Genomic DNA, 144,179 nt, shown 5'->3' on the forward strand with positions numbered 1-144,179 from the left:
CTACTGAGTTAAAAGCTGATTTTATATGAAGCCTCTTTACACATCTTCACCAAAGGTAGCCATAAATGTAGCTGGCAGAGCAGATCCCAGATACAGACGCTACAAGAAAGTTAGGACAGTTAGAACAAAAACCTGTGTAATGTTAAAATATTTAAATATATCAATCCATATAGTTTTAAAAATGTATTTTAGGCGAAGGTGAAAATACTCACATCTGTATGTACAAAGCTGTGAGAACATTATGTGTACCTACTACATGTCAAGCAGTGATTATTCAATAAAATAAAGACTTATTAAAAATTATTTACCTAAAATCTTAAGTGACTCCCTGGTGTTGATTTTCATATAGTCTACCCCAGGGTTTATTTTTGGCTGTGTTGAGAAGGGAAGCTCCTTCTGGGCCAGGCCAGACGCAGATGGGCAGGGCAGCGTAGCTGAAGGACACCAGAGGAAGAGGAGCGGAGCTTAAAAGAGGAACAGAACGGAGAATCATGTGATGAAATTAGATGTGAAATGTTCCACCGGTCAGCTCTCAAAAGCCTAAAACATTCATGAAGCTGGTGAGGAAAGAAGTGGGAGCCACCTCCTTTCAAAGACCATGAGGTTAGCAGCGAGAGGAGCTTGCAGTTAAAGACAGATTTATTTTCAATTACATTCAATGCCTTAAATGCTGGATGAATATCCATATTCCAGTAAAATTTACTAACAAAAAGTTGTAACTACACTTTGAAATAAGCATAATAACAAAAATACATTGTTTACCGGCAGAGCAGACCCAAGGTTGATTGAGGACTTAATCAGAATTTTATTAGGGGGCCCTCAGTGCCACTGACCTTTTATGTTGTCCATGGTTGATAAGTTTTAAATTACACATTAAATGATCTTGTTTTGTTGTTTATAACTATGAATAAAAATATAGGCTATATTAACTCAATTATCAGTTTCATTACATATACCCATTTTACTAGAATAATAAACTATACCACATCGAAGTGTCTCTGTATGTTTTCAAATATGACCAGAGAGAATAAAGAGAAAGGTTTGTTTGTCTAGGTTATACATGGTAGAAACTGTTAAATTGGGAAAGGAAGGGTCAAGTTTTAAAGTTGTTTTCATTGGCAGACACGGAAAAGGGGCTATTATTTGCAGATTTATTTATTTACAACCACTTGCCGTGTGAAATGTTTTCCCACCTCAGACACAAGCTAGAACAATCATCAAATCCTCTTTAAATCATTTCTTTGTCAATATACCATTCAAACAGCGCATTTGTCAACCTGTCCTATTGGGATCCAAGTTCTCATGGGCCCCCACAACCCAGCAGGGGGTCACTAAGAAATTCGCTTTTACCTCTGGTCCTTCCTCTTTTATTTGCCACCAGATGGCGTCCTTTCCCATTCATTTTTGATAAGGATTAGATCCTGTGTGTTCTCACGCAAGGATCAAAAGGCTCATTAAATTGCTTGTAGGCTTTATTAACACCGCTATGAATGTTAAACATAAGCATAAAAACATCTGTTCAGACAGTTTTAATCACCATTTTAAAACGTTATTATTATCAATTAATTATATAATAACAACAACAATAATCAAAACAATTCTTGATGTTGCTACGATTCGCCCAGTCAGTCGTTCAGTCCCAGCAGCTCCGGTTGTCTGTCCCACCAGTACCCCTGCGACCACCTCCCACCTACCACCCTCCTCCCTGCCCCTCCTCCTTTTTACACACACCGGCTTGATCCCAGTCTCCCAGCCAGTCACCTCCAGTACGAGCGGTCGGCCACAGCGGAGGTAAATAGACACGTCCGGAGCAACCAGACCGGAGGCAACCGACTCTGGCCGTTGTTTCCAGGGCTCAGTTATAAAGCTCCCGGAGAAGGATGGGACAAAGCCGGTGTTTGGATCAAGACTGAGTCTGGTCGGCACTGAGAGCTCGATTCCAAGTCCTTCATAGAGTCGCCGCGTTTCCCCACGCTGACACAATGGGTTGCTGCAGCGGACGATGCACTCTTATTTTTATTTGCACTTTACAGCTGGTGAGTTTGTGTTCTTCTTTTTTCTTCTTTTACTACTTTTAAAAATACAAAATCAGCTTTAATGTGAGTACAAACAGTGAAATTCTGGATTTTGTGTTTAGTAAAAAAAAAAAGTGCAATTGTTGTTTGAAGTTTCCTCTAAATGAAAAGATAACATGCTGTTCTGAAGAACTTAGCTGTTCCAGTCATTAACTCCCATCTGAATAATGTGATTAAGACCCCGCTCTTTGTTCAGACAGAGAGCACCGCAGGAGCCCAACACCACACATATTCAAGCCTTACCCAGTATGATCCCCTATTGCTGCTACCTTTCTATGTAAACAAGTGAACTCTTGCATTTATTGTGTGATCTTAACGTTTGAGAGTTGCGTTAATCAGGAGTCATCTTATACTAAAGCATGTGAGACCAATGAAGCTTCACCATGCTTTTCAAGCTCAGAAAGTCCCTGAAAGTTACATTTTAAAGAATGTAACTGTGCAGTTTCAAATGATGCTCTTAAAGCTTGTCTTTCCCTCCATCCCTGAGCAGAGTTTACTTGATGGGGTGAGACAGTGTAATTTCTGACAGGATTAAATGTGAGCCGGCTCACACGAACAAGTAAAATGCCACAGAAAATAAGTGAGCAATGAAATGTGCCTTTCAAAGACACAGGAAAGTTTTGATGTATTGTGTCATGCATGAAGTAATTCAAAACACAAACTAAATGGAGAAGAAGAGGAATGCACAGATAAAATGGAGTGGTTTAACCCTGGTTTAACAAGCTTTTAACCCTAATCATGTTTAACCCTGAGTAATACATAATATCAGTCCTACCATTTCTGCAGGTTACATGTAGTTATTTGCCTCATATGTTACATATTTAGAACTATGATGCTGACAATCTATTGCGTTATTTGTGCTTTATTTATTTATTTATTTATTATAAAAACATACCAAGTGCTGATCATCCACAAAAACCTTAAAATGAACAGACACTGCTGTCAAGTCATACTGATAAGAAATTGTTAAATCTGGCCGTAGAATGTTTAATCCTAAATTTGAACTGTTTAAGTACTTGTTTTAATTGGCTAGAATAGTTTACTAGGTGATTTTATATCAGTGACACATATTTGCACTAGTTTATCAACCACGTTTCACTCATGAAGTCACATATGGTCCAATACAACAGCTCTACCATGCAGTCTACGTTTGAAAATCCTTCTTTTTTAAGTTTTGCAAATATTGCCAAAAACATAATCATTATAGAGATAACTTATAAATTTGATGATACATTTTGCATCACAAGATTACAGAGAAATTGCAAATGATCATCACTATATTGGAGGAAATTTGAATTTGAATACAGTTGAGTAAATGAGACCAAATTAATTAAAAAAATCATACCTGAGTGCATATGACTGTACTTTCATTGATAAAATAGATCAAATATGTAAAGTTGCATAGAGAAGGAAGACTTACAAGGTCTATGACAAGAACTTGGAGTGTTCTCTAATGTGCTTTGCAAATATGTTAAATAGTGACATATAACAGAATCAGACACTGTTGAAAATGGTAAAAATGTGTCTAAGTCTCTTTTGAAAAGGACACCCCTACATGGGTATGAATTCATCTCGAGCCACACACCTGTTTTTCCTTTGCAAGCCTCAGATTGTTTTGCTTGTCAGAAAGGAGGTCAACCCTTTTTAACCGGTTTCATAAAGATGTCAGCTGGTTCCTTAAAAAGTTCCTGAGGATTTCTGTGAACAGCTTCATTTCCCCCTTGCCACTGTGTCTTGATGACCTCGCATTTCCTGTCCTGGAGCCACACAAACTCACAAACACAATCACACCTCCATGCTGACTAGTGTGATCTGTGAAGAGGGGTTGTGTTAAACCCCTTTGTGACCTTTTGATGGCTCATCCAGTCATGTATGTGTTTTGTCTGCATGAATATAAATGTGAGCATGGGTGTCAAGCAGCATCAGGGATCCCTCGCTCTCTCTTGGCCTTTACCTATGAATCTACAATGAGCCAGGTTATTCCCTGTCCAGTTCACCGTAGAAAACTGCCATTAACAAAACAGCACAGTTTTCTCCTCAGATGTAAAAATAGCCCTCGTAAACCACAGCATGAGCTAATTAGCTCAGAGTGCTTTGATCAAACCTCTTTTGGCATCTCGGCCATACCCTAATTGAATTGTGGTGCGCTGTGCTCATCAACAGGCCGGCCGAGCACTGGGACTCATCTCTCTGGGACAGAAGGCAGCAGATAATGAGCCTATATTGATCGAAATGCCTCAGTTCCTTTTTCCCTTTGCTGCCTAACTGTTGCAGACAGCAGTGCTGGATGGTTGTCAGGATCCTGATCAGCCCTGGAGAGTAGCAAGTGCTGGAGGCCCTGTCTCTGTAATGGTTTGTTTGTACTCAGACACACAATTAAGCCAAAATATTTTATATATATTTTTTGGTCTCAGAGGGTTGGTTGCTTGAGGTGTTGCTCTTGAGCTGACAAGGAGCGGAAGGGTTTCGACAGGTAAAAAACAGGACTATTGTAAATGTCAGCAACGGGTCATGATGAGAATGTGGTTCTTAATGAGGGGGGGAGGGGGGGGGGAGCAGGGTGCGGCGGGGGTTCTTAGAGCGGGGCTGTGTGTGGAGCTTGCGCTGTGTGTGGGTGTGGCTTCATCGGCTTCTCGGCCGTGGAGATGGAGTTCACCTGTGGGAGTGTGCCCCTGAGGGGCTCATTGGGGGGTCTGGACTGCTCCGGGCGTCTCCGGTTGGCGGGCTGGTTTGGGCCATGTGGACCCCTCTTTTGTACATAGCCCCCTCTCCGGAGGGGTCCCTGCCTGGATCTGCTCGGGCGTGGACGGCTGCCGGCGGGGTTTGTGAGCTTGTCGCTGCGGCTCCCTGGGGCTTCTGCACTGTCGCTGCTGGGTGGTTCCCCTGGGACTCTCCACTACTCTTCTCTGGGGGGGTTGCGGTAGTCCCGGCGGTGGTTCTCCTGGGGTTCCTGTGCTTTGGGGGGCCTTTGGATGTCTGTGGCTTGGATCTCCTCAGTGTCCGTCCAGGGACCATGGGGGAGGTCTGTGGCTCCTGACACTAGCTATTGCATATTTTTGTGGAGAAACCTTGTATACAAAAGCACCTCCACACTCATACTCACAGGTGTTAAGCTTCAGGTGTTGACAGATACACAGATGTTCTATATTGGGCTGCACCTCTCACTAAGTACATTTTACATTCATAATTACCGTGTACTATTTTGTAAAAAAAAACAAAAACAAAACAGCTGCAGGTATATAAGCAAGCAGGGTGTAATATTGTATTATCTTCATCCTTCTTTCTCTCCTCCACTCTTTCCTCCTTTTCTCCCCTTTTTCCCCATCTCTCTCTTTTTTGAGCTTCTTTTTTCCTTTTCATTTCAGTCTCCATGTCCATAAATATTGAAATATTCCTAAAGAAGTTTATAATAAAGTATCTTTTATAAATATCAAGCAGGGCTTTAAAGCATTAGCTGTGACGCTCCGCTTGTGAAAGTAAATCTGTTGGGTAATTTCTTGGCACTCAGACAACAATTCTGAGCGATACTCTGTCGGACAGGACACGGAAAAAAAAAAGAGTTATACTTTTCCATAAGGTAGGGAATGATTTTACATACATGTGATCACTGTGACACGATCATTGGCTGTATTTGCATTGATGGAAATATTTTGTTTTGTGACCCACTCCAAAGTCGGTATTGGTGTGGTTTATTTAAAATTAATTCTCATTGGCTTTAAAAACCATGACTATAAAACCATGAAATAATTTGATTGCAATGATGCCATATTGGTTGAATTTCACAGCATTTTTAGTGGGAGTCTGGAATCTGCTGTTACAGTTGGCAGAGATCAGTAATGCTTTTGCTGAAGGAGGCCCCTGTCAGCGTAACCGGATGTAATTTACATCAGTAGCCCTAGTTTTGGACCCCTCTGTGACAATGCACAAACCTGACGAAAAATAAAAGGTGGCGGGAAATGAAGTTCTGGGTCGCTTAGTTGAAAAGTGCCATAAGATAAGGAAATGCTGCTGTTTGCGACCTGTTTTTAAACAAATAGACCATGTTATACATTTTTGTTCTTAAATCTTTTTGTTAATACCTCAAAAATTTGATAATTTTAGTCAAGGTTATCATACGATGAGAATCTCATACGGGTACACCCCTTGGGCCGGCACAGACTTCCACACACCTGCACTGATCAAGGGGAGCAAGCTCAAAAGTGAACACTGACCCTGAAAATACAGCACTTTCACTGAGCAAACTGCACTGATGGGTAGAAGCTAACTCATAAAAAGTAGTTCATGAACCCTTCGTCAGTCTGAGACACACCCGAAATTATAGCTGCAAATTCCTCACTGTGAGTTAAAGGTTAGTACGTCTGATGTTGTGTAAAGATTACAGCCTTTACCCAACACTAAAAGCTTTTGAGAGATTTTGAGAAGACAAGAGAAACAAGAGCTGCAAGGATTTGCATTTGATCTCTTGTGAAGAAAAACAGATGCAGCCTGGTGCTGCAGAATGGGTATTAAATTGGAAAAGGTTGATGGAAAAAGTTTTAGAAAGTTCTCCACAAAAAAATATTTGTCCTTGCTCAATGTGTTTTTTTTTAATTAATTAAACCTGCAAAGAAACCATGTTATGAACCGCATTTATCAATGAGTCATAAAGTAGAGCAAAGGAAGCTAACAGCTAGCATCTCAGCAAACATGTTCCTGCCTTTACTGAAGACCTTGTCAATGCTGAATCAGATAGTCCTGTAGAAATAAATTATACAGTTATGTGTGCTTTAGATGAAGTGTTGTTAGAACATTAAAGGGGTGGTGGGGAATTAATATAGGTTTCATTTTAAGGTTTATGTTGAAAGATATGTTTTTCTTTAAAATGTGTGCTACTTTTCTTAATTACAAAAATATTACTGACTGGGAGATGTTTAAGAGGTTTACAAAGTATTATATTTTAACCTTTAAACCTGGGGTATTTCTTATTGAACTGTTGATAATGTAGGCATTAACAATATTACTGGATAACTGAAGAATGTGCTTTGTTTGTAAAATTTAAAATTTAAAACAGAATGTGGGAAAAACAAAAAAGACAATTAATAAGGACCTTGGTTCGAGCAACTTATTAACAGCAAACAGTAGGTTTATGTCTCCGAAGTTAGTGTCTTTTTGCACTCAACATGGTTTATTTCTTCTTTGTGTAAAGAAAGACACAAAGGCACATGCTCTACACTATCCTTTTCTAGGTGTTTCATGTGACCTTGTTGTGCTGAGGGTCACATACAAACAGTTATAGGCATAAAGTGCCATTTATTTTGCTTGTCAGTTGTGAGCTAATTTAGTTGCTCTGGACCTAGCATCTAGAAATCTAATTTGGACTATTGAGCATGAAATAGAGCAAACGGCTCTCTTTTTAAACCCAAAACTGGCAACCAGAAGGAATGGCATTTTTTGAACCTTAGCTTAACCCTAAACATCGATTATCAGAATACTCTGAATTTCCAAAGCAGTTTATAAAGTAATAATAATATGAGTAAGTTTCTGTGACTCAAGCTGTTCTTGTATTTTCTGTTTGAACTATTTTAAGAGTAATTTGCACAGAGAATGCATAAGAACATTTAACAGACATGTTAAAGTATGTCACCTGGCTTCCTTTGTTCTGTTCTATGATTTATTTAGCTAAAGAATAAATCATTTTTATCTGGAATGTATCATTGTTTGTCCAACATACACAAGGACTTAATCATTTGCTTCATGAGAGCAGTAAAATGCAAATTTCTTGCTGCATGTATTCTGCTGATGGATATCAGTGCATCTTGTTTCTGTACATTTGAATTTAAATGTGCACACACAAAAGGTCTGGTCCTCATACCTCACATATTAGTTCCTCACCCTGCTGTAATTAAGGGGTATTACTACAGCTGAAACAAACTGCATGACAGTAAAACATTATATGCTGTCAGGCCTGCAGAACGGGGAGTTATGGTCAATGATGTTGGGTAATCCTGCCATTCCTCACCAGTTCCCTGCAGAGGTGATAGAATATAACACGGAGGGATGAGAAATGTGAAAGATGCTGCTGGCAAGTGCAACAGTATTTCTATTTAACTGGTTGCAGATGCAGCAGACATCTGTTCAGGGTAACTTGTTCATTGGGTGTTTTGCTGAGAGTGTGTTTAACTTCTTTAGTGAGGCTCTGTGAACCTGGAGTGTAGTGTGATTAATGATAATGAACTGCATTTCCTCAGCACCCCCAGGTTGGTAGAAAAGATAGACCAGCAGGAGGAGAATAAATATTCACAGCTCTTTTATCTCTCCACTTTGTTCTTTGTCTTTGCCTTTCTGGGCTTTCTATTGTGTTTTTATAACCCTTTTACGGGCTGTGATTCATGCTATTTGGGGCAAAAAACCCATTTGTTTGGTGTTTGCTTTAGTTCGTACTGATAGTGGCAAACAAAGAAAGGATCTCTATCTGATTTATCCTTGAGGAAATAAATTGTGTCTGTGTGTCAGACGGAGCTAGTTTCATAGAGGTAGTGTCTGAAATCCCAATGGCTTCTTTGGTCATTTCTGTTTGTATGGGAAAATTTCAATTTAATTTAGTTTTAGCAGCTTGTGATTTCTAAAAGAGACAACCTCTGCCTACATTGATTACCATATTGGCCAGATGTAAATGGGAGCAGTGTTTGTAATGTTAGATTGCTTCTTGATATGTGTCGTTCTGACACTTTTAGTAAAAATCTCAGAAGTGTGGCATGCATTTGTATTCACCATCCTACAGTCAATCATTTGTTAGTTACAGCTAAAAGTCTTTTAGGGTATGTCTCTACCAACTTTGCACATCAACAGACTGAACATTTTCCCCATACTTCTTAAAAAAATAGCTCAAGCTCTGTCAGATTGGATGGAGAGTGGCTGTGAACAGCAAATTTCAAGTCCTACCACATATTCTTAATTAGATTAGGTCTGGCCTGTTCTGTCGGAGATCTAAACGGTTATTTTGTAGATTTGACAGTAAATTTAAGACTGTTGTCGTATTGTAAGGTGAGCCTTTGCTTCAGCTTTGTCACGTGGCATTTTGGACTTTGTTTTATGGTTTCTTGTGATGGTTTATTTTGTCTAGATGTTTCTATTAAGTTTATTAGTTTGTTTTTGCTCCCTCTACTGCCTCCTGGTGTTTTGTTGTTCTCCTCCCTCATTAAGTTCTTTTTGGTTGTTTTCTTATCACTTGGTATGGTTTATTATTATTATTATTATTATTATTATTGTAATTATTATAGTTCTTGGTCTTCCCTGGATTCTCTAGTTTTATTTCTCTTTAGTATCTTTGTGTTTAATTGTGTTTTATTATTTGTTCCTTTGCACTCTTCTTGTTTACTAGTTTATTTTCTGTTTCCTTTCCAGTTAATACAGTCAGTGTGGTTAGGTTTGTTTACTTTTGTATTCAGGTTTTCTTTATGGGTTCTTTGTTTGTTCTCAGGTTGTTATTGTTGTTCCTATGTTCCCTCTAGTTTCTCTGTTTACTTTAGTAATGATTATTCTAGTTTTCTTATTCCCCATTTGATTATTTATCTTTGTCTATAGGTTTGCTTGGTCTATGTTTCTGTTTATTGTTTATTAGTTACTTTGCCCATCCTCAGCCTTTGTATTTGTTTCACCTGTTCCTTCTGCTTCTCTGCCTCTTTGTCACACCTGTTCCCTGTTCCGTTGATTATCTGCCTTTGTTATCTCACAGTATATAAGTTGGTTTTTTGTCTTTGTTCTTTGCTGGTTCCTTGTGTTCGTCACACCTCGTTCTCGTCCATGATTATGCTTTGTTTTTTGCCACGCCTTGCCTTGGGAAACCTGCAGTGATTTTGCTACGTTTTTGACCTTGTAAATAAATTTTTGAATTACAAAGATGATCCTGCCAAGCTCTTGTCTGCACTTTGGTCCAATCCAAAACCACATCGTGACAAGCTTCAAGTATACTTTGGCTTCCTACAGGATTGCTGTATTTAACTCTACCCATCTTCCCATCATCAACCATAGAGGACCAATCCTGCCATAATTAAGAATATATACATAAATAAATAAATGCTCAATAAATAAATATGCATACGATTTAACACACAAAAACTGCAGTAAATAAATAAATGCAGAGAGTAATAAATTATTCATTGAGACATACATGCATATATTTAATTAAATTATTTATTTATTTTATTTATTCACCTTTGTAATAATTACCTTATTTATTTATTATCCATTACAATTTTCAACTTTATTCATTAATGACTTAATTTTAATGTATTTATTTATATGTATGTCTTAATATTTTTCCCTTGTATTTTTTACTAAATTTATTTTTATTTATTAATTGCCCCAGACATACCCAGCTGTAGCTTAGGTGGGATGGGATTCAAGCCAAAGAACGTAAGTCTCATTCTCCCCATTAGCTGAATAAAAATTGTAAAATACTACTCGTGCAGTTCTTGTATAAAAATTCAACTTGTTGCTCATTACATCTGTTTTATATATATATATATATATATATATATATATATATATATATATACACACACATATATATATATATACAGTACACACCTTCCCATTCAAAAAGTTTTCTTTATTTTCATGACTATGAATATTGTAGCTTCACACTGAAGGCATCAAAACTATGAATTAACACATGTGGAATTATATACTGAACAAAAAAGTGTGAAACAACTGAAAATATGTCTTATATTCTAGGTTCTTCAAAGTAGCCACCTTTTTCTTTGATTACTGCAACACACTCTTGGCATTCTGTTGATGAGCTTCAAGAGGTAGTCACCTGAAATGGTTTTCACTTCACAGGTGTGCCCTGTCAGGTTTAATAAGTTGGATTTCAAGCCTTATAAATGGGGTTGGGACCATCAGTTGTGTTGTGCAGGAGGTGGATACAGTACACAGCTGATAGTCCTACTGAATAGACTGTTAGAATTTGTATTATGGCAAGAAAAAAACAGCTAAGTAAAGAAAAACGAGTGGCCATCATTACTGTAAGAAATGAAGGTCAGTCAGTCCGAACAATTGGGAAAACTTTGAAAGTGTCTCCAAGTGCAGTCGCAAAAACCATCAAGCGCTACAAAGAAACTGGCTCACATGAGGACCGCCCCAGGAAAGGAAGACCAAGAGTCACCTCTGCTGCGGACAATAAGTTCATCTGAGTCACCAGCCTCAGAAATCGCAGGTTAACAGCAGCTCAGATTAGAGAACAGGTCAATGCCACACAGAGGTCTAGCAGCAGACACATCTCTAGAACAACTGTTAAGAGGAGACTGTGTGAATCAGGCCTTCATGGTAAAATAGCTGCTAGGAAACCACTGCTGAGGAGGGGCAACAAGCAGAAGAGACATGTTTGGGCTAAAAAACACAAGAAATGGACATTAGACCACTGGAAATCTGTGCTTTGGTCTGATGAGTCCAAGTTTGAGATCTATGGTTCCAACCACCGTGTCTTTGTGCGGCACAGAAGAGGTGAACGGATGGACCCTACATGCCTGGTTCCCACCGTGAAGCATGTTGGAGGAGCTGTGATGGTGTGGGGGTGCTTTGCTGGTGACACTGTTGGGGATTTATTCAAAATTGAAGGCATACTGAACCAGCATTGCTACCATAGCATCTTGCAGCAGCATGCTATTCCATCCGGTTTGCATTTAGTTGGACGATCATTTATTTTTCAACAATGACCCCAAACACACCTCCAGGCTGTGTAAGGGCTATTTGACCAAGAAGGAGAGTGATGGGGTGCTGCGCCAGATGACCTGGCCTCCACAGTCACTGGACCTGAACCCAATCGAGATGGTTTGGGGTGAGCTGGACCGCAGAGTGAAGGCAAAAGGGCCAACAAGTGCTAAGCATCTCTGGGAACTCCTTCGAGACTGTTGTAAAACCATTTCAGGTGACTACCTCTTGAAGCTCATCAACAGAATGCCAAGAGTGTGCGGAGCAGTAATCAAAGCAAAAGGTGGCTACTTTGAAGAACCTAGAATATAAGACATATTTTCAGTTGTTTCACACTTTTTTGTTCAGTATATAATTCCACATGTGTTAATTCATAGTTTTGATGCCTTCAGTGAAGAAAACTCTTTGAATGGGAAGGTGTGTCCAAACCTTTGGTCTGAACTGTATATATATATATATATATATATATATATATATTCTAATAGACTTTTGACTAGAGGAACTGCACTGATGTGTAACCTCGTCTGACATTGTCTCTGTTTTTTTTTTTTTTTTTGAAGTACAGGCAGGTTGCCATAATTAACCTCAGTATATTTGTGTTTGTGTGCTTAGTGGTGAGCTTGTGCTGTCAGCTGGACCCCTGGTGATCAGCACTGATTGTGGTCTTGGCCAAGGCTGTCTTGATTACTTCGCTTGAACAGCCCTCATCCACGGAAGAGCAGATCCTGACAGGTCATGTCTGGCCTTAGGTGCAAAAAAAAGGCCCATCAAAAGATGTTGATTAAACAGCGGCTTCCACTGAGTCACAGGGCAAGGTGACCCGACTCCTTAACAAATTCACACTCACATCCCCTACCTCGGGAGCTTCATTTTGTCATCATCTCACCTGGGTTTTAATGAAACCCAAAGTTTTTTATGAAGGGGAAGCTCTGCTTTAATGTTTAATGAATGCAAAAAGCCAACAAAGCTGTCTGGTATCTCCTTGCTTCCCCCATTTTATGGTGCTGCCCACACCCTCACCTCACATCCCCCTCCCCCAGCCTCCCACTGAGATTAGAGATTGGAATATGTTTAAATTATTGATTGCCATTGGATTTAGAAGAGCCTCTGTAGATTTTGGTGAGCTAGAAAGGTGTGTAAAAGGTGAAAGAGAAAGGCATTGGGGGATGGGAGAAGGTTTAACCTCTCTCTTTGAGCTATTAATGAGTTTGACCCTAGAGACCTGAGGTCTCTGTGTTTTCTTTACATTCACCTCTTTTTAAAATTTCTGCATTTCTTCATTGACCACTTTTTATGCCTCACTGCAGAAAGCAGTAAGTGTACTGAATAAGATACAGGAGAAGGATACTTGATATAAATCTTAGTTGGCATCCTCAGAAGAGAGATGAATTCTGGTAGACAACATCTCGGGGGTTAGATTGCTGCAAACATGGGGCTTAATATACATCCTCCTCCTAGAGCAACTGTCACTCTAACTTATTCGAATTTGATCCATTTGCTTTAGTCAAGTCCAGCTGGGTGCTTTTTTTTGTCATTTTTATAAACTCAGTTTAAAATCCATTCATATGCTGGAATAAAGTGAGCTTTCCCTTTTCCTTATCAGAGGTAACTTCGCTTTAATCTTGCTTGCAGCTTTGAGTAAGCATTCATGCTCTGAGCACGTTAGTTTTAATAATATGTGTGTGCTTATGGCTGAACCCCCCACTCCTCTCTGTCCCAGGTGACCTTTATTACAACCAGTCTCCATTTTAATGTGTTCAATTTAACACATCATTAATGTTGTGGTTATAGTGAAAACACTGGGCTGGCAGATGCGAACGCTACCGTCCAGGCGCAGGCTCACGGTGGTGCTTCTGTGTGTGTGTTCCACATCGGTGACGCTGCAATATTCAGCCATAATGGAGATAAAACTGGGGCTATTTGAGAGCCCATTTCTCCCTTTCCATTCCAATGGTTCCATTGGTATCATTTGTTATAGTGTGGCACTGAATAAATTGCTTCGGGAGGTCTACAGCTGGGATGACTATCTTGACAGATCACACTCAGCAGAATGCATATTCGTCTCAATCAAATTTTCCACATCAACTCTGGGGTTTTAGTCATTGTTTTGCAAGCGATTGATGAGTGCTCAGATGTTTTTTGCTGTAAATATGTTGTGAGATTCAGATCCAAACTTTGAAAAAATATCTGAGACAAAGAGTCATCTTGATTAAAAAGAAGTAACAGCTGCTGCTGTACATTTTATTTAAGACTTATCTTATTCTAAATATTGCTACTCACTAAAACTAATAACCCTTTTGTTTAGTGACAATACTTTGGGAAAATAATGCTCCGATGCCGCCTTTCTATGCATTTAACACTGCAGCATGAACAGTCCCGTTAATCCTGTTAGAGATTAAACATATGGATGGCCTTATTCAGAACAACTAACACAGCTAATTATAACTTTTAGGATCAAGACTATTGTCAAAGTTGAAGAAGCAGAAATTGAGCATGACCGAGGGACAAATTGTGCTCGTTGTCGTCTTCCGCTTTACCCGGGACCGGGTCACGGGGGCAGCAGACTCAGCAGAGACACCCGGACGTCCCTCTCCCCAGACACCTCCTCCAGGTCCTCCGGGTGGAGCCCAAGGCGTTCCCAGGCCAGCCGAGAGACATAGTCCCTCCAGCGTGTCCTGGGCCGTCCCCTGGGCCTCCTCCCGGTGGGACGTGCCTGGAACACCTCCCGAGGAAGGCGTCCAGGAGGCATCCGGTATAGATGCCCAAGCCAACTTGCTCCTCTCGATGTGGAGGAGCAGCGGCTCTACTCCGAGCCCCTCCCGGATGGCCGAGCTCCTCACCCTATCTCTAAAGGAGTGCCCGGACACCCTAAGGACCGACCGGTAAATCGAGAGCTTCGCTTTTCGGCTCAGCTCTCTCTTCACCACAACGGACCGCCACAGCGCCCCCATTACTGCGGCAGCCGCACCGATCTGTCTGTCGATCTCCCGCTCCATTCTTCCCTCACTCGTGAACAAGACCCTGAGATACTTAAACTCCTCCACTTGAGGCAGGAACTCCCCTCCAACCTGAAGAGGACAAGCCACCCTTTTCTGGTTGAGAACCATGGCCTCGGACTTGGAGGAGCTGATCCTCATCCCAGCTCTGATGCTCAGTTTGAACTGTAGCAAGTTGTGTGGCTGCATCTAGATGTCTATTAGCTATTTCTGATAACAAGTAATTGAACATGTGGACCTTTAAAAGTTGAAAAAGTCCTGTCCCCTCTGCTATAATCTATTGGATGGTGGATGAGGCTAATTTAAACCCAAACTGTGTAAAATAAGATACCACACAACTACTTCACACAGCCAACATTCAAATTGTTGCTGAAATTGATTGTTTAGCGTTGCTGAGCATCCTCTATGTTAAAATGAGCTAAGGTTGATTCTAGAGACAAAGCTAAGAAGTTTAAAACCTGAACTTTACAAAAGAGGGCACTAGAACACTAGTCAGACAACAAAAAGAGAAAAGTTCAAAGTAGTTTGTTAATGTCCTGGGGGAGATTTACTTCAAAGTGTGTTTTCTCTTATGAGGCTAATAAGTCACTGCCCAGTGGCAGTAACATATTAGCATGTCAATAACAGCAAGAGTATGGACATTGAACAAATTTCATCCTAGCAAAGGGGCTGTTCAATTAATTCACTTTACTTTTACTGAAAACAACAAGCTCTAGCCATTAAAATGTTTTTAGTGTCATCGCCTAAAGTGAGAGGTACTTAAAGGGAGTTGCGGATTTGTGTTTCACTGCAAAGACCATATTTCAAACAGAAAAGAAGAAAGTGGCTTATAAAAGCACCCTGCCTGTTAATCCCTGTCTCTGTCTGGTAGACCAAGCACCACCGAGGGCTATCTATCTATCCAACTCACCATGTGTCCATTGAAAGCCACACATACACTCACGAACACCATAACACATAGACTGAGATTGACACCATTAGTCACACACTTTCATTGGGACCAGGCAGTCACTGGGGTCCAATATATTTACCCTGGCAGGAGGTGAGAAATTAGATTAGAGAAAGTTTTAAAGAGGTGCTTTAGTGTCTTCTGGGAGTAAAAGCGTAAAAACAAGCCTTGGCGAAGCATGGAACCTTTAAAAAGTGCCAGACACCGATGTGGCTTATAGCTGCAGCCTGTTTCTATCTTGCTCTTGATTTGTGCCAGAACACAGAGCAGGGCAGCTGCACCCCTTATGCCCAGTTTTTCAACCAGGTCAATGTGTGAATGTACGGAGGCCATTTAGATGAAAGTTGTTCTTCTGCTGAGGTGACCTTGTAGACAGTGGCTGTAATAGTCATAGGTGCTAACTGGAGTGTACAGTTATAAAAATAAAGCCTCTTTAAATTCTGTATCTAGGATTTTTGAAGTGTTGAAGGGTTTTTCATAAACCTTTCCATTTTGGCTTCATCTTATATATAAAAATACCAATCTGAAATATTCAGAAATATCTTTTGAAATATTACAAAACATTTAATGTCATGTAACATTATTACTTTATTGCATTTTAATTTAGAAATGTTATATTATGGCAAAGGTATGGCCAGCTGAAATTGTTTAAGACCATCCAGAAAGAGGATAAGCCAAAAAGCATCACCAGTAAAGAAGCTGGGTGTTCATAGAGAACCCTTTCTAAGCATATTATTAAAAAGTTAAGTGGAAGGTAAACACACACATAAAGGCATTTAGGACATGGGCTATTGTCACGTTCCTTGTGTTAAGCCACTCCTGAATCAAAGACAACTTATGTCTTACCTGGGCTTAGGATTATTGCATATTGGTTAAAACTAGGGCTACACAATGTTAGGATAACATGCAATATGTAATAATAATACTGAATGTTGTGGGAAGACGTGGCTCATGAAAAATGAATCATGACCTAATGAAAACAAATATTTAAATAAAGAGTCTTAATGACTTTGGGTTACTGCAAACATGGACCCCAGATAATGGGTAGTTTATCCAGCAGCAGATTACTTTTATCTCAACAACAAGGTTTTATTGCAAAATGTTGTTTCTGGCCTACATCTGCTGTTTTGACAATGAAACAACTTACTCCTGTTTTACCTTCTAAAACATTTTTATCTTGCAGTGAACGTGAAGTGTCCTCTAATATATTACTGGCATAGAGAACCTGAATAATTAGCTAATATATGTTGTTACATATAATTATATCTTGATAGCTATACATTTTGATATCTTGTGGCTTCCACATTAAGTTAATGTGCTGGCAACCTTGTTGTCTAAGGGTTAAAGGTGAAACTGTGACATTGTTGTTTTCAAGTATTTCTGTAGTTGTTATATTTTAAATCTTCTCTATCGGATCTCCTGTTTCCCCAAAAAATACTTGTTTTCACATTAAATCAAGGTTTCCAGGTTTTACCAGGCAGAAGTTCATCTTGATATCTTTATTAACTTAGGTTCAGGCACTATATACTAGTTATCTTCCTTGGGGTGAATTTATCTTCTAAAATTCAGAAGCACTGATTTCTGGGGGTCTTTAGAGGCTCCTTTTCTCACATCAAATCAGGATTTTTAAATCAGGCAGTAGTGGAGAAAATGAGAGTATGGATGGGTTTTTAAATGTACCATGATGTGCAGTTTTGATCTTTATTCAGTGACTACAGACATCACATATAATACCAGCTAGAGGGCAAGGCAGTCATGAAACAGCAGCATTTGAGAATTATGCCCTGGTATTTAACTTTGTCAGGCTTGGCCAGTTGGGGTAATCTGCTGTTTGTAAACAAAATCAACCATTTGTAAAAGCCAGTCTGAAAAAAAGAAGAACCCAAAGAATTTGCAGTCCTAAAAGCAGTCCCTCACATCCGCTGCCACTCCTCACCGCCCCACGTCTGCATCAGAGTTATACCCTTGAACACAGAGGAGACTGAGTCATGCTGCCTGAAGTCACATAGAATTGGCAGGCACACGCTCACTCTTCCTGATGACACATCCAGTAACATGTTACCGGGGGACATTTCACAGAAGACACCCAGAGAAAAAGAGGAACTGATGGGATTTATAATATCTGCGGGCTAAGGTGGAGAGGTGTGGAAAGGAAAGGGGTCACCAGTCGCTGGTGTCCTCTTGCTCCGAGGGGCCAACACAACCACCACCTCATCTAGAGTTTTTCCTACCTGTTGGGAACAAAGACTGCAACGTGCTTAGATTGAAATCCAGGTTGGAATTGTTTTTGAGGACTTCAGCTGCTTATCTCCAGCACACATGCATGTCTTAATAAGCTCTCTAACTATGCAGATCAAGTGCTTTTTTCCCTCCCATTTTTCTGTTTTTCTCTCTCTTCCACTGGCTCTGATCCTCTCACCACTCTTATTTCCCTCTCTTCTTCTCCTTCATGGCACGTCAAAGAAGGCGGTGATGCCTGAAATGTTTTGGGATTATGATGAGAAAAACTGTCGACTTGAATTTTCTTTTCTGCTCTGCTTGCCATTTTATGCACACCTGGGTGTACACACCAGCTAATATAATCTGACAGAAGGAGCAGGATTGAGCTCTGTGATCCTTATCTGGAATCACGTGGCTCAAAAACTAAGTGAAGTGATGAGTTTTGGGAGAGTTATAAATAGAAATTAAGAAAACAGCTACACTCAGAGCAGAGATGACGATGGATGCAGTGAAGGGGCGGAAGAGGCTTGTTGCATCCTGCTATACTCTTGCCCTGAGTATTTATCTTGGGAGGAGTCATTATGTGGGCAGCATACTTCTCCACAGATACACAGACTCAAAACCAAAATGCACAGAAAGAGATTCCGTCACTCCATAGGGAGTAATTTGTGCTTGCCGGAGGTTGGTGGAAGGCTTTTACGGGCCGGTTATGTAGCCGGAGCTTTATTCCTGGAAGAGCACTGGTATCTTTTGATCAAATTCCGCCCCACTCTCCAGCAGCCTACTTCCCATGAATTGCGGACTAATTGTTCCGTATGGGTTTCGTGTGGTTGTGCATGCCTGCATGTGTGTCTGGGTTGGCAGAAACCCCTTTTCCCTTTGATTGATTGTTGTCATCTCTGTGGATTATTGAGTTAGCAGCATTTGTGAGGATCTTACTGCAGCATGTCTTAGGGGAGACCACACAGGCTAACATTTCTTAAGCCTACGCACATCTTTAACCCAATAGCTGGTGGAAATATTTCAGAGAAAGGAATAGAGGTGTGTGTATTGAATTCAGCATACACTGCAAGTTAAAAACAAATACTAGGTGCACATGACAAAAGATCTAAATTCTACATTGAGGTTCAAATATATACATACATGTAATTAGGTATTTTCCTCACAGAGAGCCTAATTTTAAGCATGGTCCTTGCATCTTCAATAGGTTGAGATCATATGCTTAATGTTACACTATATTGCCAAAAGGATTTGTCTCATGTACATGAACTTTGATGGCATCCCATTCTTAATCTATTTGGTCCAGTTTTCTGATGGACCCACTGCTGCCAGCAATAGAAACTTTAACTATTCTGTAAACATCTTCCACAAGGTTTAGGAGTGTGTTCATAGTTAGATGAAAAAAACTGAATTGCAGCTTCCGCCCTAATTCATCCCAATGGTGTTCAAGAAGGTTGAGGTCAGGACTCTGTGCAGGCCAGTCAAGTTTCTTCACACCAAACTTTATACACCTGCAACCATGGAAGTGATTGGAACACCAGAATTCATGGATTTGGTGGTGTGACCCAATACGTTTGGCAATATAATGTCATGATGTAGGGTTTTTTGGTTTTTGGTTTCGGGTTTCTTATGTTTTTCACAGTTAAGGGTTTGACTCGTTCTTTTGTTATTATTCTTCTTAGTTTTGAATCATGTTTCTGTTTATTTTCCTGGTCATGCTTTTGTTTTGTCGTCTTGTTCATGTTTTATCAAGTTTGGTTTTTGGATCTGGTTATGCTTTTGCTTCATGTTTTTCTAGTTTATTTTTTAGAGTCTCTGTTTTTGCCGCAGCCACGTTTTGTTCTGTCTGTCAATTAAGTTTATTCAGCTCACCTGTTCAAGTTAATCTGTCTCCTTACTCCACCTGGTTTTCTCGCCATATATTCACACCTGTTCTGTTAGTCTTGTCGGAAACATCTTTCACTCTCATGCTCATGTCTAGCTCTCATGTCTAGTTCTCTAACCAAGTCTTGTTTTTTTTTTTATCATGCCGTGCCTGTCTTGCCTGCCCGTTTGTTTTGTTCCTGCCTCCTGCTGTGAGTGAGTTTTTGTTTTTTTTTGTCATTAAAACCTTTTCACTTACCATCACGCTGCCTGCTCGTCTGCATTCTGGGTTCCAATTTCAAGTAAACTGTGACAGAACCGTGACATATAGTGTATCTTGCTTTATCATCAGACCACTTTTCTTGGCAGAAATTGTATAGTTCATTTATTTAAGCGTTATTTAAGCGTTGCCCAACATTGTCAATAGTATTGAGGTCAGGGCCACTCCAGAGGCTTAATGTTAGCCTGCTTTATAATTTCCAAAACCAGTTTTGATGTCTGTCTGGTGGAAAACAGTCATTCTTATGCCCCTTTTCCACTGGCTCGTTTTAGCCTGGCTCCACTCCACACCACTCGCTTTCCGAGCGTTTCCATTATTTTTTTTTCTGTACCGGTACCTACGTTTTTGGTCCCTGCTCCTGAGCAGGTATGATTGGGGCTGAGTAAGCACTACATGCATTATAAACAGACTGCTGTTCACTGATTGGCCATGGGACCAAGAGAAACGCAAAGGTTTTCCCTGAGGTGGTGCAAGGAAAAGTTTATAAAACTCAAAAGCGACTACATAATATTAAGGACCACAATGGCCGGAGTGGGTCAAACCGAAATAATATTTAACTATTTAAAAATTTTAAACCATACCTGAAGGCTGAAAGAAAAGAAAATGGACACATCAGCTTTCTGAATTACATGCAGGTGGGCTGCTGTATTTAACAACATCCTAAACCAGCTGATCACACATAAAATCAGCACGAACATTTCCCCAAACACAGCGTGTTTGGTTCTGAAATGTATCAACGGTTCTTAAGCGAACCAGCATCTGCAGGAGGAGGGAGCAGGCAGAGAGCAGCTGGAGGATAAAACTGGAGGAAGACCCCGCTGAATCTGCGGAGCACGAATATCGAATATCCAACCTAAAACTTCATCGCGGTCAAACATCTGTGGTTTTTGCTTTAAAGTCCTTGTCCTTGTTATTGCCATGGCTGAGACAAAAACTTTATCATAAAGGCCAAAATTGTAATTTCTTCAGACAAACTTTGAAGCATTGCTAAGCAAACATTATTTATATTTTGTTTATTTATGTTTTTATTTCCTATTTATTTATAATTTTGTTCTTACCGTTTCATGCAGATTACTCTAAGGTGACAATGTCACACAGCGACGTTAAAAGCTGCACAGCACACTACATTGATGGCTGGAGGCAGGGCTTCATGCCATAGTTCCACACGTCAGCGGGTCAGTGGAAAAACAACAAGTACCGTATCGGGTAGAGAGATTGAGTGGAGTGGAGCCACGCCGCCTAACTAGAGCTAGTGGAAAAGGGGATTACATGCTCTTTCATAAAGACATATCTCATTATGTTATATCATGAAACAGTGGCATGACTTGGTGTGATAAAACTTCCAGCTTTGTTGGTGAAATCAACTGTTTTAAATTTTGTAACTGTTTATGGATGATCTTTTGTGTCAGGAGGCAAAGCTCATTGCAAAACAAGTCTAAAATAAATAAATACGAATAAAGTGGTGTTTGCTTTGTTAGGACATTTCTGGGTGACAATTTCCCTGAAAATGTCAGTTTTAAGGAATCAAGCCTTTTAATATCCAAGCCAAATGATAATCCATGTAGCTGGACCTCATCTCTTATGTTTTATTACATTTGATTACATTTATTAAAACCATGACCTACTCCTGACCATATAATCTCACTCAGTAAGATTTATTCATTACCTTTAGTCCAGGGGACAGGTAGGGAGGGGATGATATTTGTTGTTTAAGTTAGCTATAATTTTCTTGGAATTCTATAATTTTCTTGTTTTGCCTTCCCTGTTTTTCCCTTCATTTTCTCTTACTTCTTTATGAGGACAATGCTTTATCTCATTTTTACAGCAAACATTCCTTCACTTTATGCACCTAAATGCAAGCTCTCCCTCATTTACTTTATCCTCTGATGCTTCACTCCCTACCTGTATAAATATTTTTAATTATCACTCCGGGTTCAATCATCTCCCTCCCCTGCCAATATCACTGCATCCCATTCAAGATGCTGTTGCCTGCTCTGTTACATGAGGATGAGCAGACAGCGCTGTGTTTGTGTGTGTTTCCGTGTGTGCGATGTGCATGTAAGTGATGCGTCTCTGTGTGAATGTGCTCAGTGGTGTGTGGTACCTCATGTATCAGCAGAGACAACATTTCTTTCCTCCCTCATCCATCTTCAAACGTTTGGCTGTAAATGACATGTCAGGACGCAATGAAAGACAGCATTTCTTTTCTACACACTCATGCACAAACAGCAACAACAACACACACTCTGGGAATGAAATAGAATTGGATTGGAATAGGAATTTTATTGAAATTGTTTACAACCCTTCTGTGTATTTTCCTTAAATGGTATATAATAGATCATTTTCTCCTTTTTTGTTTTCTGATGCACAAAATGATTTGCACTTAGATTTGGACGCAAATGAAAATGAATCAAGATGAGAAATTATCTTGTGCATGGTTAAAATAATGTAACTTAAACATTCCACTGATTATCTGAAACCTAAACAGGAAGGGGTGCAACTATACGTTCCACTATGGGCTTATTCATTGTGTTATTGCTTATATGTACTGCATGAATGTGTATATGTTGTTCTTTATTTTATAAAGGCATAAAGTTGATGCAGGTTATTATGAAGGAAGGTGCTCATCTTCCATAAAATTCCCAGAGTATTCTCAGAGCTTGCAGCCATTGACAGAAACAGAAACAGGTTAGAAATAATGATATGTTCTTTTGCTCAGTGGGGTGTGCATCAATAAGTCAGTCATTATTAGTTTTATTAAACACCCAGTCCTCCCCTCTGGCTCCATCCAACATTTGGAGCTAAACTATTAGGCTGTTGTTGAGTGTGTCTAAACAAGATTGTTGGCTGATTGTGGGAGGAACACATAATTTCTTGAAATGACTATTAATATCAGATGTGGAGAAATGTTACAACCAGTTACCTTGATAACATACATAACCTGTTGGAGACAAGTGTTTTCCCCCCTGAATTATTCTTTAACATACAGGTTAACACAATTAAACAGTGCATGTCATTTTAAATAATCAACTTTTTTTTTTTGCTCCTTATTTAGCTGTTTTCAGCCATAAATCAGATATTGCTCAGCTGAGACAGGTTTGATTTTTTTCCCAAACAAAAAAAAGCAACACATATTAAGGAAGACCTGGTAAAACTTGGAATAGACATGATGTGAGGTTTCTAAGGTGGAAGAAATAAAATGAATCAACAAATATTTTCAACCAGAGGGCCTTTATGTTGAGGGCCTTTATTGTCCCTCGAAGCAGAAATTACTTTTTCAATTGAAAGTAAAACACAACTGAGGCAAGATCACTGAAAACAATAGCGCCATTAAAGCAGATACAGTAAAAGATATCAAAACATAGACCTAGACAACCTTATTTGAAATAAAACAATTATGAACGCCAAACATAGTGCTTCTATTTCAAAGTGCTAACGGAGAATTTTACATGCTCATTTCAATAATTGCTCGTGGAATGAAGGAGCATTTATAACTTAGAATTTTGGCACCTGTGGGGGTGGGGATTCGTGCCGTTTGGGTTCGGGGGGATGTGTTCGATATCGGTGTCCTTGTTGGGGGTGGCCCTGTGGGAAGGTTCTTGTTCTTGTTGGGGTTCACTAGGGGTGGGAGACTCATGGGGATGAGATCAGGGCTCGTTGGGGGGTCGGGACTGCTCCGTCCTGGGGCGGCTTCGGTTGGCGGGTTGCTTTGGGCCATGTGGACCCCTCTTTTGTACATAGCCCCCTCTCCGGAGGTGGATGGGGGTTGTTGGAGACTGGGTTCGGGGCAGGGGGGCGGGAGCTGGGCCGGGGTCACCCGGGTCTGGGCAGTACCGGCGCTGTCTGCCTGCCTCTGCCCCTCCTGGGTCCGGGGGCTGGTTGCCCTGAGGGGGTACAGGCGCCTGGACCTGGGAGTATAGAGTATGCATGGGGAGTGTGAGTGAGTGTATGACGTCCATTGTTGTTATCCTTATGTTGGGTGTGAGTGATTTTATGTGGGGCTTCTGCACTGTTGCTGCTGGGTGGTTCCCCTGGGACTCTCCACTGCTCTTCTCTGGGGGGGTTGTGGTAGTCCCGGCGGTGGTTCTCCTGGGGTTCTTGTGCTTTGGGGGGCCTTTAGATGTCTGTGACTCAGATCTCCTCAGTGTCCGTCCAGGGACCATGGGGTAGGCCTATGGGTCCTCACACTCGCTATTGCATATTTTTGTGGAGAAACCTTGTATACAGGTCCTTCTCAAAAAATTAGCATATTGTGATAAAGTTCATTATTTTCCATAATGTAATGATGAAAATTTAACATTCATATATTTTAGATTCATTGCACACTAACTGAAATATTTCAGGTCTTTTATTGTCTTAATATGGATGATTGTGGCATACAGCTCATGAAAACCCAAAATTCCTATCTCACAAAATTAGCATATTTCATCCGACCAATAAAAGAAAAGTGTTTTTAATACAAACAACGTCAACCTTCAAATAATCATGTACAGTTATGCACTCAACACTTGGTCGGGAATCCTTTTGCAGAAATGACAGCTTCAATGCGGCGTGGCATGGAGGCAATCAACCTGTGGCACTGCTGAGGTCTTATGGAGGCCCAGGATGCTTCGATAGCGGCCTTTAGCTCATCCAGAGTGTTGGGTCTTGAGTCTCTCAACGTTCTCTTCACAATATCCCACATATTTTCTATGAGGTTCAGGTCAGGAGAGTTGGCAGGCCAATTGAGCACAGTGATACCATGGTCAGTAAACCATTTACCAGTGGTTTTGGCACTGTGAGCAGGGGCCAGGTCGTGCTGAAAAATGAAATCTTCATCTCCATAAAGCTTTTCAGCAGATGGAAGCATGAAGTGCTCCAAAATCTCCCGATAGCTAGCTGCATTGACCCTGCCCTTGATAAAACACAGTGGACCAACACCAGCAGCTGACACGGCACCCCAGACCATCACTGACTGTGGGTACTTGACACTGGACTTCTGGCATTTTGGCATTTCCTTCTCCCCAGTCTTCCTCCAGACTCTGGCACCTTGATTTCCGAATGACATGCAGAATTTGCTTTCATCTGAAAAAAGTACTTTGGACCACTGAGCAACAGTCCAGTGCTGCTTCTCTGTAGCCCAGGTCTGGGGAATGCGGCACCTGTAGCCCATTTCCTGCACATGCCTGTGCACGGTGGCTCTGGATGTTTCTACTCCAGACTCAGTCCACTGCTTCCGCAGGTCCCCCAAGGTCTGGAATCGGCCCTTCTCCACAATCTTCCTCAGGGTCCGGTCACCTCTTCTCGTTGTGCAGCGTTTTCTGCCACACTTTTTCCTTCCCACAGACTTCCCACTGAGGTGCCTTGATACAGCACTCTGGGAACAGCCTATTCGTTCAGAAATTTCTTTCTGTGTCTTACCCTCTTGCTTGAGGGTGTCAATAGTGGCCTTCTGGACAGCAGTCAGGTCGGCAGTCTTACCCATGATTGGGGTTTTGAGTGATGAACCAGGCTGGGAGTTTTAAAGGCCTCAGGAATCTTTTGCAGGTGTTTAGAGTTAACTCGTTGATCCAGATGATTAGGTTCATAGCTCGTTTAGAGACCTTTTTAATGATATGCTAATTTTGTGAGATAGGAATTTTGGGTTTTCCTGAGCTGTATGCCAAAATCATCCGTATTAAGACAATAAAAGACCTGAAATATTTCAGTTAGTGTGAAATGAATCTAAAATATATGAATGTTAAATTTTCATCATGACATTATGGAAAATAATGAACTTTATCACAATATGCTAATATTTTGAGAAGGACCTGTACAAAAGCGCGTCCACACTCATACTCACAGTTGTTAAGCTTCAGGTGTTGACAAATACACAGATGTTCTATTTTGGGCTGCACCTCTCACTAAATACATTTTACATTCAGAATTACCGTGTACTATTTTGTTTAAAAAAAAAAAAAACAGCTGTAGTTGTATAAGCAAGCAGGGTGTAATCTTGTATTCTCTTTATCCTTCTTTCTCTCCTCCACTCTTTCCTCCTTTTCTCCCCTTTTTCCCCATCTCTCTTTTTTGAGCTTCATTTTTCCTTTTCATTTCAGTCTCCGTGTCCGTAACAATTGAAATATTCCCAAAGAAGTTTCTTCTATAATTATCAAGCAGAGCTTTAAAGCATTAGCGGTGATGCTCTGCTTGTGAAAGTAAATCTGTTGGGCAATTTCTTGGCACTCAGACAACAATTCTGAGCGATACTCTGCCAGACAGGACACAATAAAAAAAAAAAAAAAGAAGAATTTTGGCACCTGCTTCCTGAAGGAATAAGAACAATTACACCCTTATTTGGAAATGATATTGTAACAAGTCTTTCTGTAAGGCTTGTCTTTCATAGATTTGTTTTAGAATATGTTGCTGTTCTCAGGAGTCTTCACTGGCAACATTATCATCTAACCTGTGTTTGCATCAGACATGTTTCACTTATACCCTTTGCTCTGTCTAATAACCCATGAGGTTTATCCATAGGCAGCATTTACTTTTGCTATGTATTTATTCACTTTTTAACAAATTGGCAGGATTTCAAGCTTTAGGAATGAGAAGCACTTGAAGATAATCATGTTGAATTCACTTAATACAACATAAAGACAAAAAATAACATCTCTCATTTTGCGAACCTGGCTGAAAGGGGGCCAAGTTTCTGAAGAAACTTCAAGATTGTCTTCGGTTTCTTTTTTTTGGCTGCATTTTCATGTTTTTTCAGTGCAGTACCTCATCAATTTCAGAAATACATTTTTAGGACACTTATCTCTGACCTATGAATCATTCAGACATAACAAACAGTCTTCTAACCTCAGTGGATGGACCAACATTGTGTTTGCACAAGGAAAAACTTTAATAGTCAGAACCCATGGTGGTCTGGTTCCTCTGAAGAAAACCTAGAACAAAATAAGGGAAGACTGGAGTTTTTTTTACTTATGTGTGTCTTCTAATTTTTTTAAATGATGTCCACAAAGAATGTTTACCCTGCAGCCGTTTATGCATTAATTAGATTTTTGATAGTCAATTATACAACCAGTGCCACTAATCTTTTAATTGACAAATAATCCAATTACTGATTAGTGTCTATTTTCAGTGTTGAAAGTGTTGCAGTTGCTTTGTGTATGTTCACAGCACATAAACTAACTAGTAGTTTAGGATGTGTGAAACCTTGAGAACATGAAACTAATTCTTAGAATAAAATAAGAATAACTTTATTGTGTCTCCATAGGGAAATTTGTCTTCCAGCCTGGTGGAAAACATAAAAAACATAATACAGATGCAGTCACTCTACAACATTACAAGTAATAATCCATTTAAAAAGGACAGGTGACAATCCAAGAATGGCACAACCAATCACTTTTTAATGGTCTGAGTAAATAAAAGAGTTTTTCATCTGTTGGTCCTTGATTTGGGCCACCTGAATCTCTTTCCAGATGGTAAGAGCTCAGATCAAAGTGGGTGACAAGGAGAGTGAGGAATAGCTTTTGCAACTCACTTTAAAAATGGTTCTGTACGATCAGGCAATTTGGTGCCAATAATTTTACTGACCACTTTTACTGCTTGCGTCATGCTGTTTTTGTCTCTTACTGATAGACTGCCGAACCAGGTGATGAAAGCAAATGTAAGGACAGATTCTATCATAGAGCTATAAAAGACGGTCATCAACTTTTTACACAGACCAAATTGATTTAATTTGTGAAAGAAGTTCAATCTTTGATGTGTTTTCTTGCTGACCTTGTCAGAGTTTTCAGAGAATGTCAGCTTATTGTCGATGACAACACCCAGATACTTGTAATGCTGAACACGCTCCACTGCTTTTCCTTTAATAAGAACTAAAGGTGGTGGACTGGACTTTTTCCTAAAAGCTATAAACAGATCTTCGTTTTAGTTACATTTAATTTTAAATAGGCGTTGTCACACCACGTTAGATAATCCTACACTACCTGACTAGCTGAGTCGTCATCTCCCCGACAGAACCTGACAATACCTGTGTCATCTGCAAACTTTAAAATATATGTTGTCCTGTATAATGACTTGTGTAGTCATTGGTCTACAGAATATACAATAAGGGAGAGAGTACACAACTCTGGGGAGAACCAGTGGAGGAAAATGCCACATCTGACCTAGAGCCATTTACTCGGACACACTGGGATCTGTTAATAAGGAAATTGAAAACCCATGCAACCACACTTGGGAACAGGTTGAAATTTGTCAACAATTTTCCAACTAAAATGTGAAGCTGGATGGTATTAAAACCAGAAGAAAAATCTAAAAACAACAATTGGGCATGAGAACTGAGGTCATCCGTGTGTTTAAAAATTAAGAATGTTAAGACTGCATCTTCAACCCCTGTTTCACACCTGTAGGCACATTGGAGAGGATCTAATTTGTCTTCTATGCATTTTACCAGCTTCCTGTTGTTCAGTTTTTTAAGGGCTTTCATGACTAGAGACGTTAGAGCCACAGGTCTAAAATCACTTATGTCTTGCTGATTATCTTCCAGGCATAGTCTTTCTGATGTTCCTCTATCAATTGTGCTCATGCACATTAAATGTATCTCGCCTCCAATATATTCAATTTTTATGATTCTCATCTCTTTGATTTCTTCAGGTGTTGGCCTTGGAGAGGCAGGTGTTTGACTTCCTTGGTTACCAGTGGGCCCCAATTCTTGCAAACTTTTTCCATATCATCATTGTGATCCTGGGCCTCTTTGGAACCATTCAGTACCGGCCACGATATATTGTAGTGGTGAGTAAAGCAAACTGGAAAGCTACATTTATCGTCTACTTTATTAGGTATTAATTCAGCAGGTTGTCTAAAACATTTCTCAGAGATTTTAATAATGGTTAACTGGCATTATAGGGGCCCCAACGTGTGCCAAAAAATATTCCCCACATAATTTCACAACCACCATCTGATGATACAAGGCAGAATGGAGCCAGGCTTTCACGTTATGCATGCAAAAGTCTAATGCTGCCATTTGAATGTTGCAATTGAAATCGAAATCATGACTCACTGGATCAGGCGACATTTTTCCAGCGGGCGATTGTCTGTTTTTTTTCATAATCCTGTCTGAAAAGGAGCCTCAGTTTCCTGTTTATAGCTGACAGGAGTGGCACCCAGTGTGATCCTCTGCTGCTTTAGCCTATATGATTCGGGATTTAACGTATTGTGCCCTTCAGAAAGATTATTTTGCACACCTTAGTGTAACTTGGAGTGGTTGTTTGAACTACTTTCACCCTTCTGTTATCTCAAACCATTATCCTCAACCCTCTGACATCAACTCTGTAAACCTCAGAGAAGGTCGAGTCCAGTAGATCAGCATTTCCGGGAATATTCAGACCAATTCAATCAGGCACCAACATACATGTCAAATTCAGTCTCTTAAATGCCCTGTTTTCCGCATTTTGATATTTGGATTTCAGCAAGTCATTTTCAACACGTTGAGATTCCTAAATGCATCCATCTGCTGCCATGTGACTGGCTGATGCACAATTTGTGTTAACAAGGAATTGAACAAGTGTACCTAATGAAGTGGTACACCTGTGATTTTTCTTAGGAATTTAATTCATGTTTTTATTGGTATTTTTCAAATAGTGATGCATCAGTTCTAAGTTTTCAGCCTGTGTGCAAAGAGTACTGTGTAGTGCACTGTTTTGTGCATTGTGAAACGCTATTAAATGACTGTAATCCCCTGGTAGTTTGGGCTAATTAATGCGGGGGAAATCTTGGTTGGGGGACTAATGAGTTAATCAGATTAAAACTTTGCTTTAAGTTTCTGAACAGAGAAGGTCACTCTTTAAAGAGAGCACATGATGCTTAGTGTTCAACATGTCAATATAAATTATTACAAAAGAGCTTTTACACACTTCAGCTTTTATTTGAAACCTTTCTATTTATCTGAGACATCAAAAGCATATTTTGAGCACAGATGGCGATGTTTATGACAGGAAAAGATGTGAAGAGATTGGAACGAGGGAGAGGAGTGTGAATATGGACAGACAGGAAAGATAACAAAGCGTACAGTAAAGCCACACAGGATAAGCTGTAGAATCAGAGGAAACATGAGGTGAAAGGAGGAGCGGAAGGGGGGAAAGTTGAAACTATTCTCTCATGTCAAGTGGAAAATAGGAGAATTTGACCTGAAGGGGCTTTGTGATTCAACACGTATGTTTTTATGGAGCTTTGTCCTTTGCTCTCTCTCTGACACCTTAAGCACACATTTCATCATGAGTCAGAGGATTTCACAACCTTCCCTCTGATGACTGAATTGAATACCACCCAGTACCACTCTGTGTCTGTCAGCACTTGGCTGTCTAACTATACAATTTTCTAAATAGTTGAGTCGTGAACTTCAGTCAGCCTCAGCAGTTTAAAAAGCCACAACTCCCACAGGGTTCACACAGAACTCCTGAACTTACTGGCAACTTTAGAAAAGTCAAATCCTGTATATGTAAATGTTGGGTTTCTGTGTATATACTTCAGCTCTCAAAGGTGTACACACCGCTCTTAAAAAGACAAGTTGCTGTGATATCAAAAATTGGACCTTTAATGAGATGTATTTACTTTTAAATTAAACCGGAAAATAAACAAATCTGAGAAGACATGTTAAAAAAAGAAACAGTGACCTTTTTAAAAAGTGTTCAAATCAATCAAATAAAACACTTTTTCCCTCTTGATTTAATTCCAGCATTCAGTCTTATTTGGTTCACAACCAACAAAAATGGTACACTGAATAAACCCGAAATAAAGTAAAGCTGTCCTTGTAGAATCTTCTTAACATATGCTCATTTGCATCATTTAGCCAAAGATATAATTTGCAGAGAGGTTAGAAAAGCTTCAAAGCCATTCATTGTTAAAAGGTATCAGTTAGGAGAAGAGTACAAGGAAATCCACAGAGTTGTCTATAAAGTGACCAACACTTTAAGAAATTTAAGTCCCTTTCAGATCATAGTTTTGCAATTTCAACACCCATCAGTTTTTTTCTCTGTCGATTCTTATAAAATTATGGGCATTGCGTGCTTTCACAGCTGCTGTTAGATTGCACAACCAAAGGGGCGTGGCTTGCAACTTCCAGAATTCACCTGAGCATAGTGAAGGATGCATAGGGAAGCATTAACATTTATTATCTGCATCAGATTCTGCTAAGCAAGTAGTTTCTTGGTCAGCTTACACTGGTTATGTTTTTGCTTTGTATTATATCGCTACATCACACTTGTTCTGCATTCCACAGTTGGAAGAAGTTTTGAAATGATTTATCATGGTCTTGTTTTTTTAATCACAAAAACCTTGCCTTTTGACAGAGGTTTAACCGTATAATGTCTCACTTTGGATGAATTCTGACCTCTTACTTTTTATTGTTAAGGATCTTATTCATCTAACTTATCATCTTCTTTTCGGTTCAGTTAGTTTTTGTTAATTGTTTATGATAAATGTTTTGTCAGCTAATCTTCTGTGCGTCTCTTCTGCAGTACACAGTCTGGGCCGCACTTTGGGTTGCCTGGAACGTCTTCATCATCTGTTTTTATCTGGATGTTGGAGGCCTGTCAAAGGTGAGGTTTCTAACATGTCTGTAAGTCTTTATCTCTGAATATTAGGTCATAAATATACCATCTCGGTGAGAAAGTACTATCTGTACTGAGAGTATGTCTCCTTGAGGTCATGAGTACAGAATCGTTGGGGTGTTGGGGGTTGGAGAAAGGTGGTGTGTGGTTGAAGTGAGACTGATTTATGACCCTGTTTTTAAGAGCCATGACAAGTTCTTTTAAGGCCTAAATTACACTACTTAGGATGTTTACAAAATGACATTCTTATCTGTTCGAGAAAAACTTAACATTTACACACAGATATGAATGTCCTATCAAAATTCAAATGAAGGTGATCCTGAACATTGTTGAAGACTCCACACAAATCTAGAGAAAAAAATGATAATTGATGCTGATGAAGTGATGTAGATTTGTTTGAAAAGTGGCTTGCTAATTCATCACTTTTTGTAAACTTCCTGTCTTTCAAGTATGGACAGATCCAACAAATTTTGATATTTTACAAATCCACACCTTTGATAAAAGCTTTCAGTTTTTTTTCCACAAAAAAATGTTTGCATGTATGTAGACCACAGATGGGACTGTAGCAGAAAACATTTGTTTCCTAAAATGTCCTTATTAGCATGAATAAAGCTGGGAACCCAGAACATATAAAAACCTTTTTTTTTTCTGTATTTAAAATGTCCTGGGATGAAGTTGAGTATTAATGTCCATCATGCAGGGTGTTGAATTAATTATCAATCTCCACTTAGCTCTACATATATGCATAAAGTGCATTAAAGTGTTGATCTTAAGATGACTCGTTCTTCAGTTGCTAGTTGCTAACTATAGGGCAAACTTTATCTTGCAGTCAACCAGAAATTAAACAACTATATGTGCAGTCAGTCAGTCCGTCCGTCCGTCCGTTCATCCATCCATCCATCCTTCCATCCATCCATCCATCCATCTTTTCTACTAGTTTCTTCTGCACAGGGTCGCAGTGTAGCTGGGGTCTATCTCCAGCGGTCTACGGGCCAGAGGCTGGGTACAACCTGGACAGGTCGCCAGTCCTTCACAGAGCAACACAGAGACACACAGGACAAAAATCATGAACACACCCAATCATACCTGAGGGCAATTTAGAGAGACCAATAAATCTAACAGTCGTGTTTTTGAAGTGTGGGAGGAAGTCGGTGCACCCGGAGAAACATGCAAACTCCATACAGAAATACCCCAGGCCGGGAGTTGAACCCAGGATTTTTTTGCTGCAATATAACTGTGCAGAGCACTTTTTCAGTCAAATTGCTATAATAAATTGCTTAGACCACCAGTATAAAATGTCAACTTTCAAAGAAAAACTGGGTCATTCATTCTTCGTCATGTTTGCCGCAGGGTGGAAAGAAATGCCGCTGCTTCTGAACAGATTTGGCACTCCATTGTATAGGTTGGCTTCCATTGAAATCTAGTAGCTGAGTGATGTCATTTTAGCTGTATTGACGAATCAAATTGAAGCTTATGGAACCTGCATGACTTACTTATCTGTTGAATGAACCGGTAAAAATGATTCTTGCAGGGATTACATGGATTGTTTCCCATTGAGTTGCAGTTCTGACATGTCTGTATTTTTAGTATCTTGGCCAGGTCACCCCTGTAAAAGAAATCTGGATCTCAGTGGGTCTTTATCTGGTTAAACAAAAATCAGAAATACATGCCATCGATCTACTTACAGTTCTCCAACCGTAGAGATTTATTTGCAAAATGTGCATATAAAAATATGTCTGGATTTTCAAAAGCTTGCAGCAAGGTATGCTGCATGTGCATCAGGCACCAGTCTCCGAACTGTGACATTGCAGGACAGTTTCAAATTTCTCAATGAGGAGCTGTATGTTTTAACGAGAATAAAATCAAAGAGTTGCGATTTATGGACAGTAACATTGTGGCTGTTATGTTCTATGATTGTCTTCGAAGGTGCTTGGGTTGCTCTTGATATAAATGAAAAAAAAGAAAGAGGAAAAAAAGAAAAAACATCAATGTCAAATATGCAAAAAGACACAGCTTCATTGATATTATTTAGTGATTTGTGCTGAAAACAAGTGTGAAGATTTAATATGTCCCAAAACTTAAACACTGGTTTTACTAGCTGACATTAGAAAAATAGTCCTAACAGAGAATTACCAAAGCCTTAGGAATCTATGATCTTTTATCTCTAAGAAACAAATTGTTATTGATCTTGCCTAAACCACACCATTAATTTAGCATTTAGCAGAGCCTTTTTTTAAAACCTCTGGCTTTGTTTAAAGTATTTAAACTAGTCTAACTCTAAATATTACCATTGTTCTGCAATCAGATTCTATGTCTTAAAGATGTGTGAATGCATTTATTTTTTGGAACAGGTTAAACAAATCGCACATTTCTGAAAGTTTTATCAAACCTAAAACTACAAAGCTTCTGATAAAAATACATTGACTGATATTTGTTACTATAAAAAGCTTCTGCATGAGGCTTGGAGTCAAGGATTAAACAACCTGGTTGTCTAAGGAGAAGTTTCCATGAATTTCTAAGAAAGAAAAAAAAAGTTTCAGTAATAGGATTTGTGGTTTTTTTTCTTGGAAAGTACTTAGAATAACTCTGACTTTATGGCACGGTAACTGTCTGTTTGATTGCTCCCAGCCAAAAATAAAGTTTTAGTTAGAAAAACACACTGAGATATAATTAAGATTTATTCTCACTGAATGTAAACTTTAGCTATAATTCAATATGATGTTCTGCCACAGATTTGTTTTAGCTTCCATTGTGCCTGAAGCAATGGCCATGAATGAAGTGCAGTCAAAGTAAACACAATTATATGAAGTTTGCAGTATGAAAGTGTGACACAAGTAACTCTTAGGAATCCAACAGCAGACCATGAATTACTCCATGGACTCCGTGAAATTTATGGAGCAGACAGAACTGCAATATCTCTGCGTCTTTTATGTTTTCCTGGTGTGTTTTTATGGATTGAGCTTTGGGGTACATATACCTGCCTGCTGAATTTCTAATGCAGGCTTTAATTAGAAAAAGAAAATCCTATATCCAAAGCATTGTTAATTACATGCACATATAATGCAAAAGAATTAACACCCCACAAACTTTTTTAACATTTTTGTCCTGTTACAACTGCAAACCACGAACTTTGAGTTAAAAGATAAAAAAAAAAAGATACACAATTTTCAATTTTCTTTATAAATAAAATAATTTTAAGCATGTCACATGCATTTGTACTCACTTCCATTTATTCCTTTACCCATGAATAAAATCCAGTGCAACTAATTGCCTTCAGAGACAAAGTAAATAGAGTGAACCTGTGTGTAACTTTAATCTCAGCACGAATACATCTTTTTTGTAAAGGTCTTAATGGCTGTTTAAGAAAACATTAGTGAACATACAGCATCATGAAGACTAAGAAATGCATCTGACAGAACAGGAAGAAAGCTATGAAGAAGTTGAAACCAGAAGAAAATCCAAAGCTTCAAACATCCCCACAGAGCACTGTTTAGCTCATCATCTGAAAATGGACGTAAGGAAAGCCAGAAGAATTCCTGTGTGGATTTTCTCAAAAGCCATGTTGGTGAGTCGGCTAACGTAGAAGAAGGTGCTTTGATCAAATGAGACTATAACAAATAATTTTGGCCTACATACAAAATGCTATGTGTGGCAGAAAACTAAGATCCGCAAAACACAATCTCTATAGAGAAAAACGGTGGTGTAGGGATGCTTTTCTTCAGCTGGAACAGGGATCAGCGTTGAGGGGAAAATGGATGAAGAAAACCTTTTAAAGATTACTTTAGACTATAGCAGGGGTACTTACCAGCATGACAGTCACCCTAGACAGTCATCCAGAGCTATAATTAAATGGTTTATATCAAAGCATATTCATGAGGATGGACTAGTCAAAGTCAGGCCTAAATTAAGTTATGAATAAGTGACAAGATGTGAAAGATTATCTCCACAGACTCTCTGTTCAACATGACTGAGCTTGAGCTATTATAAGATTTGCAAAAATTTCCTTGATGTACAGAAATTGTGCTAAAAGGTGGTCTAGAAAACATTGAGTCAAGGTGGATGAATACAAATGAAAACCACACTTTTGAGACTTAATATTAATAAAGTATTGCAAATTGGTCTGTTACATTAAATCCTGATACAATCTATTGAATATGTGGTTTCAATGTGACTGAATGTGAAAAAGTTCAAGGAGCATAATTACTTTCGTAAGTCCATTTTAAGTCTATTACAGTCCTGCAACTCCTCAACAAAAGATCAAATCTGTATTTACTCAGAAAAAGGCAACTTGCTAATTTTGACCCGACACGCTATTCACGGCTCCTCTCCTGTCCTTTCCACTGATGAATGTCTTGCCCAGCAACCTGCTGACCACTGAGAATAATAAATTCATGCTGGCAACATTCATCTGACACCTGCTCAGACAGCCAAAATGAATTTCAGAAACACCTTCCCAGGCTACGGTGAGTTTGTCACTCTGTGATGATCCTTGGCTTCATCGAGTGTGTGTGTTTGTCTGTCTTTCACTGCTAATATCAATGTTGTGTGTGTAGGGGTGTGTGTGCGTGTGTTCCCGTGGTTCCAACTAGAATAATGATGCTTGTAGGGGCCAGCTGCTTGGGGCCGAGGCTGAGCATTAACCCGACAGATGGAGCAAGCTTGGGCTCAGAGCTCTGCATATGGTGGCCAGGAGAAAAGCTGGCTAATGGAGTGCACAAACAACACACACACACCCAACCCATCCACATCAAAATCAAACTGGACACTTGACAGTCCTTAAGAGAGGATCCCCCAAAACATTATATCATGAAACAAAATGAGCTAATTCTTTCTGGATCACCTTGACTGATGTTGACAGCAAGATACCAGAGGCTGAATATGTACCTGTATGTTTTTGTGAGCTTTGCGTGCCGGCCAGGGTTTCAGAGTGAGGGGACAGGTTGTTACATGCCACATGCTCTGTCACCTCCTATTGATCTCTTATACCCTCTCCTACAGTGCAAGACAAATAGACCCCTGTTACTCTACACACATCTTTGATTTAAGCCTGCTCCATTCATTGACCCTTTCTAGTCATTATATCTGAAGCTCCACACACAGTGAGCACAGTCATAAACACTATTTGGTATGTCCATACTTGAAGAATTTTGTATTACCTTAGTTTTGTGGTAATTTTTAAAATAATAGGTCTTAATATTCCAAAAATACCACTTTTCAAACATTCAGCCTAATTGTTTTGCTTTTCTGCAGAGAAACAAATGCTGAAACATTAGACTGAGCAGACAGTTATATGCATACACTTTATTTGAGTTTCCACTGTATGTTTAGAAAGTTTGTTGTTAGAAGTTAGCACTTGTACTGTTAAACTAATTCTCATGTGTTCTGGTATACTGCATATGTGTGTGATACAATGATGCGTATTATAGATGTACGGATCAGAATTGTTTTGCCGATCTTCGGTTTTGAAAAGCTTTGACCTGCTGATACTGAATTTAGGCAATTCTCTCTTCTATTTACAAACTATTGCATATAATACACAACAAATATAATATAGATGTTATACAGAGAGGAGTTGGTGGTAAACAGGGTCTTGCTTTTATTTTAAAACAAAGTCGTAATGATTAGGAAGTGATGCTTTGAACTGACGTTAGCATTTTATATTAGCAATTAGCACAGGCTAGCATTACTAAAACAGCAGTCTTCTTGTCTATGTTCTTAAGAATAGAATGTCTGGCAGTATTTCCAAATCCAGCATTTCCCTATATAAACTGAAGTTTAAATTTCAAAAGAATAAAACAGAGGTTTTTGTAGTATTCTGTTCAGCCTCCTGCTGTTTTCTAAAGGTCTTGCTCTCTTTCACTTTCTCACAGCCTGCACAAATTGCAGAGATGTTTTGACACGGTAAACACTTTTTAGTTGGGTTTGTTCATTGATTTGAAAAAGATACAGGTTTGAGCTTCTAACCAGCCGGTCAACATTAAGGGTTGATCAAGCTGAAAATTGGCTGATTCCTCTCTCCAACTGATTTCTTGGAGCATTTCTTTTTATAAACAGACTTGGTAGGAAACAATGAAACCCAACACTGCTCGAGACTAAATCTTGGATTTAACATTAAATTTAAGTCTTAATAATTGCATTTATTTATTTTTAATGTGTAAAATAAAATTGGTGACTACATTATACTGATCTGTATAAAATCTAAGTTCAAAACTTGATAGCTTACAAGGGGCATTTCACCCATTTGACATTTCATACTTTGGCTGTTCTGATGTCCCAAACTTTTTACTGTAACACAGCATTTGTCAGTTTATAACCATATTGGAGATGTTTTGTACACGCTTTGACAAGCAATGGTTTAAAGTAATTTTCTCTAATGTGCTAATAGTCTTTGGTGAGGAAATGTGTGTAAGGTTGCGTTGATCTGTTGAATAAGATGATATGGAATAGAATAGAATACAATACAATACAATACAATAGTTACAATGACAGTAACTTTTAAGTTAAATGTCATTCATGCATATATACATAAATGCACACAACACAGAAATTCAAAATAAAGCCAAATTTGGTTTAATCAGGAATTATGCTTTGTCATATTTTCCTTTAGTCAGATTGCCCAAAGGTTGGCACAAAATCAATGTAAATAGGTTTGAAAAAAAAATCAGCGAATATAAATTAAATTAAATGTGTGGTTTCAATGCTATAATAATGCCCATAATTTATCAAAATACTTAACTAACAAGTAAGAAAATAAACTGATATACAGTGATTAGTTCACAATGGTTTGTTTACAGATTTACAGGTTAGTCAGTCAATTTCTTTTGTTTGTTCAATATATTGTCAAATTTGTCCGAATATTTTTTCACATTTGTGTGGACTTAGTCTAAAACAATCTCTTGCTTCACTCACATTGTTTTTAGGAACACAGCATAGCTAAGTAAGCCCTTTATGAAATGTAATTGAATTCAAAGCTCTAAGCAGAATCGGAAAAGACTATAACATCCATTTAGGCCCACGGGTGGTTTCCTCTCTCTATGATGAAACTTGGTTTAATAAATCTTACACAAAACATCTTTATGAATATTTTCCCAGTCATTTCATGTTTAGGGTTAGAGACAAACATTGTTTGAATCGTTCCTTTAACAGCACCGTCTCTAAATGTGAATTCATTTAAAATTAGAGTTTGTCTAAGACCACCAGACTTTTCTTGAATCTGTGATATTGAAGGACTGATTTGTGCCTGTGGGTATAAGGGAGTATTGCCACTCCTGGCAGTAAGTTGCCAAAAATCCTGCTCAGTATCGACCGCTGATGTGCTACAGTCATGAGTGTGCCTTCCATAGACATGATTTCCCTGGCTCACAGCATCAATCAATGATATCTGTCAAGTCATTAGGCCTTGCAGGGCTAATCTGACCTTAAGTCGTCCTTGTTTTTTTTGACTCTGTGAGACAAATGACCAAAGGGCAAAAGAAAAGAAAAGTAAAAGACAAAGAGTGATGATAGGTCATTAACAAGAAGAGAAGAGAATATTTGGTATCACTCTTGACAAATGTTGGATTTTTTTTTTTTTACTTCTATCTTGCAGCTGTTTTTCAAAGTTGTTGCAACCTTTATCGTTTTAGCACATCGTCATGTGCTGTTGATGCCTGTTTGAGAGTGTGAGCCGATAGGAATCAAGGACACTTCCTGACAGACCTCTGTTCTGTTAATAATGCATGTTTTGTCACTGAGGAGCAGATGCGGGGTTAGATTGCTGTATTGAGGTATTGATCAGCATTGTTTCTGACTGGTAATGCATGCAGGCTGATGTGGCTGTGTGCAAAATTAACCTCACCATGGTGTGCAAGGGTAACATGTTTCTGCATAAATTGTATGTACTGTTATTTTCATCAGATTTCTTTTAGAAATTACTTGTCTAGCCATGCTGTTTTGTTTTTTTTTTTTTTTTTTTTGGTTCTCTTGATTTTTGGGGTAAAGGTGAAGGAGATTTCAGGTCACATTAAAAGCTCTTACATTAATATTACCCTAGGTGTGTCGCACCTTCAGCCACCCCTTAAAACATTAGTATGCATGAAATTATTTGAAATTCTGAAGTGGGATGAAAAGCATCGCAGTCTTACAGAAAGCACGTAACCTGGTGTATGGGCCTTGATGAGATTCTAATGACATGATAACCTATAGTAGGTTTAGGTGTAAAGGGCGATTATTGCATTCAAGCAACTCTTTATAATTTTGATATCATTCACCAAGATTCCTGCAGTTTTAGAGGTTGTGCAGCTCTGCTCCTAGCAAAAGTTTCCTTGTTAAAGCTAGGTTAAACAAATAGGTGGCACAACCAGTAAAATGTGAAAAGCAAAATGAAGCAATTGAGCAAGTGAGATTTCAACTACTATTACGTTTATTCTATGTCCAGTATTTTCTTCCTTTGCATTCATGACACACTCATAATAACAGGGGCATGACTTGAGGATGCACCAGCCATGAACTGGCCAATAAAGGGTCTATTCACTGGAAAGCAAAGACATCTGGTTGTAACAGACGCTGACTGAAATGATCTAGTATTACTTTTAACTACATTGCATTGTAATAATTCATGTTTGCATGCTATTAAAGAAAATAAAAACAATGACTTTGGTATACTTAGACAGCTTTGTAACAAATGTTGTGGGATGCTTAGGCTCATTGTCCATTTTGAGGACTCATTTGTGGCCAAGCTTTAATTTTCTGGCTGATGTCTCGAGATGTTGCTTCAATATTTTCACATAATGTTCTTTCTTAATGATGTCATCTGATTTGCAAATTGCACCACCAGTCCCTGCTGTAGCAAAACATCAACACAAAATGATGTTGTCACCCAGTACTTAATAATTATGATGATGTTCCATGGCTTGCAAGCTTCCCCCTTGCCATTAAAATGTAATGATGGTCATTTTGGCCATGTCTCCAAAGGTGAAGGTCCTTGTTCCAGAATGTGGACTCAGGGCAAAACTGAGAACATGCAAACTGTTATCTGACTTTCTATGTTGCTTTCAGAATAATTTCAATGTAGGGACAGGCCCCATGTTGGTACAGGGCTCAGGTCATTCTGGATATTAACTCTCTTTACCAGTTTTTTATCAACAAGTCCAACTCTTAGACACAGAACCCATACCTTTCCTGAACTGTATAATGGTTGGACATTCCTATGTTGTTTATTCCTGCATCTAAACGTTTGAGCAGATAAACCTGGCAGTTTCGGCCATCTCGAAAGATCTTCATTATTTTCCTATTATGTCATACAAAGAAGCAGTGTATTTCATGTGTTGCCCTAAAATACATCCACTGGTTTCCCTCTATTTAATTGAAATGTTGTGAATAGACCTATTAAAAGCTTAAAAAGCAATGGCATCATCATCAGTGCTCTCCCAAAATTTTTATAAAAGAATACAGATCTTAGCGAATAAAAAACAATAAATTTAAGCAATAAAAAACTAATTATTCTGGCATTTAGCAAATAGAAAAAAAATTTGCAATCCAAAGCGATCTAAAACAGGAAAATTTAAGTCTGATTCAATATCCGATAGTGAGAAAAAAGTGGAAGCGTGTCTTTTTTATGTAGTTTATTTAGATAACTGGATTCATCTTTGCATGTTAAGGTAATTAGGACCTTGAACGTCAGTAGATAAATGAAAAGAAAATTGATATTAGATAAAAATGTGAACTTGCCTAAACTAGTGTTGAATGATCACACAAAATCCTTTAATGTTTATACACTTAAGATCTCCTTATCTTGAACAACCTGGCTTGTATTCTCCATAAATATTATTTAAATATGCTTCATAAATAATAGAGACCACACAAAAAGGTTAATGTGTTTCTTTTCTTCTAGGAGAGTGATCTGCTGACATTTAACATATCAGCTCATCACTCCTGGTGGAGTGAGCACGGTCCCGGCTGTGTGAGGAGAGAGATGCAGGAGGCCCCTGGTGTCCGCACCACAGAGAGCCACTCCTACATCACTGTCATGGGCTGCTTCATGGACTACCAGTACATCGAGGTCATGCATAGCAGCGTGCAGATTCTTGTCGCTGTGAGTACAGTACCCATACAGAATTAGCACCAACACTCCCGGGATTACACCAAAGACATGCAGCCATGTTATTGGATCATATCACATGTAGATGGATTTATGAGTAAAAAAGGTGAACATAATAGAAAGGGTGGGGATGACTTTCCAACAAGTTCTTTGTAACGGACATAAACCTTTAAAACTTCTCTTGTATTTTGTCTTTCCCAGCCTTCCTTCCTCTGCTCTGGTCACCTAATGGAAAAAGGAGCAGTTGTTATGTCTGGTTCATGCTCAGACCTGCCAAGGTTTTTTCAAACAATGGAAGCACTGTTATTGTCCTCTATTTACATCCTACTATCAATACAGCAGAAACTCTCATCCTGCCAACATTTATATTTGCACACACCCAAGTACATGTATGAACAACTAAACCCATCCTCATTGGGTGCCAGGACACTTTCAGTCAACAGAACTTAGAGTTCTTTAGTTCAGAGACATAGATGTAGATGTCTCTGCCATACAACTACACTTTGCCTAGTTTGCAGAAGATAAAATAAAAAGACAGATGTTGGTTTAGGTGTGAGTTTGGTTTTTACTCATTCATTGCCATCCAGTCTTGCTATAATTAAAAGCTGAGAGAGCACCAAGAAGACCTGCTTGCTGCTGGACCAAATAGTGAGAATCCATGAATTGTATCCAGAATTGTTTCCAGATAAGAAAAATAATAAAAGGTTCACCACTTTTTAAAGCCAAAACACTCATTAAACCTTATTAGCTCCTTAGCTTATGGGCTAAGCATTTGTTTATTGCCATACTTGGACTCCAAACCCTGCATGTGAGGGGATGGCAGCCTCATTTAGCTGACATCTCATGTTATTTTCGAGCCAAGCAATCAACTCATATACTTCCCAGTACATGCTATATGCTTGAGAGCATATACTGGGAAGAGGAGGGACAAAAGGTATGCTTGGCAGGTTTTTAGTGACATCATTTTCCTGGTGTGCTAATTTCTTAGACTGAAATAAGTGAACTATGAAGTAAATTTAATGTTTTGAGATAATTATTGTTGTTTTAGTTTGTGTTTTTCTTCTTTGTGATAAAAACAAACTTACTGTGCATTCTTTTTGTACACAAAAGTCAGATTTCCCATTTCCCACAGTTTCAACCCAGAAAATGCAGATAAACTGTTATTCACTGGTCTTACTAATGTATGTGTGTGTTTTTTTTTTCCTCCATTTTTGGCTTATCGCTCTCGCTGAGGTTCACTGGAGTCTCAAACCCTTAATAGGAAGGCATATCTGGAGCACCAAGAAACTTCTTGTCAATTATTGCAAGTCAGTTAATGCCTTTAAGATTTATTAGTCGTGCTGAGGTGCACAGAGACAGGACAGATTATTGGACTCCAGCCTTGAGTAGCTTAAACTGTTGAAACTGTTCAAACCTGTTCTGCACAGAGCAGGTTGGAAAAGGCCTTGATTCCTTTGAACATCAGTCCAAACCAGACGCAGATAGTGTGGGTTATTGATAGAAAATAATGGGTATTTTCTGACGCCCAACTGATGCTGTCAATGTATGTTTCCGTATGTTTCTTTTCAGTCCAGCGGACCTTTGTTGATTGGATGGGTAATGCCAAAAAAATTTCATAACTTAATTTGGTTTGGTTCAGAACTGCCTTGGCAACGTCATCTAGTCACAACAGCTGTTTGTTCGCGGCACCATCACAAGATGCTGCCACTTAGCCTTTGTGTTGTCCTTGAAGCTCATTGGTGCTTCTTTGTTTGTCTACATATAGCTCCCATGCAGAGTCTGTGGGGTTACAAATTATCAGGCTGCAGAGGATCCTGGGGACCTCAGGGACTGATACAGATGACAAAATGTCACACAGGCTTCATGCAGAAATTATTTTTAGGTGAACTACTGAATTTTGCCTTTTCAGTGCCTGTTTGTTTATTTTAGAGTGTTAATTTTTTAATTAACGTTGTTCACATGAACACTAAAAAAACTACCTGGTTGTTATGTGTCAACCAAAGAAGAGAGGATACCAGGAAAGTCAAAGCAGAACATATCAGGATAAGAATATACAGAAAGTGAAGAAAAAGGGAGGTGTACCTTTTGGTCTTTCAAGGTCACCTGAAAAGGCAATAAAATATTTAGTTTGGGCTCCAAGGAGTATGTTTCATTACAATGAAAAATGTGAATACGGTAGCCAGCAATGGTGGGAGTTTTGCCATCCATCTTCTTCAATTTTACAATCCAGAAGGAAGAGATACCTATGTGGGAGCTTCAGTCAAGTCAGAGCTGTTTTGTTGTTTTGTCTTGCTGCGGGAAATGCTCAGGCAAAGTAACTTCATAATCTAGAAGGATAAGATTGAAGTTGAAGCATCGTTTTCTAACTTGGATACTAAATTATTTATGACAAAGGGGAATATTTTTCTCCATCTCTGCTTTTATTCTTTGTTGCTTTTACTGAATCCATACATAGTTTAATAGTTGTGCTTCTTCTACTTCAGTTATCATAGTGACTTGTTATCTTTGTAGTGTTGTAAACAGAAAAATCAACCTTCCTCAAATCATGGTCCTCTCTTCTTCACTTTTAAGTATATCAGCTGAGTCTGAGGGCACATTTCCAGTGAGATGGAGGGTAGGACAGTGTGAGAGATACACAGAAGCAGTGCAAGGGATGATATTCAGTTTACATCTGTAGACATTACTTATACACATTGATGAGAGTGATGAAACAAGCACAGGAGTTGTCAGGGCTGCTTGTTTTTCCCAGGCAGCTGCTGGAGAAGGTGCTGTCTTACGGTTAGATTATTGTATCATTTAACTTTGGATATACGTAGTTGCCGCAGGCTCTGCTTTCTACTGCTGCTGTTCTATTCCCTGAAAAACCTGCATTGGCTGGAAGTTGATAAGGAAAGAAAATGACAGTCTGCATCACTCTCTTGTTCCATTACTCATTTCCTCTGTTTTCATGTTTTTCTCCCCTCATCACAATCTCTCAGCTCAGTCTGTCTTCCTGTTTTCTCTTTCCTCCCTGTATCCTACTCTTTTTTTCCACCAACACAAAAGTGACAGTACAGTTCTTTTTTTAACTAGTACATTGTCACTTTGGCTGCTTTTCTCAGCTTAAGTAGCTCTCTGTTATATCCCGCCTGCTGTGGGTGGAAAAATGCCCCATTGGTTAATAACAGAGTGTAAAGGGTCGCTGTGCATTTTGTGGTCACTGCGTGGAAAAAGCATGATCACCCCACACATCTTGTCATTCGTTTCAGAGGTTAGGGCTCTCTCTTTGATGAGTCCATTAGTCCATGTTGTGTTTGCGAGAGCTCATGCTGAGCAAACAGCATCACTGCATTGTGAACCATCTACACTGATCTTTGATGTCCCTATATTGAAAATAAAAATTTGTGCACAGTATATATCAGGAGCCACCCATGCATATCTAGTACAATAGGAGAGTAACCCATAACTATAACATTTCAGCATTTATGTTGCTTCTTAGCTACATTTTACAGCATCTGATACAAAGGTTTTCTCATATCCAGTGATGGTGGAAACAGGGAAGCAGCCACGAGAAATGACAGTTGGGCTGTTTGTAGAAACATATAATAGATGGTTCCTGAGAAAGAGAAGAGACTAGCGGTATATTTCAAACATTTTGTTGAGCAAAAGATGCTCCTATCTGGGTTTCTGGTGTTCAGATCTAATGCTGATCTGAACTTGTATATTTTCTAGATCCTTGTGTCAATGACTTCCAAAAGGTTACTAACAGCCCTAGATTATTCTACATGTTCCAAAGTAGATAATGGCTGGAAAATAAAAAGAATAAAATAAAGCTACATTCTGCAATCCAGTTAGCCATCCTTTTGCTAATTCCTTTTTTAATATTTTTTTTTCCAATATGTTTGGCTGCCTTTTTACTAATTATCTGTCCTGCCCAGTACTACATTTCTGGTCCATGTCATGTTTCTGGATATCAGTCTGAACATAGATATGGGGGGAGGGATTTGACACAGCTTGTTGTATCTTATGTGAGCATAAAAAAAGGTTTGATTTGTAAGGTTAAGCTTTCTGATTAAAATCAGCTTAAAGCAACACAGGACCAAGGTGTCTGAACCAGTGGATACATTGTTGGTCTTCACTTGATAACTGATCAATGATGCCAGTATATGATCAGATACCAATAATGGACTAGATTGGACCTATCTCTATTTGTATATCTGTTTTTGAGTTTGCTCATATTAGTTTTGCTTTAATATTTGTCCTTTTTTAAACCTCAGACAGAAACCATAGAGCGAACACCATGGAAGAAAACATTGATGACTTCCTTTCCCTCAGTCTCTTAGTTTTTAGACCCCCGGAACTTAGTTTCCCCCTTGTCTTTTATTAAAGCCTTATGTAAAACCTATTTTAACTCAAGAACGAGCTGTGGTGATGCTTTTTATGTCAGCATTTGTTTGGCAGTTGTGTGTTATTTAATACATAAAATGCAAAACACTAAAAATCAAACATATAGGTAATGGCTCTGTATGGCTTGCTATATTTGTGTACAGACCTGCTTTGATTTGGGTGGGTGAGGAGTGGTTGAGAAGAACTGGTGAATGCGGTCTCTGCAGTCCCTACCTCATCAAGGGTTGTCATTAAACATGCAGCTGCCCAGGCACAAGCGCACACTTGTAATTTTCTGCAGAGACGCTTGCTTCCTTATTGCCAGGCAGGAAAGTCTTGTGTAATTAACCTATAGGCCATCTGCACCACCTCTCTCTGTAAAGGTCCATTCCTCTGGTCTGAAATGTGATATGTTTTATCTGCAAAACTCTTTTATTAAATTACATGCAGAGTTCTCATCTGGTATTGGAACCACAATCAATAGTGTAGTAATTAGCTTGTAGCTCACCATAGATATTTGTCACTTGCCTGTAGCCAGAAAACATCTTCAGAATTTTGAAAACACTCAGATATAATGCTGGAATTATTATGAGATTAACACTGTGGATTATAGTCATTCTGAATTTAACTAGATTATTTTTAATCCTTTATTAATCTCATATTATCAACAGTAAATTTTAAAATGTAATATGTAGTTGATACAAAGCACATCCTGATCATAAGGTAGTTACACACCCAGTGGACTAACACCTATTACTAAATGTGGGGTCTTAAAGGTGGTTATACATCTTTTTGGGTGAGCGCTGGTGGTTTGAATCCGAGTTTAATTAGCCTATGCCCTTTTTTTTTAATTAAGCACCTGTCAAATCCCACTGCCTCACACAACAACACTGCAGACTTAATTTTCCTTTCTTAAGGCAGAAACATAGAAAAAGCTAATATAATTGTGATTTTTGCAGTAGATTTCCTTGCAATGTTGCATGTTGCAGATTGCAGCTCATGATATTTTTATGCAAAAAAGAAAAAAAACTATAACTTCATATTATTTTTCCTCTGTTTTTGGCACTCAGTTGCCATTATAGAATTCTGCAGGGTAAAAAAGAGTGGATAGAAAGATAACAGGATGGAATAATGGGTTGTGGGGTCAAAGAAACGCCTGTGTTAATAAAACAGAAAGAGATACAGAGAGCAAGAGAAAAAATTACTGATTGGCAGCCAAATTATTTTGGCTTCAGTGTTATGGACAGACTTACTGAGTCACAGGGGACATGAAAGGCTTCATGAGATTAATTAATATGACATTAATTTCTAAAATAATCTCTGTGGCCCCACAGTGACAGGAGTACATCAGTGATAGAAGCTGATGGAAACGTGTGTCTTTGTGTGAGAGACAATGAGACACACAGATTTTATTATATGCATTAGCATACCTTTACCAAATAATCAGCCTGTGGACTTGTCACTTGCTTGTGAGTACACTGACCTGTATTAGCTTCGCCTTGTGGCAAAATCCACCTAATGGACCTGATCTTGTTAGCTACCTCTGCATGATACAAACTATCGAGCTGTCAGCTGACAGCAGAAGAAAAAGTTGGCAAACGTGCTGTTTGTTTTTTTTAAAGAATATTTCTGATAGGAGTCTGAATATTTGCTAAATATTCTGACAAAGTTCCTAAGTTAACAGCACTGCAGCCCAATGGGATATTTTTATTTGATGTATCTTGAAAGAGCAAATTCAAGAACTAAAGTATTTCCTTCCTTTCTTTACAAAATAAGAGTCTCAAACATAGACATACCTTGTCCAGTTTAACTCACTCAACCTCCCATCCAATAATAATAATACCATACACCTATTTTACAGGACAGAGTCACATGCTGATAGCAACTGGGCGGCACTTTGTGACACAGCCTTCACTTTGATGAGGAATACTGTAGTGTTTTAATATTTCAAGATCCTCTCTAAAGACAAAAATTGGTTGCAGTCATTTCAGGAAACCTAGTACAAACAGCCAGATTGTGTTTTAGAATCGCCAAAACATGAGATGAAAACATAGTTTGGAAGAACACTGCACACGGATGCAGAGAGCTAGCATTGAAACAGCCCAGTGAGGCCCACCTGGTGGCTTGTTGTACCCCAACACCTTAATTAAACACTGAATGTTGACTTTTATTTTCTCCTCTATTTCACTGTATGTTTAACTTACATGAATACGTTGCTCAAGCCTTATAATAATGACACAATGTTTATCTCAAACTCATGCACGTCCGCAAAAGTGAAACAAAACTACACATTGACACACACAGATGCACGTTGCAGTTGCAAAACAGTGCGTGCCCCATGCTGTTAACACCGTCTTGTGTTTGGCACTGGCTTTATACATATGCTAATTCATCTCCAATTCACTGCCAGTGTAATGGATGGGGTGAGACCAGCAATTACTGGAGATACTGGAGAGCACAAATGTGGGTGTGAGAGAAGCTGCAGAAGACGTGTAAATCATTCTTTGTTTTGTTTTTTTTGTTTTTTTACTGGGCATGACACCTGTTTTAATACATAAATAAAACATTGCATAAGCTTCAGTAAATATATAAATGAAAAAAAGAAAACTTTTATTCTAAGTAGATTTTAACCTAAATGTATTTTACATAAGTGGGAATCATGATGTGCAGTTATAACCCCTCCTGGGTTCTGTGTTTGTGAGGAGGGCAGTGTGCCCGCCGCTGTTTTAATTGGCATGGCTCGGTGCCAAACAATGGATGGATGGCATGGTGGCGAGACTCGATGTGTCTGCTTCGGAGTCGATGGCAGCCATCTGCCCGTGCCATGGGCTATTCTCAGGGCTGTGTGTTTGCCCACACGTGGGTCCTCCTGCTTTGTGCTTTTGGGTGTGTTTATGCAGACATGCAACTACTGCATGTAGACTCTGGCAAACAACCCTTGTGATATACTGACTCACTCAAACAAACTTTGGAACACCAGTCAGTTTTGTGAGTTTAATAAAGCCTGGATCACTTTATTAGTGTTTTTTTGGGTTTTGTTTGTAATAGTGAAGCAGCAATAAATTAGGTAGTAATCAAAAGGGACCCATTTCTTGTTTTTTCTGCCAGTCTCTGACATGCAGATCAAATACTGAAAGATTTGGGTGTTTCCCTGTTAATTAAATACATTAAACAAACAAAAAACCTCATTTTTTCAATCTGCATATGCATCAACAAACAATGTGTTCTTTAAAGCACTTTTAACGGAGTTTAGTAAACCTTAGAAGAAGGTTAGAAACTAATTCTTTGATTCATCAGTTTGCATAATCTTTTTCCCTTTTAATGGTCAATATTTGTTACATTTAATTCTTGAATTAATACAAAGTTTACACAAATGAGATTCGATGTGCTAAAGCACTTTGAAAGAAAATTTGAAATGACCAAAATCTAAACTGGCCGCTCAGACTTTAAAGGTAGAAATCATTGTTGACCAGTTAAAGCCTGATTGATGCATCTCTGGTTCCAAAGCTATTCTAAGAGCTGTTCTTTACACTAATATTCCAACTCATAGGTTTAAAATGATACTCTGCATTAAAGTCCCTGTGACAGTTTTCACAAATGCAGAAATTGAAAGAAAACTTCTTAATCTTAATATTGAAGAAATTGGGCAGTAATTGACATGATATTAGGATTAAAGACATGATAAAAGACAATTGTGATACAAAATAAGCATATTTCGCTGTTAAAGTTTGCAAGTCCAAAGTCGCCTGGAAATGACGTCAAAGGGGAAGTCTCCGGTCATTCATTGTGTGAGCGTCAATGATAAACGGTTCAGGTAGAAGCCAAGTTGCGTTAAAACAGCGTTAATATGGTAGACGGTGCATTGCTGATGGTGGCAGCGATACTACGACAGCAACCGTTAGTCTGCACTATTTTCCTGAAATGATCAGAGCTGAAAACCTGTGGAGGGACAGATAGGCTGGTCTCACCAAGCACAGCCAGTTGTGACCGGAGGACTTCTCAGCAAACTGCTTCGAACGAGACACTTCTGAATTCGGCAGATAAATTATGTCAGAAGTCAGGATATCTGACAGATGAAGGAGAATGTTGAAGCAGAGTCTATAGCCAGATGGATTTGGACTAATCACATTAGTCCAAATCCTACATTATTGCAATAATAATTAATCAATGAAAATTAAATATGTTCAAATGTAACTTATAGAGGAAATAATAACATAGCGAATACCTGGATGTACTGCAGTTTTTGTTTTCACTGTGGAGCAATTATATCTTACATCATAATTTTTGTCTGTTGGTGGTTAGCTGAAATTAGGAACAAAAAAAATATTTCTCAAAATCACTTGAGCCACAGACGTCTGTATGCAATAACACCTTTTTTGCATTTTTGCATATTTCAATGACAAACTTCTATGTATTTTATCGATATGTTGTGTGACAGACCCACACAAAGCAGAGCACAGCTGTGAAGTTGATGTGTTGTAATTGATGTTTGCATGCCTTTTAAGCCCCTTTTATTCTAAAACCCCTATATAAAATCCAGTGAAACCAGCTGCCTGTGTATAATTTAATCTCAGAATAAAGACAGTGGTTATGTTAAACCTCAGAGGTATGTTAGAGAACATTAGTGAACAAACAAAACACCAAGCTTTGAACATCTCACAGAGCACAGTTAAATCCAGAGATGGACAGGGTTAGTCAGACGTTCTAGTTGAAATTTTTCCGCAAGCTTGTAGAGCAGGGTGGGATCACAGCAAACATGTAGAAGAAGGTTGTCTAGTTAGATAGGATACAAAAGGAACTTTTTGGCATGCACAGCACCCTAAACACAATGTCAGCAGCATTGTGTCAGCTGCTGACACAATGCTGCTGTGAATTCTTTATATAAGAAACTGGTCAGAGGTTGAGAATCAGTATATTTTTGCAGTATGGTGTTAAATACATGACAATACTGGAAGAAAACATGTTAGCAGCAGCAAAATACTTAGAATGGAGGTGGAGGTTCACCATCCAGCAGCATAACGACCCTTAATAAACAGCCAGAGGAACAATGGAACGGCTTAGATCAAAGCATAATCATGTGTTACTATGGCCCAGTTAAAGTCCATACATAATCATTAAAGTTTGAGGTTTTTGATGGATAGTAATGTTAAAATTGTTTTAGAAATTCTGGTAAAATCTCTTACAGATATTACAGTTGGAAGAAAAAAGAAAGTGTCAACAAAATAAAACTAGTAATGTCTTCTGGATTTCTTTTCCCTGTGGAAATAATGCACGTTTCTAACTGTCAGCTCTATGGAGATTAACCACTCTCATTTATCTGTGTGTTTACAGCTCCTGGGTTTCGTGTACGCTTGCTATGTTGTCAGTGCCATCACTGAGGAGGAGGACAGTTGTGAGTGACAACACACACACACACACACACACACACACATACAAGCAGTTCTGAAAGGGAACCTTGCAACAACTATTGGATCACACCCAGATTCAGTCACAGACATGAGAAACATCTGAGCTTAGAACTGTAGAGTTGCATCTTTCTTACTCACCCGTTTCCTGTAACACCCCTCTGTCTCACTGCTTCAGCTCCTTGCTGTCATTTTCCTCTTTCCTCCCCCACACCAGCTGAGGCCTCTCACTACTTATTTCTTCAGTACCAAAAGGTCAATTTGTTCCTTCTCAACACCTCCTTCAGCCTATCCTCTTTTTTTTCAGTTTCACATGTGCTCTCATTGCCTCGCCTGTCTGCCTCATGCTCTTGTTACTCTAAGTCTGTCATTTGTCTTTGAATAGGCTTTTTTGTTCACTTTTTCTCCCCATGTGCCCCAGCTTTCTGAAGCCCGAGTAGATTTGGTGTTGTTTTTGTTTTGTGCCACAACTACAGTTGTTCCACCACTCTTGATCACAAACATGCACATTCCTATTTTTGGATCACCTTCCTCTTCCTAAAGTGCTTGCCGTGCAGTACCGTCTCCTTTTGTAGTGCAAAGTATGGGCCCAGTCTTATTCTTGCCCTGTCATGCAGTAACAGGCAGAAAGAATGAGGGAAGGTTGTGGGAAAAGACAAGGGGTTGGAAGTAAATAAGTCATGCGAAGATAGGGAAACCAGAAACCGACAGTTGTGATAAATGACCAAGCTGCTGTGACCTTACAGAGAGCAGGTCAGGGGTCCTGCCTGAGGTTAGTCAATCATAGGTCAGGAAACATTTGATCCAGCAGCAGTCATAAATACCTTATTGGTTCTGCAGTGTACCAGGCTGCATTTTTCTCATGCGTAAGAATCTGCTTTTACAGATATATTGGAAATGGACACGGAGAAGGAGGTAGTGGATGTGAAGTAACTGAATGAAGAAGGTCTGCAGGGGTAGTTTATGACGATTAGTTTGGTTTGTTTGAAAACTGACCTGTTGCTGATTCAGTTGATTTAATGCAGTTAATTGATTTTATTAACCAGACTGCCTTTTGACAAACTGGCATTTTATAACTGCTTAAACACTTCCTTTAAACTGAATTATTACTGACCTGAATTGGTCGGTATGTAATACTTAAATGGACAGTATGCAATTACATTTACAGTGTCTATAACCATTGAATGTTTTCTTCTGTTTAGTCACTCAAAAAAAATGGCCTTTGTAGGGTTAGCAAGAAGAAGTCCAATGCTAAAAGAACATCATAAGAAGTCTCTGGTCTGATGAGCTGAAAACTGAACCTTTTTGGTCAACAGTTAAATGCAAAAGTATTAATACCCCTGGCAGATTAAGATTTTAAATGATTTTCATTAAACCAAGAAGTTTGTTTTTTTTTATTAGAAATTATACAGAACATAAAATAAAATATAATAAAACAATCTAAAAGAAATTTTAATTTGAAAAAAATATATTTACCTGTTTTTATTTACATTTTATTTAAAGAATTGTAGCAAAAATATCTATACGTTTCTTAATTATCAATAAAAGAATCCTTATTGACATTACAGCAATCAAACCTTTATTGTAGTTGTTGATCAGATTTTACACGTTTCCACTGGTATTTTAATCATTTATCTTTGGTGATGGGCTACAAGCCTGGAAGGACTCCTTGCCATCACCCTAAGCTTTAGCTCCCTCTACAGATCCTCTATCAGACTCAAGTCATGATTCTGCCTCAGCCATTCCAAAACATATACATCACTTCCAGTCAGAAGAAACATGATGGTAAAGTTACTATATGATTTTAAAACTAAATAAGCTAAGGGGAGATATATTTAGGCATAAATATACATGCAAAACCCTTATACACACCATCCCCACCATTAAACAAGTAGGTGGCAGTATAATGCTGTGGGAATGCTTTCTTCGGCAGAGGCAGGAAACCTGGTCAGAATGGATAGGAGGCAGTGTCAATTCATAGTTTTGTTTATCAATAAACTTTTCTTACGGTTGAGAACAAGATGGAAATAAAAATAAAAAAAACTAATGAAGAATAACTTAACAGTATAAAAAAATTATTTAACAAAAAAATTTAAATGATAAAAATATAGTAAAAAGATGAAAACCAATCAAATCCAGTTTAAATTTTGTATAAATGTGGGATGAGTTGGAAAATAGCCAATGAGAAAAAAGCCTTGGAAGTGAGACAATGGGAAGCAAGGAAAGAGCGGATGGGAACATTTCGCATTTGATAACAAATTAGCTTTTTTCAAAGTGCATTGAGCAACAATAACTAGCAAGGATGCGACAAACTTGAAGAGACATCAGGAAGCAGGCCATCATGTAATCAATGCAAAGATTTTCTTAGAAGCCTAAAAAATACATTCCTCTATCACATAATATTTAGTCAGCTAAAATTAAAATTACTACACATTCATAAATTGTTCTTAAAGAAATAAATAACATTTTGATCAAAACACTGTGACTAAAGATAAAATGAACACTGATTTGTAGATGGACGGAGATAAATACAGGGTAATTGTGGAAACAACCTGATAGAGGCTGCTAGATGCTTGAGAGAGAGAAGATTAGGTTTAACTTCCAGCAGGACATTGATCTCAAACATTATGTCAGAACATCCATGAAATGGTTTATATCAAAGCTCAAAAATGGCCCAGTTAATGTCCAGACCCAAATGAAAATATGCGCAAAGTCTTTATAATTTATGTTCACAGATGCCCATCTAATCTGATTGAGCTTAAACTGTTTTTCTGTCTCAGTCACAGATTTTCAGATATATGGTTAGTGAAAGGGGGTTCTACAAATTATTGACTCTGTTAAGGTGAATACAAATGGACTCCACGATTCATTTTCCTTCCACTTAACAATTCTGTATTGCTTTATGTTGGTCTATAACATAAAATACCAATAGAAAACATTAAGGTTTATGCTTGTAATGTGACAAATGGAAAACGTTTAAGAGGTATGAATATGTTTGCAATGTCCCAACATTACATTTGTTGTGATTTTACATTCTATAAATGAACTGAACTACACAGAATTAAAATAATTAATGTGCTGCAGCTGAAAGCGGATTCTTGTAATTTCAAGAACCCTGATGTGGTTTCAGTGTTTCATGCAGGCCAATGTTACAAGCTCTTCTGAGGTGGTCACATTCCAGAGACTCACAGGCTGTGAGTGGTTAGTATCAGCTGCCCCACCCCACAACTCTGGGAAGTACCATTTATCCACCAGTCACCCCTAAATAATCCTTGCACAGCAACACAGTTTTAGTTGACAGAGAAAAACACTTTTGGAACAAAAATAAATTCTGTCAAGAGCGTTTGACTTGGATTTGTTGAAAACCATATCCGCTCTCAGAAACGGGAACAAATATCTTATGGAAGTGACAACAAAAGCTCAGAGTGAAGAAAAAAACGAACATGGAGTGATTTTTATTGGTTTAAATTATCTCGCAGTTGTTCTCTAATACAGGCTTTGCCAAGGTGAAAGGCTACAGTATTGCTTCCTAGCTCTTTGTTATTGTAATCAGCCCTTTGCCTGTGTGTGCACAACAATATTTGCTCATGCAGACACAGGTGCACAGACACACAGCACAAAGACCAGCTAGGGCACTTTTCTGCTCTCTTTTTCTCCTTGTATTTGATGTGCACATTAAAGCAAATCTCACTGAGCTCACAGACTGCCTCGGTATGTCTCCTCCTCCTCCTTCTATATACCCCGCTTCCCTCGTTTGTGTCAGTTCCAATTCCAGAGTGCTTCACAGGTGGATGCAATATCCTCACATCTAAATCCAATTCTGGTTTGTTTAAGAATCCCGTCTCTCTCAGCCTGTTTTACAATCTCGGTCTTCCAAGCTTTAATGAGGTGTGCTTGTACAAAGTTGCCGGTCTCTGGTCACTTGTTATATCAGCTTCATTAAGCACCTTGCCAGTCAATAAATCCCACAGCTGATTGCTCCCAACTGAGGCGAAGCAAGGTAGAAAGAATCCACAGTAAAATAGAAAAAAGATGGAGTGATGAAAGGAGGAGCGCATGAGAGGAGCTGAGGGAGGTGTTTAGAGGGAACAAGTTGAGAAAAAGGAATGAGGCAGCATACAGTAAAAAAAAAAAAAAACTGAAAACAAGATGAGCTTGTCACAAAGAGGGAGATAAAACAGGGATTCTTCTCACGCTTTACATTCTCCAGGGAGAAGACGCAGTTATATCTGAGTGCTCAGGCTTGGGTAAAAAAAAAAAACCAAAATGAAACACACAATGCAATAACAAACATCATATACCATCAGCTCTGGGTTTAACCAGACTTTCAGGCTTTATTATTAACAATAAGGGTGTGAGTGTGTGTGATATCTCAAACTCTCTCTTCACCTGTCAGTTAGTGAGGCTGCGTATCGGCGCTCACTCATACCGATGTTCTGCTTGTATTTCTGCATGTTTAGCTGACTTTGACTGGCTGGCTGTTTTGTTGAGTAGTTCTATGTCTGAATTTGTTGTCCAGTTATCAGCAGCAAGCAGGCACACCGACAGAGAGTGTGGTGGGTAAAATCCTCTTTGCAAAGTAGGTCATGGAGTTAGCTGCCTAGTGCTGGGATGAGCTCACTTCAGCTCGTCCTCTGATTACAATGTCGCCCTTTGTGCTGAGTCATATCTGCAGAAGACCATGGATGGATGGGTGGGAGGGTTTGATGGATGGCTTGATGAATGGATGGATAGATGGATGGATGCCTTTGTAGATTTCTTCAAAAATTTGGAGAACGTTTTTTTCAAAATAATATGCAAAATATTTAAAGCACATTTAATTTGAATTCTCGTTGTTTTCCTTGATTAGTGAGAATCTCATAAATTAAAAAACATGTTTTATTTCCTATTGATTCAGCAAGTTGATCAACAAAGAAGTTAATAAGCAGTAAAATATGTTTTTAAGGAACTCTGATTCTTACAACCACTGTCATATTGAGTTTAAAGGATTTGACCCACATGCAGAAAGCAATTCAGGAGACGGTATTGTTCGGTAAAGTGTTTATTTACAACTGGGTGAATAATGCAGGGAACTGGAACCAGGATGCAAACTGTAGAAATAAACAAGAAGGTAAGCAGGGATAACTCTGGGGCTGAACTCATGAAAATAATAAATCTGTCTTACAAAGAATGGTGGAGGGATCCGCCAGAGGGGGAGTGGAGAAACCAAGTGGTTGTTTGCCGGTGAGACTGAAGTATATGGTGGATATGGTAAGCCAGGAGAGTTTGTAATCCACGAGGTGCGATCGAGGGAGCAGGGTGGACAGGGAGGTCAGAGGTACACAGGAATCAGGACGCTGCCAGCCGGCGTGATCCAACGAAGTCATGAGAGACTTGAGTCTTTGTTCGTGGAACTGGAGTGCTTCCTTCCAGAAGACGGTTTATCCAGGCAGGATTCAATGCAAGGCAAAATCAGGTTCAGGAAACCACTAAGGCCAACACTCTGGCAGTGAGTTGCTGGCAGCCTCCTCCTTAAATAGTCCTCTGCAGAATAATCAGGGAAATAGCGAACACCTGTCACCTCTCCTCCAGATTCCACGCCATCTAGGGGCTGAGCACAGTAAAAGCACCAACAGACACACAAAGCACAGATCCTGACAACCACATTACACAAAATACTGTGGATCTCCTCGTAATTTTAACATTCATCTCATGGTTTACAGATAATGGTCTGAAAAAAATATGGACGCCTGAAGCAGGCGGGCTACAGCACCACACCAAGTGACACTGCTGTCAGCTAAGAACTGGAAACTGAGACTACAATTTCTAAATTCTCAGCAAAATGGGGGAGTACATTGGCACGAAGAACATGAAAACGTGGATGCCTGCTGACTTGTATCAAGAGTCCGGTCTGGTGGTGTGGGAGATGTTTTCTAAGGGGCACACTTTGTTTCCATAGAGGATTGTTGAAAACCCACAGCCTGCCTGGGTATTGTTGCTGACCATGTCCATCCCTTGTGACCACAGTGTACCCATCTTCTGTTGGCTACTTCCAGCAGGATAATGCACCATCATTATAGCACAAGTAACCTCAAACTGGTTTCCTGAACATGACGGTGAGCTCATTGTACTTCAAAGGCCTCCACAGTCACCAAATCTCCATCTAGTAGAGCACCTTTGGGATAAAGTAGAATGAGAGATGTGCATTATGGATGTGCTGCAGACATATTTGACTAATCAACTTAGTGGTGCCATCATGTCATGGACCAAAATCTACAAGGAATGTAGTCAACATCTTGTTAGATCTTTGCCACTAAGAATTAAGCAAGTTCTGGTCCCAACTACTACTAGAAAAAAGTTAGTGTCGATAACTTTAAGCCTTCAATTTACTAATTAGCTGTGCTCTGTGTCGTAAGCTGTGTTCTGATCTAAATACAGATTGTTTTACAGATTTGTTTACAGCAGTGAGAGGTGGGGTACACCCTGGATAGGTTGTCAGTCATTTACAGGGCAAGGCAGAGATACACAGGACAAACAACCATGCACACACACTTATACCTAAGGACAATTTACAGTAACCAAATAACCGAATAACAGTCATGTTAGGTTAAAGCCAGAGTACCCAGAGACAACCCACGCATGGATAGGGTGAACATCCAAACTCCATGCAGAAAGACCCCAGGTGAGGATTGGAGTCCAAGGTCTTCTTGCTGCCAGGAGGCAATGCTGTGCCACCAAGCAGCCCTTCTTAGTCATACAGATTTCCAATATTTCCAATATTTCTTCCAATCTACAAAAAAGTCTCATGTGGTAAATTCCAATATTTTATTTCAGTAATTTTTAGTGTTTGATACTCCAGCAACATCTTTGCTTTATTTTTGAGGCATTTACTGAAGTAGTAAAGTTAGAGCTTATTAAATGATGATAATAGAAGTACACAGATGAGTGTGTATCCACCTAACCAGTCTTCACGCAGAGCAGACAACCTGATCCGTCTTATATGGGAAAATATTTCCATTCTTTTCTGCCTGAAATAGCTTTTCCAAAAAGCCTCTCAGTTGACAGTAATTGCCCACCTCCAAATAGAGCATAAGGTCATCCTTTTGAGCTTATATATGAACAGCACTCATGAACATGGTCATTCAAATGCATTTGTGTGCAGCAGTTTGTCTTTATGGCCCAATAATAGTCCTGAATGCAGTTATATTAAATATTTAGTCAATAGAAACAACTATAATACACATATGAAGCAGTAAAAAACTGTAAATCTTCAGTATAATGAAACTAGACAAGAGATGCCACCATACTTAAAAAGTTGAGGCTGCTGAACAGGTGACAGTTTTATTTAAAAACTAAGGCCAGACCAGTTGTTTGTCGAACACTTAAAATAAGTACAGGCTCCTTCTGCATCTGCCAAGGTAGAGAATACAGAGAATGGGCACTTCCAGATTTGCTGCAGATGCACAAAGAAACAGAGGTGGTGCACCAAGTAAAAAGTATTGTAAATAAAACAAAACGGAAGCAGATGGTACGCACTGAAATACTTACAACTCAAAAAGAAGTCAGTTTTATTAATGAAGAGATGTAAAATGCCTGAGTGTATGTACGCAGCAATAGCACATCAAGAAGATTCATTTCAAGTTTGGGGATGAATTTATGCAAATTGAGTGAGAAATGTAGGATGGATGAGCAGTCTCCGTAATGCTGAGTGCATTCTCATCCATCAAACATTCATAGAAGTAGGGCATTTGGCTGGCCATAGATGTTGAACCAAACCAAATTATACAGCCAAAAAAACTTTGTTCATCCAGAGAAGAAACAAAAGTCCGACAAATTTGTAAAATATTTGTGCTATCTTTCATGAAAGTATATTTTTATACTTTCATGGATAATTAACTTTAAATAGACTCAAGACATCAAGTTCTCATATGCAAAAAAAACAAAAACAAAAAAAACTGCCAAACTGGTCTGTACAGTAAAAGAACAGAGTTTGCGGCAAAGATAGTTGTGGAATGCTGTGTGTGGACAGTGATAGATGGAGAGCCAGGGTAACAGATAGGCTCTGAAGTATTAACCTGACAGTCTGGCCTTTATCTGACTGTCTGCTTTGGTCTCTGTTGTCCTTTGCTTGTTTTTTCTGTATTCCTCACACTTTGCCTTTTCCCACCAACACAACTTTGCTCTCCTGCTCTTTTTTCTAATTTTGTCTTGTTATTTTTCATTTCACCATATATAACCAAATAGTTTACACACAACCAGTCACACTCACTTGGAGATCGCAGCAGTTTTCTTTTGAAATTAAACATAGTCTTACATTAAGTGCTGAACTGCAATTCTGACCCACATACCAGTCAATTCTTGCATGTGTCTGCACAAGAAAAAGACCTGTTTGGATGAAACCGCCTTCACCCATTTTCCCTGTCAGGGAAGCCTATCTGCCAATTATCTCGAAACACCGATCTCTAAAACCTACTATCTTTATTTCATGCTTTCATTTTAGTAATAGAGCTTAATATCCTAGAATTTCAAATAATGAGAAACGTGCTTGAATAAAGATTGAGATGCCTTTACTCAGATTTCTTCAGTCTGAGCATCATGGGAAATGGATAAATGGTCTCACGTTTGTTGTAAATTCAATTTAGTTCATTCATTTGTATGGCACCAATTCCCAAGAAACATAATCTTGAGGCAGTTTAAAGGACACCTGGCTGACTTTTTAGGAATTCAGCCTCCTTAGGGAGCATGTGAGAACAATGGATGGTTAGTTGTATCAGTTGGTTAACTTTCCAGCAATCCCTCATACTGATGCCTTAGGTGACAGTTTAAAGAAACAACTCCAGCAGAAAGGAATCCACCAGCAGAACCTGGCTAAGTTCTGCTGGTGGAGCATTTGTCTGGTGTGACCAGGTGGGCATATGAGAGATAGGACATAGACACAAAAAATACAGTAGCACTGGTCCATGAGTACTTTTTTGTTAAAGAAAAGGTACACAGTGTTGATGGTGCAGTCAGTCTTTTTGGATTCTTCTAGGGGAGAAACACAGCTGAACAGAAAACCTCTGAGGCAGTAGTACAATATATTGGATTAAAAGCAAAGTATATATAGTTAGCAGCAGTTATATCTCATTTTTTGACTTTGTCTAGGAGAGAGACAGGGTCAGAACAAATGCATGGTCCACAGATTACTATTGGCAGCAATAGCTCAGCTGATAGCCTCTTCATTTATTTCTAAACGTTTCATGTTTGGTGAGCTTTTTAAATGTTGATCCAAAGGTATAGAACAAACAATTGATGAACAAAAACAAATTTCTAAAAAACAATTGGTTGCGGATGTCGCTGCACTATTTGTACAATTCGTCCCGTCAGCTCATTTCAGCATGCGCTAAAATAAACACTTCTGGATTGCCAATGAATGCGCTTCAGTCGCATTAGGAGAGAGAACTGAAAGTAATTATTTCAACAGGCGACCTTTACTGCATGTCTTCTCCCGTTCTCTCCACCCATTTCCTGAAAGAAAAATACAGAAAAAGATGTCTTCCTTCTTTATTACCACAGCTGTTTGATTTAAATGTTGCGAAGTTTAGCAACTAGTGTATCAACTGCAGTCTGTTCAGCTTTGTAACAGACCGGCAGCTGTCTGAGAGCAGCACAGAGAGTCAGCTATGTAACAGAGACAAACTGGAGGCTGCAGCAGCCAAGGCAGTCTTTTTTTCTGTGTTTCTCATTATAAAGGTAAAAAATGATTATAACTTTTACATAACTCATTCGGGAATGTGTGCTGCTTGGATTTCACCGACAAGTGGTGACCGGTTCCACTGATACCAGTTTTGGTCAAAGATATACAGTTTTCAGATCCTGCCTCATAGGCATGTTGATGCTCTGGTTTGTGCATCGTCTGCTTAGTGTCATAATCTGCCTGTGTTTGGGGTTTTGAGTTTGAGTACTGCTTATTTATGTTATTTATGTTTCATGTTCGATTCATTCTGGTGTTGCTTCTCTGGATCCCTTTTAGATGCTTTAGTTGGTGTTTTCTTATAGATCTGTTCTTTCTCTGTTCATGTCAGTTTGGTATTCTCGTTGTTCCCTTGTTCTGTTCTCTTAGATGTTTTCTGTTGTCTCTCTGCTCATCTGTGTTAATTAATCACTGTCCTTCAGTTGCCTTCAGTCTTCCTTCCACCAGCTGCTTCTGATTCCCTCTTGTTTAGCTCTCTTGGTTCTTTGGTCCATTCTCCACTCTCCCTCAGCATTTATTCTCACTGGTTTCCTTTGTTCTTCACTGGTTCCTCTTGTTTGCTTCTTGTCACCACCCTGATGTTGACCTGCTCTGTGCCATTTGTTTCACGCCAAGCCTTGCTGTAAGGTGCCTTGACTTGATTAAAGAAAGAAGGATTTACTCACCATGTCCCTTCCATGCTCTCATCTGCATTTTGGTCATGTGAAAACCTCACAACCCACGTCATTTAGAAAAAAAAAAGAATAACATCATTTCCTAAAAACATCAGTTTTTCTTTCTACTTGACTGTAATTTTCTTCCTTAACTGTGTGTTTGGGGCCACCATTTGAATGGGAGTGTCTGCTGCTATCTGCAACCACGGTCACAAACATTTGGGCTGGTCCCATAGTCTTGGTAGAACATTATAGAAAGCTTACAAAGGATACAATTTACATGATTCAGGCTTTGTGGTGGCGCAAACAGTAGAACAGGCTGTGAGAGTTTAGGCAGACATTCTGATACGAATTATTTAAAAATGCCTTGATAGGCACCAAATTCCAAGTATCCCATATTCATATTTAATGCTCCCATAATTCACTCTGAACTAGAGTCTTTGTTAGACTGATAAATATTTTAACCTGACAATGATGTCCCCTGAGGTGTCATTGTGTCTAAAAACAGCAAATATAATTATCACCTAACTACATTCCACAGCATAGCTTATCATAGTGGGGGGTGTATCCCCACCCACTTATAATAAAAAAGCTATTTGTGTAGAAATACCAGGGGAGACGTGTGCTTGTGGCAGGTATGTGTGTATCTGGTTTGCAGATAAAATGGTGAATCCCAGGGAAGCAGGGCAGGGTTACAGAAAAGGCATAGCACAGCACAACCCCTACTGATCTGGTGGTCCCATCCTGCCCACCTATTATCATTTAGCAGACCACCTCTGCCCTCTCTTATCATGATGGAGCCGATTCCCAGTAGTTTCCATGTGCGTTTTCCTTTCACAGCTGTTGATTCCTGGAGAGTAACAGATCTTTCCATTTTGCCTCTTTATTTAGAGCGCTATTTGTTTGGTGTCTTTCTAAACTGAATCAAATTCAGCCTCAGTTTATTGCCCTGCTGTTAACACATGACCCGCAGTTTCTGGACACGCTGTCCTCTTTTACATGCACTTCCTTAACTTAATCTTCTCAGGCCCTGTCAGTCAGACCGACAAGCAGGATGCAGCCCTGCCTCCTCTTTCTCTCTGCCCTCTCCTCTCCTCTGCCTTTGTAACTGCTCTGTCATGTTTTGGAGGGCTTTGAGTATTGGATTTTCTTTTTATGTGTTTATTTGAACTTTGTTCCTGCCAGTTATTGTGCTCCTACAATATTGCCTTCTTTTAGTTTACTTCCCACTGATCATGATTGTTTGTTTTCCAGGTGACGCTTCAGTTAATTTCTTTAGGTTTACTGCTTACTTGTTCTGTTTATGGTGCATTTTTCCTCTGTTACTTCTGTGAGATTTATCCCTTGGTTTTATTGTCTTGGTTTCTTTGTTTAATTCTAATCATGTCTTGCTTCCACTCTTTGTCATTGCCTCCATAATCAGCTTCCTTTGGTCCACCTGCTCCATACCAACCAGTGTCATGGTTTTCACCTGTGCCATGTGCTTTATATACTCTGCTGTTGTGTTTACTGTTCACTGGTTCATACTGTTTCACCATGCCATGCCATGCCATGCCAAGTCAAGTCTTTCCATGTTTGTTCCAAAGTTTTTGTCTTTTACTTCTTATGCTGCTCCTGCCTGCCTACCTGCAATTTGAGTCCAACTCCACATTAGGACACGCTCTCAAGGCAACTTCTGTTTCTTTGAGATAAAAAAAGCTGAAGCTATTTTAACAGCTAGCAAGCTTTCACCTGTTCCTAAGCTCTCCCCTTGGCCACAGTCAGATGCACAGATTAAAAAAAGCTTTAGCAAGATGGGTTTTTTTTTTTCTAAATTTGTCAAAGATGGAAAAAACTGGGAAGCTTTGATTTTAAAATACCTTCAGAATATCCCTTTTCTTTCACAATTTATTTCATGTTCATATAGTGACCTATGTGTTTTATGTCATTCATGTCTTTTTTTTTACTTTAGTGTGCTTTTTTGTTGTTCTCTGTCCTTTTATTTGCTCCATAAATCACATGTTTGATCTTTTATTTTCAGTTGATTTTATTGGTGGATTTGATCCATTCCCACTCTACCATGTCAATGAAAAATCATCCCATCTCCTGTTAAAGCCCATGCACCTGTAAGTATCTGACCCAGAATGCTTTGCATGTACGTCTACAACCTATCTGTGGTTGTGGGATGAAGTTCATACCAATAATTCTATTTTCTTCAAAGCATTTATCAAAAACAAAAAGTTTAAATTCAATAATTTAATAAATTCTAGACAGTGATATATTTCTATTTGGTGGTGGCTATGGCTTAAAGCTAATGAAAAACCAGACTGCAGTTTCACCAAAGCTTTCACAGAAATGACTGATTAATAAAAGGGTTAGGGTTATATTTTTAACCCAGAAATATTATGTTACAGCACTTTCAAAAATTAGGTTAAAGCCTCAAAACCTCATTGCTAAAGAAGCTGTCTGCTTACAGAGTGTTGTATCCATGCATATTAATGATATGTTAAGTTAAGCCTCCACAATAAATTGCAAATATATCATCATCACAATATCCGTTTGTGCAGTATTCATATCGGAAAGGATTGTTTGAAGTACAATTGTTGTTGTAAACTTGCAATTTAAATGTTAAAAACATACACAATGTACATGCTAATGTAATATTTAGCAAGTAGGGCATAGTCTCACAGCAGCAGATGCTCACAGCAGACACAAATGACATTTAATCAAATTCAGGGTCAATATCAAGTTTATTTATATAGCACATTTTCAGCAACTCATGCTGCACAAAGTGCTTTACAAACTAAAATACAACTAGAATAAACAAAATGCATGTCAATGATGCAAATAAAATATAAAAGAGAAACAAAAAAAATACAAAAAGACAATTAAAACAGCTAAAACAACAACGACTAAAGCTGGTAAAACAAAAATGTTTAGGTCAACATGTGCTAAAAGCCAGCCAATAAACAGGTATCCATTCATTTTTTTCTAATAAACTGACATTGTTTAAAATGCTAAAGTTCACAGTGTTGGAAGCACAGATGAGAAAGAGAGAAAAGAAAATAACAGACAGATATCTCAAAATTTACAAGTATTATCACCATCTCAAGATTTTCTGATATTGTGCAGCACTAGGTTGATTGGAAGGACGAATTATGGTAAGAGGAGGTGCACAAACAACAGGGATAGCAACAGCCACTGTTGTCTACTGTGTTTTCTCCCAAAGTTAGCACAGCTATCTGCTCAGAAATTTCTTTGTGCAGTACCAATACCTGATTTTATCACTGGGCATGATTAACTAGCAAACTCACTCGAAGCAACAGGGAATATTAAAATGAGAGACACCAAATCCAACAATGGAAATGAACTGAAGCCAGCTATTAAAGCAACCTTACCGTAACAAGTCAGGACAGCCACTGGCTGTTGACTTCCATGCCACACTGCATTGTTGCAGAAACTCTGGCAAAAGGAGCTCATATCTAGTACTGAGTGCATATTTATACTTGGGCATACTTTTCAACAGGCCCACATTTTTTGATTAAAGACATTTCTATTAAACTGACTTTTATTATTTTATTTTATTTTTAAATCTGATTTTTATGAGCTTTTAGCCATAATAGAGAAATAATTACCTAATTAATGATACTCCATTAAGATGTGCTTGTAATCCCAGTCTTTTTAAATTACTTGAAACCACAGTCTGAGACATGCTACATCCTGTAATAATACTTTAATCAGGGACCTACAATGCCACAGTTGTGACTCATTGGGTGTGTGTGTGTGTGTGTGTGTGTGTGTTCCTGTCTTGGCATCACAGTGAGAACCATTTTCCCGATTTCACCATTAATTGAGGACCGTTTGTACCAAAGTGAGGACATTTTGCTGGTCCTCACGACCTATTTTGCTAACGGTTAGGTTTAGGACTAAAGTGTGAATTGGGTTTAGGTTAAGGTTAGGGTTAGGCATGCACTGGTAATGGTTAGGTTTAGGGTTATTGTCAGGGTTAGGGCATAGAAAGGGTTGAAAATGACTGAAAATCAATGGAAGTCAATGGTAGTCAACACATGGTCCTCACTACATATAGCAAAACAAGAGTGTGTATGTGTGTGTGTGTGTGTGTGTGTGTGTGTGTGTGTCTCCATGCCACAAGCAGCTGAGAAAAGCACATTAAAAACATACACATTTCTGTCCAAAAATTGGATTAATCACTTAAATTGTGCAAAGAAGTTAATATCAATAAGCCACAGAACTCATGTAATAATTCTCAGCCAACATGAAATGAATATTTAATGAGCTTCCTGACAGTTTAATCAACCCTGTCTCTAATGGGAGGGAGGACATTTTCCTCTCCCCAATCTACAGGGACTTATATTCTGAATAAATTCATCCAGAGGTGGTTTTGTGTGTCTGTGTGTGTGTGTGTGTGTATGTAGGAAACCCAGGAAGTTCTAATCTCTTCTAATCTAATCTTTCTCTTTCCATGTTTCTTGGTTTTCCAGGTCTACGTAAATAGGGAAGGCATCCGGACAGGGAGGTGATACAGCAAATTCCCACGGAGCCAAAATGGCTGATTTCACACACCAACACACATCCCACAGCTCCTCAGAGAACCAGACGTCTCCTTCTGGGTTTCAGTACTTTAACGTGTCATTTACTGGCGTGTGGCTCTAAACAGTCAGTTTCACAATAAGAGTCCATTGTTACAGGATTTGGGAATTACCATCGGTGGTATTTGTGTTTATATGGAAGTATTGTTCATTTTCTTTCTTCAAGCTTTCACTATGAGCTAACTGTACTGTATAGAACATGTTTCAGCAGATAAATACATTACATAGGTAATGATGGAGCTTCCAGCATTCCCAGTGTGTAGCTGCGTGTCATAGAGGACACTGATTTAGCATATTACTGCTGGTTTGGCTCAGATCTTGACTGTAGGGCTGAATTATGACGGAGTCTGCAGAATGAACCATTGTGCTGCTGCCTGTTTACTTTAGGATCTGTATGCATAAATACAGAAGCAAAGCAGGAAGAGCCAAGGGAGCGGAGAAGTAAAGTCTGGGGAGACAACAAAAGCACCAGTACAACAAGCGCATCTGCCAAAAATAGAAAATGTAAATAAGGAAATTCAGAGTTTCAAAGGAGTGAAAAAGAGTGTTAGCCTTGCAAAGAGGTGCTCAAACATAACGAAATGCATGCAAGTGTTACTTTTATGTCTGAAGCATTTTATAACAACAGTTTTTCCAAGTCAGTATTTCTGAAGTGTCGTTGTGTTTTGCCAAAGAGCTTTTAGTTCTTTGGCAAACACAGGGGCGATCATTACAAACACTCCTGCAAAAGTTGCAACGCATATTTTTAACTTAAAGCAAACAATAGAGATTGTTCTACCTTTTCATATTGTACACAATTGAGTTTGAGCTGTTTGGGTATAGGATGCCATGTGTGGATGAATATCTCTACCTAAATAGATCGAAGCTTCATCCCCTCAGTCAGTTCAACACTTAGAGTCTTCTGTGAAAGCCAGATCTATGATCAGTTGTAGCATTTATGAAAGTTTGAATTGTAATGATGTAATTTCGGCTGATTGAAGCTGATTCACCAGTAACTAAAACTTTCTGCTAGCTCATGTCCCACTCTCATGGCTTTTATTGTGAATCAGCTTTATTGAAACGTTTTACTAACAAAAGTGAGCACACATGGTTCATATCTCCTATACTGAGTTCAGCACTTTTTTGAACATGTTACAGCATATCCACCAGGTTATCCACTAGCTTTGTACCGTCAGATCTTGTTGCCTTACTGTTATGTGAATCACTACTGCCCTCTGGTGTTCAAATTGGTTATGTACAAAGTGCAAAGCTTCAGATCTCCAGAAATCTCCAAGTTTCTGTTTGGAGAAGAGAAAATTGTGAAATTCAAATGAAGAAGAGCTTACAGGGTGCGTTTTCCCAGTCAATATACATTCCATTCCACATGTCTCAGGTTGAATACCAACTAAATTTAGAATTGGAGTTATTTCACCTTCTCATTTGTTTAGTTTTAGTATATTTTAGAATTATAGTGCCTTGCTAAGTATTAATATTCTGTAAACATCTTCACATTTTGTGACATTACAACCATAAGACTGATTTCATTGGTTTTTAATGTGATAGAGTAACGCAAAATAGTGAATAATTTAATACATTTTTAGAATAATCTCAATCTAAACAGTTTCATTGTTGCTGGAAGCTGAAGCTTTGCCTGAGTTTAAAGTCTTTTCAACCTCAAGCAGCTTTTCTTCCAGGATTGCACCGCATTTAGCGCCATCTGTCTTCCATTTGAACTCTGACTAGCTTCCCTGACCCTGCTGAAAAGAAGCAGCTCCAGAGCATAATATTTGCACCATCATTGTATGGATGGTGTAAACAGGGTGCAGTGATAACTAGCGTTTTGCATTTAGGCCAAAATGTAACTTTTTTATCAAATTTTACTAAAGTACCTTCTTCCACACGTTTGCTGTCTCCACTACATGGCATGTACCAAACTTGAGCACTCTTCCATCAAGTTCAGATTTCACTTTTTATGTGTGTGTCAACAGATTCTCCCACCTGAGCCGCAGCTCCTCCAGGGTTGGCCCTCTTGGCTGCTTCTCTTGTTAATGCTCCTTTTGCCTGGCCTGTCAATTTAGGCAGGCACTCATGTTTTGTGAGGCTTGCAGTTATACCATACTCATTCAATTAAATTATACACAAGTGAATGATTTTACTTAATTGGATAAATTCTGATGGTAATTGGTTCCATTGTATGTTATTTAGGGCCATCAGAATAAGGAAGCTGAATACAAATGCAAGTTATTCTTTTCAGATTTTAATATGTAAAAAGTAAAAAAAAAAAAACATTTATCATTTTCTTTTTCTCCAAAGTTATGCACAACTTTGTGTTGCTCTATCACATAACATTGCAACCACCATTTGTGTTTGTAAGGTGAAAAAGCATGATAGAGTGCAAGAAGCCTGAATGCTTTTGCAAGACACTGCGTAAACAAAGACCTTGACTGCTGTTCAAGTTTTCCTGTACTGCCAGCAGCCAACCTATATCGAGCATCGGATTCCCCAGTGATATTAAGAGTTCTTCACTGCCAGACTAACAGAATGTAAACTGTTAGAATACTGAAAAACATCTGAACACTTCTGCTGGCTCATTTCTGTCTGATGGGAGCAAGCTGTTTGGTTTTGCAATAATTCAAAGCTCATTCCTGTAAATTAAACTGCACACATTGTTAGCTCAGTGGATGAGAAAAACAAATAATCTAATATTATAACATTATCAGTCTTAGCATTACAATTGTTTTAAAATGTCAAAGCTAGTCTTCCTCTTGGTGCAATACAGGCTTTTCCAAAGTCCTGGTTGTAGTTATGGTTGTTTGTGCTGGTCCAAACTGAAAACGTTTCCATCTCTTTGTAGATATTTTTTTCTTCTATGTATTAAAAGATGAAAAGATTATGTTCTCCTGATTTCTATCTTGTGTTGCTCTAACCCCATGTGACCTAATTGTGTAACCCTGTTTATCCAGAACTGTGTTTTGCGTTCATGTAAATATAGTGTTTGTTAATAAAAAAAAATTTAAAAACATGCTCTTTTGAAAGTCTTGAGAATTATTTTAGGAAATTAATATTGACAGTGCACAAGCGAAACCTAAATACTTTATTGTATAACATTATAAAACCAGCATTCATTTAAAATTCCTGAAAATTGCAGGCAGTGGAAATTTAAGGGGAAACTGCAACACCATTGCAGGGGCATTCTTTTACTATAGACTTAAGACATAAAAGCACGAACGCTGCCTCTGATGACAGCTCTGCAGATGGGGCAGTGACGTAGGCTGGCAGCACAATCACCACAAACTACCAGGTGACCGCAGGGGATGAAGACGATGGATACCAGCTTGTCCATACAGACTTTGCAGGTCCTCTCTTCCTGCAGCTGCCTCAGCAGCTCCTCAGGACTTTGATCCATTACTGGTGGAAAATACAAACAAAAACGCACAATTGGTTAGGGTAAGATCTGTGACTACAACTTTGTCACTGCAAGATAAACATGACTTTTCTACAATTTATTTTGCCAATGTCAAGAATATTTTACAAGCATGCTGACCTCTCTTTGGGATGGGCGTCTCGGTCCTGACATTTCCTGCACTGGATCCCAGGTTTGTCTCTGGCTCTAAATTAAATAACGTTTAGACACAAGGGCTTAGGTATATAAAAATGCACTGAAACTCTGTTTGATTTTACCCCAACTGATAGGAGGCTACACTAATCAATCATACTGCAAGTTAGTTTACAAGACATTTTGACCTATTTAAATTAGAAAAAACAAAATCATAAAAATTCATACAAATAGTAAAAATAAATCTGTCAATTTGTTGTTAGGAAAGGAAGACATTTTTATACTTCCTTCACAATAAACCAAGAGTTCTGCTACTGTAGCTGATCAAGGCGGTGCTTTAACAAATAAAAAGAAATCCATCCAAAGATGAAGTACTCCTGTCCAAAATTACACTTATTTTCAGGTAAAATAAATGCAAAAAAAAAATAATTTTAATCAATTGTGACACATTAGTCACATTTTCTATGTACATTTATTGGCTTACCTTCTTCAAAAAGACTCAAACCAAAGGTTGTATGATCATGATGTTTAGGATCTTAGCCTCAGTCACAGCTTAGGTCTGAGCTGACACTTTGGTCTTTCTTTCCCTAAAAGGTCTCTAATTCAAAGAAATCATTGGGCTGCTTTGCATGCATTACTTGTTGGAGGTTTATAATGAAGGCTTACGTTGATCCTCAGATTAGATGCTTGGGGAAGCCTGTAAGAACCTTCAGTTAGTGCAAATATCACACTGGGAATTTTGGTTTCGTTTTTAGATATGTAGATGTTTGGACTTTTGCTTCGAAAAGGAAAATAAGTAATGATTGGTTATGAAGAAGACAGTAAGGATGTCTGATCCTGTCTTCACTTTAATTTAATCCCACTTGATCAAAAGAAGGGGTCATACTCATAATTATTATTGTTTATAAAACACTATATACATAGTTTGAAAACTAACCATGCTTTTTTCAGTTTAGTTATCTATGAAGGTAACAATTAGACAGGAACTGCTGTTTTCTGCATGTAAAGTTGTGATTTCTACCAAAGGATTAGTAAAATTGTAAACATGTTTTTGAATTGTGTCCAAGTACACCTGAATTCTTTTTTGTAAAGGTTCATAAGGCAAACAGAAAGAAAATGACAATTTAAAAAACATGGTGTAAATAGTAACAAGTCTCTTTTCAACACAGGAGTGCAGGACAGTAGGAATAAGCAGAAGAAATTATTACTTATATTGAACAATGACAAAGCAGCAAAAGCACAATAGTCATGGTTATGTTTACAATTTGTTTCCATCTCTGTTACCTCTGCTGTTTGGCCCCGTCTGCCTCTCCTCCTCTTCTGCTTGCAGAACATCAGTAATCAGCTCAGACACTGAGGTGTAGTGCTGACCTGTCAGTAGGTACTTAGTCTGCACTAGACTCTCCACCACACTGGCTTCAAACCCCATCTGCAACACAGTTTGCACGACGGGAGAGAGCACGACCGATGAAGCTCCCAGACCTCCGACCAGACCTGAAGGATAAGGAGAAGAGAGGAAGATTACTTGAGACCAAGACCATGTTGGTTTTACACGTGTCCTGAGACCACACACAGTACAATCTCAAATAAGTGGAGAGAAAAACAGAAAACATGCAGCTTAATTTTCTATGGCAATATGTTAAACATTTTTAACTGCTGACTTCTTCTTTATGCCTTCAAAAAAATTGATTGCAATCATTTTTTCTGCATTCTTTGCGATAATTACTGTGTTACATTTGTTGTGTAACTATAAACAATTAAACACCCTCTAAGGCATTTAGTAGTGACTGCAGTCCAGGAAGAAAAATGAGCCTAGATAATTAAATATGAGTTGTGAGCTGCTGTCTGTCTTGGTCAGTTCACTTTTACAATAGAGATGTAAAGGTTTCACGTTAATAAACTTTTATAAATATTTAAATGCATGTAAAACAATCATTTCTGAAAGCTACATAAAGAAAATGAACCTACTCTATTCTGCAGAAAATTTACTTTAAGGCTAATTTGAGATTATGCAATAAATGCTGTCAGCCATAAAATCTGTAATTTGCACACCTTGACTGCACAAGTATTAATTTGATCAAGGCGTTTAAAGCTTATGTCAAAAAGACATGTTTGTACTATGAATATGGAGACAGACAGCATGGGCACTATTGAGTTTCTGATCTCACAACTGGTACATGCTCTTGTGCTATTTTTAAGCTTTTTAAGACTTACTGTTTCTGGCACCGATGTCTCTGCCTGTGGACGTCTGCAATCCTCCCTATAAGTTTTTATTTTTTAATTTACAATGAAAGAAATTAATGGTTTAAATCATTAAAGAACAAACTGGTAATAAATACAGTAAATGTGGCTAATGCTTCCAGTAATCCAGATAGTTTTAACCCTTATTTTTAAAAGAAGAATGATTCTTACCACAGTGTCACCCAGGTGGAAATGAGCATCCTGGATGTTGCTGATGTACTCCTGCCCTCGTGAGTGGATCAAAAACTCACATCTGAGGGACATAAAGAGGCTGTTTTTAGGATAGGCAACACTACAACTATGCATGGTGCCTTGCAAAACCACAAAGTGATGCTAAATTTTCAAGTCAAAGGGAAATGACACATGATTTTAAAATCCTACAAACACTTAAAACCTGAAAAGTGTAGTGTCCATTTGTATTCACCCCCCTTTACTCTGATACTCCTAAATAAAATAAATACAAATGTACCAAAACAAGATGACAAGATGAACAAGTAGAGGATTAATCATTCAGCCAAAAGCACCATCTTAATTCTAGAGAAGCTTCAGAGATCCACAGTTCAGGTTGCAGGTTCTGATGACAGAATAACTGTTAGCCGTTCACTCCACAAATCCAGGCTTTAGGGAGAAGTTGCAAGAAGATGAAAGAAAGCCATAAGAAATCCCATTTACATTTTGCCACAACCATGTAGGTGGCACAGCAAATGTGGAAGTTGGTGCTCTGGTTACATGCAAAATGCTATGTGTGGAGGAAAACTAAAATTGCACATGAGCCTGAACACACCATGCCCACAGTAATGATGATGCTGCTAACATGATGCTGTGGGGATGCTTTTCTTTATAAAGGACAGGATAACTGGTTAGAGTTGATGGGAAGATGGGCAAACACAAGGCAACTCTGGAAAAAAAACTGTTTAATGCTGAAGAGGACTTGAGACTGCAGTGGAGGTTGACCTTCAAGCAGAACAATGACTCTAAACATACAGCCAGAGCAAAGAATTGTTTTAGATCAAAACATATTCATATGTTAAAATGGACCAGTCAAAGTCCAGACCTAAGTCCAATTGAGAGTCTGCTGCAAGACTTATTCTCAAATTTATGCTCGCAGACTATCCATCCTCAGCGAGCTTCAGCTCGATTTCTCAAATTCGTATCAGTCTGGTAGCGATGGATTTATCAGTAATGGTTAAATATCATGGGCTTTAATGTGTATAGTAAAAATGTAATTTCGTTTTTTGCTCATCCCACTGTGAGTCCTGATATTACCTTGGAAACCATTTGGCGTGTTCCTGCCAGGGGTCGTCCCCTGGCTCCCAGTTCCTCAGCCCTCCATCACAGAAGAAGCATTTGACATTGTCACCATGACCTGACATAAAATAATAAAACAAAAATAAATGCTTTAGAGAGGGTTTGATGGCAAAAACTCACTTAGATTTCAAGCTTAATGCACAAACCTCTAATGTTGTCCAATCTGTCAAAAATAACACGAATAAAACAACTGTTATCTAGTTCAGATAGTCCAAGAAATAAATCTCATGAACAAATGGTCGGATTTAATATTTAAATTAATAAATGAACTAATGATTATCTGGCGCTGCCTTAATGAATATAAAACACGGCAGTAAAAGCCCATTTGGGGACGATGTCAGAAATGTTTTTTTAACATTATGTTTTAAATTTGAGTCCACACTGTACGTCGCCTGGCAGCTCCTGCTTTGTCCAGGTTGTTTTGTCCACAACATCCTGACTCAGCAGGAACAATTGTAGCATGAACTCGCACATAGAGGAGGTCACTCCAGCAGTGAACATCTACTGAAACATTCTAGTGGATGCTCAGGTACTGTATAGAAAACTGCTAAAGAAAGAAGCTTATCAAAAATTAAATATTTTTGAACTTCTAATAGGGAACTGATAGTAAGTACCGGTGTAGAAAAATCCTGCTCGGGCCAGAACATCTGGCTGTACCGAGGCTTCAGTGGGCCAGTTGTGGAAAGTGGTGAGTCGAGAGTCCTCTGCTTCCATCTCCGGGTATACTGCTTGTCCAGGTGTTCCCTGATCATCCATAGTCATCCTCTGGAGCTGACTCAACAGCTGGCCATCCACAGAGTCTGAGGAGCCTGATGCCAGTGGAATATTTCCCACAACTCGACCCAGTATAAAGCTGCAAGTAGGGAAATGACGCTTATGCTCAACGGCGGGGATGTCACCCTGTTCCCAGTATCTTAAAACCCCTCCACAGCAGAAACACTGGACTTTGTCCCCAGAACCCAAGAAGAAGAAGCCTGCCTTCGCCAGGTCACCAGAAACAACGGGTGCATCTGCAGGCCAGTTCTGAAAGGTCCGAAGTCTCTCCACTTCTCTCCGCATCCGAGGCTCCTCAAGGATCCGCAGCATAGTACTCCTGTCATCCGTCATTCTGCAACATATGGGCTTTCCTCTCTGTTTTTGTCCTGTGCCAGCCAGCCCTTTTGCGGTCCATAGTGGAGCACACACTGAAGGTAAGAGTGGAACAACAGCTGAAATAATATGATGAGCAGCGGGGGCCTGCGCAGCGGCCTACAGGAGACTGTTTTCCAGAACCTCCTCCGACTGCCAGGATGTATGCTCATTGATCGTTGATTGAAAGATGTCATGTGGCTTTGCCTCATGGAAAAAGAACAGAAATCATTTAATTGGAACTAATTTGACCTAAAGTCGGTAAATGTTTGAAATTAAAAATGATAAGAAATACCACAGTGGCTTGGAAAAAAATTATTCAGAGCCACTGAACTTGTTTACATTTTTTTCTCATTACACCTAGAAACGTCAATGTATTTCATTGGGATTTTCATAATAAATCAAAATGAAGTAGTTCTTAATTGTGAAGAGGGAGGATAGGGTGCATGGTGATAACAAATCCAAATCTGATAAGCATGGAAATAATTTTTACGATATTTTCTAGTTTAACATGAATATCTTCTGACCTAACCCATTTAACTGTTGCTCCGTTTAAAGAATGTATGTTTGCTTGGATGTCCAAGTCTTGGTAGGTTAACAGTTATGCTATACTTTTTTCCAGATTATGGATTTAACATTGCTCTGTGAGATGTTCAGTATTGAGATATTGTTCTACAATGCATTCTATGAAGCTGTTTGTTCACTAATGTTTTCTAACAAATCTCTGAGACCTTCACAGAAAAGCTCGGATTAAATTTCACTTAGCTGGACCCTAATTTGGTGAATTCTGAAGGCAGTTGGTTGCACTGGATCTTAATAAAAGAAAGGGCACTGAATATAAATGCACACCACACTTTATCAGCTCTTTTCCTTCTACCTCATAATTCTGCACGACTTCATGTTGGTATATCAAATAAAAGGCAGATAACATACATTGAGGTTTATTGTTTTAATGAGACTATATGTTGGAAAAACTTTTTGGGATTTTCTCTGATTGTCTAATAGATACCACTCATATGTTTAAGCATCCTGGTTACCTAAACAAATAGAATACCTGTACAGTCTAATCTCATGTTATAAAGAAAAAGTACACTTAATTTGCTGTTTTTGTTTTTGCTCTTGTTTGCATTTGAATATTACTAAAGCTTTGGATGTTGACACATGCTTTGTCTAGAGGCTTGAGTACTCTGAGGCTTCACATTGATCAAGTTTAGAACATTACAATTGCAATTTCTCTGTCATAAGAGGTTGACATTGACAAACATAATTAACAAGAGATGACAAATTGAGTCCAGTAATTTAGGGATGAGAAGCATATGGCAAAATCTATAATTGTTTTAAAATGATATAGTTTTAGACTTTAACTTTTCACCACCTGATTGTTATCATTTGATATTTAACATGACTTAAGAATTATTCTGCCTTTAACTGACTGCACTTACAACCAAAGATCCCATATTATTTTTTGATTTGCAATTTTGTGTATCGTGCATCCATATCTTTAAGATTTATCTACTCAAAAACTTCATGCAGGTTAGATTGTAAGTGGGTTGACTGATGATCACTGTGGCCCTATTGTACCCCGTGTCATCTTCCACACAGGTCTCACATGAGCACAAGGCTGAGCTGACGTTTCTGATCACAGAGGCCCTGCAGAAAACCACAAATAGTCCGCTGACACCTCCTGGCCTTGTTTGCACCGACGATAGTGCAGGGGGGAAAAACACTATATACTGTAGGGTTTAGCTTCTACACAAAACAGGAAAAAGCACACAAAAAACAAAAGCTTATGCGAATTTTAAAAAAAGCACCATAACAAAAGAGAAAGTACCACTTAGCGAGGACTAAAAATCCTCAGGCAATACACCTACCCCTTAACAAACACTCACATACATGCAGTTCATGAAGTCACAACAAGTATGTTTAAAGAAGTCATTGTGAGGCTTTCAAATTTAGGAACTCTACCAATTGTCATACATGGTGGTGGTAGCATCATGCTGTGGGACTGTTTTGCAGCATTGCTCAAAGCCGATGAAATGATGAAGAATGCAAACTACCTCTAAATGTTTCAGCTTCCCCTCAAACTGACAGCAAGACAATTGAAACTTGTTATCCAGACACACATCAAAACTTTGTTGGAAAATGTATAATTTAAAGCATGGTCCATACCAGGGGTTCCCAATCATTTCAGCCTGTGACCCCCAAAATAACAGTATCAGAGACTGGCGACACCCTAAAAATACATATAATCATTTTATTCTATGTTTATTTATTTAATACACTGATACATGTCAAGCATTATTTCTGTTCTTTTTGATGATTATGGCCTCTATCTTGTAAGAACTCATAATGAAGTCTCTCAGAACATTACAATATTATATTAGACTAATATAAAAGACATTTTAATACAGAAACATCAGCCAGAAAAGTATATCCATGTATTGTACAGTTGATGCACTTTGATTGTGACTCCTTTTGCATGAATTACTGCATCAGTGCAGCACGGCATGAAGGCAATCTGCTGAGGAGTAAAGGAAGCCTAGGTTGCTCTAATAGCAACCTTTAGCTGTCTTAATTGTTGGGTCTGGTGTCTCATTTTTCTCTTGACAATCCTCCATAAATTCTCTTTGGAGTTCAGGTCAGGAAGGCCAATCAAGCATAGTGATACTATGGTTATTGAAGCAGGTAGTGGTGCTTTTGGCAGTGTTGGCAGGTGCCACGTCCAGCTGGAAACTGAAATCTGGTTTGCTATAAACCCTGTCAGCAGAAGGTAAGTGTTGTAAAATGTGAAAAACCCAGCAGCTGCAGATGACATGGCTCCCCAAATCATCAGTGACTGTGAAAACTTGACACAGGACCTCAAGCAGCTGGGATTTTGTGCCTTTTACACTTTTCCTTCAGTCTCTGGGACCTTGAAATGTGAAATTTATAGTTTTAGCACATTTTCTGGATATGTCGACCTCTCAAAGCTCGGACTCTGGCTGCAGTCCCAACCTTATCCATCTCCCCTAAACACTTGAATGAGTAGTGGTTATCAATGTGGTTTGTCCACTTTTCCCACTAATTCCTTTTCTTGTCACTTAACGTTCTATTAATACGCTTGGATATGGCACTCTTTGAGCTTCCAGCTTCTTTAGCAATTAACTTTTGTGCTTTACCCTTCTTGTGGAGGACATTAATGATTAGTAAAAAAGTGTCAAGTGAGTGGTCTTTCCCATGATTGTGTGGACCATCAGATGATGATAGTATAACAGAATTTAGGGTTTTTATTAGCTGTTAGCTCAAAAAATTTAAATGATCATAAATAAATGCTTGAAATATAAGATGTTTAACTGATCAGATTTGAACTGAATTATGGAAAAAAAAATTAGGATATTGTAATTTACTGAGATGCACTTTCTTCGGTCAGTTCTGCCAGCTCAACATTACTGTTACCTGGTTACTGCCCTTTAAATCTCCCTGCTGCCTGCTCTCATCATTAAAAAAACAACCCCAATACTCTGTTCTTCCCTACTTCACATTGGAATAACAAAGGCTGTATCTATGAAACTTTCATAAACTCGACTTTGACCAGGTTGAAATTATGTGGAGTTTAGTCATTGCCATCACATTAAAAGTCAAACTAAGTGAATAACACTACAGCTACATGCCTTTTCTCTGTTGCTTGCGCAACTTCTCTTCTACCGCACGTTTTTTCTTCCACTCAACTTTCTATTAATATGCTTGGCAATGGCACAGTGGCCAGCTTATGTAGGAGCTTTTGTGGCTTACCCTTCTTGTGAAGGATGTCAGTGACTGGTAGACAAATGTCAAATCATCACTGTTACCCATGATTGCGCAAGCCACTCCATAGCATATCAACGTTATGTGTTAAAAACATTTTTATTAGTCTTTTGTAATATTCTGGTTGTCTGAGAAACTGGATTTTTGTTTTAATGGGCTGTAATTATCAAAATGAACATATTCAATAATCAGATGCAATCAGCTGAATCTGATTTATTGAGATGCAACTGAAAAGACAGGAAAAAAATGTATTTTAGTATTGCAGGCTCAGATGGTTATTGGAGAAGATGTTGAAACTTTTGCCACCCCGCGGGGGAGGACGTGAATTACAGCGGCGGTTCAGAGCCCGGATGGAGCAGCCATTGGGGAAGTGTGCGGGGCTTTAACGTAACCGAGGAGGACTCTCTCTCTGTGGAATTAAAAAAAGAGACTAAAGAGGCGAACGAAGACATAAATATCCCAGATCCACAGGGTGCCACTCGGCGATACGCGCTTAACCTCGGAAAAACTGAACTCGGACTGGAAACCTTTGGGATACAGTATCCGAGACGTTTGACTTGAACTGTGGAAGTTGGGAGAATACTCAGCTGAGCCTGCGCTACAACTATTAGCCATAAGCTAAGCGGCGCTGTTAGCCCCAAAGCTAACTCCAACTGAACTGTGAACTTGCTTACAAATCACGGGGGTTGAAATTCAGTCACAGGCTCAGGCTCCGTGAGAAAACCAGGGACCTGCTTAATGAATTATGTCTACCACAAGCATTGACCCTCAGGTATGAAGGACGACTTATCTCGCCAGTTGAGAGCTTGCGAGCTAACTACCTGCTAACGTTATCGATTTATTAGGCTCTGGCTATTGCTCGGAAGTGTTAGCTAGCCATTAGCGTTGGCATGCAGCTAGCGAGTTGGCTGCATTCCGTGAAAATGATGAGGGCTTTTACTGGCGTTTAAGAAAGATGACACCTATAGTTATGTGTGCATCACGTTGTCAGATGTATCCGTAACAGAAATTGTGTGTTTTGTAACCTAAATAGCTGTATAAGTCCCATCATTTGATTTGGTAAAACCTAAAGCTAGTTAACGTAAACAGATTTACATAATGGCACAGGATAACTTGCTCTTTGAACAGTAACTTTTAGCAGAATGTGTCAATGTGTCTTTACGGAAAGAAATACCTTCAATTTATTCTGGAAAACATATATGCATGTTGCTTAAGCACCATTGGCGTTTAGAAAGCCATTTTAGGGTTGCAGTGGTATGGAGGTTGTTACTGAAGTATGGATAGCATTAGCTGACTGGTTGACTTTAGCTGTTCAGAAAATTATATAATATACAAAATTATTGACAGAAACTATCCGTAAGCAGAGTGTTTTTCCACTGCAGGCCCACGTTTCCTGAATATTCTGCATTGCCTCTTTAAGGAAGTTGACAGATAAATCTTTGAGCAGTAAATAATCCCAATATAAAGGCATGATCACTAAGATGAATTTGTTTCTTGTTTTGTTTTTCTGGATCAACCTGGATGCAGAGATCAAAGGGACAAGCGTCTAAAGGTAGGTGATAAAGGACAGGTTTAAGAGTTTTATTCTTACAATATTTGATCAGTGTGGCAGTTCTGGTAAGTTTGCCAAAGCAAATAATTATTGGAGTCCTTTTTTAGATTGAATTATTATAGTATGGTTAAATTTTGTCACAGTGTGATTGAAAAAATATATATATACAAAAGTGCAAAATTAGTGAAGAAAGATATTTTTATTTAAATGGGTATGATAGTAAAATTTGGAGGAGTTGTATGTCAAAACTATTTAATCTGTAAGAGACGTAAAGTAGCCTTTTTAATAATACAAAGGTCATATATGTTTAAAGCTTAATTTCTAGGGTGATTTGTGTCTCTCAATTCCTTATCTTAACGAGTGACAAATTACCTGAAACCAAGAAGACATTAAGCTTGCATTCCCAAAAATAATCTTAAACTAAAATGAAGATGTAAACAATTGGGTTTTTGAGGGAATCTCTTTCCCTTGCTAATTTAGCATGTGTTCAAGTATCAAATCAAATCTGTTTGGATGACTTTTAAAAATTATAGTAATATTCAGATAAGTCCAACACTATTTTTTTCAGGCCTTACCTTCCACCGTATGTCCTGACAAGCATACGGTGGAACAAACAGCGCAAATACGAGCACAAACAGCAGGCGCAGGCTTTAATTTATTAGATACTTGGCTATTTAAGTAAAGTATTCGCTGTATATTTGTGCTTTGTCACATGCTGTAAGACTTATTCTAATGTGAGGTTTTGTGTTTTATTAAAGGAAGAGATTATTTATGGTGTAAAACATTATTTTTAATCATTTCTGTACATATAATTAACTAATAGCTTTTAATTTTATATTTTTCTTTACACAAACAACTTGCTGGCTTAGATTCTAGTCCACATTGGCTTTATTACATGTATTTTTAGGATGTCATATTCTACAGCATTTTGTCATTGGGCGTATTCAGTAAAAAATGTGTCCTACCGAAGCAAAGCACAGAACCTAATTATGTGTTGCATATTTATTTAGGCTGGAATTACAATTAGTAATTTGTTGCTGTTATTAATACAGTTGAGACATGTTGGAATTTCATCATTGTTTATCTGTTGTTGACGTGTTAGATGGTTACTAAATTAGATTTTCTGTATTTGTGACAATAATAGGGTAAAACATTTGCGAAGTAAGATTAAGTTGATGATGTCATTGTTGGATGAATCATGATTTTTATGTATAATATTTTGTATGGATTTTTCGCCCTTGCACAGTTATTTTTAAGTTGGAGGTGTAGAGTCATTTTATCGCGTCACAGGGCAGTGGAATGAGAGCTTTTGAATTAACTGTTTGTCTTTCTCTAAAGATAAATGGGTAAAACATTTGAGAAATAGGAGCCACCCTGTGGTATTATTGCTAGATCATTCTGGGTTTATGTACATGAATTTAATATAAAAATGTTGTCTTAGCTTGAAAAAATGTGATCCGGTTATTTCAGTTGCTTAGAAACAAGAAAAAGATTTAAATGTGCTGCATGCTTTGTTAGTAACACAGGATGTCTTCGTATCTAAACAACTGTCTCTGTCATCCATTTAAAATAACACTCCATCTGCCATCCATGTAAATTCAAATGTAATTCTTTTTGCATTTTTTATGTTTGCAGTGCAAAATGGTTCACTGCATCAGAAGGAGACTATCCATGACAATGACTTTGAGACATACCTTCCTGGTCAATCTACTCAGGTAAATATACTTTGTGGGTTTTTTTTTCAGATTGTTTTTAAGTTTGGTTTTCATCAAATCTCACAGTATAACTGTAAGCAGCTACCTGTTAAGTGTGTTCTGGTATTAGGAATTACCCCAAATAATTTTGTTTGCATAACAAATACTGTGAGATACTGTGCTCTCATTAATTGTTTCATAAGTTTTAAATTGAGCCTCCATGTCACCTTTTGATTGTTGTTTCCTCTTTATTTCAGAACAACAGCTACCAGTCTATCACCGATCCCTACATGTCTAGCTACTATGCTCCCTCCATTGGATTTCCTTACCCACTGAGTGAGGCTCCCTGGTCTACAGGCGGGGATCCCCCGATTCCTTACCTCACGCCCTATGGACCTCTGAGCAATGGAGACCATCACTTTATGCCGGACACCGTGTTTGGCCAGCCAGGAGGCCTGGGAAGCAGCATCTACCCCCACAGGTTTAACTTTTTTCCTGAAAACCCTGCCTTCTCTGCTTGGGGCACAAGTGGCTCCCAGGGCCAGCAGACTCAAAGTTCAGCTTATGGTGGCAGCTATAGCTATCCTCCCAGCTCCCTGGGGGGCACTCTGGTGCCTGATGGTCAGACAGGGTTTCACAGTGACACCCTGAACAAAGCTCCTGGTATGAACAGCCTAGAACAAGGGATGGTTGGGTTGAAGATTGGTGGGGATGTCACTGGTCAGGGGTCAGGAGTCAAGGCGGTGGGATCTGTGATCGGTGGACCTGCAGTGGCAGCCACAGGGAATGGAGCCACACCTATAGGAATGCCTCCACCTAAACCCACCTCCTGGGCCGCCATTGCCAGCAAGCCTGCCAAACCGCAGCAGTTAAAATCTAAGGTGAAGCCAGGGATGCCCAATCCAGGGGGTGCTCTTCCCCCACCACCCATTAAACACAACATGAATATTGGGACCTGGGACAAGGGCCCAGTCACCAAAGTAGCCACAACCCCACTGCAACAGCAGCCTCTTGGGCTGCCTCATCCCATGCCATCTCAAGGCCCCATGCAGCAAGGACCCATGCAGCCCCCTCCTCCCCAGTCATTAGTGCAGCCCCAGATGCAGCCTATGGCCTTACAGCCTCAGCCACCACACCACCAGCACCACCAGCACCATCAGCACCATCAGCCACCACCTCAGCCCTACCAAAACCACACCCAGCCACCTCAACCCCAGACCCGCTGGATCGCGCCACGCAACCGTAACCAAGGTTATGGGCAGGGTGGCCTTGGCCATGATGGGAGCGGCATGATGGGAATTGTTGGTGGTGGGAACAATGGCCCCCAATCATCTGCTAGTCAGGGACCCGGTGGAGAATCCCACCCAGTGCTGGAAAAGCTGCGTGCCTCCCATAGCTACAACCCCAAGGACTTTGACTGGAACCTGAAGAACGGCCGTGTTTTCATTATTAAGAGCTACTCCGAGGATGATATTCATCGCTCCATCAAGTATTCCATCTGGTGCAGCACGGAGCATGGCAACAAGCGGCTGGACTCAGCCTTCCGTGCAATGAATGCTAAGGGTCCTGTGTACCTGCTGTTCAGTGTCAACGGCAGTGGTCATTTCTGTGGCGTGGCAGAAATGCGCTCGCCAGTGGACTACGGGACCAGTGCTGGTGTTTGGGCGCAGGACAAGTGGAAAGGCAAGTTCGATGTGGACTGGTTGTTTGTTAAGGACGTGCCTAACAGCCAGCTGCGCCACATCCGCCTGGAGAACAACGATAACAAGCCAGTGACCAACTCCCGCGATACCCAGGAGGTTCCTCTGGAGAAGGCCAAGCAGGTGCTCAAGATCATCGCCACCTACAAACACACCACCTCCATTTTTGATGATTTTTCTCATTATGAGAAGAGGCAGGAAGAGGAAGAGGAGGTGCGCAAGGTGGGTACAACCATCTCACTGTTAAAATAAATTAGCTGTTTGAAGAGGATGTGCAACCATGCTCCTTATAAAGATGCTGCACATTACCTGCTGGTTTCTGAAAGGCTAATAATTATTTTCTGTTTTTTTTTTTTACATTTATTTTTTCCTTTGACAGACCTTTGAACCTGCTCAGATACAGAACCGCTCTCGGTTGGATCAGGTAAAGATCTGCTAGGTTTTCTTGACAAGTGTTTAAACATCCCAGGAATGTTTAATTTTAAATTTAACATGTATACAAATGAGATAAAAACACTATTAAGTGTTTGTTGGTGTTATTAAATGGATGCATGTCTTACCATGGTATTCATACCCCTTGAATATTTAAATTTTTTGTCCTGTTAGAACAACAAACCTCAATGTATTTCATTGGGCTTTTATGTGATAGACACACACACACTAGTGTGTGATTGTCAAGTGGAAGAAAATGTTTCATACAGGGGGCTCCAACATTCTCAAGGACTGGTGTCCTGCATGTTATGGATGAATCCCTGCTCTGACACACCTGAATCAAATGGCTGAATTTACTGCTTCAGTATTTCAATAAGTTCCATTTGTTCAATCAAGGTGTGTTGCATCAGGGAAACCTAAAAAGCATGCAGAATACGGTCTATGACAACTGACTTTGGACATAGCTATTGGTTGTGGACTCCACCAGTCTGGTTTTTATGGAAGAGTTAAAGAAGGCTATGGTTGAAACGAAGTCATAAGAAGTCCGGTTTGTAGTTTGCCATAAGCCATGTAGGGAGACATCAAACATGGGAGAAGGTGCTCTGGTTAGAGGGGACCAAAATGGATTTTTTTGGCCTACATAACAAAGGCTGTATGTGGATGAAAACTAACACTGCCCTCAACACACCACACCCATTGTGAAACCTGGTGGTGGCAGCATCATGCTGTGGGGATGCTGCTGATTGTTCAGCAGAGGCATGGAAGTTGATTAGAGTTGATGGGGAGATAGATGGAGGTAAATACACTCATTGAAGTAAACTTCCTAGAAGTTCACCTTCCAGGATGACAACCTTAAACAACTAGAGCTACAATGGAAGGCTTGACATGAAAGGATATTAATGTGTTAGAATGACCCAGTCAAAGTCCAGACCTAGGCCAAATTAAGAGTTTGTGGCCAGACTTGTTTTTTTATATATATATATTTTTTTTTTTTGACATCACTAATATGCAATCCCTCATGTTGTTCTATCACATAAAGTTCTGAATAAAATGCATTTAAGTTTGTGGCTCTAATGTGACAAAAGGTAGAAAAAATGTTCAAGGGGTATTAATACTCTTGCAAGGTACTTTTATTCAGGGTTTTTGAAGTTATCCTGAGCTCTACTGTGGTATTATTCACCAGTAATATGTCTGACATATTGTTTTTCCCCCTCAAACAGGAGCGCCAAAACAGGAATAAACAATAGAGGACATTTATCCTTGGCTTGATCATTTACAATAGGACTCAATTTAAAGACAGAAGAAAATGAAAATGCAACCAAGCCCCTCATTTCTGTTTTCTATTTAATCCTGGTGAACATTTTTTTTTCTTTATTTCAATTTTTTTTTTTTTTTGCCCCACCTACCACCAGTTCTTGTGCAACAATAATAAGCTGATTAAATGTTACCCAGCAAACCACCACACGCTGATTTTTTTTTTTTTTTTTAAACATATTTTTATTCTTGTTCCATCACGTTCTTTACTCTCACCGGATGGGTTTTTCGCTCTTTCTCCCGTCCCCTCCTCTCTCCAATTGAATCAGGGTTTGACTGCCACTTTATATTTCAGTACAATCAGGAACAGACGTGTCATGCCCCTCCGTGTCCATTTGGGGGCAACATTGCCATGCTTTATAGGTTTATCTGTGCCAACAGGGTTGAAGGATCCTAAAGGCAATGTTGGACTTGGAACTGGGATAATAAAACTTCAGTGGTTTAACTATTTTTCATTCAGATCTACAAAATTTCTATTTTTTGGCTTACTACTGACAATTTTCATTTCAGAAACTTTTTTCTGGAGCCTTATTTTTGTTTTTAATTATCAGTGACTTCTCAAAAGAACTGCTCAAACAGTGACACTGCTGGAGAAATCAGGGAAAGTGTGAAGTCACACAGGACTTAAGACATTTTAGAAGAGGAAGGGCTTTTGGGGAAGAAACAACAAATATGTCCTTCAGAACCAGAACTCTCACCATTTAAATCAAAAATTGTACTAATGACACTTTCACAGCCCTCTTTTCTTTGTTAAATTTCTGTTGATGTTTGTCCTCAAAGGGTCCTCTGTGTGTGTCAACAACAGATTCTGCTTGTCTACACAACCTGGTCAACCTGAGCAATTTGTCGAATCCACCACTTGAATTGCTTTGTTAGAATTACACCGCGTTGTAACTACTAAGTTAAATGAATTGTTGCTCTTGTGTTTTTGTTCCGGAAAACGGGGGGGGGGGGGGGTTCAAATATTTGTCTATTCACCATCATTCTGTCTTAATCCTTTGTTTGTTTAGTTTTTCTTTTTCCCTGAATTTGGTTTTTGCTAACTCTTTCATGTTGGTCGTAATGCTAAGCTTTAACGTAGGAGTCTATATATTCACGGAGAAAGCCTAAAATGTATAACCTAAAAATTAATGTAACTGATTTACTATCAACTAAGAAAAAAAAATAAGAATGAAATGTGGTTTCTGTGTGTTTTTTGGTTGTTTCAAATATACTTTGTTTTAGCCTGGATCTACGGATCCTGATACAGTTGTGTTTAAAAAAACAAACAAAACAAAAAAAAACGAAAACCTTGGGAAACTAAAAAATATTAAGAAATATCTGTGCCAATGCATGGCAGGCTGAAATACAGTGGGTCTACTGAAGATTTCTGAAGCGAAGGTCCTCCACGTGGCTTGCATCTAAAGGTGACAGTGCTGTTTACCAGATAGGGGAAAAAGGCAATGGACTCCTGTTTTGTTGCCCCTTCTTTAGCACATTCAAAGCAAGAACACAGCATTTAAGAAAAACAGGTTCTTATCCCTTTGATCATGTTGTGATTTATCTAGGCATGTTTGGGCCTGCAAGGCTACTGTAATGCAGAGAGAAGCCCCTGCTCACAGATGTGCTGCTTCTTTCATTTTACATAAATCTCATTTGTGTAATTTCTTAATCTGATGTAGCCTCAAATGAACTAAACCCTGCTTTTCAGGTTCTATTGAAAATGTTATTTTTTATTATGATTCAAGATGAAATGGATAATGTTGTCACCTGTGTGGATAACTGTGGCCAGAAGTAAATGTTTGTGTTTTCAGGTTATAGATGATGTATATTCTTTGATCTGTTTTGATTTTTGTCTTCATTCTATTATAACAGTGACATGGCTCAGGTAATGCACTTTACAGAAGTCGCTCTTCTTACAGTATGAACTTTAAGCTTCAGAGAGGAAGTCAATTTGTGATGCTGCATTGTGGTCTTACCTGGCCAGTGTAATCACCTTTCATAGCCTCCAATCTTCATTATCTTTGTACTTGCACTAACCGATGGATCGGTTGATCAAAGCAATATAGGGGACATGTGCACCCTCACCAGCACCACCCCTACATGCAGAGTTGGGCAGAGTTAAGTCGCTAAAGGATATCACCAAGCACTGTTTTATTGCCTTGGATGGTGGTAGCTGGTTGGGATTAAAGTACAGGGCTTTCATGTACATTAAGGATAACTGTAAGGGGGGATGTCGGGGCAGCCACAGAAGTCAGCACTGCAGAAGGGTCCATTATATGAAATACTAAACCTCTGATTATCTAAAAGGCCACAGCTGTAGTGGACACAACTTGTTCAAAAGGATCTGTCTTGGTTTTTCTTTATAGAAGAAATCAAGCCTTAATAAACTGTTAGTTCAGAAATCACTTTGTCTTGATTTCGTGAGTCCTCTGTGAGTTCCTCAGTAAATCCTTAGAGTGACCTTATCCAGATAAGACTAGCTCCTCTGGCCGGCTTTGGTGCTGAAATGTCACGGAAAGGTTTTCTAGCTGGAAATAATTTCTGTATGTTGCCTGTCTATTAATCCCCCTTTGCATTGCTCTGTATTCAGTAAAGACTTTTGCTATTAAGGTATATTATTTACTGTTTAAAGAGGTGTCAAGAGTTTAAAATGCAGTAAAAGGAGGAATTACCATCAACCATCAACAGTTTATTTAAAATAAGGTGAAGAGGACATTAAGCCAATGCATTGTTTTGGCCCAAGGCCCTTAGGATTTTGTTTTAGGTTCTAAAATGTAGAAAAGTGTTTAATAATAACTTTTTTTCTTCACTTTGCTTAATTGGTGCTCTCCATGGTCCTGATTTAGACAAAGAGTAGATAGGATCCTCCTGTCACAAAATAAACTACATAAATCTGTACAGACTGAAAATGTTTTGTGATATTTTACATTTAGACCAGATTTTCTGTCCTAGTTCAAGCATTTTAGGGTTAAGGTGGGGAAATTACAGCAATTGATCCAAGGTTGTGCGTCTCTTTGTGAAAAAAAAAAAAAATCAAACTGGTTCATGCATGTTTAGTTAGGAACAATAATGACAAGTGGAAAATGTGTTGCATCTCAGTCTTTATTTTTTGACATGCTATTACAAGTCATAAAGGTAACGAAAAAATGGAACTATAAGTGCAGAAATTTCAATCTACTAAATCTGAATTTCGGTGTAGCAAATTTCTTTCAACTACTGACCTAAAAAAATCAATGTCATTATTTGCTGTTTGAAATTGGATTCTAATATTTTGAAATATGTTTTTTTTATATATTGATACTGAATTAACAGAGAAAACAGGTTGTGAAATATAATGAAAGTGTTCACAATGTGTCACCACGAAGAGTTGGGACTCTGTTGTCTTGAGATTGTCTCAGAAACCTTTCTTATGCAACGTTATATCCAAAGTTGTGTTGATTCTCCTGTGTAGCTCTTGTGTCGATAATTCAATAGATTCCTAAGACCCTTATTTGATATATTTTCATAGTTCATTACCCTTAAGCCATCAATTTCGCCACGTTTAGCTGCCATCTTGTGTTTTTAATGAATAAGGTATGTAAATAACCAGCTTCTAGCTGAAACAATCACTGCAGTATTGTTTTAAGGTAATATCTAACTTTGCCTTTTTGTTTGTTTACCTATGTAGGTAATGACCCTTGTCTAAAAAAAAAAAAACAATTTAGCCGGGCCTAAAACTCAACAACATAAAACAACTTGGACAACTGCTCAAACACATTAGTTTGACTTTTTGTGTTGAGCAGATTTACTCTGAATGCTGTTGCTTGCTCATTTTCCCCTTGTCCTTCAGTGGTCTACAAATACTGATGCACTGTAACAGGAACGCCTGTAGATGGCAATAAATCCCTTTATTGTGATGCATGTTGACTCCATCCGAAATAAACACTGCAGCCGTTGTCAGTTTGTATCCTTCATATAGTCTCCTCCGGTTCTGCTGTGGGCCTGAGCTCTGAGCCACTTACTGAAGATGTGAAGGAATGAAACAGCCAGAAGATGCGCTACACACAGCAGGGTGGGCTTATGCAGAAGTAAACTGAAAACGGTCTCAAAAAGATATTTAGCATATAACTATATATAACATTAAATAATGTTCGCTGTTAATACATCTTTACAGTTTGATTATTGCCTAACAAGAACCATGATCCTTTTCTATATGTGGTCTGCAGTGAAATAAGAGCCATTTCCTATAAATGGGATTATTCTGCTGACACACATTTTTGTTGGTTTTTTTTTTTTTTTTTTTTTTTTTTTTTTTGCATAAAGTTGAATAAATAAATGGGGCGTCTGAATGTCCTACAAAAGCTTCCGTCTAGTCTTTAATAGGCTAATTAAAACCTAATCTGAGCAGCTGACCACAGCTGAAGATTCATTTGTTTTGGAAAACCATTGTCCCGATTCCAACGGCGGGGAACACCTTTTACATATACTTAAAATTATCATTAGACCACAATTAGTATTGACTTTATTGCCAATAAAAAGGTGGACCAAACTGGAAATATATCACGCGTTTTAAATCTGCGCATTGCGTCCATCCAGCCCGTGCAACACATACACACACACACACACACATACATACACACGCGAGTGCCTGCATCTGCACGCGCAACTTGCTTCCCCGCGAGCACAACCACGCGAACCGCTTTGATTGACAGTCACGGGCCTGTTTCTGTAGCATGAAGGGTCAGTTACCCTGCGGCCTGAGGATTCAAAAACAAGATATACTAAGGAGTAAAACGTGGAAAAGGATGCTGTGTAGATTCCTCTCTTGGCATTCACCGCGTGCCTTAATTGTATGGACATTAAATCAAGGTCCGCTGTGAACACGCAGAGTGACAACCCCTTTTAGGACCCCGCTGATGAGCGCAGGATGAAGCCAAGCGAGCCCCCTCTCAAACCCCACTCCCCCTCCAACATCTTCCGCCAAGGAGGATGTAAGACCAGCATGCCAGAGATTTAAAGAACAGCTCCAGGTGCCCCGTACGCGCTTAACTATATAGGCTATACAGACACATGCACACGAAACGAAAGCCGATTTGCAGGGCAATCACGCTCGCCACGCACACAAACGCTCGTTAGGCACTCAGATCTAAAGCCGATTTACAGAAATAACGGACCCGCTGGTCTCTCGCAACTCTGTTAAGTTGGACAATTGATATCACTGCGGCACAGCACGAAAGCAAGCCCGCCATCAGAATCTTACGGAGCTATAGTGGCAGGAAAAACCCGAGGATAATGTTTGCAGTTGTGCGTCTTTGCGCATTTCTTGGCACGCTACCTGACATGGACTGACAGCTGAAGCTATATAAGCTCTTGACGTCTTCCTTCCCAATAAAATGTACAACATGGTCCAGAAACACAAAGACAAGACTGTGAAAGACAGCAGCACAAGCGTGATGGATTATTAGTCTGAAGCCATACATCCCACCGCGAAGAGAACTGTATGTTCCATTGAACTTGGCTTGAATGCAGTTCCTCGTCTTGTCCACGATCAACGCCCTCGGACAAACACGCGCGATACCTCCTTTCTCCTCTCATGCAGCTGACACTACAGAGAGCTATTCTTACATTATGCTACAGTATAGATCTTCAAGCATGTCCCTACAGTCGGTGAAGTCTGGAGCCGTTTTTCTTTCTTTCGTTCTTTCTGCAAGGTCGGAAAAAACGGTTTCATCAAAAACATCCTTTCTCCAACAACGATGTCAGTCGCTTCCTTTCGGATTCAGCTCTTTAATCTGACCCATTTCGAGTAAAAAATCCAGCCCTGGTTGCATGCCCCCCTCTCTCTCTCTCACCCATCTCTTGCGGGTTGTGTGATCCACTGTCTCCCAGATTACAGCCCCCTCTCTTCCCATCCTAGACAATTGCAAGTCTCTGCTGATTGGGCTTCAGCGCAAGAGGATTACATGGGCGCACAATGACGTCATGGCCCGGGGCCCAAACCATACCCCATCCCAATCACCACCACCACCTCCCCCCATTAAAAGCAAATCCTCATCAGCTTCAAATGTCCTTGAAACCACCTACCTGACTTTCTGCAGCGCTACATGCGTGCATGTGTCGGTGCAGACGGCATGTGATCAACTTGGTGCAGCCGGCAGTTTAATGCAATCTAAAAGAAGCAAAAATAGCACCGTCGCTTGTGTGCACCTGCGCATCTTAAAGTTGTCTTCTTTCTATTTTTTTTTTTTTTTACCTTGCTCACGCTTTTACCCAAAACGTCTGGTCCTGTTTACACACGCACAAAAATTAAGTTCTATCTCTATCCGTAAACCAAAGCGCATCCATACAGGCAATATATAGATTAAACCAGTGGATGGCCTGTGCTTTGGGAAGGAAATCCACGATTGACCTGTTTAACTTTCTGAACGCAATCAGTTCGTTCCTGCTTAGTTACTTGCTAATTGCAGCTTGTGTTCTTTCCCACATGTCAAACAGTGCCCCATAGCCAAAGTTATTCTTCTCAGGCCTGTGATACCAGAGCGTCTGGACCACATCACGTGATACTGCAGAGTATATGGCACAGGATAATAACTTGCATAACAGGGAAATAAAAAAGAAAAAAAAACGCATTTAAGATGCAATCTTGCAGAGTAATCCGGTACAATATAGCCTATATGTTGCATAGTATATGAATCACACCTTGGAGGAACTTTGATTTAGCCTTCAGGGATTTAAGGTTTAGTGATCTTCAACCTTCTCCCTGAAATTGTTGTTTGGTTAGGTTTAAACTCCTAAATGCCTTATTCATTAAAATTTTGTATTTTTATTTTAATTAAATTTGGAGTATTATGCATTAAAAATAAGATTACGTAGATTGTTTTCAGACGCATTTCACATGCTTTTGTTGTCAACAAAAATTTGACCAGTTATTTCTGTTTGTCTTGAGCACATACTTACAAAAACAGAAGCTCCTAAAACTGCACCATATTTGCATTGCGCGTTTAAACACAGTACCAATTACATCCCATCGATTTCTGTCCCGGAAGAAAATGTCATTGGATTTTCAAATGTTTCTCTTGCCTTGCGTCTATACCTCCCACTGTTGGCTGAACAAAGAGACGGAGAGGAATAACTGTCAGTCTGTGTTTTGACTGATTCCTCTGCTCGTTGTTTCTCTTTAACCGAGGCCATAGAATCGCAAATGTGGTCTCTTACGCTCTCTCTCTCAACCAAATGCCTTTATTAACTATTAAAAAAATATACATGCCGCATTTAAGCCTGCATCGCAATCTGCATCCCTAAACACTCCTCCCTGCATTTACATGAATGCAAAAGCAATCCACTAATTCAGTATTTGGCTAAAAGTCTGTTGGTTCCTGCTGCCAAAACAGATGAAAAAAAATGCAATAACCCAAAGCTGCACAGCTGCCAACTGCTGCAGAAGAGGCGTCTTCTTTACCAGTAAAGTCTATACTGATAAATCCACTGCGGCTTGGATTTATTATCCTTTGTTCAGCGTCTTACTCTCGTCCAGCCATACGCTGCTGCTGGCTTCTCCACATTTTGTGCAGCCGAAGGTTTTCCGAAGGATAAAAAAATGCATGCAAATGCAGCAGCAAAACGCTTAAACTTTAGCAAGAAAACGGTTCGTGTCCGTCCACCTGCATGATGAGCCGGAGAGAGATCGTGGAAGTGGACTGCAATTTCAGTTTTTCTTCCCCTCTCGCCTCTCCCTCTGCGGTGCTGAGCGGCCTCCACATCTCAAGCTGAATGAAAGGGGAGTTGTCCCTGTGCATTACAATGACATTCAGGCCCCATTCATTCAGCCACTGTCTAACGGTCTTTGGACAGCAAATGCACCCCCATCGGGGGGTCTCAGCCCCCTCATTACACCCCCGATCCCACCACGCAGCCCCCCACAAAAGCCTCAACAAAAGAGAAGAGGAGAGTCGGCCCCAGTTGTGCGAGCTGCGGCCCCTGGACTTTTGAGGAATGCTGGGAAGATTTTTCCTGCGCGTTTGAATTACATTAAGAAACATTCAATCCCAACCCAAGCGTTTCTAAACAAATTTCCCATCAAAGCTTTTTACGTGTGCTTCTACAATCTCGACATCCTCTCTTCAGCTTTCACAATGAGAATAAAACTAGGTGTGAGATATCCTGGCAAGTTCCTACAAGATATTTCCCTGCTTAACGGCGGCGTGAATGCAAGGGCAAACGTGCACATAGTTTAATGGAAGTTGGCGCAAACAGGAAAGAAATATTTGTGGGTCTATATGATAACCCGCATGAAATAACCTGTACAATAATTAATATGCCATTGGAAGTTACTTGCAGTAAATCTCCATGTTAGATTGCGCAAAAAAACAAAAAAAAAAAGCATACATATCTGTTTTTAAATTAAAACTTCATCAACGCATGTCGCCAAAGATCCAAGAAGAGCAATTTCAATCCCTTTTTTAATTTCAAACTTATAGTTCCGTTGTTATTCTTGTTGAAGGCAACATTTGCATTTCTCTAGAATATGGACTGCATAATAATAATAATAATAATAATAATAATAATAGAGTTATTTAGTTATTATAGTTTGTTACACTTTTATATGTGAAGTTGAAACAGTACAAAAGCGCTCCGATCTGGGGAGACATGTTTCCCAGGAAAAATCACACGAATTTTTGAAATGTTGTTGAAGGCCCGAATGAGCACAGCTGGGCATCTGCACATAGGGCCGTTCATCAGAAAGAGAGAGGGGTCAGCGCTGCAGCCCGGTGGGCAGCTCTGCACCATGTGCTCCTTATGCAGACACACAGCCTATAGACTACTTTATAACCAAACTGGATAAATCACCCAGGTCATGTGGACATATATATCCCCTGCTGTTTGTTTGTCGTGTTCATTTAAATATAGATAGACAACATAAAACAGATAAAGGCTCACAGGAAGTCCGAAAAAATGATACACCCTAGAGGAAATTTAAGACAGAAGCCGAGGTGTATCAAAGGGCAAATAAACGAATCTACGGTGCACTTTCGCCAACAAATACCTCCCACACTTTTATACCGGCGCTGCTACATGTTTTGAGAGGCGTAGAAAGAGGTGTAACTTTGCAAACATTTCTTAAGTGTAGAGAGCCAGAAGGACCCTCCAGCATTGTCCACCAGGAGAAAGAGAAACACGTTGACAAAGGAAGCCATTGTTCCCGGTAAACAATTCAAGGGGCCTAGTTAGCTGTCCTCTGCGATCAGGCAGCCGGCCGCTGATCTGAATCCAAGGGGCCACTCTGAGGAGAAATGGTAATATACGGCGAGATATACCGCAAACATTGGCCAGTATTAAAGCCCGAAAGCTTCTGTAAACAAGCACTCAGTGGACACACGCAGAGAGGTGAGTTTGGACATTCAGTTGACAGGATCCTTCATGTGCTTTAGATGGAGCATGTTACACCTGCTCACAGGAGAAACCATTACTGTTTTTACAACCTCTATATTGTTACATTGATGCAAATATATTATGAATTTTCTTCTTTATTCTCCCACCCAATTAAATTCTGCTTGTATTAATACTTTTAAAGCTCTGTTATATATAGATATACAATTATATATATATATATATATATATATATATATATATATTGAGTCACAAGTCTATAAAACTATTTAAAAAATGAAAATGACAAAAAACTGCATTTTACACCCTGAATTATTGATATGATTGATCAATAACAAAAATAAAAACTTCCCATTTGTTCAGAATTGTTTTCTAACTTGCAGTTTTATATAACAAATTAAACACACTGTCAGTTTATTTAAAAACTTCAATTTTTAAAATATCCATTTCACATTTTTTTTTTTATCAGAAGAATGAAATGCTATTTATTCCTGCTTTGAGCACTCCATATCAATAATGCCAGACCGACTTCCACTGGTTGAGGTCAGCGTCAGTACTGATGTAGAGGTCCTTGACTCTATCTGATAAATGTCATGAGCTGTTTGCATTGATCTGCTTGTCACGCAGCCTGCAGAAAAGAGTCATTATCCTGTCTGTTTCTGTACAATTATTGTACGTTTGGACGGCTGTTGAATCTTAAATCTCCTTTGAAGGTGTGTCGGTGTGTATACATTCTAGTGTCTAAAGCTAAATGCCTATTACATTTGTGGTCTTGTGAAGATTCAGACAGATTTTGTGATGCTGTTAGCTCTTAACAATTCCTCATTGGTGAAACAGATGAATAAAAGGGTGCAGTATTTTATTTTCAAATTATGGCTGTCACTTTATAGGTATTGTTGTTTGTTTTGGTCTTGTACGGCATCCTAAGTTGGAGAGGAAATGTACCAGGACATCATGAACAACTAAAACATTACACACCTTGGTCAACATTCATTACTGAATGCTGTAAAACAAGTCAAAGTACACGAGAACAGTGGCTGCAAAGACCTTTTTTGTGTTCATCTGGCAGAGGGGTAGTAACACCAGTGGTGAGGTGAGTTTCACACAAATCTTCTGCGTCAACCGTTCACATAAAAACAAAGGCACACGCTTAACCTCCTTTCAAAGCGTTGCTCTTACTGATGTTCATTTGTGCCCACCGGATGACACACACACACACACACACACACACACACACACACACACACACACACACACACACACACAACATGCAAAGCTGCAAACAATTCAATAAAGTTATGTGCAGCCATTACCTTCCACAGGCTGTGACTAAACCTCGCTTTGGTCTCATCTTCACAGCACACTGCTCCTCAACGTTGTCAGTTAACCCCGCAATTAACCCGCACCTCAGCCAAACATCATTAGGGAGAGAAAGGAAGGTAAACAGAGATGGGATTATACAAAGATAAAAAGGAAAAGTGGGGAACAGTGACATGCACCTCTAGGAATTTAACCATGACTCATAGCAAATCAAAAAAATCCAAGAAGTCTGTTTGTTTTTAATGCTTTAAACATTTATTTCTGTTTCCATGCACACATTTTGCCTATCTTGATTAATCAAATGTTCTTTATTCTACTTATATCTTAAGTATTCCTCATGCTTTTCTTTGATTGGGGATGACTAATCTACAATAACCATACAGCATCACCCCATGGCCTCCCCCATCCCCCCACACTTCATTTTGCAGACTGGGAGGTACCCAGTATAGAGGTTTGGACGTTGGGAGCATCAGAGAGGTTTTGCATACAGCTGTATTAAATCATGGGGCAGCGTTACTGATGGCTGAAGGAAAAGAGATTTTGAAACATAAGAAAATGTAACTACAGATAATATTTATTACAATTTTATTAAATACCTTGTTGTGATTTCAACTGATTTAAATGTAGATCAATAAATAATTTCAATTTCTTTGCTAAAAATAGCTGGCAGGTTTGACTTTTGTTTATTTATTTTAAAAAGGACAGTGGACATTAAAGGGAACAATCAAACAGTGGTGGTTCCTTGCATGAAAGCTGCAATGGATCCCACCCACTCTGCTCCTTATTCATAGGTGTCTAAAAGCACAGAGAATCTAGAAACAATGCAAAATATAATAGTCTACCTTGGACCAGTCTATTTGTGGAATTTTAATGCCTTTCTTGGTCTAAGGTAGACCTAATGTCAAAATTCCTAGCAAATGCTATTTTTTTCCACAAATACAATAAAGGCTTCATGAATCCTAACCTAAACCAGGTCAGGTTTTAGCAGTTAAAGTATTTTATAATTTGAGCAAGAGATGATCAAATTCATTCTTGATTCCCTAAAGTAAAACCAGTGACACAGGCACTGAATTTAGAACCAAATCGGAATTTCTAGTCATATACCAACTTCAGCAGCACTAAACTGGATAAATGTAAATTACTAATAAGCAATAGAAAACTTGTTCGTGGTGCAACAGACAGATAACAGACAGATTTTTCTTTCCTTTTGTTCTTTTATAAATCACACATTGCACCCTTGACAGAATGCCACCCTGGGTGTTGAGCCATATTCCTAATGTCAAAAAACACTGCTACCAGATTCAGCCAGTCTGCTCATTTTCATCTGTAGTCCCTGGGTGGTTGATGGTGTAATGTTAACTGGAATAAAAAAAATACTTTATACTGACAGACAAAATCTGAAGCCAACAACACCTATCAAAAAACACAAAGGTGTAAGGCTAAATAAAATATTAAAGAAATCTTAAAGTGTTTATCGGTTTAATCGTCCTTTAGATATTATTTATCATGAGCCTTAAAAATACATTATAATACAAAAAGGGCTCTCTTAAAGGTAATACTAAACTGTTCCAATATTTGCAATAGTTCACCAAAAGCATGGCTTATCTAAATGTATTTTTTCTTTGTAGTAGTCTATTTTGCATTGACCTCTAGTGGTAGCACTTTTACCAATTTCACTTCCAGTCCACTGAACAACTTCTTTTAACCCAATGAGGCAAAGATATAATTTTTTAAATGGACATTCCTGAGGCTTCCAACTCTTTACCTGAGTTAATACTTTTATCTAAAATTTCTGTATCAAATCCTATTCTTGTCTTCTACCGGCTGGTGGAGGATCTAAGTCCAAGTTTCCTACATGCACTGTGTAAGAAGCAAAGGTTTTATGGAGTACACAATCCTTCCTTTGAAATGGTTATAAAAATTTTTTTTAAAGTAACTTGCAATTAAGACAGTCTAACAAGAAAAAAATAACAGTAAAATGTTTTTTTTAAATGTGGTAAAAATGTATGTACAAAGTGTGATGTTATAGGCATATATTAAGGTTGGTACATCAACTGTGTGAATTTCTCCCATGAGTCTTTTTGATGCTCGCAATGGTAAATGGACAAATTTTTTATAGCCCTTTTCTAGTCTTACCAACTACTCAAAGTGCTTTACACTACAACCACGTTCAACAAACTGACACACATTCATACACTAATACACAGATTGGTAGGCAACTTGGGGTAAAGCGCCCTGCGCATTGATATGTGGCAGGAGAAAGCTGGACTCAAACCCTCAAATTACTGGACGGCTACTCTTCCCACTGAGCCACAGTCGCAACATACCAGGATGTTGGTTGGAGAAAATATAGCAAATGCATGACCATAAATGCCTGATAAATCATAAATCATTTATGAGGCTATATGGTAATTATAAAAACAATAGATATTTTTCCTTTTATATATATATATATATATATATATATATATATATATATATATATATATATATATATATATATATATTTCACAGTTGAAATGTCGTTTTTTTCCGACATTCTACCAGTGTTCCCAGTTCCCACCTTCAACCCCCTGCTGTCTAACAACCAACCAGGGAACCAACAAAGACCCTTCTGCAAAAAACATAGCAAATAACTTTCATTGTTTAACTCATTAAATTACCATAATCCTAAAACTAAATTTACTCACTTTAAAATGTAATATCTACCTCACTAATTATGTTAACAAACTGTGTTTTAAAAAATCTATAGGTTTGACCTGACTAAAGGTTTTAGATTTTGAATCTAGATTACCAAATGTCTTCAAGATTAATTTAAACAGTGAAATAGCCCTTTAATTTAGATCCAAATCTGAATCTCTAGTCAGATATCACTTTCAGCATTATTAGCTAACTGTTTTTGGCCGTATTGTGTTTTCACTGTTCACAACAGCTCACCTTTTGTTGAGAACATGCAAATAAGCCACAGGTATTACATCCAGGGGACAACGGACTGGTGATTTGTTTTTTGAGTGCTTATGATGCCCCCCTCCCCATAGCCATGCTTCTTTGTGGTGTGAGCAATTTTGCCTATATCAAAAGCCACCACTGAATGCTACTATGAATCACTCAAATGTTACCAAAATCACACCAATAAAACTGGAGACGATTGCTGAAGTCATGAAGGTGGGATTATAGTTCAGCCATTATACCCAGTCCTTGTTGATGTGGCCGTTTATAGGACAGTGTGTTTTGCTGCAGCAGTGTGGAGTATCTGCGAGAACTGTTTCGTCCCCCATAAGATTAGAGATGATTGGTTTTATTGACCGACCTACGCTACGGTTATCAGGGTGACTCTCAGAGCACGGATTCGCGCTTTTGTCTGGCCCTTATTGTTCTTCCCAACCCGAGACCCCACACTGATATAAATTTGATATGACAGTAAAGTGCCAATTAAATACATATGTGCAAGGCCTCACTCCCCACCCCACCCCTCGGTCCCCTTACAGCTCTGAAAAGGCCAAGGCGTGAGGAAGAGAGGGCAAGAGAGAGATAAGGAGGACAAATGCTAGGAGGGTTAGCAAACTGGGTTTAATTAGCAACAATAATCTTGCATTATTCTTATATTTATTGTATAATTTTATTAATGTGGTCATGTCTGTACATTTATTTTTTACTAGGTGTCCTTTCCCTTGTTATCAACATCAACTGCATCTGTGATTAACTTAGCCAGCTCAAAGTTTATTAAATTAACACATTATTATCAGTGATTTCATTAAATGCAGTAGAATAAAAAAATTATTTTCTTTAAGTAAAACTCAAACACAGGCCCTCTTTTTCAGACTCACCCATTGTAGTTGGTTTGTTAATGGATTTAAATAAATTAGACAGTTTGCATTTACCCTGCCTTGCATGAGATTGATCCCATAACATTAAATATACAGTTTTTTACTAAGTCAATGTCAGTATTTATGATTGCGTTTGTGTACGTGTGCGTGTGTGTGTGTGGCGGGGGAGGTCTTGAACTGGCTGGAAATCAAAAGTTGGAAAAGATGTGTAAGTCTGTCTCTAATTTCTTTTTATTACTCTCGCTATTTTCTCCCCTTTTTTATGCACTCGACTCAGAGAAAAGGTGTTAAATCATCTAAATCATTCGCAGGCTATTATATCCGATTAATGCCTCCTCATGGTGTTTTATTGTGTTATAAACTGCTATTGCTTGTGGTTCAGTAGACAAACACAATGTGTGCCTGTGCCCCCTGCCACCGGGGGCTTGCTGTAGCCATGCTGGGGAGGGAAGGAGGAGGCTGGAGGGATGGAGGGAGGGGTTTTGGAGGTGGTGGGGGAGGACTTGGCCACTGCCCACAGGGGCCCTGGCCACTCTAAATCAGTTAGTTTTGGAGGAGATCCTGGTCGGCTTTTTAAGAGGGTTCATTATAGGCTTGTTAATGCCTCAGCCGAGGGGGAAACACTGCTAAATGCACTCAATTCTCTGTGCGCTCTATCTTGGTCTCACTCTCCCTAACACAAACAAGTACACATGCAAACAACCCCGTTTCCCCATTCTTCCTGCTTTATCCATCACTGTGTGCGGTTTTCTTGAGATTCTGTGTGAGCAGCTTGTGTGGTGTGTCTGCTGTCTGTATGTTCCTGCTCAACGTGCTCTGCTTTACCCAGAGTCTCCTGATCATGAATTTCACAGTTCTGGCCTCCACTGAAAGCAGCACGATATCCCAAAGATTTTCTGCAGTGGCCTGTGTGCTATGAAGCTGGGCATATTTTTTTGTACGTGAGTAACTGTGTATGTGTGTGCATGACAGTAAATGTGTTAAGCAGATCGAAGACTTCTTTGAACATGTATTTGGGTGCCGGGGGTGGGGGGTGGGGGGGTTGTGGACTGTGTTATTTCATATTTAGGACAGTGTGCGAGAGGGTCTTTTGAGAGAGGGTGTGTGTGAAATTTTAATTCACACTATAAGTGTGAAGCGGCTTAGTTCATTTATCACTGTGAGCAGATACCCTGAGAGCGGTTTTAACTCCCAATAGTTCTTCTATTGCACCAAGCTCTGAGGGAATCCAAAAAGCCTCAAATCTAAAAGGAAAACTACAAGGTTCATCAAGGAACTGTGACTATACTGTGTACATAAATTCACAAACATATTTTTGCTTTGTTGTATTTTTAGTAACTGTTCTTGCATAAAATCATCACTCTTGCCTTTGCTCTCCTCTGTTTGTAGCACAAACTCCAAGCTTCAGCATTGCTACACCTGAGGTGTAAGCTAATGTCCTCCATCTCCATATTCTGAACTGTCGTCAAGGAAAGGTGCCTTTTGGTCGCCCTGGAAACCATACCTCCCAGCATGCTTTGTGTAATTGACAAGATGAAGGTGTGAGAGAGTGAGGGCTTTGTGTGAACTGGTATCTCAGGAGCTGGACAGCTATGAAATCTCCTTTTCGCCATGTACCATCCTTAAAAATTATTATTATTTTTTTTTTGTATCATTTTTATTATACAATAATTTGTGCTGTCAGTTTTAACTGCTATGTGTATTTAATAAATTTAATTTCTTATTCTTGGTGATAAAATGTGCTAAAATTCCCCATTAAAAATGCCACCATATAATTCCGCTGTTTGGAAAAAAACGTACCAAAACTGGCTGCCATGACTGTCACAGCACTGGCTTCCTGTGCACATCTCCCTCTGAGCTCTCTCATGTGAGACTCTAAAAGCATGTCCTTTTATAAGAAGACATGTATGTCCTTTGCATGTGTCCAAGGAACACAAGTTCTTCTTTGAATAAGTGAAAGACTGGAGGTGGTTCTGAATCATCTGCTGTTTATGTGTTGATTAGTTGTGATAAGTGCACTTTCACAGTTGGCACTCTGCTGTAAATATGTGCAAGAATGGATCTACACACACACCCTTGCAGGCGAACTCCTACATTTTAGATCTTTCCCGCACGGATGCACGAGTCAGTGTGTTTGCTCGGGCTTCAATCTCAGCCACCTGATAAACGGCAAAACCAGTAACTGATAAAAGTATCAGACAGGATGCAGAGCTGTCCACTGAGCACCTGGAAATGGACCTTTTCCTGAACACTGACCAGATAAGCAAAATCTGATATAACCAACTCCAGGGAGCCCCTGCTAGGGCTTACTGATAGGTGCTGTAACTCTCTGTGGAGTCTTTCGGCTTATGTGGAATCCAGTGCATTCTTGCTTTTTTTCCTGTAATGGGATTTATTAAAGCAGTCAATATGATGCACCTTTCCTTGAATATACAAGAGCAGCAGTAATGACAGCATGACACAACCTTGATGTAAGCAAACATAAATAGTTACATGTTGTGTTTGTTAGTTACAAATACATATTTTATATCTCTAACCCTCACTCTAACAAGATGTTTAGTTCCTTAATAATGTCCCTTAAACATTTTTCGATTCAGTTGCATTACTACAACAGACTTCATTGTTTCTCACTCGGATTTTGTGTGATAGCTTAACAAAAAGTAGCACAAACATAAAAAAGAAGTAAAATTATATTTGGTTTTCAATGTTTTAGAAAAAAAAAATGTGAAAAAAGTGAGGTGCATTGGTATTCAGGCACCTTTGTAGAACCATCTTTCGCTGCAATTACCGCTGCAAGTCTTCAGTGGTGTGTCTCTTTGTTGCTCATTTTCTTTGCAAAACAGCTGAAGTTCAGTCAGGATGAAGAGTCTATGAAAATACATTTCAAGTCTTGCTGTAGGTTCTCAATTGGATTTAGGTCAGGACTTTAACAGGCTCATTTTACCATTTAAATATGTTTTGATCAAAACCACTGCGTTGCAGCTCTGGTTGTATATTTACACTGGAAGGTAAATTTCTACCCCAGTCTCAAGTCTTTTGCCCAGGTTTACTCCCAGATTTGCCCTGTCTTTAGCTCCATTCATCCTGCCATCAACTCTGACTTGCTTCTTTGTCCCTGCTGAAGAAAAGCATCCCCACAACATGATGCTGGTTTCACATTGGGGATAGTGGGTTTAGAGTGATGTGCTGTGTTAGTTTTCCACCACACAAAACCATTTGCATGTAGGCCAAAAAGTTCAGCTTTGGTCTCATCTGAACTAAAGGACCTTTAACCACATGTTTTCTGTGTCTCCTACATCGGCTGTGGCAAAATGCGAGCATGACTTCTCAATCCTTTCTTCTTGTGACTCCTTGTGCATTTTCCAAACTGAGTTGTGGATCTCTGTGACTCCTCCAGAGTAACCATGGGGCTGCTTCTTTGATTTTCCCAGCCCTTCAATTTAGCCATGTCTCCGAGGGGTTGCAGCTATGCCAGACGGTTTCCATTTTTAGATGATGGATTGAACAGTCCTCTGTAAGATGTTTGAAATTTGAAAAATGTTTTTGTCCTTATTCCTGCTATAAACCACTTTCTCCACTTCGTTCTCCCTGACTTGTCTGCTGTGTTTACTGGTCTTCATGGTGTTGTTTGTTCACATCATCTGAAACCCTCGCAGAACAGTTGTATTTATAGTGAGATAAAATTATACACAATCTATAAGTTGACTCCTGAAGTTAATTGGTTGGACATGATTTTATTTAGAGATATCCCAGTAAAAGAGGCTAAATACAAATGAATTCCACACTTTCTAGTTTTATTTGTAAAATATTTTAAAAACCATCATTATGTACTATTTCTTATTGGTCATAACATCTCAATAAAATACATTTATATTTGGTGGAAAGGTTCAAGGGCATGAACACGTTTGCAACAATACCAACTGTACTGTTGGTTGCAGACAGCATTTGACTGAAAACTTTAGGCTAACAGAAAACTTCTCAACCTTCTCACTTCTCAGCATCCTATTGCCACAATAATTTTCTTTGAAAAAAATGCCCCATTAATCAGAAATCCCCCACATCCTAACATTTTCCCACCCTATTATCATTATTAGCATCTCATCACCACTTTGTCATTAGCTGCCTCTAATGGTGCCTGCGTTGTTTCCCTCGTTTTACAGTCTGTTGTGGCTTCAAATGTTTTCTTTCTCTATTTGTTTTTGATTAGTTTGGTGTCTGCATTAGATGTCATTTGCTGCCGTCTCGAGCAGAGCTAAGGTACATTTGTGAGGTTCATTTGATGCTCCATTTGTTGTTAGTCTTATGGGAAGAATAATCATTGAGTGTATGGCTTTCTGATTTCCTCCCATCTCTCTAAATCTATGTCCTAAAATAGACTCAAACCTATTTTAGTTCTGCTCTCATCTTTTTTCTGTTCTTGTGCTTTGAATGTCTTCATCTTACCAGGCACCTTTGTTTCTATTACCGTAAGCAGTTTTCCTGTGTTTCTGACCTTCTATGTCGTTTTTTCTGTCCTTCCATTTTTAGAGCAGTTTTATCACTTTTTTTTGCCCATTAGCCTACTTTGTTCTCCTCTGCTCAGTTCTCCTCTCCATCCTGCATGCCTCAGCAGCCTCTCTGTCCTGTCTGTCTGTGTTGGCATGAGCCTTGCTGGCTCTGCACCCGCCTGCCCACACTTTATGCTGATTGGACCAGCTGTTCCACTTAAATTCACCATGGCAACCACAACCCGTCGCTTAGCAACCCCGCTCTTCTCCCTGATTCCTGCCATCGTTCTCCACAGGCAGAGGGAGAGCGAAAAGAAGAAGAAGAGATTGAAAATTCCCTCAGATTTGAGTGTGTGTGTGTGTGTGTGTGTGAGTGTGTGTGTTTGTGTATGTGTGAGCGATACATGGAAATGTTTGGCTTCCGTTCTGTAACTCAGAAGGAGATGGGTTGTGCGAGTTGATGAGATGGTTAAAACCAGCCAATGTTTGCATGTGTGCCACAGGGACTATCAGCTAGCTTTGTGTAAACTGGTAGGCATCGGTTAGAGTGAGTAAATCAGATCTACATGTCTGTGTGTGTGGGGTGGGGGGGGTGTATGTATCATCTTGTCTCCTGTTGACCAGACTTCTCCTCTCAGGCGTGATGAGAGTAAGGGTACATGAGCACTCAAGCTAAAGAATTCATGGCACTGCTGCTCTCAGAGGTCTCACTGACAGTGTAGCCCCATGGCCTCAGCATACTAATCCAAAATGCTGGATAGATGGACTCGGCGTGGACCACTTTGCAGTCTGGGGTGTACCAAGGTTTTCAAAAAATCAGTTTCAAGATGGCAAAAAAATCTTCAAAAGGGTCTGCAGTTTAAACTCATTGCAATCACATGGCAGAAACAGTCAAATTTATTTTCCAGGTACTTGTAACATATAGCATTCTCCCTCTCTTAGCTGTTGCTGTGCGTTCAGTCATTTGTGTATGACAGCTAAATGAGGAGGAACCTCTGTGTGGACAGCAATAATGTTTCTAAAAGCAAAAACACACAGGTGGTCATCCTGTTGTCCATCCCTTATTTAAGGTATCACTGTTTGGAAACATTAATGTTAACATATATAAAATGCAATCCCCGAATTTATCATACACTGCATTGCCAAAAGTTATTTATTCATTCAAATAATCGATATTAGATGTTTCAGTCTCTGTCATGGCCAAAAATTTGTAAAATCCAGTACCTAGGCATGCAGGCTGCTTCTACCAACATTTGTGAAAGAATGGGTCACTCTATAGATCTCAGTGGACCATCGTAATAAATACTAAGAATAGGATGTGTGAAGGCAGATATTTTGGCAATATAGTGTATCGTTTCTCATCGCAGGGGATGATTCCATCACACATTTAAAGAAGTGAGGAGATTATGGACATTTATTAAAATTAAGATTTATTTATCAATTCAATTATTTACATGTAACTACAAATTGTTTGTTATTAATTGGTCTAGGTCAAATTGGTCTGGGTCTATTTTCTATCTATCTATCTATCTATCTATCTATCTATCTATCTATCTATCTATCTATCTATCTATCTATCTATCTATCTATCTATCTATCTATCTATCTATCTATCTATCTATCTATCTATCTATCTATCTATCTATCTATCTATCTATCTATCTATCTATCTATCTATCTATCTATCTATCTATCTATCTATCTATCTATCTATCTATCTATCTATCTATCTATCTATCTATCTATCATCTGTCTGTCTGTCTGTCTGTCTGTCTGTCTGTCTATCTATCTTACAATAATTAGAAAATAGACATTTGATGATAAATAATAAAAGGTAATCCTTGATTCAATTAAATTGTAGTTAATGTTGTTTTTGACCCATGATTCTTGATTGACGTGTAATCATTTTTGTATTGTGAAATAAGTTTTAATCTGACAAATACACAGAATATTATTTCTTTGAATTTGACATGAGGTAAATAATTAATCCTTCTGACAAATCTTAGACACCACCAATGAAACAGTGCATTTTTTGCACTGTTTTGCTTCTACTGCTTCAGGAAGAGTTATCTGAATATGGTAATAAGTATAAGTGTAGAAGCAATAAGTTAATAAAGAAGTTAAGATGAAAGGAAAGAATAGAATAGATTTAGAACATGCAGTGAAGTAAGAGCAAGGATAAAAAAGGGTAGAACTCATGTAGAACTAACTTTTGAACATGTTCAACATAACTTTGAATGTAACACTGAACAGAACTTGGAATGTCTCATTTTAACCATTCCTACTCTCAGCTAGCATTACATATCTGTTTTCCTCATAAATCTGAAGCAGTGAGCCCTCACTGTTATCTCTTTAGCCGTATTCATGCCTGATACTTCCATCAGAAATACAAACATGTTAAAAATAGGCATTTCTTCTACCAGGATCGTTTGGTTCATGACAAAAAACAACAGTCACGTCACTAGGTAGCTACCTCAGGCTAGCTAGCTAGCAACTTACCTTCAAAATTGCAGAGGTAGGATGAAACATAGAACTTGAAACCCTTTTCAAGTTTACTCTGTGGCGTTGTACTTGATGCTCTCACAATGCGACGCACATCGTTAACGGTAAACTTCGGTAACTCCAAGAGGCACCTTGTGAACTTTGTAGACTCAGCCATAACACCGGCACTTCTGCATACCGACCTGAAACATTGTACCATCCTCACTCTAAACGAGGAAGTGCTGCATGCACCGAGCGAATTATAACACCGACTGAAACTGATTTGATTATTTTCATTAATATAGTTTAACAATGTGCATCTTAATTACAGCTATACATGGTACATCTGATATATTATTTTGACAGCATCACTCACAGTTGCTGCAGTTCTGTAGTGTTTCTTGTTATAGGTTTTTTAAATTAAGAATTTAATTACAAGAAATCACTGTATTTTGTGTTGATGTATTATGAGAATTTTATACCCATCCTAAGATGGACCAGCATAAAGAGGAATGAAAAAAGACAGAAACCAGCCAGAGCAGATACTCTACTCAGGCATGTTGTTATCCACCTGTTCTAACCAGAGAAGATTACCCAGCTGCTAACAGACTCTTCCTGCAGGTTGGGAAAGAGGCCCATGGTCAGGTAATCCCACAGATCATCCTGGGTTGAGCTCCACGTTTGTTCTCACTTGTCATAATTGGATGGTATAGAAGCCCAAAGTTGTTGTCTAGTTTGTTCCTACTTCACTTCTTTGTCATAGAACAATTAAAGGCCTCTGCAAAACCCTCTGCGAGCTGTCTGTTTTATTTCTTCTGGACATTCCTAATGTGGTGGACAGATCCTATTATTTATCAGTTTACCTTAATGTGCGCTCAACTTCCGCTTTTTTGTCTATGGAGAGATCTGCCTGGCTTGCTAATTAATCGGAGCCACTGAAACAGGATCAAACACGGATCATACTTATGTACAATTATATCTAATCAAACAGTTCCTGAAGGAAGTCTGCTCACAATCAGCACAGAAGGAAATGTAAAGGTAATATTGGACTTTTGGACACAGTGTTGAAGTCAGAAGCTTACATGCACTTGTCACTGACACTCATGTCATGTATATTTTGGGTTTGGTTTGAATGTTTTTTGCTCTGGGATGGAGTATTTAAGGCTTTTTTCTAATATACACAGAGTGTACTTTGGGGAGTTCAGGCAAGAGTTTCAACCATAAGAAAACTTTCCCAATCTATTAAGTATGGCAGTGGACGCATCATGCTGTGGGGCTGTTTTGCTGGCAGCGGTTTTGGTGTATTGCACAAAGTTGACAGAATAATAAAGCAGGACTATGTCCAAATTCTAGAATTTCATCTCAAACAACAGTGAGATAACTGACAATTTGACACAGTTGGATGTTCCAATAAGGACAACAATCTGGGTTTGCTGCTGGGTTCGTGCTAAAAAACCAACCAAAGGACTGTCCTTTGCTAAGGTGTGAATGAGGCACAATTAACCTATTTAGTGAGGGAGTATATGTGTATTTCAGCCTTTATTCATAATTTTGAGATCAGAAAAAAATCCATAATAAATTTAAACCTTTGCTATTGAGCTTGAAATTTGAGGTCTCAAATCTGGAACACAGGAACACAGTTATAAATATATTTTATGCCAAAATGCAACAGGGGGGTGTGATAACGCATGTGATATAAAATCACCTGAAGAGCCCAGTTCATCGGCAATAATGTAAAGCACTTCACTTTTGACTTTTAGCCGTGTATATGTCATTGCATCTAAAAAAGATGTTGGTAAATGCTTACAATTAGATAATGCATTAAGTTATATTTACTTTTAAGTAAACTTTTTGTATCGTGTGTAAAATAAGTGTAAAACTGTACCACTGAAAGACAAACTTGCTGTGTATAATAAATGTAGATGTAATCATTAGGAATACATTCAATTGTGTTGAATATTAATTTACTGGCATTTCAAATGTCAAGTTGCCTTTCACTGATGCCTCTTAACGTCATGCTTGTGAACGTGAATGACAACAGGCAGCTTCTCTGTGCTGGTATTCTTTTGAAAGAAAGGAATAAATTCACTCTGGTACATTCAAATTGCAAGGTACAAGACCGATACACTCGTACTCGTACTCGTCGTCTTCCGCTTTATCCGGGTCGCGGGGGCAGCAGACTCAGCAGAGACGCCCAGACGTCCCTCTCCCCAGACACCTCCTCCAGCTCCTCCGGGGGGAGCCCAAGGCATTCTCAGGCCAGCCAAGAGACATAGTCCCTCCAGCGTGTCCTGGGCCGTCCCCTTGGCCTCCTCCCGGTGGGACGTGCCTGGAACTCCTCCCGAGGAAGGCGTCCAGGAGGCATCCGGAATAGATGCCCGAGCCACCTCAACTGGCTCCTCTCGATGTGGAGGAGCAGCGGCTCTACTCCGAGCCCCTCCCGGATAGCCGAGCTCCTCATCCTATCTCACCCTACGGAGGAAGCTCATTTCAGCCACTTGTATACGGGATCTCGTTCTTTCGGTCATGACCCAAAGTTCATGGCCATAGGTGAGGGTAGGAACCATGGCCTCGGACTTGGAGGAGCTGATCTTCATCCCAGCCGCTTCACACTCAGCTGCAAACCGCCCCAGTGCATGCTGTAGGTCTTGGCTAGAGGGGGCCAGCAGAACCACGTCATCTGAAAAAAGTAGAGACGAAATCTTCTGGTCCCCAAACCAGACCCCCTCCGGCCCTTGGCTGCACCTAGAAATCCTGTCCATAAAAGTTATGAACAGGACCGGTGACAAAGGGCAGCCCTGCCGAAGTCCTACATGCACCGGGAACAGGTCCGACTTAGTGCAATGCAAACCAAACTCCTGCTCTGCTTGTACAGAGACCGGATGGCCCCCACAGGGCATCACGAGGGACACAGTTGAATGCTTTCTCCAGGTCCACAAAACACATGTGGACCGGTTGGGCAAACTCCCATGAACCCTCGAGTACCCTGTAGAGGATATAGAGCTGGTCCAGTGTTCCACGGCCAGGACGAAAACCACACTGCTCCTCCTGAAGCCGGGGTTCGACTATAGGCCGGACTATCCTCTCCAATACCCTGGCGTAGGCCTTACCAGGGAGGCTGAGGAGTGTGATCCCCCTGTAGTTGGAACACACCCTCCAGTCACCCTTCTTATGTAGGGGGACCACCACCCCAGTCTGCCAATCCAAAGGCACTGTCCCCGACCGCCACGCAATGTTGAAGAGGTGTGTCAACCATGACAGCCCCACAACATCCAAAGACTTGAGGTACTCAGGGCGGATCTCATCCAACCCCGAAGCCCTGCCACCGCGGAGCTTTTTAACCACCTTGGTGACTTCAGCCCGGGTGATGAAAGAGTCCAACCCTGAGTCCCCAGCCTCTGTTTCCACCAGGTAATGCGTGATGGCAGGATTGAGGAGATCCTCGAAGTACTCCTTCCACTGCCCGATAATGTCCCCAGTCAAGGTCAGCAGCTCCCCACCCCCACTGTAAACAGTGTTGGCGAAGCACTGCTTCCCCCTCCTGTGGCGCTGGACGGTTTGCCAGAATCGCTTCGGGGCCAACCGGTAGTCCTTTTCCATGGCCTCACCGAACTCCTCCCAGGTCCGAGGTTTTGCCACTGCCACAGCCCGGGCAGCGGCACGCTTGGCCCCACAGTACCCGTCAGCCGCCTCAGGAGTCCCACAAGCCAACCACAGCCGATAGGACTCCTTCTTCAGCTTGACAGCGTCCCTTACTGCCGGTGTCCACCACCGTGTTCGGGTATTGCCGCCGCGACAGGCACCGCAGACCTTAAGGCCGCAGCTATGGGCGGCAGCATCGACAATAGATGCGGAGAACATGGTCCACTCGGACTCTATGTCTCCAACATCCCTCGGAATCTGGTCAAAGCTCTCCCGGAGGTGGGAGTTCAATACATCCCTGACCCTCACTATGCGCTTGGGCCTGCCAAGTCTGTCCGGCTTTCTCCTCCCCCAGCGGATCCAACTCACCCCCAGGTGGTGATCAGTGGACAGCTCAGCCCTTCTCTTCACCTGAGTGTCCAAAACATGCAGCCGGAGGTCTGATGATACGACAACAAAGTCGATCATTGACCTTCTGCCTAGGGTGTCCTGGTGCCAAGTGCACTGATGGACACCCTTATGTTTGAACAAGGTGTTCATTATGGACAATCCGTGACTAGCACAGAAGTCCAATAACAAAACACCGCTCGGATTCAGACCGGGGAGGCCTTTCCTCCCGATCACGCCTCTCCAGGTGTCACTGTCGTTTCCCACGTGGGTGTTAAAGTAACCCTGCAGAATAATGGAGTCCCCAGGAGGGGCACTATCCAGCACCCCCGACAGGGACGCCAAGAAGGCCGGGTACACCGCACTACCACTCGGCCGGTAGGCCGAAACGATAGTCAGGGACCTCTCCCCAACCTGAAGGCGCAGGGATGCGACACTCTCATCCACTGGGGTAAACCCCAACACGAGACGGCTGAGCTGGGGGGCGACAAGCAAACCCACCCCAGCCCCTCGCCTCTCCCCGTGTGCCACTCCAGAGTAGAAGAGAGTCCAGCCCCTCTCGAGGAGATGGGTTCCAGAGCCCACGCTGTTCGTGGAGGCGAGCCCGACTATTTCTAGTCGATATCTCTCGACCTCCTACACAAGCTCAGGCTCCTTCCCCCCAGCGAGGTGACATTCCACATCCCTAGAGCCAGCCTAAGCATCCGGGGATCGGGCCGCCGAGGTCTCCACCTTCGTCCGCCGCCCAATCCTCTTTGCACCGGTCCCTCACGGTTCCCCCTGCAGGTTGTGGGCCCACTGGGGAATGGTCTCGCGTCTCTCGTTCGGGCTTGGCCCGGCCGGGTCCTGCGAGGAGCAACCCAGCCACCAGGCACTCTCCGACGAGCCCCGACCCCAGGCCTGGCTCCAGGTTGGGACCCCGGCTCCGCTGTACCGGGCGACGTCACATGCCACGACTTTGTAGTCGTCATGAGGGGTTCTTGAACCCCTCATTACTGATACAGATATTAGAAAAAAGTTGTATGTTTTAATCTTTGAAAATAAATTTCTAAAATGGCTAGAGACATGACAAACGTCTCTTTCAGTCTTTTCCAAGAATTTACAGGTTCCAGCCTGTTAACAGAAATTGTAGGAAAGCTATTGTGAGATGTAGCTGGTTTGAAGTCTGCAAAAAAAAAACTATTTGGTTAATCTCCTATGGAGAACTGCTTCAGTAGCATTAGTTCCATAATAACCAACCAGACTTGGCATGATAATCTATTAAAGGTTTTCACTTTTCTATGACATACCATTCATGTTCAGGAAGGAGACAGGTTCTGTGCTCCAGACGTGATATGCAAAATGTGTGTATCAAACCCAGGAACAAAACCAAAAAATCTTATGAAGATGTAGGCTGGAACTTGTGAAAAAGTGTTATTATCCACAGTGAAACAAGTCATGTACTGACATGAGCTGAAAAGCCACTCAGTGAGGTAGAAACCATTACTCCAAAATAACATAAACGACACACTACATTTTGTAAATGCTGTCAGATACAAAGACCCTAATTTTTGTAAACATGTCCTGTGGTCTGATCAAACTAAACGTGAAGCATTTGGCCAAAAGGACCATCAGTACAGATGAAGTACAAGGGTGGCAGAATCATGTTGTGGGTGTTTTGCTGCAAGAGGGACTGGTGGACTTAGATAGATGGAACATCATATGGATATATTTAAACAACGTCTCAAAACATCAGCCAAGAAGTGAAAGCTTGGGTGCCAATGGACCTTTCAAATAGACAATTAGCCTAAATTTTAAAATGGCTTAAGGACAACAAATACTTAGTTAAGCCAGTTCTTTCAAGAAAAATTTGTCAAAATTTCAGTAAACTATTGTGTAGAGTTAAGTGTGCTTCATGGAGTTGAAGACTTTCTTTCCAAACCACACAGATGCAAATACACACTGATGATTCTGCTTGGACAAATATTAAAGCCCAAAGACATACAAAGTGAATGTCAAACAATGTCGGTAGAAATTGCTTTCCTATACAAAGGATGTGCATATGTTGCTAAATGCATAGCCTGTTAATGTAGAGGGTGAATGGACACAATTCAAGGCACTCATTATAATTGAAGATTTGCCGAGAAGCTGCTATATGGCCTTCCAGGATTTTAAGCAACATTTGGCCCCTTGAGTTAAAATGGGACCCAACATCAATCTGCCTGATTGGAAAGCTAGAGTTGTAAAGATGAAGGAACCTGCTCTGCTCCAGAGAACTGGGGTCTGAGAGCGGGCTATACCTTCCTTTATTTCAAATGTTTCAAAAAACATATTAAACAGCATGGTAATAAATGTAAAATATTAACAATCAACTAGGCTACTGAAGTTTCTTCAAAGGAAACATTAACAGAAGAAGAGCATCAATAAAAAAGGGAAAATATATTCATTTCAACTGTTTTGCAGTACAGATAACATTACATCTATCTTAAAATCTTTTCTTTACTGCCTGACAGCATTTTTCTTTCTGTTTTCCTGTCAGGGCACAAAAAACACAAGTACAAAAGTTTTCTTGGATCTTCTCAGCCAAACCCTCCTCAATGTCTGACAATTCCTGCAGTTTTCTATTATTTCATTTTCATTCCTCCTTGTTAGGGAAATATGAAGATAAACTTTGAACTTCTGGAGTCTCTGCTGTGTTCAGGAGGACTGAAGAGAATATTTTGAGGAATGTGGATAAAAAAAGAAAGTCTTCACTTGACTTTGTGACAGCCTTAAGTGATAAATTGACTGTTGTGACACTTTATCTTTGTTATAAAACTTTATAATGGAAAATCGACCCTGTCCTCCAAGCCCAGGACCTTATCAGTAGGATGGTGCACTAGACAGAAAACTGTGTTCACATGTGTGTGCATCTGAAATAAAAATAAAAAGAGCAAAGACCAGGAGACTGGGGGAAATTGTGGATCTGAATTAAAACTGTATTCATGGCCTATTGATTTTGCTTGACATTAACCATGTTAACACTGTTTTTAGATGCGTGAGGAAAAATCCTTCTGTTAACCCCGCTATGCCACTCCATCAAAGCCTGTCAACAGGGGCCCTAACTTCACCCCCAAGCTTGAAGGACAATAGCAGGCTCAGGCCCTGTTGCCTTCCCGGCAGCCTGACTCTCCTTTGTGTGTGTCGGTGTGTAAGCCGCTACAGTGACAGATGGCAGGGACATACTGCCGTATGTGTTACCTTTCTGAATGACGTGCAACATGTACTGTTTTTATAGACAACCACAGAGAGACGGCAGCTGTCCATCTCCCGCTCCACACAACCCTGCAAGTTCAAAAGACATACAGTTCAAAAATGGGAACATTTCTATAACAGTATTCGTGGAATGATAACTGATGATTAAAATAAATTATAGTATAAAATATATAAAATATGTGTGAACAAAAGCTGCTTTTGAAAAAAAAAAATCCCTTAACCCCTTCCATTCTTCTACAAAAGGGTTCAAGAATTATTAGGAATTCAGATTTGAATCAAAAATGTACAAGTAATAAACAACCAATAATGACAATAAAATTAGCCTAATGACTAAAGAAATTTCAGTTTGATTGATTATTTATTTGTTGTGACAAAGCTTCTTGACTATATATCTTATACAGTTGTAAAGGTTGTTTGTTTTCCCTTTAAATTGTGTTACATTTGTAATGAAAATGAGTTTGTGTTTTGAGCAGCACAGTTGAGTATGTGGGTTCCACCCATGAAAAACCCCCCAAATCCTCTGCCAGTTCCACACAGCTTTTGGTGAAGGTTGTGTGATGCTGTGGGGCGGCATCTCCCTTAACCAAAAATACAAGGCTGTCATCAATGCCAAACAGCTTATTCTGCTATGAGCTCTTGTTGGATGTTGTTCATTGAATTGGAGGATTGGCAGATTAACAAGTTATTCATTTTAACAGCCTCTGTAGTGTATGGTAGAACAGAAGACAGCCACAATAACCTTTCATCTCTATTTGTTAGTCACAAGCTTGGTCACAAACAGTATACCCAGCTCAGCAGGGTTGAGGTCAACTGTAAGCAGGTTATTCCAGCCTCGCCACGGCCAAACTCTGGAGACAGTCTCTGTTAAACGCTGTTCTGTGGGGACGAGTGCTGACATCTTGGAGGTCAGATTTTAGTCCCTAAGAGTTTGGGGACTAGTTGCAGAATTTCACCTACAAATCTATCTGCATTGAGATTGCCTCCAATGATGACACAACTTGTTTCCCAGGGAAACAGATACCACCCCACATCATCACACTGCCTCCAACAAAAGCTGTTTGTCATGGTTGCAACCTCCATATTCATCTCTGCTGCTCAATCCACAAATGCCCTTTCCTTACAGTTGTGGGACAATTGAGAGGAAATAAACAGGTTTTCCAATGGTATAAGTTTTATTGCCAAGCATTGTTACAATAAAGACATAACCATCAAACAAGTTTTCTTATCATTAACTATTAATCTGAATATTTTTATTCTTTTAGCTTTTTTTTAAATCAGTCTTGATGAATAAGCGGTTTCTTTGTCTCTTTGTGAAGCATGGTCAAGCTCTTTAGAGGTGGACTGGAAGAAATTTGCCTATTTTGCATTAACCACTGTTAATTTATAGCTGAGGCAGAAGGTTAAAAACATTGCCTCATGTTTTTTTTTTCTGTTATGTCATTAAAAGGAGGAAATGTCAGGCCCCAACAGGACTGACTTCATTGTTACTTTCCTTATTTTGACCCCACAGTGCTTGAGTCTTTGCCATTCACTGCTGGTGCCTCATCTCACGTCACCTTCAGGTCCAGCTCTCATTTATAGTATTCTGGAGAGGATAATGAACTTGATAAATAGACCTATTTGTGTTTGTGAAAATATCATTAAAGAAAGATTTCAGTTCAAGAACATACCATTGGAAGAATTTTGCTCCCTTTTGTAAAATAATTACACTTGAAAATCAGATTAGATGTGGACCACCAAAAATAACTGGTGGTCCACATCTAAGTGCCGTTTGTATTGATAAAAATTGAATTTCTGCCTTTTTAAAGCAAAGATTTCAATAATAACTTTTAAATTTATTTGTATGGAATCAGACACATTGAAAAACATACACTGGGCACACTAAGTTAAACTAATACCTGATGGGAGAGAAAGGATTCAAGTTTTTCAATATATTTTACGGATAAAAATCTGAAAAGTGTCATCTGTTGCTTTGATTCTGTGATTTCCAAATTCAGCTAAGTCAATACTAAACATGGTTGGGTCCAGAGAAAATGGAATCATTTCTGTATCCTGTTTATACAGTGGATAATGTGTAGATTTCATTTGTGAGGTGGAGTTTTCATTTGCATTTTTGATTAAAGCCTAACAGTGATTTTCTGAAGTGTTCCTGACACCAACTGTGGTGAGATAAAAAATGCAAGAACTAAAAAAGAATACAAAAATATTAATATATAAAATGATTACGGTAAAGCTGAGCAATGCCACCTGGTGTCTTAAAATGTTCATTTAATTTCTTTGTAAAGATATTTCAATAAAGTGTCGGATATATACCATCTTCTCAGACAACAGTGCCTTTCTGTTTGCAAAAACATACACATACTTTATGGCTTTGACAGCGACACCGTGGGGCTACAGTGGCACTCTCAGACAGGGCTCATCAGCGTGTCTTTTTTAAAAACAAGCAACGTTGGTAGCAGCAGCCCAGGAGAGGCCATGTCTGTCTGAGGATGGATGCTGCCCTGTCACCCACCCCACTGCTTCCGCCTCAGCAGTAACAACACCCTGGGAGCCCTGAGACAAAGTCTGCATACAGACAAGTAAGAAAGGAAGCTGTGTGGTGGAATTTCACTAAAGACATTTTGCTAATTCAATATAACTCTCTTTCATCACTGTCAAATTCTACCTCCCACATTAAACCTTAAAAAGATTGCATCTGACCTGTGTGAAAGAGCATTTAGAAAACCTTCTCTGAAGCAGCAACAAAAATATTTAGAAAAATATTTGTTAACTACTTATGTGAAAATTTCATTACAGTAGATTATTATCAGGCGATGCTGTAACAACCTTTCAAGAATCTGTTCCACTTCTAATTTCCTCATTACCACTGAAAAGCTCAGTGGAGGGCAATAATTCTGTTTCTGCCCCTTCACAAATTGATTCTTTTGTTCATAGTGTTTCTTCATCATTTCTTCATCATTGCGTGCATTGTCTAATGCATCATTAGACAATGCAGCCCCCTTGAAAAAGAAGGTAATCATTCATAGGAGGCTAGCTCCCTGGTTTAATTCAGAGCTGCGTACTTTAAAGCACAATGTTAGAAAATTGGAGAGAGAATGGCGCTCTACACACCTAGAGGATTCCTACTTAATCTGGAAAAATAGCCTACTGTTGTATAAAAAGACACTTCGCCAAGCTAGAACAGTTTATTTCTCATCATTAATAGAAGAGAACAAGAATAATCAAAGGTTTCTCTTTAGTACAGTTGCTAAACTTACACAAAGTCATAGCTCAGTTGAGTCATCCATTCCCTTAGCTCTTTGCAGTCATGACTTTATGGCATTCTTCTTAAATAAAATTGATTCTATTAAAAAGAAAATCTTTGACATACTCCCGAAGATGATTACTTCATCCTCAGCAAGTAAGACAACATTGGAAATAACTGCAGAACCTGATTTGTGTTTGGACTGTTTTGATCCTGTGAAGCTTCCTGAGTTATCAGAAATATTAGCTTCATCTAAACCTTCAACTTGTAGGTTAGACCCAATCCCAACCAAATTATTTAAGGAAGTGTTCCCTCTGATTACCAGCCCCATTTTAGATATGATTAATCTATCCTTAGTAAATGGATATGTACCACAGGCTTTTAAGGTAGCTGCAATTAAACCTTTACTTAAGAAACCTTCACTTGATCAAGATGATCTAATAAATTACAGACCAATATCTAATCTTCTGTTCTTATCTAAAATTCTTAAGAAAATAGTTGCTAATCAAATGTGTGAGCATTCACATAGCAATGACCTGTTTGAAGAGTTTCAGTCAGGCGTCAGAGCTCATCATAGCACTGAAACAGCTCTGCTGAAAGTCACTAATGATATTCTTATGGCCTCAGATAATGGACTTGTGTCTGTTCTGGTTCTGTTAGATCTCAGTGCTGCATTTGATACAGTCGACCACAATATTCTCTTAGAAAGGCTGGAATATGCTGTAGGGATCAGGGGAACAGTGCTAGGCTGGTTTAAATCTTATCTGTCTGACAGATTCCAGTTTGTTCATGTAAATGATAAATCATCTTCAAACTCCAGGGTTAATTGTGGAGTAGCACAGGATTCAGTACGTGGGCCAATTCTCTTTACAATATATATGCTTTACTCATCCATAAATCCTGATGAGCCCAACCAGTTAGATAGACTACAAGCATGTCTTGAAGATATAAAAACTTGGATGACTTTAAATTTTTTGCTTCTAAATTCAGACAAGACAGAAGTTGTCGTCTTTGAAAAAGAAATTGCTTAGTCGATCACTTAACCTGGATGGCATTAAATTGACCTCCGGTAATAAAGTAAAAAACCTTGGTGTTATGTTTGACCAGGACATGTAATTTAAATCCCATATTAAACAGGTTTCTAGGATTTCCTTCTTTCACCTCTGGAACATTGCCAAAATTAGAAATATCCTATCCAGGAGTGACGCTGAAAAACTAGTCCATGCATTTGTTACTTCAAGGCTGGACTATTGTAATTTGTTACTATCAGGATGTCCACAAAATGCAGTTAAAAGCCTTCAGCTGATTCAAAACGCTGCAGCAAGAGTTCTGATAAAAATTAAAAAGAAAGATCATATTTCTCCTATTTTAGCTTCCCTTCATTGGCTCCCTGTTAAATTTAGAATAGAATTTAAAATTCTCCTCCTCACATATAAAGCCCTTAATGACCTAGCTCCATCATACATCGGAGATCTGATGGTTCCATTTGTTCCTAACAGGGCACTAAAGGAGCTACATCCATTAACATTTACTTTTCCTTCCTATAGAAAGTACTCCTGGATCAGTGCTTCTGTGTTCTTTTTGTGTCTCTGCTCTGTTCTCTCAAACCCCCAGTCGGTCGTGGCAGATTGCCGCTCACACTGAGCCTAGTTCTGCTGGAGGTTTCTTCGTGTTAAAAGGGAGTTTTTCCTCTCCGCTGTCGCTACATGCATGCTCAGTATGAGGGATTGCTGCAAAGTCAACGCCAGTGACTGTCCACTGTCTCTACAGGCTCATCCGGGAGGAGGGAATGCTGCAAGTCACTGACTGGATGCAATCTGCTGGGTTTCCTTAGAAAGAAAAACTTTTTATCCAATTTGAATAAAAAGCTAACTCCGACTGAACTGTTCAATGGTTAGGATTAATTGGAATGTATGTACCTGACTGTTGTAAAGTGCCTTAAGACAACGTGTTGTGAATTGGCGCTATATAAATAAAACTGAATTGAATTGAATGCCTTATGTGAGATTGTTGTTGCTGTGAGGTCTCACTGGTAATACAGATATTGTTCAGTCCTCTGAGAACCAGATTATATGGTTTTAGGAAAATAAATCGGTTTGTATTGGCTTTATTTTTGAATTTGTCACTCTTGGCTTTCCACTTTCAGTTCTTTCTTAGTTTTAAAATTCCTAATGCAGTTGGTTCTGTATTTCAGCTTTTTTTATGTTTTTATATTCTTTGTTTCTCTGGTTCCTTGTGTATTCTGTTTATCCTGGTCATGTCACGATCTGTAGTATTTTAAGTTACCTAGGTCTGCATGCTTCTAGTGTTTACTAGGTTTTTGTTGGTGATAGTTTTCAGTGATAGTTTGAGTGAGTTCTGAGTGAGTGTTAAATATTTTCCAGAACAGAGGAGCTCTGCTGGAGGGTGTGATTCTCAGTTGCGTTGCTCGACTGCTGACTGCAGGTTCCACACCTGCTGCCTAGCTCCCCATTTGGCTGCTGGAGATTTTAGGAACTATGTGACAACTATTCTTTGCCTGACGGTCAACCTTTCTGGGTAGAACTAAGTCATGTTACTTTCTTTTTGTTTCTCTTTGAAGTTCACTTTTTTTTTTGTATGCTTTTCCCCGATCTCATCTCAGGTTGAAGACTCCTTGCTGGCTTCCACACCAAACCAAACCTTCTTCAAGAATCTTCATGGAAAAAATTCCTCCCAAGGCATTAACATCCCAAGCAGCACCTGTCTCTGTCAATATCTCAAACTCTCATCAGACCTTAAGCGTACCTTCAGCTTTTGTGGACAACTATTCACCTCTGTGGAACATTTTACTCATTCAGCCACCAGGTTCATTCCCCCCTCCCTGCCCACTTAATCCTTGCCATCAAACCTGAACACAAGACTTCTGATTTATCTATCTATCGCTACTTCTCGCCGTTACTAACAAATTATTCTATTCTTTCCTTTCCTCAGTTGCCGCTGAGCCAGCTTCCAATATTAACGTACAAAATCGTATTAAAATCGTCTGAGCCCTTGTTGATTCAGCATGTGAGTTAAAATTCCTGGGGATTATGCCAGTATCTTCCCTGAGTGTCTCTCCGTGCCCTCCCCAGGTGTTTCTCATCTGCTTATTAACTCACCTGTCTTACATTCCAGTAATCACACTCCCCAGCAAAAACAACGCTTGGTTTTCTCAGGCTGTGTCAGATCCTCTCTTGCCATCAGCCTGTTTTGTTTCTCATGTTCCTCCAAATGCATTGAAACGTGTGCATGATTGTTAGGCTGGCAAAATCTGAAAAAGTTAAAGGGGTATAAAAACATCTGCAAGGCTCTGTACTTGAAACAAGCATAACTGGCCCCTAAATAAATATGCCGAAATCTAAAAGTCAGGAGAATCTACTCGAATGTCTTCTACTTTATTTTTATCTCAACAAACTAAAAGTAAATTTAACAAAGCTCTGCATCGTGCTTCAATTATACTGAGAGTCAGGAAATAAAAGCAAGAACAGGTCAAATTGGAAGGTGCTGAAAGCAGTTGGCATGATGCACCACAGAGACAAGGTGCTTCTGCCAGACTTTGTATGGAACGCACACAAACACACCATCTGTTGCAGACACACATGCAGTTCAGGGGCCAGATATTTACTTTACATGATCATACAGAAACCTATACAGATATATGTACTCTAAATAGAATACTTCTGTCAAAATGCAGGAAAAAGCCCACACTCTGCCAAACACACCAGCTGAGTATATTAAACAATGGTACAACATGACACCACCTAAACATAAAAAAATTGGTGAATAATATAGTTGCACACATCATTTGTGTTCTTACATTTACTGCATTTGAAAATTTGTTTAAAAATATTGAGAACCAAATCAAAGTTCTCTCCTTTTGCCAATATTCCCATCTGCTGAAGGCCAATTTGCCAAGCTGTGTTACTGCTAATTATGTTTCATGTATTTTTGCTGTTTTGTGAAAACAGTGATACAGCATATGCAACCTCAGTAGATCAGTGAATGCTTTATCTTAAATTAACAAAAGATAAAATGTCTCAAGTTGAAGAAGTTAGCAAAATAGTGATGGTTTGATGGTTTTCTGCTACTCTGATGGATGAATGTAATGTTGCTTTTAATTTTCTGACCATGTACAGATAAGGCGTTGGCTGGGTTGTGTTTGACTTCAGATACACCTTGGGTCTGGATGGCAGGGTTGCAGATCAGAGTGTGCAGACCCGGCGTCATGGCTCCTCTCTGTTGTCTTTCTTTTGTTTGGCAAACCACTTGCCTTCTGCTAGGGTCAAGGTTTGGTTAAGGCAAGAGGTCACCAACAATATTGAGGACTCTTATAAGGCAAGGTGCTGCGTCTGCTACGTCACAGGCACAAAGAAATGCACATGTACTCGCAAAGCTTTGTGGGCCTTTTTTGTGGGGAGGGAGGGGGTCCAAACTGATGGAAACCACTAGACGTCCCCCACCCCCTCGGCGTGATGCTCATTTTTTAAACTGCTGCTCAATCTGTCTGATCTCCATATCTAATTGACACTCCCACATACACACAGCCACTCCGACCTCCACCTCAATGCACACAAATGCACTCAGCGCATCACATTTACAGAACTCTTTATTTTATTCAAATTTTACATCTTGGCAAAATAAACAACCAATAAGAAAAGGCTGATGCACCCCATCTTGCCAATGCATTCATCCCTCCATCTTCCTGCTCACCCTTCTTCCTCCCTGAACCACCAGCTGTGCCTGCTGATGGTTGAGGTTGAGGTCTGCTTGTGGGTGAGGGGGAATGAGGAATTTTTCAGGGGGGTTGAATGAGGCCGTCTTAGTGTGCGACACGTGCCAGGTGAGTCCTGCTCCTGCTGATTCATAGTATCACCCCCCTTTTTAAAAACACAAGCTGACACACACACACACACACACACACACACACACAGACAAACAACCCAGTTTATCTCACTTAATCTACCCATTATAGTAAGCGACAAACTCTCTTGACAAACACTCGGAGTAAGGACGCGCAAAAATGCAGCATACCAGGTCCACTTATCCTTCATCCTGATTGGGCAAGTGCTGCAGAGGCAGGCACAGGGGAGAATTAAGGTCACATGGTGCGTGCTGCTGTAAAGCCTTTGCTGAACCCAAGGACAGGCTGGCCTACACTGGCTGCAACCAGCAGCTCCCCCATCCCCCCAACCTCCCCAGCACTCAAACAGGAGAGGGTGGTGGAAAATATGGAGGCAGCCCATCATTATGATTAAGAATTATTTAGAATTGTTTCATGCTGAAGTGACCCGTGTTTTAGCCTTCTGTGCTCTTAAAGAACGGGAAACAAGATGGAGACTTGTGCATCTGTGAGTTTCGAAAAATTCCTGTAAACGATTGTGATAAAAGCGACAGAGAAGAGAGTACAGAAGTACAGTATGAGGTGTTGTTTCTCTGGGGAGGCTGAGGTGACAGACCGCTACGCCTCTCACTTCAGTGATTTTGCCTGCCGCCTGCTGCCTCATATATACAAAGCTCTACATTCAGTTGCCATGGAAACAGGAGGATGGGGTGTACATTTTTTTGGGTGAAAATTTGCGTTTTTACGTTAAAAGACCTAGGTCTGGTGGAGGCTTAGTGGTTAGCTCTCATCTTTCTGACTTATTAATTTGTGCCTGTGTGTATACACACATATCTATACACAACACATCGGTGTGTTTGTGTTTTGGTTACTTTAATGTTTTTAGGCTCCCTTTTTTTGTCAACTACTCCTTTCCTGCCTGTTCACCTGGGGGATGGAAGATTAGGTTGTTAGTGAGAAATTATCGGGAGGTGAATCCCAGTTTCTGCTAACAATGTAACCACAGCACACACACATGCACACGCACACACATATACACACACACACACATATTATGTATATATATATATATATATATATATATATATATATACTTTATATTTTGTCTGAAATAAATAATAAATAAATAAAAACTATATAGATACATAATATCCCTTGGCAAGTTTTTGAGGAACTTCACATTTTTCTCTGTTAAATATGTAAAAAGATTCCCCTAATATTAAGATAAAAGTTGTAAAGGAACCTCAAGCTGTTTGAAGGGGGGGCAAAGGGGGCAAAGAGTGAGAACTGAAAAAGAAAATAAAGAAATCTGTAGGACTGCAGCGGAACACATTGCACAATCTAATCAATATTTTCTAGTCAGAGTCGGCGTTGGTCTCAGGAATAAACCCAGCTTGATAAAGCACAAACAAATCACAGCCCAGCTCTGGCAGATACTCCAGAGATTTCCTTCTAGTGAGAGAAACTTTATTCGCTTAGGGTAATAGGGTGTCACTCTGTTTGCTTATCTCAGCATACATGTTTGATGACTTTGATAATTGAGCTTTTGTTTGGGACCTCCCTCCCTCCTCTTCTCTGCTACCTGTGCTTTCTCCCACTGCTTCCCCCTCCTCACATTCCTGGTGCCGTTATTGCTGTGATATTTTTCTCTCTTCCATCCCAGAAGTAATTTGACTTGTGAAATTGCACCTTTTTTCCTCAACTCCCCACCCTTGGAGTGCTCCTCTTCGATTTCCTGTCTGGGTGGCTGCAATCACTCTCGTCTTGTCCTTGGTCCACGACCTTGGCGGCCAGCAACGGCTCCGATCCATCGTCATGGAGATGACCCACATCTATCACCATGGAGACAACCTTTGAACAGTGGTGTGCCACACCCACCCCAAGGACTCAGAAGGCTCACTGCTGCATCTAGACACGCATTGACACACATGCTGAGATGCAAACACACGAAGCAGAAAATTGTAAAGATGCTGGATGTTTTTTGGTATTCCAGTGAGCTTCGGCCTCACTGCGAGATGGCTGAGTGTCAACCGAGAGTGATATCATGGAATTCAGAGAGAACTTTATTACAAAGTATAAAAGCATTCACAAATAGAGCTTTCAGATTTGTCTTTCACATTTATATGCCATGCGTAGAGAAAGGTGGTTCCTCGTGATGATTAATTTTGCTGGTTTTAAACTTGTATGTGTTGGGCATCTGCAGGATCACAGTGGAAATAACCTTATGGCTTACTTGTGTTTTTATCCTCGATGATGATACTTGACTGTGGTCATGAAGTGTTAATATTGCTCTCAACTGTGCTATTACCAAATAAATTCCGATCAATTCAATTTAAGTAGTTTGTCTAAATGCACCACCTGTTCAGATTTTAAAAAACTGAAAATAATCATCCTGTTATGCCTCACCTTCATTAAGAGCACATATTAAATGCTTCCAACAATACTTACTGGCCTATTTGGCAAAGTGCCTTGAAATTTTCTAGATATCTTTTTATGAAAGGCTTTAATAAGCCCTGCAGTTCTGTATAGTGCCTCGCGAAAGTAGTAAGACACCTTGAATCTTTTCACATTTTGTCATGTTACGACCAAAATAATGAATGTGAGTTTTTATGTGATAGACCAACAGAATTAAGTGCATAGCTGTGAAGCGGAAAGTACATTTTTGTTAAAAATCTGTCTTTGGAAGTAACCCAATAAGTAAAATATAGCCCACCTGTGTATAATTCTACCTTAGTATAAACATACTTGGTCTGTGAAGGCCTCACAGATTTGTCTGAGAATATTAGAAGACAAACGGGATTATGAAGACCGAAGAACACACCAGACAGGTCAGAGATGAAGTTGCAGAGACGATGAAAACAGGTTAGGTTGTAAAACTATATTGCAAACATTTAACATCTTATAAAGAGGACATTCACCTAAAGTGACAACCTGGGCAATGACAGCATTAGTCAGAGATACGGCCAAGAGGCTGAATGGCTCCTGTAGAGGAGCTCTGGTCAGACAAATCAGTTTTCTAGACTATGTGCAAAACACTAAGTGTGATAAAAAAAAAATGGTGCACATGACCCTAACACACAATTCCCTTGTTAAAGCATGGTGATTGTAGCATCTTGCTGGGTAGGCTTTTCTTGAGCAGAGACAGGAAAGCTAGTAAGAGTTGATATGTTAATGGTACTGAATACAGGGCAATTATGGAGGAAAACCTGCTAGAGACTGCAAAAGACTTAGGTGGAGGTTCACCTTGAGGCAAGACAATAATGCTAGACAGACAGTCAGAGCTACAATATGATGGTTACAATGGCCTATCCAAAGTCCAGACCTAAACCCAATTGAGAATTTCTGGAAAGACTTGAAAATTGATGCTCACGGACAATCTGCATCACATCTGACTGAGCTTGAGCTATATTACGGAAAAGCTAGAAACATTTCAGTTTCTAGACATCCAAAGCTGGTAGGGAGATACCCAAAAAGATGTGCAGCTTTAACTGTAAGTGCAATTCAAGGGGCCAAACAGAAAAAACACATAAATAACTAATCATTTCATATTTTGTGTCTTTAAAAAACCTTAAAGCTATGTATCCTTTTTTCTCTACTTCATTATCACGCAATGCTTTGTGTTCACATTCAATTTCAATAAAATACTTTGAAATCTGTGGCTGGAATAGAACAAAATGTGAACAAGTTCAAGGAATGAAAAAAGTCTGCAAGGCAGTGTAATAGATTAGAGAGTAATTCTTTCTTTTGCACACAGGGCACTTGTAAGTCTGAATATCAGCCAATTCAGTATCAGGTCTGAGTCATTTGTTACTGGACTCATTCTTAGATGCCATCATTGTTCTGCATGTGTTTAAGAGCTCTGCCAAACAGACTTCCTCCATCTCCATTGCTGAAAGCCAAGCCAAGCTTCATGGCGTATGTGCATCTTTCATCCCTTCCCTTTTAAACATGAAACCCCAGAGAAATGAGGAGCTGGCAGTTATGGTGAGCAGAAGAGTTTCGAAGGAACAGGATGAAAGGAAGGAGGAGAGCAGAGAGAACTTAAATAACACCCCCCCCCCCCCCCCCTCCCTCCATGAAAAAGAGAGGGAAAAATCCATGGATCGCTGTTGGAACTGCCAGCGTACCACTTGAGCGGGCTCTTATGCAAATGTCGCTGTGTCTGTGTCAACGGTTGCTGTGTTAACAGGACGAGCTGTGCTACATGGGCCCTCCTCGCTGCCACATCATTTGTTTAAGTCATCCAAACAAAAGCCAGGGGAGAGAGCCACATGATTGGTGAAATATGCTTGTGTGGGACCACTGCAGTGGAATAATGATTGCAGCATTACTCCTGCGTGTGCCAGGGGCTGTGTGGCCATTTCATGCCCTTACGCAGTGAATGTAAGATATGTTTATTCATAAGAGAGAGAGGGAAGGACAGAAAAAAAGGAGGTAATAAAGGATTATGGTTATGTGGCAGACACTGATATAACTCCTCTGTGAGCTGCCTTGTGTCTGTACAGCTTTTGACCTGCACACTGAAGATCAGAAAGACTGAAAGTATAAAATTATTGTTTTATGCCAAATGGAGGCCCAGAGCATTATTGTTTGGAAAGGTGTCTATTCTGTAAGCTTCTCCTTTTTCAGTTCTTAGAAACAGACAAAAGGCATCGAGGCTTTCTTTAATTAAAGGTGTTCAACTTATGTTACAATTCATACAGAGCGTAATGTATTACATATTATATTGCCAAAAGTGCTGAGATGCCTTCAATAAGACACAAGAACTTTAATGATATCTTAATGCATAGCTTTAATATTATAATAAGCCTCCTTTAGCTGTTTTACAGCTTCAACTCTTCTAGAAAAGCTTCCCACAAGGTTTAATAAGATCAGGTAGAAATGTTGGACAAAAAGGCTTTTCACTCTAGTGTTTCTAAAGTTCCTCTACATCAAACTCACTCATCCATGTCCTTATAGGCCTGGCTTTGCAAACTGGCATGCAGTCATGTTAAAACTGGGAGGAGCAACCCCAAACTGTTCCCATATAGTTGGGAGCACAAAACTTTCCAAGAAAGGGGTCAAGCTCAACCCCTGAAAAATGGCCCCACACCATCATCCTCATGCTAATAAATTTTAAAGTTGGAACAGTTCAGTCAGGCAGGTAACTTTCACATGACATCCACCAAACCCAGATGTGTCCATCACATCCCCAGATAGAGAATGTAATTTGTCACTGCAGAAAACCTGTGTCCTTTGTTCTGAAGTCCAAAATGCTTTATACCACTATCCAATGAATTGCACTGAACTTGGTTATGTAAGGTTTGGATGCAGCAGCTTGGCTTATGAAACCCATTCAATTAAGCTTTCTATGCACAGTTCTTAAGCTAATCTAAAGGCCTTGTGAAGTTTGGAAGTTTATAGCTATGGAATCTGCAAAGAAAAACAGGATGGATGGACAAATGTAGCAGACAGTGCAAACAAAACATTTATCTAAACCGAATCTTCAGTTTGATTAGTTCTCTGACTGGTTGGACTAAACCTCTTTCTGGTTCTGGTTCTTTTTATGTCTCTTTCTGTCTCAGAAATCCTCTCTCCTTTGGGAGCTAGCAGCTAGAGTTTTCCAGGGAAGAAGTTGTCACAGGTTAGTTGTGCAAGACAACCAGTAAGAAAACTGGACTTTCTTTTTCCATATTCGTTGAACCAGAGAGAGGCATTAGAATGTAAACAAACTATCTTTACAGTCAAAGCTACCTCCTGCCTGGAGCTGTTTCCACGTTCAAGGTTGCAAACACATAAACTTTTAACTGAATAAAGAGACAAGTAACATTCAGAGTTCGCGATCATTGTTAACTACTCATGGATTACTTCAAAGATTTCTGACCTCATGTTTGCAAAACAAGATCATTCCTATACAAGAAACTCTGAAATGTGAAACGTCAGACCTTCAGACAGGTTCTATTGGGCATAACACATCAGTGTCATGAAAGCATTTACATTTTTGAAGATTCCAGGATGCCATCGTTGTGGGATAAGAGGTTATTTTAGACATTTGCAAAGGACTTTGCAGAAAATCAGCTCTTGTAATTGATGGGTCAGATCTGTTGTCTTTATCACAGATAGAGTGAAAATGTCACTAATAGACTTGTGCACTGGTGGTATCCTATTACAATACCACACTTGATTTTACTGAGCTCCTGAAAGAAACACAATCTTTCATAAATGTGTGTGGAAGCAGTTTGCATGCCTCCCTGCTTGATTATATACACATAAGACTATTCAAATGATTGGAAGACCTGAAGTCAATGATTTGGAATATAATAAACATGCACAGGATGATTCTTTTATTTTAAATATCAGAAAACATTATCAATCAAACCAGCTCTCTGGGCCCACATGACAAATCAGAGCTTAAGCAGTGATTCACTTAACTTTGTGTTTCAGAGGTGATTAATGGATGAAACTCCTCGCAGAAAATGGTTTCTGTATCATTAGATCTACACGCTTCTTCTCCGGCTGCTTTGAATGTTCATGTTTTGGGATGAAATAAAAAGAAGCAAAATGTAAGATGTGTGAGAGTTTTTTTTTTTTTATAATATAACAAGTTGGAGAAAATTTAAAGTAAAAATGGATCTGACTTGTTTTAATATATTGAATTGAATATAATGGCTCCACACCATGGCAGGTTTCCTGCTTGATCTTGCTTCTCTTTTCTCTTTGAAACCAAGCTAATTGCAACAAGGAAAGAACAGTCTCACTCACATGATGAAAGACACAGACTTGTGTGTGTTTGTTTAATGCTTCAGTGGGGGAATGTAACACTGCAAATAAACAGACACAATAACTGCTCTCAGAAATGGCACGAGTTGGCTTATGATTGGCAGCAGAGCTCAATTAGAGACCTGCCTTGCGTGCGCCTATCAAGTCATGCCTTCACATAAATCTGTCAGTCAACCCCATATGTATGATGACATGCATATTTTAGGCCTCCCTTCCTGCAGTTCTCTCATCCCTTCTCTCCCTCTGCTCCTCCTCTTCTGTGTTTTTCTCTCCCCCATTCCTTGCTCACTTTTAACTAAAGAACTGACATGGACCTGTTCTGTATGTTTCTCAAACCCTGATCTTATTTCAAAAACAGGTCACTCAGCTGCAAACATATATAGCCCATTGAATAGAAACATCACCTGTGCTCAAATAGGATGTGTAATACAATAATGTGACAAAGAGTTTGCCCCCCACAGATTCCTTATGTTTTTTTTTTTATCATGACACCTAGCTTTTCAGTAATCATTTAGAAAAAAAATGTTAGTACCAAAGATAACCTCAGTACATATAAAAAACATGTTAAAAATAATATTTCATGTATTATGGTAAAATACTATCCAAACCATTAAGTTACTGCCATCAAAGGTTTGTGATAAAAAGCAAATTAGTATTAAACATCACTGTTGAGGGATTTTCATTTTAATTCAGCCACATTTAAAGATTTTTAAACAAGAACAGCCTATTTAGGATCATGCCTTGGCATTCAAGATGGATTTAAGTTTGGACTTTCAGTAGGCCACTTTATTTTTTATGTTTTTCTTATTATTTTTTGCCATTTAGAGGTGAACTTGCTGGTGTGCTTTGGATCCTTGCCTTGCTGCAGAACCTAAGTGTGGTTGAGCTGAAGGTCACAAGTTGATGGTCAGATATTCTCCTTCAAAAGAAGAAAAATATACTCTCCAGGAGTAATGCTGAAAAACCAGTCCGTGCATTTGTTACTTCAAGGCTGGACTATTGTGATTCTTTACTATCAGGAAGTCCACAAAATACAGTTAAAAGCCTTCATCTTCTCTAAAACGCTGCAGCATAAGCTCTGACGAAAATGAAAAAGAAAGATCATATTTCTCCTATTTTAGATTCCCTTCATTGGCTCCCTGTTAAATCTAGAATATAATTTTAAATTCTCATTCTCACATACAGTATATAGCTGTTAATAATCAAGCTCCATCATACATTAGATCTCTGATTGTTCCATATGCTCCTAACAAAACACTTCACTCTTAGACTGCAGGTTTACTGGTGGTTCTTGGAGTTTCTAAATGTAAAATGGGAGGCAGATCCTTTAGTTATCAGGCTCTATTCCTGTGGAACAAGCTCCCAGCTTTTGTCAGTGAGGCAGGCACCCTGTCTACTTTTAAGGCTAGGCTTAAAACTTTCATTTTTGATAAAGCTTTTAATTAGCCTGGCTGAGGTTATCTTGATCTATCTAGGTTATCCCTATCTATAGTTATGCTCCTATAGTTTTAGGCTGCTGGAGGACATAATGACCACTTTCCCTCACTCTGCTTAGCCGTGTATCTCTCCTAGATGAAGCCATTATAAAAGCTACTACTGCCTTTAACTTTTTACATTTATTTAACAGTGAAAGTACACATGTATCAGTGCTTCTGTGTTTTTTGTGTGTTTATGTTCTGTCTTCTCAAACCCCCAGTTGGTTGTGACAGATGGCTGCTCACAATTAGCCTGGTTTTGCTGCAGGTTTCTTCCTGTTAAAGATGAGTTTTCCTTTCCGCTGTCACTACATGCATGCTCAGTATGAGGGATTGCTGCAAAGTGAATGAATGACACAATGCAAGCGACTGTCAGTGACTTGATGCTATCTGCGGAGTTTCCTTGTATAGAAAACTTCACCAATTTAAATAATAAACTGAACTTGACTGCATTGCTTGATAACTAGGATATATTGGAAAGTATCTACCTGACTTGGAATCTGTCTTTATGATTATATTGAATTTACCTGTTTTTTTGTGCTTAGACCTGATGTGTTGTGAATTAGGGTTAACATGTGCATGTGACAAAAAAGCTAAATAAGAAGCAATTATGTCAGGGACAAATGCTTTTTCACAGTTCAGTATATGATGCGAATATTTGTATGCATGAGCTCCCTGCTACTCTCTCTCTGAATGTCGGAACAGTAAGATATGCAACGCCATAACATCTGTGTGTGACTGAGAGATGGAGAGATTTCAGATATCAGTCACAACAGAGGAGAGTACTTCTGTAGCCCTACTTTTATGACACAATCTCACAAGTAGAACAGTATGTATTTATAGCAATGACTTTTATGTTCTTTAAAACCTGATGCAGCATTTTAACATACCATGCAACAACCTAATCTACAATGATGTGGAAAGGCCAAAGATAAGTCTGGTGAGTGCATATGTGTCTGCGTTCATTCCATCATCACCATCTCCAGACCCCGTGCCACATTTAACCAGCCGGGTGTGAAATGTGAAGCAGGCCAGATGAGGAGAAATCTACATGTTAGTGGAGCAGAAATAATGCTCACTTGCAACATCCTCACAGTCTTTTACAACCAAAGTTGGTATTTAGCATATATTTAAATCTGTTATATTATTTGTACACTAGACAAGAATTTATGTGTCTGCCGTAGAAAGAAACAAAAGTCACTGCTGATAGAAAAAGGCTTGAAAGCATATTCTAGAATAACCCAATGCCTATTGTTTGTTTGACACAGGGGTTCAAATGATGTGTGTGTGTGTGTGTGTGTGTGTGTGTGTGTGTGTGCGTGTGTGTGTGTGTGTGTGTGTGTGTTTGTGTGTTTGTGTGTGTGTTTGTGTATCTGCACATAAGAATATGGTTTCAAACATCTCTGCATGTTTTTTACCCTTTTTGAACCTGAATGAATGTCTATATTTTTGTATCAATACCTATAGGGCACACTAATTCATATGAGAAGCCATGCTAGTTATCAGTATTGAACAGGCGCCACAGTCAGTGTGTGAGCCTTTGTCTGAGGACAGTGCAGTTCTGTAATGAGTGGGACTCTGTCGCCTCCATGTGAGCTATGGAGGGAGAGGAGTATCACACTATGGCACACACTCACACACACACATGCGCACACTCACACACACGTGCGCACACACACACACACACACGCACACACATATGTGCGCACACACACGTGCCATGCTTAATCTGTTTTGAGATGACAGGTGGGGATGCTTTAACCTCATTGCACTTAAATTCACAGATATTCATACAGCAGTGATCCAGTGTTCTTACATCTTAATTTTCTTAACTTTTACCTTTGTACAGTTCACAGTCACATAGTTTATCTTGTGATATTTCTTCAAGTTGACTTTATTGTCATTTCAAAGCCATATCAGATAAAGTGTTATTTGCAAAAGTATTTATAAACCTTAAACATTTTAATTTGTTGTCACATGACTTAAATTTTAATGCATTTTATTGGGATTTTATTTGATAGACCAACATAAAGCAGTACATAATTGTAAGGTTGAAGAAAAGGGATACATAGATTTAAAAAGAATTTAGAAATGAAAATGTGAAAACTGTAGTGTTACATGCCATGCTCAAGTACAGGCAGATCTAAAAAATGGAATATCATGAAAATTTTCAATATTTTTTGTCATTCATTTCAGAAAGTGAAAATCATCTGTTATATAGAATCATTACAAATAGAGTTAAATATTTTAAATGTTAATTTCTTGTAGTTTTGATGATTATGGCTTACAGAAAATAAAAACTCAAAATTCAGTCTCACAGGATTAGAATATTGGATAACATGAAAAGCAATTTTTTTAAACAGAAATTTCAGGCTTCTGAAAAACATGATTATTTCTATGCACTTGGTTGGGCCTCTTTTTGCATGAATTACTGCATCAGTGTGGCATGGCATGGAGGTGATGAGCTTGTGGCTCTGCTGAGATGTAACGGAAACCCAGGTTGCTTTGATAGCAGCCTTCAGGTCATCTGCATTGTTGAATCGGATGTCTCTCAACATCCTCTTGACAATACCAACCAGGTTAGGCCAGTTTGCTGGCCAATTAAGCACAGTAACACCATGGTCATTCAACCATCTTTTAGTATCTTTGGCAGTGTGGGCTGGTGCCAAGTCCTGCTGGAAAATGAAATGAGCATCTTAATGAAGCTTGAGTTTGAAAACTTCACACTGGGCTTTAAGCAGGGTGGAATCTGTGCCTATGCACTTTTCGGCCAGACTCTGAAACCTTGATTTCCAAATCAAATGCAAACTTTACTTTCATCTGAAAAGAGAACCACTGAACAACAGTCCAGTTATTTCTCTTATTAGCCCAGGTAAGATGTTTCTGACCTTAGTTCATTAGTGGCCAAGGAGGTCAGACCACAACTATCTTCCTGAACTTTCTGCTGTGTTCTCTGGTCTTCATGATGCTGTTTGTCCTTAATGTTCTCTAATAAACCACTGAGACCTTTACAGAACAGCTGGATTTACAAGCATAGTCAATAAGTTAGAATATGTAGTCCGATGAGGCTGGTTGGTCAGATTAAAAGTAGCTCTTGACATATAAAACAACCTTTAGCAGGTAATAAACATACTTTTCATTAAGCTAACGTTTCTGTTAAAAATGTTAAAAATGTTTTCTATTGCTCTAATATAATTCTAATCTTCTAACAAGCTGAATGTTGCATTTCATGAGCTCTAAGCGGACAAATCATCATAATAAACAATAATAAAAGCTTGGGGAAGCTGGTGCCTATCTCCAGCAGTCTATGGGTGGGAGGCGGGGTACACCCTGGACAGGTCGGCAGTCCATCGCAGGGCAATACAGAGACACCAGGACAAACAACAATGCACACACTCATTCACACCTGACCGCAATGTAGAGACCAATTAACCTAACAGTCATGTTTTTGGACTGTGGGAGGAAACCAGAGTACCCGGAGAGAACCCACGCATGCACAGGGAGAACATGCAAACTCCGTGCAGAAAGACCCCCGGGTGGGAGTCGAACCAGGACAGTCTTGCTGCCCTCTGTTTATTAGTCACCTTTCCTAATCTCCCTGTTTAGGTTCTTCCCTGGCTGCTCTACATTGTCCTCGTTTGTAACACGTGGTTCTCATGGCACTCCTCTACCCTCCCAGTAGTTGAAAGCCTAATAGAAGTTCTCCTTGGTCTGCACCCTCCATGACAGTTTCACTTTGCTCCAGTTGCTGGGCTGATTCCAGTCAGTTTATTCCTCGGTGTTTTGTGCCAGCCCCTTAGTTTTAAATTTTTGGACTTCTATGCGGATTTTCCATAATGAACACCATATTCAGGCATAAGGGTGTTCCTCAGTGCACTTGGCACATGGACACCCTTGGCAGGAGGTTGAAGAACAACTTTGTAGTCAAGTCGTGGGACCTTCGGCAGCATGTCTTAGACACTCGGGTGAAGAGAGGGGTTGAGCTGTCCACCGATCACCACCTGGTGGAGAGTTGGATCCACTGGAAGAGGTGGAACCTGGACTGACTTGGCAGGCCCAAGCATATAGTGAGGGTCTGATGGGATCGTCTGGCAGGGCCCTTGGCCAGGGATGTATTCAACTCCCACCTCAGGATGATATGTGAGGTAGACAAAATCGCAGCAAAAAATGGAATACTGAAGCCACAAAGTCTCCAAAACAACTTTTTTGTATGAATCCTTACCAGGGGTACCAATTATAATGTGGATCACTGGATATTTTAGTATTTCCAGTGGAAAGGACAATTTTCACTCATTTCACCATGACGAATAGGCTCATGAAAGTCACATCTATGGCAGCATTGACATCTTAGTTTGTGGAGCAAAAAGAGAGCAGAGGACGTAAAGAGATAGATTGAAAACAGGAAGGGTAGGAGAAAAGGGTGAGGGGCACCCAACTTTGAGCCACATAAACCAACCATTCATTGCCTGCCTTGTAATCAAAGAGAGTTGAAAAGCAATTAACTGGGACAATTATAGCAGTCCGAGGAGGCTGAATGGTTGGCTAACTAAAGCAGTGTGTCATTGAATGGAGATTAATTGATTAGGGCAATAATTCAAGGTCCTATTCAGTCTCTGAAAGTTTAAGTCAAATATGTTTTGTCACTGTCAAAGCACAGAGAACCACGCAGGAGTTTTCCTGTTTTCTTGTTTTCTTTATTAAAGGTGCATTTTTTCACAAATGAGCAAATTATACATTTTAATAGGTATAAAATTAATTAATGGTAATTTGATCCCACCTCAAAGATTATCTACATAAAGATGTTCTAAAGGGTTTAAGCTTTGCTTTAATTTCAGATGGGCTGAAAATGACAAAGCATGAAATATGATAAATAAACACTATAATTTAGTTATATTTCAGCTATGATCTAAATCAACTGTTTTTCTTCTTCACTGGAAAGTTGTGTACTGGACTACATGATACCAGATGGTTTGTCTGGCACATACAGTCCGGGTACTCCTCCTCACTCTGTTACAATAATCCTTACAGCATGCATTACATATGAATAATCAAATGTTATCACTGCATTCAAACAAATCCAAGCTTTGCACTCCATCCTCATTTCATTTTCTTGTGAAATGTGCTCCGGCCATCAATAATTTAACAATCTACAAGATGGAGCAAAACGATTGAGCTTGTTTTTTCTGTATGGTTGGACCCATTAAAAGTGGTGTTTATGTGTTTTTTTATTTACCCTCTGTTTTTGGGATTAATTGGCATGTGTGCATGTGTAAATGTGAATTTTGAATAAAATCACAGAGCACAGGGCTCTGCCGGCAACTAGTTAACTGTGAAGGCCAGCTATGCTGTCTCACTCGGCCTCACATTCAGTCAACGGTGAACAAAAAAAGCAGAGAAAACCTTGTCACTCACTAAAACACACACATGTACAGTAGGGATAAAATCACATGTAGCTAAAATGGAATAATAGTCTGTCTAAATATCTAAAAGTTAAATGAAAAAAATTAAATTATGCTCAGAATCTTTAATTCAACTTTGTTTAAGGACTTATAGCATTTGCAAAAGCATTATTCTGTTGATTTTTTTTTTTTACCATTCTGTTGCATTAAAATCCTAAACTTAAATGTAGTTACACTGCAGAAGTAGGTGCTGTGCTTAGGCATTACCAACACTGATCTTTTGGGCCTGCACGCATAATGTTTATTTGAGTGGTAAATACAGGTCCTTCTCAAAAAATTTGCATATTGTGATAAAGTTCATTATTTTCCATAATGTAATGATGAAAATTTAACATTCATATATTTTAGATTCATTGCACACTAACTGAAATATTTCAGGTCTTTTATTGTCTTAATACGGATGATTTTGGCATACAGCTCATGAAAACCCAAAATTCCTATCTCACAAAATTAGCATATTTCATCCGACCAATAAAAGAAAAGTGTTTTTAATACAAAAAACGTCAACCTTCAAATAATCATGTACAGTTATGCACTCAATACTTGGTCGGGAATCCTTTTGCAGAAATGACTGCTTCAATGCGGCGTGGCATGGAGGCAATCAGCCTGTGGCACTGCTGAAGTCTTATGGAGGCCCAGGATGCTTCGATAGCGTCCTTTAGCTCATCCAGAGTGTTGGGTCTTGAGTCTCTCTCAACGTTCTCTTCACAATATCCCACAGATTCTGTATGGGGTTCAGATCAGGAGAGTTGGCAGGCCTATTGAGCACAGTGATACCATGGTCAGTAAACCATTTACCAGTGGTTTTGGCACTGTGAGCAGGTGCCAGGTCGTGCTGAAAAATGAAATCTTCATCTCCATAAAGCTTTTCAGCAGATGGAAGCATGAAGTGCTCCAAAATCTCCTGATAGCTAGCTGCATTGACCCTGCCCTTGATAAAACACAGTGGACCAACACCAGCAGCTGACACGGCACCCCAGACCATCACTGACTGTGGGTACTTGACACTGGACTTCTGGCATTTTGGCATTTCCTTCTCCCCAGTCTTCCTCCAGACTCCGGCACCTTGATTTCCGAATGACATGCAGAATTTGCTTTCATCCGAAAAAAGTAGTTTGGACCACTGAGCAACAGTCCAGTGCTGCTTCTCTGTAGCCCAGGTCTGGGGAATGCGGCACCTGTAGCCCATTTCCTGCACACGCCTGTGCACAGTGGCTCTGGATGTTTCTACTCCAAACTCAGTCCACTGCTTCCGCAGGTCCCCCAAGGTCTGGAATTGACCCTTCTCCACAATCTTCCTCAGGGTCCGGTCACCTCTTCTCGTTGTGCAGTGTTTTCTGCCACACTTTTTCCTTCCCACAGACTTCCCACTGAGGTGCCTTGATACAGCACTCTGGGAACAGCCTATTCGTTCAGAAATTTCTTTCTGTGTCTTACCCTCTTGCTTGAGGGTGTCAATAGTGGCCTTCTGGACAGCAGTCAGGTCGGCAGTCTTACCCATGATTGGGGTTTTGAGTGATGAACCAGGCTGGGAGTTTTAAAGGCCTCAGGAATCTTTTGCAGGTGTTTAGAGTTAACTCGTTGATTCAGATGATTAGGTTCATAGCTCGTTTAGAGACCCTTTTAATGATATGCTAATTTTGTGAGATAGGAATTTTGGGTTTTCATGAGCTGTATGCCAAAATCATCTGTATTAAGACAATAAAAGACCTGAAATATTTCAGTTAATGTGCAATGAATCTAAAATATATGAATGTTAAATTTTCATCATGACATTATGGAAAATAATTAACTTTATCACAATATGCTAATTTATTGAGAAGGACCTGTATAACCCTGCACATTGTCCTGACTACACTGTAACAGAGTGACACATGGTGGTGGCAGTATCAAGCGGTGGGGATGCTGTATTTTTCAGCAGGGACAGGGAGGCTGGTCAGAGCTGATGGGAGGATGGGTGGTAGTTAATAAAGGGGCGATCCTGAAAGGAAATCAGCCAGAGGCTTCAAAAAGCATCCGATTGTTATGGAGGTTCACCTTCCAGTAGCACGACTCTAAACATACCACCAGAGATACAATGAAATGCTTTACTTTACAGACCAATGTAAAGATTTCACAGCCTTTAGTATTTTTGCAGAAAATTCAAAAGTGTTATAAATCTTAAACAATTTAGACTGATTTATTCAAAGGCCGCCAAAATTAAAGTAGATAGCAACTGTCCAGCTCAAATATGAGCTTTTATAGCAAAGGTTATAGGATATTTTATCCAGTAAGCCGGTAAATGAATATTCGAAAAATGTCATTGCTTGTGACAAAACAGGTTTTTGGCCCTAAAAAGTGGCTTTAAGCTAATGCTGTGTGTGTGGTGGATGGAAGAGAGATTAAAATACTGAAATTCAGACTACAGCTGCAGTCAAGTACTCATTCATTTGGCTCAGACACAAACAAATGAACAATGGGAGACAACAAATGAGAATGAGAAACAAATGAGTCCCAGTTGAAACTTATCATTGCTATACATGTAGGAGGATAGCAGTAAAAAAAAAACAACACTTTCTTAGATAAAAAAAAAAACCTCATACTCATAAACAACACCCACAGTAACCTCAGTGGCCGCTGACGCTCGAGCTATCTGTTGACACTGGGGCACGAACTGTGCTATGCCTTCTTCTTTCAGGTTTGAGTTATGGCTTTCCATAAAACAAAGATTCCCAATGTTTGATAATTCAGGGGCAAAAAAAGTGTTTCCAACAAAGACGCTGTTTTTGGTAGAGGAGTAAAAATCTGTCCCCTTCACTTGTTCACTTCCAGGGAGCTCATTCACATCTCCTTGATGGATGATCTTTGCAGCAAAAATGCTCACAATATTCTCATACCATAAGTGGCAAAGCAGTATGATAAAACATCCATTCAACACTTTTCAATTTAAAAAAACTTTTTGGTTAAGAAAACGATTAATTCTGTGACTACTGCAAGCGATATCCAAATGGTAACATTACAGCCACAATGCCATCATTCTTATATGATAGTGCCTTCTTATTGTAGAGGGTATACCTTAAAAGGCTATTTATGTGTCAGAAAAGTGAGGTTAAAAATGACTTCACTTTGAAAATCTATAAAAATGTTAAATGTGGTTTTCTGCTTTTTTTGGATCCAAAATTTGATAACATATGCAATTTAGTCTTTACTGGCCTCTTTTAGCATATTATGTATAATTTAATATGATTACTTTGTTAAATAAAGTTTTGGTTTGTTAAGCTGATTTTACATACATCCTGTGAGTACCAGCCCAAAAAGGCGGTGGTATTAGGACCAAATTTAAAGGAATAACCCAAGCTCTTGCATTATTGAACAGCAAAACTGCACACACAAAATGAATTCACACAATTTCTTAAAATACAAGAATTTATTAACAAAAATAAGTCAACTCAAAGTCAAACATATTTTAATCAACAAACTCTATGCTATGCTAAAACAACCCAACTAAACTAACAAGCAAAATGAAAGAATAAGACTAATGGGCTATTTACAACATGAACAAGTGAATCAAAGATGGTTGAAAACCATGACGAAAAGGGTAATGCAACATTACCACACAATGTTATTTATGTTTGAGAACCAAGGATTATCTTGAAAAATCTGGAAATGAAGTTACGTTAGTCTTGGAACTAACTTTGGCAATAATTGGTATACCTTTAAACAACCATTCACAATGGAAGATCAGATAAAACATTATTTTAATAAAACATTTTAAGGATTTGGTGAATAAAACCAACCTTCTGGGTGACTAATTCTCAACAGTGTTTAATTAGCTGCCTTTATTTATTAAAGTAATATTTAAGGATATATTTGAATAAGAGCCAAACCTATTTGGATAAATGGGTCTTAATGGTGTAGAATTAGCTGGCCAACAACCTTTCTGGTTAAATGATCTGTAGCTGGCTCATAAGGTGGGCGAGCACGTGCTCTGAGCTGTTATTGGTTGGAGTTAATAAAAGAAGCTTATAGTTGTTACCAGAATCAAACATGTACCTTTGAAATACAACTAATTGCTATGAATCAGAAAAAGGCGGACCCAAGATTCAGCCAGACACAGTACTGAAAGTTTAAAAGGTTTATTCAGCCACAGGAAAACGTCACACAGGTAACACTCCTCACAGCTTCCAGGAATCACTGAGGCAGAAAGAGGGATTAGTGACTTGTAGTCTCTCCAGATTTTGCAGGGATCAGAAAAGCCACTAACCTGCTTTTGTCTGGCGTGAAATTTGAAACCCAAAGGGGAAACCTCAGTGGGCGGCAGGCGGTGATCTCCACAGCACAGGTAAGAAGTGACTCCAGGCTGAATAATCCGAGGGCTAGGCTGGCTCAATAATCCAAGGACAGAAACAGGGTCAACGATCGGAACAAGAGGCGTCAGGCAAGGGGCAGGCAGAGGCATAAACCAGATGCAGGAAACAAGGTAGACAACCAGAATCCAAATAGTCCGACAGGGAGCAGGCAGAGGCATAAATCCAAAAGGCAAGGCAAGGTCAAGAACAATGATCAGACAGGAAGGAACGCTGGATATCTACTCACAAAATGGCTTTCAAAAATCTGGCACCATCTGCTTGCCAGAGTCAGTACAAGTCCTTCTCAAAATATTAGCATATTGTGATAAAGTTCATTATTTTCCATAATGTCATGATGAAAATTTAACATTCATATATTTTAGATTCATTGCACACTAACTGAAATATTTCAGGTCTTTTATTGTCTTAATACGGATGATTTTGGCATACAGCTCATGAAAACCCAAAATTCCTATCTCACAAAATTAGCATATCATTAAAAGGGTCTCTAAACGAGCTATGAACCTAATCATCTGAATCAACGAGTTAACTCTAAACACCTGCAAAAGATTCCTGAGGCCTTTAAAAGTCCCAGTCATGGGTAAGACTGTCGACCTGACTGCTGTCCAGAAGGCCACTATTGACACCCTCAAGCAAGAGGGTAAGACACAGAAAGAAATTTCTGTACGAATAGGCTGTTCCCAGAGTGCTGTATCAAGGCACCTCAGTGGGAAGTCTATGGGAAGGAAAAAGTGTGGCAGAAAACGCTGCACAACGAGAAGAGGTGACCGGACCCTGAGGAAGATTGTGGAGAAGGGCCGATTCCAGACCTTGGGGGACCTGCGGAAGCAGTGGACTGAGTCTGGAGTAGAAACATCCAGAGCCACCGTGCACAGGCGTGTGCAGGAAATGGGCTACAGGTGCCGCATTCCCCAGGTCAAGCCACTTTTGAACCAGAAACAGCAGCAGAAGCGCCTGACCTGGGCTACAGAGAAGCAGCACTGGACTGTTGCTCAGTGGTCCAAAGTACTTTTTTCGGATGAAAGCAAATTCTGCATTCATTCGGAAATCAAGATACCAGAGTCTGGAGGAAGACTGGGGAGAAGGAAATGCCAAAATGCCAGAAGTCCAGTGTCAAGTACCCACTGTCAGTGATGGTCTGGGGTGCCGTGTCAGCTGCTGGTGTTGGTCCACTGTGTTTTATCAAGGGCAGGGTCAATGCAGCTAGCTATCAGGAGATTTTGGAGCACTTCATGCTTCCATCTGCTGAAAAGCTTTATGGAGATGAAGATTTCATTTTTCAGCACGACCTGGCACCTGCTCACAGTGCCAAAACCACTGGTAAATGGTTTACTGACCATGGTATCACTGTGCTCAATTGGCCTGCCAACTCTCCTGACCTGAACCCCATACAGAATCTGTGGGATATTGTGAAGAGAACGTTGAGAGACTCAAGACCCAACACTTTGGATGAGCTAAAGGCCGCTATCGAAGCATCCTGGGCCTCCATAAGACCTCAGCAGTGCCACAGACTGATTGCCTCCATGCCACGCCGCATTGAAGCAGTCATTTCTGCAAAAGGATTCCCGACCAAGTATTGAGTGCATAAATGTACATGATTATTTGAAAGAAGGTTGACGTTTTTTGTATTAAAAACACTTTTCTTTTATTGGTCGGATGAAATATGCTAATTTTGTGAGATAGGAATTTGGGGTTTTCATGAGCTGTATGCCACAATCATCCATATTAAGACAATAAAAGACTTGAAATATTTCAGTTAGTGTGCAATGAATCTAAAATATATGAATGTTAAATTTTCCTCATGACATTATGAAAAATAATGAACTTTATCACAATATGCTAATATTTTGAGAAGGACCTGTATATATCAGGGAAGACACAGGTGTATGGCATGCCACAGATTGCACTGCACAGCAGCAGCCACCAGGTGCATCTAATCCGCTGATTGCAGCCAGGGAGACAAGGTAGAGCAGACGTGCCAGAATCATAACACTAATATGGCATGTTATGGCAGATCCTCTGTGTTTAAAAACCACCCTTTAAATAAAGTTTGTCTAAACTTTGAAAAACACAACACACAACACATCCTTAGCCAAGTGCTAGTCTGCTAGCACTTACTGTAGCTAAGTTTCTCAACACAAACAAAAACAAACGTCATTAAACTAAGTTTTTTTGATTATTTAACTCTAAACTAATCTCTGCCCAAACACTACCTCTTACGTGAACTGTGCTGAGGAGAAGTTGTCCTGGGCGTTGAGGAAAACAGCCACGAGTTGGTAAACAAAGGGTTCCTCCGTAGCTGTGGGGCTGGAGCCAACAGTATCAATGTTTAAACTATTATCATTAGAAATAAATCGATTTTTCTTTATGATTTATCGAGAGGTCAATATCACTTTAATCTATCCCCACAAAAAATGTTTAAATGACGATCCATTCCTGTTTGTGTTTTATTAATTGCACCCACCTGTTTTCCATGTAGCTCTTTTCACCTCAGTTTGTCATGTTTGGGATAGTTTTCTGACCCACATGCAGAACCATACACAGAACCATGGGTAAGGGGTTCAAAGATTTATTATTTCTCAGGGGAGAAAGACTGGGGGAGAGGCTGCGATCCTGGGGGAAGCTCGGTGCCCGTAGAGGGAGGAAAGGATCCAAGCTGGAACTTCAGCAGGGGATGGAGAGCGGGCAGGCAGGGCGAATCAGAGTCCAGAAGCCTTTGGCTGATGACAGCTGTGAATAAGGTCTCTGGAAACCACCAGTCGGCAGGAAAACTGCAGGGTTGGTCCTGAAGCGGAGAGGTAACTTCAACCCGGTGACGCAGGAAACAAGGAAGTCAGTTGAGGTGGAACACTTTAGGCTGCAACATTTTCCTATACAGAAACAGAACTCTAGGAGTCAAGCATTCATGGGGACCTGATTACCAACAAGGTTGGACCATCAGGCACCGGATGGTCATCTTGCAGCTCCTTATAAACACAACCTGGAAGCAGATTTCTCACAGGTGTGCTGCCTGCTGCCGGCCAGCTACGCCCTCCAGCAGAGATCCTTATAAGCAGGAAGAACTCACATACACACACATAGACTCACACCCCAGGATTGTGACATAGTTGTTCCTGTTTTATGTCCCTTTGTTGTCGGATTCTCTGTCAACTCCTTGGTTCCAGTGTTTCCTTTGTGCCTGTAAGTTATAATCCTTTTTATTAAAATATATCTGTCCACCATACATTTGACGATGTCCTGTTGCTACTTTGTTCCTCCACAAACCTCAATCATGACATTATAGGTATGGTGCAAACAAAAGATGGTGGTCCGCCCACAGACAGAGCTTCCATGCTTCTTTTAGAAGCACGAGGAATCATTTATTGGTTAAAAAAAAAGCAATTTCAAGTTCTACTCTGTAATGACACCCGGTTACGTCAATTGGAGGTCACCAAAGTTAGTGTTGCTTTGGTGTGTAAGTTTGCCAAAACAATGTCGGACTCAGTAATTTTCTCTGGTCCCCTCCCCGATCTGACCAGTGACGACATGTTTAGCCGCATGCTGTCATTCAACTGCTGACTGTCTAGGTGGTGTCCAGAAAACAATGTGGGTTACATTGATAACTGGCGAACATTTTGGGGAAAACCTGGTCTGATCCAGAGAGACAGCATCCATCCCACTTTGGATGGAGCAGCTCTTCTTTCTAGGAATCTGGCCGAATTTATCAGTTCTCCAAAACTCTGACAACCCAGGGTTCAGACCAGGAAGCAGGGTCGTAGTTTAATACTCCTCTCTGCAGCTTCTGTACTGCTACCCACCCATTACCCTATTAAGACAGTGTCTCGCCCACGGCCAAAATTGAATAGCTAAAAAAATAATCCAAAAGGAGGAAATTAGGAAAATCTCATAAAAATAAACACAACTCAGACCGAAAAGAAAAATAAAACAATTAAATGTGGCCTACTGAACTTAAGATCTCTCTCTTCAAAGACATTGCTAGTTAGTGACCTGATTTGTGACAATCAGATTGATTTATTTTGCCTCACAGAAACCTGGCTGCAGCAAGAGGATTATGTTACTATAAATGAGTCAACTCCTACTAATTATTTAAATTTTCACATTCCTCGAAATACTGGGCGAGGAGGAGGAGTAGCAACCATCTTTCAGTCCGATTTATTGATTAGTCCCAGACCAATCAATAGCTACAACTCTT

The 144,179-nt window shown here is 39.5% G+C and overlaps 3 protein-coding genes across 4 annotated transcripts; 2 read left to right on the top strand and 1 right to left on the bottom strand.

Moving 5' to 3' along the window:
- Nucleotides 1–1,628: 1,628 nt before the first annotated feature.
- nkain4 (sodium/potassium transporting ATPase interacting 4) lies at nt 1,629–69,449 on the top strand. Of its 2 annotated transcripts, XM_047370148.1 has the most exons (7): nt 1,631–2,036; nt 28,693–28,830; nt 31,554–31,634; nt 41,518–41,718; nt 51,421–51,481; nt 63,880–63,964; nt 66,341–69,449. In XM_047370148.1, exons 1-7 carry the CDS (start codon nt 1,983–1,985, stop codon nt 66,348–66,350), a joined length of 630 nt encoding a protein of 209 aa, XP_047226104.1. In that variant the 5' UTR covers nt 1,631–1,982; the 3' UTR covers nt 66,351–69,449. The 2 variants fall into 2 exon arrangements, with proteins under 2 accessions (XP_047226112.1, XP_047226104.1); XM_047370156.1 differs by lacking the exon at nt 63,880–63,964 and having other exon boundaries at nt 1,629–2,036.
- A 58-nt stretch (nt 69,450–69,507) lies between these two features.
- birc7 (baculoviral IAP repeat containing 7) lies at nt 69,508–74,733 on the bottom strand. The gene is made up of 7 exons (XM_047370134.1): nt 74,147–74,733; nt 73,491–73,590; nt 72,396–72,477; nt 72,198–72,243; nt 71,268–71,477; nt 69,972–70,037; nt 69,508–69,835 (listed from the first exon to the last, which is right to left on the bottom strand). The coding sequence occupies exons 1-7, from the start codon at nt 74,637–74,639 to the stop codon at nt 69,636–69,638; spliced, it is 1,197 nt and encodes a 398-aa protein (XP_047226090.1). The 5' UTR covers nt 74,640–74,733; the 3' UTR covers nt 69,508–69,635.
- A 4,058-nt stretch (nt 74,734–78,791) lies between these two features.
- Nucleotides 78,792–89,421, top strand: LOC124869009 (YTH domain-containing family protein 1-like). The gene is made up of 6 exons (XM_047366714.1): nt 78,792–79,215; nt 79,971–79,995; nt 81,631–81,710; nt 81,947–83,611; nt 83,769–83,813; nt 85,042–89,421. The coding sequence occupies exons 1-6, from the start codon at nt 79,189–79,191 to the stop codon at nt 85,066–85,068; spliced, it is 1,869 nt and encodes a 622-aa protein (XP_047222670.1). The 5' UTR covers nt 78,792–79,188; the 3' UTR covers nt 85,069–89,421.
- The last annotated feature ends 54,758 nt before the right edge of the window (nt 89,422–144,179 follow it).

The sequence above is a fragment of the Girardinichthys multiradiatus genome, chromosome 1 (assembly GCF_021462225.1).
Source record: "Girardinichthys multiradiatus isolate DD_20200921_A chromosome 1, DD_fGirMul_XY1, whole genome shotgun sequence".
Taxonomy (NCBI): domain Eukaryota; kingdom Metazoa; phylum Chordata; class Actinopteri; order Cyprinodontiformes; family Goodeidae; genus Girardinichthys; species Girardinichthys multiradiatus.

Bases quoted from the DNA above. Each gene is read 5' to 3' on its own strand.
- LOC124869009 (XM_047366714.1), top strand. From the start codon at position 79,189: ATGTCTACCACAAGCATTGACCCTCAG. The intron at 81,711-81,946 runs GTAAATATACTT...TCTTTATTTCAG, and splicing joins TTCCTGGTCAATCTACTCAG to AACAACAGCTACCAGTCTAT. The intron at 83,814-85,041 runs GTAAAGATCTGC...CCCCTCAAACAG, and splicing joins ACCGCTCTCGGTTGGATCAG to GAGCGCCAAAACAGGAATAA.
- birc7 (XM_047370134.1), bottom strand. From the start codon at position 74,639: ATGACGGATGACAGGAGTACTATGCTGCGGATCCTTGAGGAGCCTCGG. The intron at 73,591-74,146 runs GTACTTACTATC...ATTTTATGTCAG, and splicing joins AGCAGGATTTTTCTACACCG to GTCATGGTGACAATGTCAAA. The intron at 72,244-72,395 runs GTAAGAATCATT...AAAAACTTATAG, and splicing joins TCCACCTGGGTGACACTGTG to GGAGGATTGCAGACGTCCAC.
- nkain4 (XM_047370148.1), top strand. From the start codon at position 1,983: ATGGGTTGCTGCAGCGGACGATGCACTCTTATTTTTATTTGCACTTTA. The intron at 2,037-28,692 runs GTGAGTTTGTGT...TGATTTCTTCAG, and splicing joins TTATTTGCACTTTACAGCTG to GTGTTGGCCTTGGAGAGGCA. The intron at 31,635-41,517 runs GTGAGGTTTCTA...CTTTTCTTCTAG, and splicing joins ATGTTGGAGGCCTGTCAAAG to GAGAGTGATCTGCTGACATT.